This window comes from Cyanistes caeruleus, chromosome 11, assembly GCF_971803275.1.
Source record: "Cyanistes caeruleus chromosome 11, bCyaCae1.hap1.1, whole genome shotgun sequence".
NCBI classification, from domain to species: Eukaryota; Metazoa; Chordata; class Aves; order Passeriformes; family Paridae; genus Cyanistes; species Cyanistes caeruleus.
In genome coordinates, this window is record NC_141711.1 from 18,383,290 (window position 1) to 18,509,843 (window position 126,554).

The window sequence follows — 126,554 nt, forward strand, 5'->3', positions numbered from 1 at the left end:
CATTTTATTTATATTTATGGGATTGATATCATTTATATTTATAATCTTTATTTATATTGTATATTTACATTTACTTATGTTTTATATTTATATCTATGTTGATTTATATCTATACCTTATATAGATATTTAGATTTTTATATTTAATAACATGAAGTTGTGACCCCAGGGAACTTCAGTTTCTGTCAGCCACAGATTTGCTGCATGACCTCAAACAAGTTTCTAAACCTCCTCTTGTTTTTCAGTTCCCCACTTCACATCAAGGGACACTTGTCTGCTCTACCAGGGTAGCTGTGATTATTTAATTCATTGGGGGAGTGTCGTGTAAAGTACATCCATATAAACTAAAATACACAGAATGGGGTTTTCCCATTTCCTTTAATTTCTGAGAACAAAGTAAGTAAACGAAATCTTGTGCCCTTCAAAACCAAAGGGAACCTTTCTTTGTATAAAATGTTGCATAAACCTTAGTGGTTGTTCGTTTTTATTGTATTATTTTTAATAATTCTGCAAATACTTCAGAAAAGGGCAGTTTGTTCCTACTGCATAAAAAAAATCATCACCATAGAGCTGGGTTTTTTTTACATTTCTCCCTTATATAGTTTAAAAAAAAAATACCAAAGAAGAACAATTAGGAAATTTACCCTCCCACTTCCCTCCCCACTAAAATAAAAGAAAAAACAACAAAAAACCTGTTTGGTTTTTTTTTTTAAATCAGTAATGTGTTAAACAAGTCAGCTATCAGGAGCACACAGAGCACAGCACATCAGTAACACGGGGGATGCTTTAGACCATGGCAGGACCAGGTGAAATGTTCCCAGCAGCTCCTGGACACAGCACAGCTCTCCTGCAGGAGCTTGGATGAGGACAGAGCTCCAAAGGACTCAGCCAAGCCCCAGGACACACATTTTTCTCCTACAACAAAGTTTATCCCAATCCCAGTGATACAATCCCTCTCTAGGCCTGGATCTCAGGGACACCTCAGTGCCCCAGGCCCCAAAAAGTCTGACCAAAAGTGAGTTGTGGGGAGCAAACTGGGGCTGAATGACTTCATTGCCTGCAGCTGGAATTGGAGGATGAAGCCCGATCTGGAACTGGAGCAAACTGGTAATTGTGTGAGAAACTGGTGCCCATTGTCCGTGCTGGCTGCAGCCTCTGGGAGGCTTTGGCTGCCCGAGGTGTGCCTGGGGAAGGCCTTCAATAAATGCCCACTTTATTCCTTCCAGGGGACGTTTTCTGTCCCATCTGGGGCACCACAAACCCCGAGGCAGCAGCAAGGGCTGCCCTGGCCCCTCTGGGGTCACTTTGTGCCCGTGGATGGCTCCAGGAGCAGGGGCTGCGCCTCATGGCATTTCCTCAGGATCCTCATTGCCGAGGGGATGACACTGAGATCCAGGCCAAGAGCAACCTGAAGGCTCTCAGGAGTCCTGAGATCCAGGCCAAGCACAACCTGAAGCTGCATCTCCCTCCACTGATCCAAAAATATCTTGGCATTCTCCCTGGGAGGGACCAGAGCCCACCCCAAGGTCCGCGTGTGGCTCTGGGGCCTTGGTTCTGCGGCCTGGGTGAGTGGAGAGAAAGCCCAGGAAGGGACATTGGGTCCCAAACATTCCTGACTTGTTGGGACTTCCAAAAATGTGAATTCCTAGATTTGGGGGTGTGAATGTCAATTCAGTTTTTGCATTGTATATAAATCAACCTGTGGTTTCCATTCTGGGAACATTTCTCTCCCTGTATGGTTTTCCTATGGGACTGAGTTTTGGCTCTGAGGGAGGCCAGCAGGCACAAAATGATGGTTCTGTGCCTTCCTAAATCCAGGTTTCTTTTAAATATCCTGCCCCAAGCACCTCCCAAGGGAGATGTGCAAACAGGATTTAAAGGATTTGAAGTCCTCTGCTAGGCTTCCACCTTGCCACACACAAAATAAACCCCTACAAATAAGGTAAAGTGAAAATGAAATGGCTCTATTAGATTTAATGAAGTGACTCGAGACAAAGCAGTTCCATAAAAATGCTTTTTTTAAGAAGTAACAGCAAGAGCTTAGAGAAGTGCTGACTGCAGGTACAGTTCTAGCCAATATTAAAGTATAATTAGTGATTTCTAGGGAAATATTTCCTTGGGAGAAGGTCAGGAGCTGTTTCTGTTGCTAACAACTCCAGGTGCTGTGTCTGAGCTCCGGTGGGTTGGAGTTGCAGAGAAGGCAGCAGGTGTTATGACATTTCTTCTGGGCTGTCTCTTGTCTCTCCCCAAAAATCCTGTGCAGTGCAGGATGATGTTCCTCCACAGGTTCCTCACACAACCATCAAATAACAAAAACAAGCCAAGAAAAAAAATTGTCCAGAACAAATAATAGTGTTTGGAATATTATCAGGTAAAAATAAAAAACCACATCCTAAGACACAGTTTAGGGGTTTTGCTACTGGGGCATCTGCACACCTCCTGGAACAACCATCCAGCAGCTGGATCCACGTACAAAATCAGCTTTAAAGCCCGGCAGTCAGTCCAGACCAAGGCCTGACAGGACAGAACCAGCGCTGCTGCCTCGGTGACACCGAGGGTCACAGCAGCCCTGCATGAATCCCTTGCCCTGCACCACACAGAAATGACCTCCTGGGACTCCTGCAGAGAGAAAGGACATTACCCCAACCTTCTGCTAAAGAAATTCCTCCTCTGGCTTCAGTCCAAGCCTCGATCCCATCCAGGGCACAGGAATCAGTGCCTGATCTGAGGGGACCTGGAAAGGACCTTGAAGAGGAATCAGAACACCCTGAGTTGGAAGGATCATCCAGTCCAACTCCTGGCCCTGCACAGGACAGCCCAAAACCCCAGCCTGTGCCAGCAGAGGAGCTGTGTAGTGCTACACATCGGCATTGTAGGATCCTGGATTCCTTTGGAGGGGAATGAGTTGTTGTACAGACACAGAGAGCCCTAAACTTTTCCCCTCAGAACTTCTCCAGCTCTGTGAAATAACCTTGGTCTCCTGTTGAAGGAGCACAGACAAACACGGGTCACTCCTGGGGGTGGGAAGTGCCAGCCAGAATTCAGGAGCAGCCGCCCAGGGAGGAAGATGCAAAGGTTTGGGAGGTCTCCTGAGGAGCACATCCTGTCAGAGACCAGGAACTTACAGCAGCAAAATTCAGAGCCCTTCAGAACCAGCCTCTGTCCAATCTCCAGGAAAACAGTGGCTCGGGATGGGCTCATTCCACATTTCCAACCCTGATGAAGCCAGTGGAGGGTGGAGAGAAGGAGGTGGGAGCAGCTGAGGCGCCGTCAGCATCACCAAACTCACCCTGAAAGGAGAATTCTTCCCAAGCAAACCATAGGACAGGCAGGTGCCTTTTATATACACACATGGACAGCTGAAATGGTCTGAAATGCTTACAGGTTAGAAGGTCTATACAACATTACACCTGCCACAAATCAAAGTAGAAAAGTTTTACAGCACATTATACAGGTCCCTCTAAAGTCTAAAAAAAAACCAAACATTGACTGGAATCACCATATTACAAGAAGTCATCACTAACAGACAATATAATACTATTTCTTTTTCTTTTACAGAATCATTACAGATAGAGTAATTTAAAAAAATCACTTTTTAAACAAGTATACAATTTTCACTTTAAAATTAACTGGTTAATAAAATTCTGTGCAAAACAAGCCAGCCTCTATAATTAAGTGAATTTATTTATTTCTTTATACAAAAAAAAAAAATAGAACAACAAAAAAAAAAGTTCTTTCAGAAATGTGTTTCCTTTTCTGTGATGGTGGAAATGGTGCCATCTCCTTTCAGTTTGGCATCGCAGTCATTTATTGCTGCAATGTAGGCTCCTCCTCCGAGCTTGCCCCGCATTTTCAGGTCTGAGCTAGGTGTAATCAACTTCCTGAATTTCTAGAAAATTGGAGAAATTGGAAATTGAATCATTAAAATTAAAATCATTACGTTTGTCTTGGTCACAGACACACCTCTCTTTAACAGATCGATTATAAAAGGCTTTTCTCCTGCACGTCTGCTTCTCATTTATTCCCCTGTTGTGGAAACACCCTCAGACCTGCAGGCTGCACAATTCTGGGTAAATCCCACTGGACCAAAGAAGGCAGAGCGAAAATTTTATTTCCAAAAACCAAAGTGAATTTTTATGCTGATTTAATCACCCCCTTTCATGAAGACACTCAGCATTGTGTCTGTTCTACAGGTACATTTTGTTTCTCATTTTATCATCAATGATATTCACTGGAAAAAACAAATAAACCAGTGACAGCCAAGGTGTATTAAGGTGTGATAAAGAAAAATATCCTTTCTCTTTTCTTTGAGCAATGACATCCACAGCAAGGTTGCTGCTCACAGCAGGAAGTTGGCTCCCCAAGAAGCTCCCAGCTGTGATTAAAACAATCCTCTTGTCATCCTGGCAGGGAAAAGATAAGGACCTGTCTGCAGTGCTGCAGCTCCAGCAAAGTCTGCTCACCTGCAGGGACAGGTGAGGCTGCTGCACTGAGGAAATACTGAATGTTTAGATTTGTGCAGATTTCCTTTCTTGACTCTCTGAGACAACTAAATCATGGGTGATTCACTTTTAGTTGATATATGCAGTAAAGATTTCCTAGGCAGCCTCCAGGCTGTGTTTAATCAGCTGAATGGAGTCTGTGCAATGTGGACAAATTGAGGCTTTTCTGCAATGCTGAAATCCCAAATGGCTGAGTAAGGTTTGTATTTTTATTTCTTCTGCTATTGTTTCCTTCACTGCCTTTCTTTGGAGCTCCCACAGCAATGAGAAACTCTCCAAGCTTGAATTTGATAATAACCTCATTCTAGACCTAACCTGACACCAAATGTCAGAAAATTGCCCTGAATATCTATTTGACTTTCTCATTTAGAGAACTGAAATTAAGAAAACTGTACAGAAAATGGGAATGTGGGCAACCCAGCTCCTGGAGAAAATCCTGGCAGCACAAACAAAAACCATGGAAAAAGGCAGCTGACCTGAGGAAATGGCTGATACAAACTTCGAGGGATTTAGGTGACGTTACAGACATTTTAAGCTACAAATTGTGCTGGGAACAGAGCACCTTAAATCAATAGTTAGTTTACCACTGGCAGCACAAAACCCAAGAGGAATTCAGAATAAACCAGAGAAAGTTCAGAATTCTTTTTCCAGCGGCGACTGAGAGCCCTATCTGGGGGATGCAGGTGAGGACTCCCAGCCTTTTCCCAGCTCTTTTTCCAGCATCACTGGATATCTCTCACCTCCATGAAGGTGCCTTCTGTCTTCCAGAGCTTGATGCAGATCCACAGCGGGATGCAGACCATGGAGGAGAGCGCCATCATCCACCCGATGCCGTAGCCCCAGTCAGGGTAGATGTACACGTTGTTGTATTTCAGGGGTTTGTATTTCACCAGGAAAAAGATGAAGATTCCCTGAAACAAGCAGAGATATTGTCAGAGGTATTTATGGGCAAACCCTGCACGTGTAACAAAGATTTGGCTGAGGGTTTAGGCCAGGCCAGGCTCTCTGAGGAGGAAAAGCAGAGGGAAGCTCTTCACTCAGAGAAAAAAAAACCCACCAGCAGCATCCTCTCTGCTGTACAGCTGAAATAACACATCTCAGAGGCTCCTGCAGAAATGAGCAACCTTTCAAGTTTAATCCTATTTACCACTTGGTGACAATAAACCCTGCACTTTGATGGCAAGCAGCACCTGGGCAGGAAAGATTAAGTCTTGCTACAGCTACAGTGAACCAGCTGTGATTAAGTAACATGAGCTGGGTTTTCTCCAACCTGTCAGGATGAAAAAGGAAAGCCAAAATTTTTGAAGTTACTTTAATCCACTGTGTGTACCTGCAGTTTTGCAGGCCAGTGCTTTCACCCTGCCAAAAACACTAAAAAAAAAAAATCTGTTTAAATTTCTAATCAGGCAGCTTGGACCATTTGGATGCATGAAATAGAGAAAAGCTACCGTGTCATTTTGTCCAACGTGGTGAAACGAGTGCACAAGAGCAAATGGTGGAGAGGTCATTTCAGAACTGGTGCAAATGAGTCAGAAATTTTGCTAAGTTTGCAAATGAGAGCCTGGATCTCGAGGTAGCCCAGCTCCTGTGGTTTGCAGCTGCCATCATTGGAGTATTACACAGCTGGAAGGGGTGTTGGCATCCAATCCTCAATTTTAAGGGCAATCAGATCATGTTGCTTTTGGAACTTTGTCCCTGTGACACTGCCACAGATCTGCAGAGCTGGCACAGCTTCCTTCCCCTCCCTCATGCCTGTGGGATGGACTCTTGGCCTCTCCTACTACTTTTAAAAGTAAAATACATCTTGTCTCCTTTGGGAAATGTCCATACCCCAAAGAGAGAGAAAGGAGGAGAAAGCAGCAGAGGACCCGGCACAAGTCTGGAGGAGCTTGAGCCATGGGCTGGCACACAAGGTGCACAAACCACAGGGAAAAACATCTCTCTCATTCTGGCAAATGTTCTTCTAGGGCCCTGGCATTATTTTTGTTCCTATGACTGTACATACTAAGATTTTTCACTATTTAACAACTTTTACAGATCCTACAGAATGTTTTTTTATTTTAAATACATGCTACAAATCAATAAGCTTTTTTCTCGACTATTAGCCACAGCAAAATTATTAAAAAACATGTAGAGAAACCCTTCTTTATACCTAAAAGAATTTATTTGGACATTCTGTACTTACTGCACAAATACCTGGAGTTAGGACCATCCAGCACCATTTAATCAACGACACAGGTTTGTACCCAATCATGTCTTCAATGTTCTCATAAAAGCGATTGCTGCCTGCCCAAAAAGCAAAGGAAAAGCAGATGAAGAGTGCACATGGAAGGGGTTGTCCAGGTCAGGATTTAAAGCAGGGAAGAGAAAGCACAGACAGAGCTGGGAACACTGAAGCTGCTGCCTCTTTCCCTGGGAAACTCCTCCCTGCCATCTGCCCTGTGCTCATGGCAGGGGTTGATATAAAATTCCTGCTGCTAGAAAACTTCTGGTGCTATCAAATATTTATTTCATACAGATCATTGCATCTCTTATCAGAGATGGAGATTTCATTAGTGTGGTACAAGCTGTCACAAAAATATTAACATTTCCTTTAGTCCTACTCTCCTTTTCCCTCCACACCTTAAGTTTTGCTTTCCTTCATAGCATGAATCAATCTAATATACTCTGCTTAGCTGATTTATTCTCTTTCTTGTAGAATCAGGTTGTAAACAACCCCAGTCCAAGAGTATCTATTTTATATATAAATATATTTAGATGCTATGAGCTCATGTGTGAAGCCAAGGATAGCTGCTCACATGTGATCTGCACTTCTGTGTTGTTTTACAAAGTGAAATTATCTTTGTGGAGAAAAAGGCATTCATGACTTTTTTTTGGGGGCATGGGAACGTGGAGGGTTCCATCCATAAGGGCACAAGGTTCTCACTTTGCCTTGATGCAAACAGGGAATTTAGATAAGAAAATAGAGCAATTTTTATCACTCACCGTACACCCAGCCTATGCAGACACACTCAAATATGGCAACAAAGAGCAGGCACATCCCACTGGCTGCATAGGAGTCAAAGAGCTGAAAGACATACATCCCACCCTGGAGGAGAAAATAGGAAAGGGAAAAAAAATATTGGGTTGGCACCCGTGGCAATATTTCATAGCAAATCTGTTTTAATTACATCGTCAAGCTGTTGGCTCCCTGGCAATCTTCCTACTCAAGTTGGTTCCTTCTTGAACAAAGAATATTCATTTCTTGTTTTTTTTTTTTTTTTTTAACTCTGCACTTCCTTTAGGGTGGTAAATCTGGAGTGAAGTAAATTTGGTTTTATTTGCAAAAATGCTGTCCCACCTCCCCGCTTTTCCTTCGGTTTGTTATCACATCGAGCTGAAGATATTCCCAGGTGTTTCTGACCTCCAGATCCTGGCTCTGTGTCTGTGTTATTAATATGTAAAATAATTAATTTTATTAAGGAGGTAAAATCTGTAGCTACCAAAATCCCTCTGTGACGGTGCAGGGACTGCAAAATGAATAAAGTGACCTAGAAAGTGTGAATTCAACTCACAGACTTTGAGCCACATGACTGAAACGAGTCTTTCTTATTTCTCACAAAGAAAAAGAAATAAGAATCATCCAATCAATAACATTATATAACATAAATAATTAAAATGATATGGATAATATTAAAATTTTTATGTGAGACAACCATTTATCACATCTGCATTTAATATTGAAATAAGGAGGAGGAGGAGGGGTTCACAAGTGAGCATTTTGATGAAAGGAGATTCTAAAGAAGGAAAGAAGGGCTTGAGATGAGCCCTCAGTTGGAATTTAATGTTTTTTGGGGAGCTCATGAGATCCATTACATCTCAGAAAACTTTCTGCAGATGGAAGAGAATCCTAAAAATAGGAAGAAACCTAAATTTCTACTGCAAAGTCATCATGGTGAGGCTCAGCAAATACCTGAGCAAAATGCAGATTTAGAAATCAACCAATACAGTAAAAGGTAAGGACAACAAAACTCCTGCAAGGATATTCCTGCAGTTTGAAGAACTTGTTTCCCCTTCGCTCTTCAGATTTATATTTCTTTTAGCCTGTATATCTTGATAATAAGAGATAATCTTCTCAGTACTCTGCTCAACACAAGCTGTGTAGAGGGGTTATTCCAAGATTTCCCATTTTACATAGCCAAGATGATTTATTTCACTGAGAATAAGAATTACAGGTAAATATAAAGTATACAAGTATAAAAAAATCTGTTTGATGCATTTTTTCACACAGAGCATTGAATCTCCTATCAGAGAGGGAGATTTGATTAGTGTAATTAAATACTAATGGTCCACGTTCTAGATTATTCCAAATTGGAAAGGACACAAAAACTTTTGCTCAAAACCAAAGATGGTTTAATTTTCTCTTTTCACTTCACCCTTATTGTTTTTCCCATCCAAAATGTGGTTGTTCCTGCCCAGGGTGAGCAAGCAGAAACCACGATCAGTGTGTGTGGTTGGCTGGTGCAAAGCAGATGGAATTTCCTTGGTTGTGCTGTGTATTTTTGATTAAGACATTTCCTGAGCTGTGTATTTTTGATTAATACATTTCCTGAGCTCAGCCGATAAAACGAGGCCGCTTTTCCCATTTCAGACGTTACACAGGAGCTGACAACATTCTCTCGAGTATTTTGTTGTCACGTTCCTGACAGTGAAATTTGTCTGTGGCAAAGATTCATGTGCTTTATCTGTTGTGATTTCAAGCACAAACTCTTTTTCTCTGGGCCAGGCAGCTCTCACCTCAGTTAACATGATGAGGCCGAGGAAGTAGGACACGACGGAGAGGCCGAGGATGAGCAGCTCCCTCCTGTAGCCCCTGCGGAACACCTTGGGGTACATGTCCACCACGGCTGTCACGATGCTTTCCACACACACAAACTGCAACAGAGGACAGCAAAGATCCAGTGAAATCTGCTGCTGGGATTGGGATTTGCCACCTAACACTAAATTTCCTCCTGTGTTTTCATCTCAGAGGGTCGGTGATCCCCGGGGACGCCCCATAAGCAGAAACTCAAACTGAAAGGAACATCTCCCAGTGGAAAAGTCCAAAGTTATGGATTTCCACCAAACCCAAACAGTTGGATTCTCTGATATCATCCCAGATTGCATTTGCCCTGTAGCAGGTGGATTAAATGAAAAGGAAACCTTTCAAATGTGGCTGGAATGGGAATTAAATAATGTACAAAGCCTTCAATGGATCTCCAGGCACTTTTTCCAATTTTGCCATGCATCCTCCAACCTGCTACAGGAGCAGCAGGCTTTGGGGGAAGTTCTGTCCATGAAGAGAGAAGTTCCTCAGAGCTGTTGAGTGCCCAAGCCAGGAATTCTAACAAAGGAGGGCAGGAACATGTTTGGCATCTTTAAACATCAAAAAAAAATCAAAAAGCCTGAGCTTCTGACTCAGGGCTCTGCAGCAAAGTTTCTAAAACAGGGCCCAAAATAGACATTGGAATAGTCAAGAGCAAAATCCAGGAACTGCTCACTTTAAAATAAATAAATAAATAAATAAATAAAGGCTTAAGAACCCGTTAGATCATTAAAAAGAGTGGTTATTAAAACATTAAGTTTAATGATTGGAAATGTCATGCAGAACAAGCACTGCTGAGCTTTAGAATCATAAATTTTCTGAACCCAGTCATGCCAAGGGCTGAGCTGCATGCTAAAACACCCAGGCACGTCACATTCCTCTTCAAGCAGCTTTTGCAATTTTTCCAGTCACACGGGGACAACGACTTTTGTGCTGCCCCTTTGCTGCAGGCTATGGCTGCACATTCCTTGCTATGGTATCTTGCAGTAAAAATACACCATGGGAAATTACATTATCACTATCTGATATTCAGCTTCAAAATTCAGTGCAAAGTGCTTTAAAAACAGGCTGGTATTTTACTGAAGTGTGGATTTTAATCAGCCCTGCTGAAGTTCAGACTGATTTCCGTGTTAATAATGAAAGCTGGAGTCGGGCTGAACCAGCCCTTGCAGTGAATCATGAAGGGATATCCAGCATCACAACTAAGATTTAAAATAGCAAAGAATTAAGTTAGGGTTCAGTCTTTCACCAGGCTGTGATTTCCACCTGTTGGGGAGGCTAAAGAAAATCACTGAAATGGGGTTTGTTCCCTACCTGACTGTCCAAGCCCAGGAAGATGAGCATCATGAAGAACAGAGCTGCCCACAGAGGAGACAGAGGCATCATGGTGACAGCTTTAGGGTAAGCAATGAATGCAAGTCCTGGTCCTGGAAAGGAATAAAGAAATGAAAAGTTTATGCTTGTGTGGGAGTTTGAGATGGAGCTCAGCTCCTCCAGAGCAGCCTGAGCTGTGGGAGAACAGCATTGCTGACACCAAAATGTGCCTCTGGCTGGGCAGGGCTCACTCAGCATCACTTACCAGGTGTTTTATCTGGACACACCCATTTTCTCACTTTTCCTCTCCTGCTCCCTTCCCCAGCCCACTGTGGAAACTGGGTGAGTGAGCAGAGTGTGGATGCTCAGCTGCTGCTCAGGGTCAGCCCACCACAACCTGATTCTTCTGTCATGGCACAGAAGAGGAACTAAACCTGAGACTGAACACCTTGACAAACTCTACCTCTCACAGTCTAACAGTTGGTGATGAGGCTTATCAGAAATGGCACAGCCCTGCCTGCATCCTGCCCAAAGGATGCTCAACTTCTGTTCAGACCTCCCAGTGCTTTATGTTCCCCTTTTTTTCTGTGGATGTGCAGCACTGCAAACATCCCTGAATAAATCATAGTGGCTGCTCCTGTGATTGCCTTATATAATTTAGGAACATATCCTGGATTCTTTATTTTTCCCCTAACCTGGTGCAAGGCAAATGCTGGTTCCCATCCTGCTCTGTGGTTTTGGGTGCTGCTGTGTGACATTGGCTACATATTTAGAGAAATCTTCAAAACAGAACATTTTTGTAACAGCACTGATAACTTCTCAGATCTGCTAAGAAATCTTCTCACCTTTCTCATGTCTTTCTGGTTTTATTTTTCAGCTGTTTTTTATGAAGCCAGGCAGCTTTCAAAGCAGGGGCACAAAGGCCCTCTCCCAGGCAATAAAGAAGAACCCTGTGCTCCTGCTGCAATAATTTCAGTGTCACACACTGCTGCTTCTTTCTTCGTTTAAAACAGCATTTACAAGCTCCTATAATGAAGTGCAAGCCTGTTGTATTGAGGGATTTAGGAAAAGATAAATATTTTCCATGAGAGCATCAGTGAAACCCTGCTTGTGTTGCAGTTTTCCTGGGATTAACTCCACAACAGTCATTTCTCCTCCTCAACAGCTCAGCATTGCATTGGGCTTTTTTTCTGGGCAGCCTCCTGTTCTTTTTCTTCTGCTTGAGGATGTTACAGCCACAAAGGTGTGGAGTAACTTCCACTGGATGCCCAGCTCCAATGGTGTTTGTGGATGGTTCATTTTTCATAAATCTGAGCCTGTGTGCCTGCCTGGTTTCTCATTTTAACAGCTGCAGCTTTTTTCCTTTAATATCCTTTCTCATTTATTTTTGTTTTTTCCAGAAGGAACAAATATTTGTGGATTTCAGTCTGTCTCATTGAAAGAAGGTGGGATGCAGGTGAGGATCAACACTCACAACTCAATTTATCTGCTAAACAACATTCTGGAGGCTCAGCTGGAGTAAATTTGTGTTGCAGGGGCTCTTTGAATTAATATACTTGCTTCTATGCACAGCAGCATTGATAATTTTCACACACAAATGCATGGCCACAAAAATAGTTCAGAACTCTTCCTGCAGCAGTTGTTCCATTGAGTCATGCCATCCACAGGCCATGGCACAGACTGTGAACTCTGCCCACATCATCTGGGCATTTTTTGTTAACTCAGAAATCTGCTTTTGGAACTTACCCGATTCTGCAACTTCTGCAATGGGCACGCCTTGTTCATAAGCCATAAATCCAAGAACTGAAAAGATAGCAAAACCAGCAACAAAGCTTGTGCCACTGTTCAAGCAGCAGAGCATGATGCAGTCTCTGAAAATATAAATAAAAAACACTGCAGTTGATCTCCAGAGCTGGGCTTTCTTTCATCTGCTGAGCCAGAGGATTGACAGAACCCTGGGCTGCAGGAATGGAGAGCAAATTTTTCATTAGCAGTAAGGTCCCAACTCATTATTAATTATTCCTGAGAGCCACCAGGAGTTAGCACGTGCAGGAGGACAACAGCAGAATATCCTTGCTTGTCTTTTAACTGCTGGAGTTGCAAAGCTGGTGCAAGTCACTTGCTGTTTTCCAATAAAATCTTTAAAAAACATGTAAAACTATGTAAAGCATGTAATAATCATTAAGAACAATTTCTTCATAATAATTATACTATTATATATGTATATATAATACATATATATATACACACATATATGTATATATATGCATATAATGTATAATATTATATACATATATATGTGTATAATTATATATGTGCTAATAGATTCCAGATGATATGAACTCATTAATAAACACTATAAAAATGGTAACATTTTTTTTCCTGGGGGAAGAAAAGAAAATAAATCCTGTTGTCGCATCTTAGCTCCTTCTATCCCTGTTAGAGAACACTGCTAAAATATATCCATGCAAAATACAGCTGCATTTTGGTTTCTAGCCATGTTTGAGAGGCTGTGGGAATGAAAAGCACTGTACATAATCTGGAAGTGTGTGCATGACTAAAAAAGTGTCTGAAAAGAGGCCAAGGCAGTGCAGGGACAGAGATCTCTCAGGCAGACACATCCCACACCTAAACCACGGCAAGGACAAGGCCAAGGTGAAGAAAGATTTCTTTTCCCAGACTGGAAATGCCAAAAGAGAAAACCAGTTTAAAGAAAGGGAAGGTCCTCTTGCAGCAAGGTGTGATTTCCCCCAGAGCCCAGGGAAATATTGCTGTTCCTGCTGCTCTGACAGCTCTCCAGGCGTGACGGATGATGAGGCACTGATGGTTTATGCTGACAGCCACTCCTTGAAGGGTGTTTGCCACAGAGACAGCTGTGTACTTGAGAAAGCAAGAATCTAACCCAGATGTTTGAGGTAAATTAGGGTTCTAACCCACTGAAACACAAGGCAAGCCTGGAGCTGCCTGGAGCCCATCCCTTAATCTGCTTTATCCCCATCTCACTGTGGCTCTGAAGCAAATTTTCGTGCAAGCTACCAATAAGAAGAAAGGACCCTGTAAAATCCAGCAGGTTCTGAATTCAAATCTTCAATAATTCAGTAAAGGATCACATCTTTGTCACAGATTTGTGAGACAATTCCTACTTCAAAGTCTTGGCAATTCTCTCAAAATTTCTCTGCTAATCTCCCTGCTTTGCTGTTTAATACTTTTATCCTGTGACGTCATCTCATCAGTTTTTGGAGCTCAAAGTGAGGTGAGCAGTTGCAGCATCTTGTTCCTTCACTGATGAGCCCTGCAGTGTCTCCCCCAGGTGTCCAAAGCTCTTCTGCCACCCCTGGGACTCACTGAGCACATTCCCCTGGCAGGGAGCATCCTGACATTCCTCAGCTGCAAAACCCAGGCTCAGCTCAGCCTCTGGGCCATGGAGGGCTTTGGCTCCCTCTCATCCCCTCAGCTTAATTTCAAATATTATTTTGGGAAGGTTTTATGTTATCACAATTGCAGAGTAAAAATCATCTCTGTGATTGACATGACAACATCTATGAATTCCTAAGATGTGCCCAGCTATGAAAAATTAATATTCCCATTTGTAGTGGAGACTCAGACATGGACAAGTGCAGTGATGTCCACACTTCTTCCATGCCTGGACTCTCTCTAGCACTGTTCATTTGCAGTGAAATACTTGCTGAAAATATAAATTCCAACTTTTATTTATTTGCTTCTCATATTAAATTATCCCAGCCCAGGCCAGTTCCACACTTTGAACATCTTAAAGCAAAATGGCAATCCAAAATAAAGGACTGAGGAGCACAGAGGACTTTGTGCTTTGCAGAGATACAAAAAAATGAAATATCAGCCCCTTCCTGACCTTCCCAGTGAATTTCAGCTCTAAAGAGCTCTGGGGGGACTCTCACCCCATCTCTCTCACCTCAGGAAGTGGTGAGTCAATACTGAGAAATTAAAATGGAGTGTGGTGAAACCCTGTCGGTAAGAGAGGTCACAAAGATGAATTTTCCAGTCCTCTGGGGGAAAAAGAGAGATCCTGCAGGGGGTGGGGGATGCAGCCAGATGATGCCTCCACTGGGCACAGGCTGGTCTCTTCAGGTAACATTTGGTTTAGATAATTGCCTGCTTCAAATGCAGTCTGAAGAAGATGTTTCCTTCTGAGGAATGCTGTGGCACAGGATATTTGAGAGCTGCTGGCTCCTGAGGGGGAGATAAGGGCTGGAGCCCCTGGCAGGGACAGAGCCCAGCTGGAGAATCCCACAGAACAGGAGGATCTCCTCTCTCAGGGAAGCCTGGCAAACCACAGCACCAGACCATCTGCAGCATAAGTACACATTTCTCCAAGGGAAGGGGAAAAGGGGGATTTTCACCCCCTCCAGCCACTGAGGTTCCTGTTCTTTTCAGATAACACCACCCCAGCTGAATCCTTTCACACCCAGGGAGGCAGTCAGAGACTGAACACAGCTTCTCTGAGGGCCCTCATGAAAATAGAACCTCCAATTTCCCTTCCCTTGGCCTTGCAGGAATTCTACCAAACCCCCAGCTCCTGGTTTTTATCCTACAGGCAGAAATAACCTGTAGCTCAGGGGGGTTTTTTCTGCTATGGGAAGAGAAACTGGAAAGTGGATCTGGATCTATTGATCGTGAAACCAATGAGTTTTAAAACACAAGTGCTCAGGAACATCGAAAGGACAACGTGAATTTTTTATGTGCACCCTTGGCAGGAGGACATCAGAGCCTGACTGAAGCCCAGACTGATTTCAAGTGAAAGGAAAACTTCAAATTTTTATGAAAACTTCGCATTCTTCCAAATTAAACTCCTGCCAATCACGTGAATAATTCAAGATGTGCATCACTTCTCTCCCTGCCTGACAGGCAGGACACTTCTGAAGGTTCATGCTGCCTTCCTTGAGGAGCTTCTCTGAGCCCACAGAGCCCCTGGCATCCCTCCAGGTCCTTCCCTGCCTTTATGGATTCCTCAAGACCCAATTGAGAAATGCCCATTTCTCTTCTCCTCCTAGACTAGAAACTTGGCAAAGGACAAATCTTCAGGTCTTGAAAGTTCTGTCCACGTGTGAAATCACTCCTTTATCTCCTGCTCCACAGTGGGAACAGGGGAGCTGACTCTGAACTTGTACCTGGGAATGGATTTGGGATTCTGAGCTGGATAAAAACCCCAGGAAACATCAGTACACCTGTGTGTTATCCCTGTGGGGAAACACTGCCTGCTGCTGGCACTGCCAGGGCTTCCAGCTTCTCAGAGGAGTCACTTGGGACTCAAACTCAGGACATCCAGGGAGGAGCTGCTTTTGTTTTCCAATGAAAGATACATAAGGATGATAAAAAATTCATTTCCTATTCAAGGACATGAAGTGACTTTTGCAATTCATTTACCACATTAATGAATTAAATCAGGTTTAAATCTTAAATTCACCAGGCCCACGTGCATCTCAGACTTTCCCATTTCCCACTGAAATACCTCTTGCCATTATTTTCAACCACAATTTTCCCTTAGGGAATAAAAATTGGAGTAAAACAGAGCAGAAGATGTCGATGTTATGATCAGACTGTGGGGATTGCAGGAGGAAAACCCCCCAGCTTGATTTAATTTTTTTAAAAGTGCTGGTTAGAATATAAAATTGTGGTTTTCACATCAGAGCTCTGCCCAGCTTTGCCACATTCTGCACTCCACTGCTGTCCTGCCCCTTCCCTCAGACTTGTTAAAAATCACACCTCAGGACACAGTGATGTCTGGGAAATTTGGGAAACATTTTGTGAGGGGAATTGTGGAGCTTGGATGGAGTAAAAGGTGTTTGGCTGCAGCCTCCTGCTCAGCACCTTCAGAGCAGAGTTTCACCAGCTGAGCTCTGGGTCAGGGGGAAGGGAAAAAGAAATCCATAAATGCAAACTCCTGTTTTTTGTAGTGGGTTACAAAACCTCAGGAAAAACATTCCTGGGCTCCTTGTGGCACTGACAGCTTCTAGCTGGGATACAACTGGGAAGAAATAGAAATAAAACTGAAGGGAGGAAAGAAGGGGAGGCTTTGCTAAAGAGTCACTTGTGCTAATTAGGGGAAAGGCTCATTACCAGCAGCTCTGAAGGCTGTAGGGGACTCACACCACCTTCTGCAGCAAAACATTTTGTCTTGCTAAGACACGGAAAGAAGGAGCATTTCCTCAAACTGCTTCCTGAACTCTCCAAGTAAAACTGTAATTTAGAATTTAAATAAACTTTGGGGGTTTGGGGTTGTTTGTTTTGGATATTCTTTCGCTTTTGGATTGTGTTATTTCCTTTAGAGGAAAATGAAACTTTAATTCTCTGTCTGGAGACCTTAATGGAGTCACTACAACCAAACTGTCCTTGTAGGAATTTTAGGGAAATGAATTCAATAACTGTGGATTCCAGAAGAAAAGAGTAGGGTTCATATGCCAGTAATGTGGAAAGGGGGTTTTGTGCAAATCATATCTCTCCTATCCCATTGACTCAGGAGAGATTAGAACCTCCTGAAGTCATTGGCAATTCCCTCCTTGGGGATATGGAGATAAGCCATGAAATGCTGCCCATTCCCTCTGGGTTGGGGCCTGCAAACTTCCCCAAAAAATGGGGAGAAGTGGCAGTCAGAGCACACACCAAACTGGGGTGATGTGTAATAACAATTGTTGGTAGTACTTTTTAAAAAGCAGCTTAAGTAATGCACATACATTCAATTATACCAGTCTGAAATCCTGTATTTTTCCATGCAGTTCTGTGTGCACTGAGGGGTTGTGGAAGGCTCAGATTTGACCAAAAGGGATGAAAACACCACATTTTGGAGCAGACTTCCTCTGAAGCAGTTCCAAGAAACATTACACATCTCTGTCCCACTAAAACACCTGTGTGTGCTTCTGGTTATCCATGGGAAAAGGGAAAAAGGGAAGTGATTCCAAATTTCACCCCAAGAGCAGAATTGCAGCGTGGAAGGTGTTACCTGTAGCAGTTGTTGTTGTAGTTGTTGTAACTCCCCAGGGCTGTCAGGCACCCCAAGCAGATGGCGTAGGAGAAAAAGATCTGTGTGCCAGCATCCACCCACACCTGGAGACAGAGAACAGGGAGAGCTCAGGAAACCAGCCAGGAGAAATCACCCTCCTGCAAAATATTGGCTGCAAACCTGCATAGAGGAAGCTCTGCAGGTTAAGAGGGTCTGGCAAAGCTTATCCAAATCACAACCTTTAAAAAAAAATCTTGCTGAGAGGGAAATTCCCCTCCCCATCCCAGCTGGTCTTTACAGGCTCAGCCTAATGTAGAAAGGGAGACAGAATTCCCAGAGAAGAACCTCACCCATTAAATTCATTAATTGCTGCTGTATAGTTTTGCTAATTGCAGCCTAAATAGAATCACCTGCATTTATCTCACTCCCATTGGACAGTTGCTTATTCAAATTTAAAAATTTAGTGTGAATAAATGCTCTAAAGACAAAATGTGCCATTCCTTGATAGTACATAAATTAAGCTGGGGAAAGGAGGGATAACTTATCCAGGGAAAGGATGTTTTTAGCAAAATTTAATGGATCCAACAGGCACAAATTACAGTTCTGGTCACTGTACAATCAACAAGTTTGGTAGAGTTTAACGAGTCAGTAGCTTTATAATGTCATTGTGGGAACATTTATATCCTAAAGTGATGCAAACGATTTTAAATCAGAGGAAAGGAGAAGGAAGCATGAATTGACACAGCGAGATTCATCTCCTCAGAGCAACCTCAGAACATTAATGAGCAGGTTCCTTTTCCTTTAAAGCAATTTATTTCACTTGACCAGCGTGGGTGTGTTCCCACTGGAGCTGAAGGTACCCCTCGATGTCCTGGTTTTAACCTGAGGATGATGTGGAGTACCCACATACAGCTGCAATCCAGTAAAATCCTGCTCCTGTTTTCCTGGGATAAATGATCTCTTGAAGTCCTTTGTTAAAGCAGAGCGAACACCAAACCCCGAGTGATAATCAGAGGCAGTGACTGTGCAGCCATTCCCTGCTGGAGCTGGAGCCAGGGAAGAGAATAATCTCAGGACTAATAACAGCCATCAAATCCTCCTAAACACGCAAGGGGGATGTGTTTGTTTTACATCTGATCAAGTGAGAGAGACCTTGCTCTCTGGAGCTGTTGAGTGTTTCTCTTTAGAAATAACATTAGGATCACATTTGATTTACATCAGAGCCTTAGAGGGTTTCGTTGCTGTCACCCCGAATAAGACACAGCTGGTTACATCCCAGAGCTTCAGCACTGCTGAGGAAAGGCTGCACACAGAGAGGTTTTTGACAGACAGGCTCTTTAACGAGACTGGAAGCTCCCAAAAAGCTGTGAGGAGCGTGGCTCAGCTGAGAACACCCCGTCTGCTGGGGGCCCAACAAAAGCTGGGAAACTGGATCAGTGCACGGATCCTTCCCTTCCCGGCCTCCCAGAGCTGCAGGGAACCCAGAGGAGCAGCTGCCCTTCCTGCTGGCCACAGCTCTGATCATCCCTGGAACACCAGTGCTGCTGGAAGTGGGAGCTGTGCTGGAAGGGAGCAGCTCCAGAGCTGCTGGAGCAGAGAGCACATCCCTCCGGAGCTCCTGTGCCCAGACAGAACAGCAAACTCCGGCCACAAGTGATGCTCTTTCCTTCAAAGGAAACAAAGGCTGTGACATCCCACAGGGATTCAGACTAAAATGTGGCAAGCAGTCTATGAGAACACTTCTGCAAGGAAACATTGACAGATTCTCTAAATCTGAAGAGTGAAGAGTGTTTTTGTTGCACTCTGTGACATCAGTCTAGAAATTCCCTCAGAACTTAGGGCTGATGTTTAGATAGGAATGGAGAAGCAATTTTATTTGCTGAATGGAATAATCCAATCTGTATTATATATGGAATTATACAATCTGTATAGCTTCTTTTGGGATGTATAATCAGAGCACAAGTGACATTTAATTTGTCTGGGTTTCTAAAATGGCAAAAAGCAATCAGCAAAGTGGCAAACAGGAACACAAATTTAGAAAACCCAGGTAGATTTTCTGTGGCTGAAAAAATGCCAGAGCTGGACTAACCCTGGTGTATCCTGCCAGCCACGCCAACACTTTAAAGCCTTGAAGGTGACATTGCAGCTCATTTTCCATCTCCTCACCCCAACAAGCTGGGTCCATCTGCCATTTGGCCTCAGACTGCAGCACTCAGTTCATAGCTGGAGAATTTGGGGAAGTCTCAAATTGTTCATTAGTCAGTGTCACCTCAATTTGGTCACTCACAAAGGGCACTCAGGGGAAGGTGTTCCCATTCCAGCTTGTAAAGGGCACAGGTGGGCTCCTGTAGACACCAATCCCAAATCCAGGTGCCACCCACACGGCTCACGGCCACAAAACCACTCTGGGATTATTTCTGAGAGTGCTGAGTCTGGCTTCAAGCAGAAGCTGTTCCCCTTTCCGTGCAGAACGATGACATTCTGAAGAGCAGGGACACCTGGGGCAGCAGCTGGGACTAAAGAGGACATTTGTCTGAAAGGTGACACATCTCAACACTTTTCCGCCATGAGGGAAGTCCAGAGGACAGGACCTTCACCACAGAGCACCCTGTTGGTGCTTTATGAACTTTGGGCCTTGAAAACCCTTAGATCAGTGATAATTAATTCAATTTAGCACTCACAAACTTGGAATTGGAACTGTTTTATAGTTTCTGTCAGCTCCTCCTTTAAAGGATGGAACCAGATTTTTTCTCTTTTTTCACCTCATAGAAAACGTTGCCATGCCGAAACAAGATTAAAATTAAAGCACAAAACATTGAAAACTAACCCTAATATTTGAAAAATCACATTTTTTCAAAGGACAGAACCTTATAAAACAGCAAAAGGAGCATTTTCTATTAAAAATGGAAAGTGCTGCTTTGCAACACCCAGCACTCAAGCCTGGCAACGCCCCCGTTTTAGGTCTGTCTGGGTAACCTCAATTTGGCCTTCTTGTGGCAGGTCTGGGACACAATCCCCATTCCCATGAGTGTTTTCTCAGCCCAGGGAGATGAATTGAGCTGGCCAAGCACAGGATGCTGCTGTCTGGAGGATGCCTTGCCTCCTTTGTAGCTCATGCAGTGAAAGCAGGATAAGGAAGAAAGAAGAGGGATGTGCTGTAGTGCAGACAACAGAACCCTGCTCTGGAGAATTAGGTTCTTTTCATGTCCCTGCCATAAAGTTTCTATGGGATGTTATGTCCATAAATCACTTCAAGCAGCCTTTTCTCACATGTTCCTTGACTTGGCTATTCCCTAATGAGTGTCCAAAGCGACGGACAAAGTTACTGAGCACTCACTGCCGCAGATAAAGTGAATTAAAGTCACTTCTTGAACAACTGAAAAAAAACCCCACTCTAACAAACCAACTTCAAATTGAAAATCCCCAGAAGAGTGACAGCCCCTTGTTTTAGTTTCATTATAAATGTCTTTCTGTAAGTAAGATGGAGTCATGCCATACACTGAAAATAAAACAAATGAGGTGTCTGAAGCACATGGCCAGTGCAGAAATAAGTCTCTTGGCAAGGCTGAGTTATTTGTTTTTGTGATGATCAAGCCTTATGCAGTGAATTTAGAGGGCCAAGCAAGAAGGGATAAAACAAAATATTGCATAATTGTCCTGAGATGAGCTCTGAACAAAGCAGAGACCTCGGGGACAACCTGTGATGTGCTGATGTTAATTATTTCCATCATGCATGGAATAAAAAACAACAGTGCACACCTGTAGGAATATCTCAAATTCCAGGGGTTTCTCTAACTTTGTACCTTCCCTGTACTTTCTGTGCTCTCTGGATCTCTTTTGAACAAGCTACAGTGCAGCTGTTATGAAATCTTTCTGTGGATGCAGGAAGCATCTCCCAGGACACTCTGACTTTAACTGGCACTTCCTCCAAGACTGAATAACTCAAACATTTTTTGTAGCTGTGTAAAAAAAAACACACAACATGGTGTAAAATTGTTCCATGTCTGGGCAACACAGGAAAATCAGGCAGCTATTTTCACTCTGATCCTTCCAAAAGATAGGCAGGGCTTTTTAAAAAAAGAAAAATATATTCTGTTGGCAGCTGAGGAGGTTCATTTTGCAGCCCAGGGGCTGATGAGCAGTGCCCATCGTGTGGGTAAAGCAGCACACACGTCCCTCCTTCCCTTTTGGTAGCATTCTAAATCCCATTTCACAGGTTTCTCAGGGAAATAAAATGAATATATTGGTTTTCTGTCTGTCCCTGGCCTTTCCTACAGCTGTGTTTGCTTCCTCGAGAACTCCTGTCAAAATCAAAGGCATTAATTTGAGATTGAAGCCCAAGCACTTGCTGGAATTTGCATCCCAGGGGTTTGGCATCATAAATATCCACTTTTTTTTTTCTCATTCTTAAGGGTGAGGTTGAGCACCAAAGCTCAAACATCCTTAATTCCAGAGTGCTAATGACAATCCCATCATTGAGAATATGGGAGACCAGTTACGACCTGTGCTTGCTCTTTAAAACATGATGTTCTAAACGTTGACAGCCATTTATTTCCCATTTTGTTATCAGAGAACGAGCAATCACTCCAGGTTTTCTTTTAATTTAAATTATTCATTACTTATTGATGAATCTCAACAGTGTTTGTATTTTAAAAAGCAGTTTGCCTTCGGTTTCAAATGAGAATTTTAAAAATAAAGCCGTGGCTGTCGGGAGATAATAAATGAAATTTCAAGGTTAGAGCATAGAATAACTGCAGAATTTTATCACAAATGCCTGAATAAAATGAGCTGTTGCCAGATAAGTTTAGTTGTGACAGGAGTGTAGGAAACCTCAAAATGTGAGGTCTTGACCTTGAGGTAACACCTGCTAATTTCTGACATTGACTATAGGAAACCCCCAAAATAAATGCTAAGAAAATAAATAGGATTAAAAAAAAATGCAGTTTCTAATAGGTTTGGGAAGAAGGCAAAGTCCCAATTTCATCCTGTGCTTTCATCTCCAGTATCCTGGGAAGTTCTTTCCCGTCAGTGGATCATTCAAGCTGCTTTTCAGCTGGAACACCTGACTGGGGGGAGCTGGGATTGAAAACCAGGGGGAATTTCTGTTTTCACCCCACAGAAAACATGAGGTGCTCGTGCTGTGACCCTTCCCAAAAATTCAGAGGAACAGATCCCACCAGGGTGTTCTGACCTTGCTGAAGTTCCCCACACCGGGAGCTTTAATATTTTCTATTTACAGCACTCCTTCTTCCAGTCTTAGATCCCAGGTCTCTCTAATAAAGGGCAATTTTATCCCCCACACGAACTTTTGGTGACACCAGGGAACTAAGAATTGTTCTGCTGTAATATGCAATGAAAATAATCTTTCCCTAAGTTGCATTTTATTACACTCCTCTGCTACAAGTATATCTTTATGTATATGTATTAATGTATATATAGGTATATAAAATAAGTAGTAGTGGAGGACTGAGCACTTTACCTCTGATCTTATTCCAATAAAGTGATTTTTTCTCCTGGCTTTTTCATTCTAAAGAAGGTTCAGCCACATCACAGCCTCCTGTGTTGGGCCTGGTGTGGCAGCAGTGGGGAGTGTGGGATGAGAAACAGGCTGCACACACTGGGAGGGAGGCAGGAGAGCCACACCTGGGCTGCTGCTGTTCACTTCCCATGTTCCTCAAGCTGCAAAATGTTCTGTGTTGCCAGGACTCCCCCAGGAAGGCAGGCAGAGGGGCAGTTTGGGTGCTGCCAGTGCAGAATGCTCGCTGAGATGGATGGAGCAGGGGCTGAGGAGAGGAAGGTGCAGCGCCCTCGGATTCTGCACAAAACCCAAAATCCACTGCCAGCCACCCAAACCCTGGGCAAAGGCAGGGAAAAATAAAGAGAACCACTTTGCATTTACTCTCCAGTCACTCCCTTGCAATCAAGTGAAATTTTTTCTTAAATAGCAGCGAGCACAGAAATCAGCTGAGTGTCTGGGCTGTGCAGCTGCCAAAATACAGAATTCAGAGGTCAAGGTTCTGTTCTATTTGCAAAACAACCCAAACACTTGGAGGATGCAGACGTTCAAAGGGAATAAATCCATTCCTTGCATGCATCCTGCTGTTCCCTGACTAGCAGTACACTGATTATATCTCGTTCCTATCGATCCTGCAGGCACAATCAAGCAGGGAACAATAAACTTTATTATCTTCATTTTCCCACATTGTCAACACCTGTATAGTTTTTCATATTTGACTAAAATATAGTCAAGTATAAAAAATTATTTGACTATAAAATAGTCTTGGTATATGTTTGTTGTTTTTTTTTTAAAAAAAACCACAACAAATCTTCCAAACAGAGTTAATTTAAAAGACATTTTGTGCTTTGAAATCAGACAAAGGGAGTTCTTTCATAAAATTAAATCAGTTAATCCCTGGGGTCCCAATGAAAACCTTTTTGCTGAGTATGAAAATACAGTTTTGGAACTAGAAACTAGTTTTTGGAACTGGAATCTTGGAACACCCAGTGAGTAAAACAGGCTGTTATAATACAATTTGAAAGTAGAATATTACTGTAGCTACAGACACAGATTAAAGCTCTGAGAATTTTTAGGATGTTCTTTACAATAAATGACTCTGGATGTCGCTGCCTCGACAGATACAATCTCTGATAAAACTTACTTCTGATATATTTATTTTCCAATGAATATAGCCCTTTAAAAGTCAGCTTTCAGTGTTTTATCCTCTCTGCATTATTGAGCCTCTGCTAGGAGTGTGAATGTAGGAAAATAAGGATATAAATCAGACTATCCACTGAGGATGTGCCTCGGGCTGCTCGAAGTGGCAGCGCTGTGACAGCCATTGATGTAAAAGTGTTTGGTGTGATGTTGGCCAAGCGAAGCTCAGCTGCTCCAGGCTCCTCCAGATGGCAAAAACAGCACAAAAATATCCCTCACTTATCTCCAAGCAGCCTCAGCTCCAAGGAGTTGTGGCTGAGGGCAAAGCTGGGGTGCCTGGCTGGAGAAAATAAAGGAAAAAAACCCACTGGATCCAAGCAGGCTGGCACCAACCATGTTATTTAATAGAAATCAGCTCTTCAGCCCCTGTCCCCAAATGCCTTCTTGGAAAAAGAAACAACAAAAAAAAAAATTATCTCTCCCAACTCAGTGGGAAATGCCATTAAATGGGGAACTAAACCCAAACAAAATATGAGTTGTGCATTGTGGGGAGGCAGCGACAGAACTGGTGCGTTTTGGACTCAGGAGTGAGTTTGTGTCTGAAGTTTACTACCCAGGGCTCTCTAAACAACACAGCCTCTGAAAGCAGAGCCTTCATTAGAGCAGGAAAACACCACTTAAACGGCCAGGCAGAAAATGGCTGAATTAAGCTCTTTTTCCCTCTCTTTAATGGTAGTGATTCTCAAAAGATTCAAAGTAGGTTAGGGGAAGAATAAAACAGCTATGTTTCTAGTGTCTACCTGACAACAGCTTTTGTAGGGGTGAATAATTACATGAAAATCACTTCCTTTCCACCTCTCTTTGGGGTTTCTGTGGGTTGCTAGGCAGTCTCTCTGCTACCTTCTGCTAATGTCACTTCCAGAGGGCTGAATACAGTAAATTCATTGGGAGAATGGAAACTCGGGAGAAGAAGGACCTAAATACTCGGAGTTTTGTTTATTCATTGGTGCCTTTGGAGCCCAGCACTATAGCTGGGATCACTTTACAGGTATTGAAATGCTAATTTCCCCAGGGGCTGCTGTCAGCCAAGTACCACCCAGTTAAAATGGGACAGGACCTTCCTCCACACTGGAGCCACACCAGTTGCATGTTCCTGTGGCAGCATCCAACGTGGAAAATCAAGTGCTGGAGCAAAGCAGGCTGAGGATCCTTCTGGGATTTACAGGGGCAATTCTCTTCCTCCCTCTCGCTGCTTTTCATGATTAAAACATTCCTACAGTCCTCAATCCAAAATGCTGGGCTGTCTCGGTTGCCCTGGTGTGATTCCAAGAGGAGCAGCCACAAGGTGCAGTTGTACTTCCCTGAGTAAATCAGGAGGGGTCACAGAGAGGAGAGGGCAGAAAATCCTGGCACAGGTTCCCAGAGGAGCTGGGGCTGCCCCTGGGTCCCTGGCAGTGCCCAAGGCCAGGCTGGGAGGGATTTTGGAGCAACCTGGGACAGTGGAAAGAGTCCTGCTCATGGCAGGGGTGGCACTGGATGATCCTTTCCAACTCAAACCACTCCGCGATTGCACAGAGGTTAAAAAAAAAGCAATAAATTTTATCCAAATATCCCTCCCCACTGCAGAGAAAAGTGGGGCTGGAATGCTCCCTCCAGAGGGCAGGGATGAGTGGCTGTGGGAAGAGCAACAACCAAACCCAGAGCAGGGTTCTGAGAGGTCCAGCAGGGTCCTGGATTTCCAGTTTCAGTCTCCTGAGCCTGTGATTCTCTCCATGATTCTCTTTGATTCTGGCCTTATCTGTTCTCATCCTCAAAGTTACCTGACTCAGCCTGGCACAACAGGGGTCAGGGAAATCCAGAGGCTTTGAATTCACCTCCCTGTCAGCATTTTCTGAAGGCAGGATTCAACCCCCTTGGAAATATATATCAGCTTTCCATTAATTTAGTTCTGGAGCATATATGGAAGGAGATACCTGGTGGTATAAGGTACACAGAATATCCCAGAGATATTATTCATATGAAATCATTTATATCCTTCTGATAATGTGCTTTGGTGGGGGGGGAAAAGGCATCTGGAACAATTCTGAGTGATAGGAAAGAAAAATTCTTCAGTCTTCCGTGGACTGGTAGGAAACATCTTTAGAAAGGTATTGATATTTAATCACAATATCTCCTTTTAAGAGGTATTGATAACAGGAAAAGTATCATTAAATCCCAGTATCTTTTGGGAGCAGCACCTTTTTCTGCACTTATTCATTTCTCTTAAGTGAGAGAGTTCAGGGCAGGAGGATGCTCTGCATTGTTCTTCTGGGATCTTCTTGGGAATGGAAAATCATGCCAGGCTCTGGGAAGGTAAAACCACTGAGCATCCCCATGGTCCAGCGTGCTGGAGAGGCCTCTTGCCTCAAAAGCATCAAAACTTCTGCCTCCTCCTACACTTTCACTACATAAACTTCAGGCATTGGAAATAAAAGAACTTTTCCTTTTCATTCTGCGTGTGGTCTGGAAAAAGCACAAAGAATGACCCTTGCCTTTCCTCCTCTTTCCACATTTCATAAATTTCTATGTATATTTCATATATTTTCATTGTCCCAGAGACACCAGAATTTACCAGGTCTTTTAGGCAGCCTGTTAATGTCATTTCCTATAAATGATAAATAAAGATGCCAAATTTTTTAAAGTAAATGCAGGAAGTGCAGTCAACTGATTTTTAAAATGAGGGTGTTGATTAGAGTTCCACTTTACTGAACCACTACCAACAAGTGCTCTCAGGATGAGACATTTGGCAGCTCCCACATCAACCAGAATGTACTCATGGGGGTTTCAAAATATTTACACTTAATTCAGCTGAAGGCATTGATGGGATGGATGACCCTGGGTAATTTCTGCACTGCTCTGAATCCAAACCAAGATGGTTTTAGGGTTGTTTTTTTTTTTCCTTCAAATATTCTGTTTGTGTTACATTTGCCAGAAAGCAGGGCTCTGGGGTGGGTTTGGCTTTTAGGTTTTTGGGGGGATACAGGAGATTTAGCAAAGGCAGTGGGGTTCCATCATTTCAAAATATCCAATTTCTACTGCAGATCTGCTCAATTGTAATATCCCAGTGACAAAAACCCTTCTCCAGTGGCTTTTTAATTAACTCCTCTTACTCTCTTTAGTTTCTCCTTCCCCATCCCTGAAACCTGAGGAACACTGGAGACCCCAAACACAGCATCCAGCCCTGACATTTGAAGTATTTGCAAAGGGGAAATGTCCTGGTTTTGATCATTATTCAAAGATTTCATTCAGAAATGAAGAGGAAGCTGTACTTGGGTTATATAAGACCGGGTGAAATGTTATTTAATCTAATTTCTTTCAAAATAATAATAATATTTCTCAAGGATTCGTTTTAAGCCACCTGAAGAATACTTATCTATAAATTACATCTCTAACAAAGGATCTAAAAAGAACAGCTCAAAACAGAAGAAAATAGAGTTCAAGAAGCATGAGGATAGTTTGATCTTTAATTCTTAGTTTCATTCACAGCAGCCTAAACCTTGTATAAATATCTGATACCAAGAGCTCCTCCCACAGTGGGTCCAGGACTGCTCCTGTAGGACAAACCCTCTGCACCACCAAAGAAGGTCACACCCCAAAAGCATTGTTTTTCCCCAAAACACTGAAGTTCCCTCCTGTTGGAGCCTGAGATACAGAATGTGTGCCCTTGTTTCTAATACTTAGTTCTAGGATTCAAAGAAACACTGAATTTCATATGACATGAAATCCATGAGCATGTTTTCATGGTGATACATGAAAACAAATGTTAAAGTTAGATAGGAAAAGTGTAAGTGTGTAAATTAGAAAGTTTCTTAAATCACTGGGTGAAAAAGTAGTTTAGAGAACAGGAGACAAGATGGAGGATTTAGGGTGTTGTCTCTTGTCCTTCTTTTTTCTTCTTCTTGTTCTTCTCCTAGGGGTTTTGGGGTAGTAGTGAGTGATTGGGTAAAAAATGCCGCAGTGCAGCGCACAGGTGTTGGGTCATTGGGTCACTAAGAAAAATAATTTAGTTGGCATCTGTTAACTGGGTAAATGGACATATAAAAGACCTTGAAGAGGATCTTTGTTAGCCATTTTACCCTTTTCTATCATAGTGCACATAGCTCCTTGTACCTTGTAATGCTGATAAGGAAAGAATAAACAACTGAGACCAAACAAGAGAAAACTGCCTCTCTCTCGTCAATCTTCAGTTCAAGGGAAAGAGAACCCAATCCAAAAGTCCTGAATGAGACACCCTCCCTTCAGAGGAACTTATTTTCCCTCTGTGTCTCATATGAGGAATGAAAACCGCTCCACTGGGGTTTTTCCTGCTTTTCAGGAATCCCCAGTGATTTTCAGCGAGCCCTGAAGATCCCAGACCACCTCAGGTCCTGAAGGTGCTGCTGAGCTCCATATTTCACCTCAAACATCTTCATGTCTAATTCATCAGATGTCTCTGAGTAAGGCAAACTTCCATTCAGCACTGTGCACTTTTAAAAAAACAGAGAAAAGGATGCTCAGAAAATAATCTGCTGCCTCACTACTGAATGCCTAAAAATTTTGCATTTTTGCATTTCAAATAGGTGAAGCTTCTGCTATGTTAGGGCACAAAATTCAAAGGAGATTTTCCCATTCCAGGAGCCTGGATTTTATCTTGCTAGACTTTTGCAGAATTGGAATCCATGAAAACAAGAAATGCAGCTAAAAGACTGCTTTATTGGCTTCTTTTGCTTGCAGAAATATTTCTTAGGCTAAATCAAATACATGAAGAGTTAATATATAAATATATTCTACTACTCTAATGTAGTATTTGGCAAATTATGGGCTTGAGGATACAATATGCAGAGTAAAAATTGAAAAAAAACAAAAAAAACCCCTAAAAAAACCACTCATCCCCTACATTATAAAGACCTTAAAATTGAGCTGGGTTGGAATAATCAAATGTATGCTATAAATACTCATCTAAATAAAAAAAAAACAGCCTGCAGGGATATATTTAAATTTTCCAAGCAGTAAATCAAAGTTTGTCTCAGCAAAGCTTATCTGTGTTCATTAGAGTTTTGTTCCCCTCAGAAATCCCTTAGAGGACAAAACTGAGTGCCAAAGGAACCCTGAAGGTAGCAGTGGGGTATTATGCCACTTGGAGAAAATATGGAAAAATAAACTTCTGCAGAGCATCTCCCCTTGGATAAACTGTCACAGAGACAGAGAATTTCCCTGCTAAGATCCCTGCATGACCTTAGGTCACTCGAGGTGTGCAACAAACACCTCATAACTCCTGATAAAAAGAGCATCCCTGTACTGGATGGTTTTGTCGAGGGATATCTGAGAGTGGTTCGGTTTTGCATACCATTAATTCAGATTTTTCCCCATGTTGCAGGCTGCAGAGAGCTCTAACACCTCCACTTAATTCCTTGGATGAGGATGTGTCAGGCCCCAGCAATCCAGGGTGAGATCAGCCCCGGTGGAAAGAGCTCTCCTAAAATGTGTCCTTCATGGTTACACGTTTGTTTTCTTGTTTGTTCTCTCATTTTCTACAGCAGCAGCTCCAGCACTAAAGGCTGTTTGGGACAGTAAAAATTTCATTCCCACCTTCTCAGATCAGATCCCTCCCTCAGTCATTCCTCATAGGGTTTGGGGGAGCTGGGGTTGTTTATCCTGGAGAAAAGGAGGCTCAGAGGTGACTTTAGCACTCTCCACAGCTCCCTGAAAGGAGGCTGTGGGCAGGTGGGGATGGTCTCTTTCTCCAGCAGCACTGACAGAACCAGAGGACACAGCCTCAAGCTGCACCAAGGGGAATATAGGTTGGATATTAGGAAAAAGTTTTTCACAGAAAGGGTGATAAAGCACTGGAATGGTCTGCCCAGGGAGGTGGTGGTGGAGTCACCATCCCTGGCTGTGTTTAAAAAAGACTGGATGTAGCACTCAGTGCCAGGGTTTAGGTGAGGTGTTAGGGATGGGTTGGACTCGATGGCCTTGGAGGTCTCTTCCAACCCAGTGATTCTGTGAATTCTATTAATTCTGTGAATTCTGTGAATTCTGTGATTCTGTGATTCTGTGAATTCTATTAATTCTGTGAATTCTGTGATTCTGTGAATTCTGTGATTCTGTGAATTCTGTGATTCCATGTTTCTGTGAATCCTGTGATTCTGTGGTTCTGTGGTTCTGTGGTTCTGTGGTTCTGTGAATTCTGTGAATTCTATGAATTCTGTGATTCTTTGATTCTGTGATTCTGTGATTCTGTAATTCTGTGATTCTGTGGTTCTGTGGTTCTGTGAATTCTGTGATTCTGTGATTCTGTGATTCTGTGGATTCTGTGATTCTGTGATTCTGTGAATTCTGTGATTCTGTGATTCTGTGGATTCTGTGATTCTGTGATTCTGTGATTCTGTGAATTCTGTGATTCTGTGATTCTGTGATTCTGTGGTTCTGTGAATTCTATGAATTCTGTGAATTCTGTGATTCTGTGATTCTGTGATTCTGTGGTTCCTCCGTGCTGGGGAAGATGTCATTGATGCTGAGTTGTTTTTCCTGCCTGCAGTTTGTGCTCACACACCTCTGCTGTCAGAGCCTGCAGGCAGCAGGTGTTGCTGAGGAGATCTGTGTCTCCTGCCTCCATGGAAAGCAGAGGAACACTGAGGAAACACTCCCCAGAGAGCAGCTCCCAGCTCCAGCTGCCACCACAAACAGCCCAAGCCCGAAGGCGATCGGAGCTGGGTTTGGCCCTGCCTGGAGGGCAGGAACAGATTTCCCTTCTCAGCTACCATGGCACAGTGCCCTGGGTGGGCACCTCCACACTGGAGCCTGGCCCAGCTGCTGGAACGGTGCCACTGGCAGCTGCATCCCGAAAATTAAGAAACCAATGGAGTTTCTATAGCGCTACCAGTGCAGAATTCACCTCTCTCTCTCTCCACAGCCTGTGCCTTCTGTGCCTTCTAGACTTGGAATTGGAACCAGGACAAAAGCTGCTGGTAAAGCTTAGAAACTGCAAACAAAAAAAGATAAACTCCCCCCAAGAGAGATTCTTGTTCCTAAGGGTTTTTTTTAAGTGGTCGGCAGCCACGTGGTAGAAGGCGAAGGAAGCCTGGCTTTATATTCAAAAACACTTTTGGAAAAATCTGTCACTAAAAGCTCTTTAGAAACTTGAGCAATTGAGGTTTAAGAAAGTCACTGCTGGAAAAATCTCCAGGGAACGACCTCCTGGAAGGTCCATGGGGACTGGCTGACCGTGAGCCAACAGTGTGCCCTGGAGCAAAGAGCAGCAGCTCCCGGGCTGAGGATGAGGATGAGGATGAGGATGAGGATGAGGATGAGGATGAGTTACCAGCACCCTGAGGGAGGTGGGGCATCCCTTTCCTCTGCCAAACAACACAAATTCAGTGCTGGGATCCCAGCTCATCTTGAGAAATGTGAAAGGTTTGAGAGGCTGAGCGAGCTGGGACTGCACAGGTTAGAGGAGAGAAGACTTGGGATTATTGAATGTAAATAAATGTGTATAAATCAATACCTGAGGGGAGGGAGTAAAGCACAGGGAATCACTGCCTTCTCAGAGGTGCTGATAGAAAGAAAGAGGCCCAAACTGAAGCACAGCAAATCCCATTTAAATTTAAGAAAATCTTATGGAGAGAGTAGTAAAACCCTGGAACAGGCTGCCCACAGAGAGCTCATGGAGCCACCATCCTTGGAGAGCTGAGAACCTGACTGGACGTGGTCTTTGGTGGGCTTTGCAGTGCTGGCTTTATGGCTGGACTCAAAGATTTGAAAGGACTTTTCTGACCCAAGTGATGCTGGGGTTGTTCTGGCTGAACCTGCTTTGGGGGGGTTCTATTCAAACAGGATTTTTCTGACCTGCTGTCACTGGCTTTGCTTTAATTTACATTTTAATTTACAGCAGGGACACAGAGACTGCCCCAGCAGGGTGGACACCCCAGGACAGGGAACCTCCCAGTGAAAGCTGGACAGAAACCAGCCAGAACCCCAAGTTAAATCTGGACTCTTGTGTTTAACACTTCACAATTGGCCCATCCGTAATTAATTGAATTAATTGATACTTTCAGCCTCCCACATCCTCCAGCAGCGAGCTCCACCATTTAGTCATTCATTGTGTGAAAAAGCACATTCTTTTGTATTTTTCTAAACCCACTACATCTCCATTTTTATAGACTTTTGCCAAAGCCAAGGCAGGGTTCCAGGAGGACCTCCTGAGTTCCTGGCTGAGTGCCACCCAAACAGGGAATGGAGCCTGTGGAATCAGGAGGGCTGAGCTCCAGTTCCAGGTTTGACAGTGTGTAAAAGCTTTTTTTATTTTTTTTTTTTTGCCTTTTTTTTGCCAGATAAAATCCCACCAGTGACTTTTGGGTGTATAGTGCCCTACACTGCTATTTAATGAGCATCACAAATAAATACAAATCTCTGAACAGCCACTCCAAATATTCAATTTTCTGCAATATCACCAAAACCGTGGCCCAGCTTCCAGTTATTAACCACTAAGTAACCCTATTATATTTGATTTATTTAAAAAACCCAATTTATTGCCTAAAGACCAAGAGGAAAAAAGGGAAAATGTTTTTAATCTAACATAAATGTCTCTAGAAAATCCCTCAACTAAACCCAGTGTTTAATAAACCCATTAAAGAAGCCAAGTGACAACTTCTGACCCACCATCCTGTCACACAAAGAAAAATTTATTAGAAGGCAGCATTGGTTTCATGCTGCCCACAAAACAGTCTAAACATTGCCCTTCCCAAGCTGAATAAAAACTGAGTGCTTAGGCAGAATGAATACTGAAGACACAGTTAAAAGTTAATTATCTTTCCTAAAGTAACCTCAAAATAGAGAAATGAAATCTGGGGCAACACATTGCTTCAAATATTAGTAGCAACAATATGGGTCAACAATTCAAAAGGACAGACAAGGAAGTATTTAATTTTATTCTACTTTAATCCCATCTCAGTCACTCAGCCTTCCTCCAAGCCACTGATGTGGATAATCCCATGCTAACTCAGCAAAAAGGGGCCCAGAAAACGATGAAAACCCATAAAGTTAACTTAGAGCATTAACCATCTTATTAAAACATCCTTTTTAATTTGAGAACCTGCTTTTTCTGCTTGATAAGATTTAACAGAATGGAAAGGATTGAAATTACTATCAAGAAAAGGATTAAAACATTTTTTTTTTTTTTTACTTTAGCTACGAGGGATACTTATTTAGTTATAAATACACAGCAAAAACATGCTCCAGCACAGAGGTTACACACTGTCCTTTATAAATCAAGATGTTTGGGGAAGGATTACAGCAACACATCCCAGCTTTAATCTAGGCATTTAAAATGCATCCCAACCCGAGCTGCTGGAGCACATTGCCGTGGGAATGCTCCCCAAAGGTGGCTTTCTCTTCCCAGAGTCCCAGCACCTCTCCTCCCCTGCCACACGCCCTGCCTGGGGCTCACAATGGGTCAAGGACACCTGGAGGAGCAGCCAGAGATGGGAAACCAAGAAATGTGTGCAAACACCACGTAGGGGGGGATGGATGTGTCGCCCCTGAGCGCAGCAAACCCAGATGAGCTCCACCATCACTCATCTCCCTCAGTCAGAACAATTCCAGGGAGAGCAGAAGGAATCCACCCAGGCCACCTCACCACTAAACCCTCAGCAGATCGATTCTGCAGCTGCACAAGCAGTGAGTTGTTCCAGAATCCATTGAAATGTAGGTCACAAAACCTTATAAATTTATTTACTGCAGCCTCAAAGACTCCAAAATCACAAGTACAAACTCCTTTTTTTCCTTAGCCTCATCCTAGAACTCCATCAATGATAAAGTATTGAGCAAGCAGTGATCATTAACTTTGGCATTGCACAGAAGTTTAGAATAATTAAATTAGCTTTAAATCCATCTCTCCCCATCCTCCCAGCTCATGTGGCGGGAGTTCCACGAGCAGAGCCACCGAGGGTGTGGGACCACAAGGCCCAGGAAGGAATTTGGGGTGGCACCTGTGGAGAACCAGGGATTCTGTGGCTGGAGGAGCACGAGGCCAGCTCGGAGCGCCAGGGCAGCCCTGCAGAGATGATAACTCAGGCTGGCCCAGCTGCCTCTGCCTCAGAGTTAATTGCTGCTGAATGCTGGCTGGAATTTGCTTGGAACCAAAGGCAGAGCTTGGCACCCAGCCAGGATTATGTGCCAAGAATCTCTGAGATTACTCCAGCAAGCTCAGAGCAACAATTTGTCCCATCAAGCTCTGATTTTAAGATTTTATTTTTTTTATTATTTTTTTAAAGAGGAGTTTGGGAATTGTGGTTTTTCTCAGTTTCCAGGCACTGAGAGTCTCCCTGATGGTTTAGGGAATTTCACATTCATGGGTAAGGAGCAACTGACAGCACCCAGGCAGAAAAATCAGAATGAGCTCCCCAGATAATTTTTATAAATAAATACAGGGAGGGATCAAAAAAGACAAAGCAATAAAGCAAATTTGGTTTAGACCTTCAGGCACAAGGCTGTGTTCTCTTCCCTGTGACAGATTTGTCTGGATGAAGTTAATTAGGAAAACAAACAAAGCGCTGCTGATCTCCTGGGCTTGTTTTAAAGGCTTATCTTTGTGTTCAAAGAGCTGCTTTAGGGGTGGTTCCAGCCCCAAACCATCCTTGGTGGGGTGTCTGTCCCCCAGAATCACTCTTGGATGTTCTCCCTCCATGTGAAGGACCTTTGGTTTCTGTCTCATCCCTCCAACCCACAGAACTCCCTGTACAGAGTGGAAAAAGACAAAAAGGGACCATGGTTTGCTTTATTTCTTTCCCTTTCTCACTATTTCTGCCAGCTCACAGTGTTGCCTTCTTCAACTCTGTATTTTGGAAATATGCACTCATCTCTTACTTTTACTTGCATATGTAGTACCATGGAAATAAAGAATTAAGCCAAAAACAAAGAAAAAACAAAGAAACAAAAAAATCCAAACCAAGCAAACAAATAAAAACAACAAGAAAGCCCCATCTAAACTACTTAAAAACCAAACAACTTAAAAATCTGCAGGTAAGTGGAGTGATAGAAGCACAAAAACACATTTACCAGCAACACGCCTGTTCTGAAAATCATTGTCTGCTCAGTGTCAAAATGCACAAGCAAGTCAATAAAGCCCTGTGCTATTTCATTTCTGCCTGATTCACTCAAGCTGAGGTGTCTCTGCTCTGCCTCTTGGGCATTCCAAGTGCTCCACAGGTCCAGGGCAATGAGGAATTTCTAGGAGTGATGATTTATGGGAACCAAACCCCACTTCCAAGACACATTTCCCTCCCCACGCTGGAAGAACAAGCTCTGTCCAACACAACGACCCTGGAGCACCTCACCTTCTCTGTTGTGAAGATCCAGTTACCAACCAGATAATTCCAATCTCTAATCCCTCCTCCTCCTCCTCCTCTGCCACATTTTCTGCCTTCAGAACCACTGAGGGCTGCTTCTCCCCAGTAGATGTTTTGGTGCTGCCTTCATTTCCCACCTCTTTTGTGCTCCTCTTCACGGCTGGATAAACAAATTCCCTGAGCCCCCCAGGCTGGGAAAGTACCAGGAGCTTTTTGTGAGCATCCCCCAGAGAGCCCATGTTGCTTTATTATTTTACACAGAGGGATTTAGAGCATTTTAAAAGCCTGAGTTGTTTTTGGAGTGGCAGGAGCTGTGTACCCAACCAGTGAATTTTAGTAAACAAGTCGTTCACCATTCACTGGAATTCTGCTGTGAGCCTGGGCCTTTTTCAAGAGAGCTGGAAAACCTTGCATTTATGCCACAGAGCTGGCAGAAATGTAAAGCAAGACTGAGATCAAGACAAAAAAAGTCTAGGATTAAAAAAATGCCATTTAGAAACCGTATTCAGGACCTTACTTCTTGACATTTGGGCCTACTGAAAGTACTGACATTGATGAAATGTTTAATTTTGCAGAAGAATGAAACTTCAATTTAATTTTATTTGCAAATTTATGTGAAACATAAAAAGCATTTGGCCAAAAACTGGAAGGTTATTTTGAGAAGACAAATGTTGTTGTTCCGTTTTTTAAGTGAAGCATTTGCTTTTCAATTCCTAAACAAGATTTTGTTTCAAAATATAATAATAAATAAAAATAAAGAATTCAAATGTTTAAAATAAAAATGCTTTTTAAAACTCTGGTCTCTGTGAAGTGTTTTCTGTTTGTTCTGCTAAACAATCCGTGTGCAAACAGAACTTGAGTGCAGAATCACCAAGAACCAGATCCCATTTCCCATTTTTTAGGGGATTGTCTGCACTTCTTGATTCAAATATTCTCTGGAATTGACCACAAACAAGTGAGAAATCGGTGAATCCTCACCCCAAACTGCACCAATATCTGCAGATTTCCTGCCAAATTTCTAACACATTTTCTCAATGCATTTCATTCCTTCTCTGGTTCTGACACCCCAAAATTTTCTTTTCTTTTCCTTATTTACAGCCCTAAACTGCAGCAGCAGTGTGGGGTTGGCCCCTGTGGGACAAAGCCCATTTTATTATCTCTGATCCTCAGTGGCATCAAAAGCTGTTCCTGCAGCCAGGATTCTGGGGAAAATTCTGGGGAAAACTCAGTTTATTGAGCCTCAGGTTTTAAAGCAGTTGCCTATAAAAATCCATACAGGAAAATCCCTTTGCAGGTGGAAACTGAGACTCTGCACACAGCTGAGGAAAGCTTTCCCTAAAATATAAATGATCTCTGTAGGAATTCCTGTATTACAAAGTTTTCTGGGATTTAATGGTAACACATGAAAATTTATCTCTTTAAAGACTCGTTTCAGAGGGAAGAATATGAAGTCACATAAAGGACCAGAGCAGAATATGAAATTAGGGAAATGTTGATTTCCCATGCTGTCATTTATCCTCATGGGCAGCTCTGGGGATGTAACATCAGTGTGAATATGTGGGGGTGTGTTTTACCAAGCAGAAGGGAGAAACAACTGCAACAGGAGGGAAAGAACTGGAACTGGGACAATAATCCAACAAATAATTCAACAGCCTAAGCCAACCCCACACCAACACGGTGGAGTTACTTTTTCCATAAGGAAGGGAGAGGCAGCAATGGGATAAACACCATATTTATCCACATAAATTTTAGTAGATACCAAAATCATGGCAGTAAATCCCAAGGGAAGAGAGTTTCCAGCCTCACAGCAGCCCCAGAGCGTGGCACCTCTCCCAGGGCAGGTTTGGGGCTCTGCTTTTCATCCCAGACTTCTTTTTGTTGGGTTATTTTCAGAGCTCAACTGTTACTCCAGTTCCAGGGTGGAAACAAAAAGAGTTTCAGAAATGCCAGAGGGATTAGAAAGCATTTCTTTTTTTTTTGTACAGGTCTTGAAAGAATAATCTTTAGGAGCACACAATTTTTTAAAGAGCAAATTCCAGATTTTCTGCAAGCAGCACATCATTCCACCAGTGTAGCAATCTTATCTTCTCCTTTCTTCTCTCATTCCTCTGGAATAATGGGATTAAGAAGAATCCTACTAGCAATTCTTAAAATAGCTCAGTATTTCCAGTGCCTCTATTTATATGGTATCATAAACCCACTTGTATCAGAAAAATAACATGGAATATTCATTTGCTTCATGTCCTGACTCCCCCCACTGTGTGCAAGCTCCCTTATTATTATTATTTTTATTTCCTCATTAATATCCATCTGTCACTCAGCATTTTATTTTAGCTGTTTTGAATTTCATCTGAAATATGTACTTTTAACAACAGCTTTTCTCTGCTAGAAGACTGGACTTGTAAAGTAGCTGGCAGAGCAAAGTCATGGGTAATATTTGTATTCCTTTAAATGTTTCAATTTGGGCAAAAAACACTCTTCAAGTTTCTCCTGTATTTCTTTTCAGGTTCCATCATGAAAGCAGTGGGAAATCTCTGCCTGTCATGCCCATACTCCAAGGAAATGTGTGGATCCTGTCTCCCTCCAGTGGCAACTGCACCAGCCATAAAATCTGATATTAAAGTACAATTAAAGCCTCTCTGAAACTCTCCACTGCCAAGGTTGCTAAGGGGTTGCAGGGACAGCTGGAGGAGATTCCATGTGGCCCAGAAATCCCAGAGAAATTCCAAAATGAGCCCATTCTTTCAACAAGTCTCTTCTCAGTGCCCAAACTGCTCAGCTTGTGCTGCTTGTGTAGCAAGAGCAGGAAACACAGGGAGAATCCATGGGGAGAAGGAGGCAAATGATTTGTTCAGGGCTTGAAACAGCACCCCAGAGCCATAACAGGAGTTCAGAAATCACATTTGCCACATAAAATTAACAGTCCCAACATGGCTGAGGCTGTGGAATAAACCAGAGTTGTCTGGTGAGCCATGAAAAGGTGAGTACCCACCCCAGAACTCTGTGTGTGGAATTTAGATTGAGCCTTTCCCACAGAATAATTCAATTTACCCAAAACCTTTCCCGCTTAAATATACACAAAACTTTCCCACTTAAATGCACACAAAACTTTCCCACTTAAATGTACACCAAACTTTTGTGCTTGGATATCCCCAAAACATTTGAGCAAGATAAAAACCCATGTGGTGAGCAAATTCTGAGCTGCTCCAGGCACCACCGAGGGTGATTTTTTTGCCCCAGGAGAAGCCTCTGGGTGTCTCTCTCTTTTGGAATGTGTGTTCCCAACCAGATTCCTGCCAGAGAATGGGATGCAGCTGCCTTGGAGCAGGGAAAATGCAATGTGCTCCCAGGCTGGTCCTTCAGGGTTGATTTGGGGCAAACGGGGAATCCATCCCAGGAGGGATTTCTGGCTTGATCAACACCTCTGCCTTCCCACTGCATTTGGATTTGTTGCTCTCCCTACTCTTTAAATCCACATAATCTGTAGTGCAAAATCTTCAGGACATATTAAATGAAATAATTCCTCATTGGGGAGGGTATAAACTGCATCTCTTCAGCATCACACTGGGATGAATCCTTGAATTGAATTCCTTACAATTTCAAACCTCAGTCGTTTGTAATGATGGTGCAAACAGCAGACCTGGAGAAGAATGAATCCTTTTCCCAGTTTCAATTTGAAAAGGTTGGGTAGGGGATTCCTACCTGACAGCAGCACAAGAGCCTCACCTCCAGCAGCAAGAATTTTTCCTTTCACTGAGAGAACAGATTGAAATTTAGATTATTGCTTGTTCAAAGGTCCAGGCAAAGGGGGAGCTGTGGTTATACAGGTAATAAATTCGGCTGAGGATTTTCATCCTTGCAGCCTTTGTATGGATTTCTGACTTCCACTCTTGTTTTAATTCACTGCAACTCGTGCCTGGTTCAGACTGTCAATACCTGCTGAGGGAAACAATCCAGAGAATGGGAAGAAAGTGGGAGGGAAAAGAGTAAATTCCATTCCCTTAGCAGACCTGCACAAGTCTGGTAGGAGCTGGACATATTCCTCCTCTCATCGCTACTATTTTTTCCCAGGTAATTTATTTTTTATTAAATTGCTGTCCAAACTCTTCTAAAAGTCAAAATGCAGTAAATCACTGAAGGCTTTACTAACTTACTGTTAGTGCCAAAATTCTGGTAAGATTCAGGATGTTTGAGCTATTCCTGAACCATTTTTCCAAGTACTATCCTTAAAACCTCACCATCCAGTATTGAAGATACCCTATGGAGCAGTTTCTCATTCCACTGCAATTAGGGAATAGTGGAAAGATGAGGGTTGGGAAAGAGCTCTGAGGTTGTTACCTGTTACATTTCAAAACAATAAAAACATCCCAAAATTTTCCAGCAATGAGAGATAATTTCATTGCCAACATCTGAAAATTCTTAGGTTTCCACTGTAAGGATCAGCAGATTTAAATGCAGGTCAGGTCTGAAACCTGGATTTTCTGAGCATGAAAGCACCCAAAAATGAAATCTCAATTTCTTTTACAACCTTTTTTATTTATTTTTTTTTTTTTAGAGAAAGCAGAGCCCTAAAATTTATGTTTGAATGCAGCAGTTTGCTCCAATCTCAGAGGCAGAAAAGAGGATTTTCCTCAGCCTTGGAAAAAGGCTTCAGTGGCCTCGAGGTGGCGATAGGATTGTGGATTCCAGGGCTGCAAATCCTAAAATCGAATCAATCTGCATTATTTCTTCTTCCTAGAGCAACTCAGCCTCCCTCAATTTTGGAAATAAAAAGTTAAAGGAAGAGATATTCTCAAATGTTTTTGCAGTTTTGGGTTCTCAGATCAGGATTTAAGGAAATATCACCTCCACGTTGATCCAGCATTCCCAAATTTCTCTCAGCAATGTGTATATTTGAATTAGACTAATTGGAAAGCAATCGTTTGCAGTTTTGGTGAGCAGAATTTTTTTTTAAAATAATGTTATTTATGTGCTGAAACAGATGAATAATATGTTAAAGAGGGTAAAACCATCACAATAAGCTCATGTTTATACAAAAATTTAGGAAATGTAATGAAAATTTACAATTTCCAGGGGGAAAAGAACTGATGTGCATTTATTTTAGAGTGACTTTCTACCAGGAAAAAGTGTTTTTTCTGAAAGAGATGTACTAAAATGCTCTTTTTTTCTACAACCACTCATGAAAACAGCCCAAATACCACACAGGAAAAAGCATTTTTTGATCCAGAGGTCAATGTAAGGAGGAGAGGGATCTCAGCAGTACCAAATCTATCCAGAGTAAGTGAGTTTTCAGGTTAGGCTGATGCTCACTGATGTGCACTCATGTTTTGGAAGTCATTTTCAAGAAGGAAAATCCAGTGGGCTTCAAGCCAGTCAGCCAAATCACAATGCCAAGGAAATTCATGGAAAAAGTCCTTCTGGAAGGCATCCCTGTCATCACCTGCACATCCCAGCTGCCTAAAAGTGAATTCTCCTGGCTGAGCTACCAAGGAATTGCAGAAATGTTTCTGCCACCACAAATCTTATTGCAATTTTAGCGTTTTCCCATTGCAAATAAAAGAGCTGAGAAACCTAAAATCAATTTACCTGTCATGGCTCTGATTTTCCTGGACCTGATTAATGTGGCTTTGTTCAAGCTCAGCAATCACTTGTGAGTTTAGCAGAGATGAGGTACAACCTGTATTCTAGCCACAGAGAAATGGAAATTTGTCCAAGATTTTGGCAATCTGCTGTTCAGAGGAGTGTGCAACTCTGGCTGTGCTGACAGATTCTCTTGTGAATATGTTCATTAAAACCATTCACAACTTTAAAATTAAAAAAAACACAAAAGACAACCCAGCAACTTGGCCAGTTTTTAGTGTACAAACAGTAAGCAAGAAAGCTTTATTCTTATTTTCCTCCCCTTTCTAACAGCCTGCTGTTACAGCAGGGGTTAAATTGATGTGATTTTCCATACAATTATCCATACTGTTACTTCCTGACCCATCAAACTGCTACATCTGCCACTCCCTAAACTTCTTCCAGGCAAGAATGTTTGCAAAATCCTCTTACAAAGAACCAAATGTTTTGCCCAGAAAGGCTCAGTGAGCACCACACACAAGCACAATCACATATTGAGTGCCTTAAATCTGTCCAGGGACAAGCAGAACCATATTCTGAGTCAGGCTTGCACACAAACCCCATAACAATCCCATTAACTTGCTGAAGCACTGCTTTTGTGGGAGTTATAACTCAGCAAAGATCCCTTATTTAAGCCATAAATGGCACCTGTATCTCCCAGATTAGGGCACAGGGATCCATTTCAAGCCAATTTGAGCATGAAGATTATTGAGACCTTTTTGTTGATGAAAGAAAAACACTTTTGAGGCTTAAATAGAGCTCCAGACTGTTCCAGCTTCCACTGATGCAACACAAAGTGATTGGTGTGAGCTCTACACACGCTCAGGACAGAAAATGGCATTTTCAGAGCGAGAGGACTGGGTCTGCTGGAGAGACAGAACATAAAAATGAGATGGAGACCACAGCCCTTGGAAGCTGAGGAGCTGCAAAGATGAATAGCTGCTCACAAAGCTTTAACCCACCATGGAATGCAAATTGCACAAAGACAAAAGAGTCGAGAACTTCAAACTGAAGTGAGTCTTGAAGAGAAATTGGTTTATTTAATCCCCAGTAAACACAGCTGGCTGTGGGGCTCAAATAGCTCTCTCCCAGTGCAGACCCAGCACCCTCCCTGAAATATTATTGAAACAGGCCTGCAACTGAAGAGGAAAACAAATTCTGCTGGTGCACATGATTTCTGCTTTGGCATTAGGGAATAAATCCACTGAAATGAGTGAAATGAGTGACAGAAACTGGAAGCACCAATCTCCAGGTAATTTCAGTTGTGCTCCTTGGCAAAAACCAATTGACAAGGGGTTTGTGCAGTGGGGGAAGTTATCCTAATATTTGTGGGCTTGAACTTTAAATTCTACGTTTTCATAAAAAGAAGAATGCCTATACATCCATCTTATTACCATTAAAAGTTGCACTAAAACTGAACCAAAGGCTATTTTAAAAATAGAATCAGCTATGAGAAATTCTAGTTTTAAGTCTGAAGAACTGAACTTCCTCTGTTTCTTGAGAAGTGACTAGAGATTGCACCCATTAGTCTGAAAGCTTTCTTCAAGTATTGAATTAATTATTCTCAAACACATATATCAATTTGGGCAGAATGACAGGTTTTTTTCAGCACAAAAATGATTCTCTAGAACCAATGAATGCTACAATTCAATTACCTGCGTTGGTGTTCACCATCTTTGTTATGGCACATTTTACTCCAGCTTCTTTCTACTGAAAGGTGTTTTACACACAACTGAAGGACAAGAACTCGTCAGTGAAAGTCTCCCTGGACCTGAGGAGGAGCTGGCTCCTAAAAGCATTCCCAAGAGGAATTCCAGCCCCACATGTGTGGGACAAACACACACCCCACGTGTCTCCAGCGCTTTGTGCTTCCCACCAGCCATGGCCTTGGCAAATTGTCATGGCAACAGTGGATTTCTTTACAAGTGGCACCAGGATAGTAAACGGGCACATAAACCATCCTTGCAGCTGGCAATAATGTCCCTTAGGCTGGCAATAACGTCCCTTAATCTGGCAATAACGTCCCTTAATCTGGCCTACCCTCCCTCAGTGACAAACACCAGCAAGGGTGTCAGTGGCACGTGAGAAATCCACAGGCAGGGCAAAATGCTGTGAAAAGCCTCTAGAAAAGCAGTGGGCAAGGGAAGGAGCCAGCAGGAGTGACCCCTGTTCATAGAGGAGTTCAGTTCTCCTGGGAGGGAGGGCTGGCAGAGCTGGGGCTGTTCAGCCTGCAGAGGAGAAGCTTTGGGGTGACCAAGTTTTGGCCCTGCAGTGCCTGATGGAGCTACAGGAGAGCTGGAGAGAGACTTTGGACAAGGGATGGAGGGAAAGGACAAGAGGAAATGGTTTCACATTGACAGAGGGCAGGGTTGGATGGGATGTGGGCAGGAATTGTTCCCTGTGAGGGTGGGCAGGCCCTGGCACAGGTGCCCAGAGCAGCTGTGGCTGCCCCTGGATCCCTGGCAGTGCCCAAGGCCAGGCTGGACAGGGCTGGGAGCTCCTGGGACAGTGGGAGGCGTCCCTGCCATGGCAGGGGTAGCACTGGGTGATTGTAGGATCCCTCCCAACCCCAACCCTGCCATGACTCCTCACAGACATGGCAAGTGGAGCAAAGCCCAGGCTGTGGCACAAGATCAGGGCACCCAGAGCGCTGCTGGGGAAGGCAGGGGACACCTGGAGCTCCAGCCCCACAGCCAGGGCTGGAACAGCAGCTCCAGCTGGGCACAACAAACCAGTTCCTGCCCTCAGGTAAACACAGCACAGCCAACTCCCTGGCCTGCCTGAAAGGAGTCTGGGGCTCAGCTGGGACCAGGCTGGATTGCAGCAGACTGAGCCTCTCGGGATGTGCAAACAAATATCTGAGTGTGCCAGAGAATCCTGGGCTTCCCTCTGCTCCAGGACCCATTTTTCAGGTGACCTGAGGCTGCTTCTGCTGAAGGTGAAGCTGGGATTCCACAGCCAGCACCGACACCACTTCCAGAGCCACTTTCCATCCGTGCTGACACACAACAGTCAAAAAGAGTCAAAAAAACCAAACACACAAACAAGTCCAAAAGACACAATGTGATCAAGTTTTCATATAAATTTTTTAATCTTTTTCTTTCTGTTTTTCTGTTTGGTTTTTTTGTTTGTTTGTTTGTTTGTTTCGGTTGATCGGTTTTGGTTTTTTTGGTTTGGGATTTTTTGGTTTTTGTTTTGTTGTTGTTGTTAGTTTTTTGGTTCATTTTTTTTTTATTAATTTTTTTCTATAGAAATATTACTCGTTTAAAGCAAACATTACAGATATTTCAGATGCTCCAGGGAAATTACCTGAAGGAGCCCCTCTATTGTCTTTTGCAACAAAATACATGTTTAAAGTAGGCAGTGATTTTAAAAAACTATGCTGACACATCTTCAGTAAGCAGATTAAAAAAATTCATTTTGACAAATATTCCCAAATTCCTTTCTGTCTGCTTCTCAGGATCCACTTAATAATGTAATAGCCTCAGGAGAAACACTGTGTAATGTCTTTTACAGTGCCAAAGCAGATCAATAAAATGCTGACTGTAACCTGTCAGGTGCTATAGAGATTGTGTCATTTTCCACCTTCAATATCATGCATATTATGGACAATAACTGTTTTATTGTAATCCTTTGGAAATAAAAGAAAAAAGCAAACAACTTAATCCATTGTTTCCATGTCCTACTCTACACTGGAAACAGCAAAACAGGCAGATTTCCTGGTTTGAGCACTTCATTCCTCTTCAGATGCATGTTCTGCTATAAACACAGCAATCATTTCAATGAATAATTTCTCTGTTAATTCTGCCTGAGATTTAGATTTGGAACAAGCAAAGAACCAAAAAATGGCTAAATCCCAGTGAAATTTGTACCCATTGAACCGGTGGCAGCACTCCTGTCCCTCAGTGGCACCAACTGCAACTGGCTCTGAAAATCCTCATTTATCAACCGAGGTACTTTCCAATTTAAAAGTGATCTGTCCCAGCACACAGCATGGCTTTACAGCCCTACCCCAGATTCCACATCCTCACCGAGGAGCAGCTCCCCAGCAGTCTCCAGCAGTGTTCAGACTCCAAACCCAAGGAGCCCTTGCAGTTTTTCCCAAAGGTGCAGCCCATGGTCCTACCTGTGGGTCAGAGAGGCGGGAGATGTCGGGGTAAAGGTAGAACTTGATGCCCTCGGAAGCGCCGGGTAACGTCACCCCCCGGATCAGGAGGATCATCAGCATGATGTAGGGGAACGTGGCTGTTACATACACAACCTGGGGGAGGAAAGAAACATCAGAAAAGGATTTTCCTGCAGCTGCAGCAAAACCACCCTACTTTCAAATCTGCTGGAGGAAAAGGGCTTTTTGGATGTCTTTGTGCAGGTGATTTTTGTCCTCTGGTTGTATTCCCTTCTAAACTCTTTAGGTTTTGTGGGGGAGGTCAGCTCTTTGTTACAGAGGTTGCTCTGTAAGTGCATTATTTCCAAAGACAGGTACTCCTGATAACAAGTAATTAATTATACAAGCAATGGATTCTCAGTACCCCATAATTACTAAACTGATTTCTCTTCAGACTGCACTGCCTGCATGTCTGGGTTTCAGGTGATGCCTTAAGTTTTAGCTTTTATATTTTTCATATTCTGTGGTGCCTAGGTGTGTAGTTTTAAGCTTCATATTAAGTGCTATTGAGCTTTCTTCACAGAGCAGGTAGACAAAACAATTCCTTTTCTAGCTTGATACCAAGGACAATCATTACAAGTTTCAGGCCCAAAAGCATAAATGACAGTGGGCTGAAGAGAGAAAACAAGAAGGATGGGAATTCATAACCTGAAGCTGTAATTAACAGCTGAATTTAAATTAATTTAACCTGAAATTGTAATTAACAATTAACCCTGATATGCAGATGGACCTAAACTTATAAAAATGTGAGACCTCATGACCAGTCATCCATTTTGTGACCATTTTTGGTCCATCTTGGGTGCAGCCCTGGCCAGGCTCTAGCCCTGCCCAAGGTGTGTCCTTTAAGGCCTTTTAATAAATACCTGCTTTATTCTTAACTCTGCCCAGCCTCTGTTCTAGGTCAGCCTTGTCGAGGCGCCCAGGAATAAGCATTTCACCAAGCCCAAAGGTTAAATTCTATCCATATCTCCTTGGGATTTGATAGAGAACCCTTACAAAGAACCTTCAAGTGAAATTTCTGGTGTGCTGTACCCCAGCAATTTCTGCTTTCACATACATGGCCACACACTTTATTTTTTTCCCCATAATCAGTTTGTTCTCTGCATGGGGAACAACAGGAAACCTGCAAGAAGTCACATTTTTCAAAGGAAAAATGGAGCAGAGGGTCCTGCTTCACAATCCCAAGCCAGAGAGCAGCACATGGCTACTCAGACTCAAATAAGGATTAAATGATAAATTCCACGGCACTATCAGTATTTTCTTTATGTGACAATGAAGGATTAAATGATAAATTCCACAGCACTATCAGTATTTTCTTTATGTGGCAACCACCTGTCTATAAATTTAACTCTCTATAGTTGTCTGTGGCCATTTTCACCTGTGAGATGTTACTCTTACACTTGCCTTGCACCAGTCAAAATTAGTTAAGCTGCAAGAATGGAAAAAAAATCATTTGGTAAAAAATACAACCTCAAAAAAATATTCATTTTAAACTCAGGAGTCCAATGTCTGTCTCCTATGTAAATGAAAGGGATACATCAAAGACTGGACCTGTGAAAGGATTCTCAGACATGTTTTTGTAATTAATGCACTGAAATTGGATTTTCAGATTCTTTAACTCCAAACATTAAATGATCTTATGTGCCTCAGCAGGTGGGTAGGAATTTGAATTTCCCAGGAAATGGAGAGCACCATTCTATTCCTATAGGTCCCAAAAGCCTGAACTGATGAATTCCTAGGTCAATACAATGCAAAATGGGAAGTTTTATCCCAGTGCTTACATTTGTTGACTATTAGTGGGAATGCAAACTGCTGTGACTGGCTGAGTTCAAGCAGACCTTGTCTCTCCACATCTGGGTTTCAAATAAAAAAGGATCAGCAGGTAATGACAATTAAAAAAAACCCCACGGGATGGACACAGTCCTGCTCTGAGCCTTAAATGAGGTGGAAAGGATGGAGTAGCCAGCTGATAGTTTTCATTTATTTAGTCTTTGCCAGCTATTTTTTCCTCCTTGTTTTAAATCCAGAGCTGCATTTAACAGAGGGTAGTCAGCAGACACATCCATTTGATGGCACTGAAGGCCTTGCACCTGAACATCTGTAACATTTCCTCGCATTTCCTTCCTTCTCTGCACTGCTGTGCAGCACATCCTCTGCTCCCTGTACATCCCACCCAAGCAAACAACATCACCAGGCAGAGGCAGAGTCCTCCCCAGGTTGTGTTGGGAGGATCTCCTCTCTCATCTCCATCGAGGAAAAACCAGCACAATTCACCTCTGCAGCCAGGAGTAAAGGATCTGTGCAATCCCACAGCAGCAAGGGCTGCATCCACAAGCTGGAAGGAATTTTTTGGCCATCAGAGCTGCTCTGCCCCAGCTTTAGAGGGATGAGGGCTCTCCCTGCTCTCTGGTTGCCATGCAGAAAGGGGAGAAAAATCAAGCACCATTGCATTTCTGGCAATAAGTACCAATACAGACACCCAGCAGCACAAGGAAAGGGACACCAAGGCAGCAGGAGAGGGAAAGGTGGACAGGTGCCCTCTTCCCGAGCCACCAGCACTGCTGGTTATTGCTCACACAACCCCTGAGGCTGAAAAGCTCCAGCTTCTCTTCAACAGGTGAGTGCACTGTGCTGGGGGAGAGCCATTAATTCCCATTTTCTCCCCCTCCCCAAGAGTTCCTGAGGTGAGGCAGGATGGGGAATTTAGGAATCAGTGCCATTATTAGCATCATCATCACCACTGCATCTGTCGGGCATTAAAAGTTTCCTGAATTGTTTTCTTTTCTTTCAACACATCGAACCTCTCTGAATATCAATGTGAACACAACTGTTTCTAATTACACCACATCCTGTTTTAATTGACTTTAATTGCTTGGTATGTTAATTTGCATCCCAATGCTCAAAATGCTTTTTTTAAACCCTTGTCAGAGCCATGCCAATGTTTAAGCAGTTGGAAACAAAATAAAAATTTCTGGCAGGCAAGGTTTTTGCACTAAGTTCTCCTCTTACAATGTGGTTGAAAGAAAAATTTACAGTGATATTTAGACACACAAGTAGGTGGAAATGCACCCAACATCTCTGAGCTATCCTTGGGTGCTTAACTGAAAGTCCATTGGAACCAAAGATCCTGAGAATGGATATTTTATTGACTGCCACGAGCTTTAAGTATCAAAGAATAGGAAATAAGTTGAGTACCAAGTACTGGAAATTTAAATACCAAAATCTTAAAGAGACTTAGATGTCACTCAAGGCTAATATATAGATACTGAGGTACCTATGAAATGATTCCATGAGTGAGGCACCATAAAGATTTTGGGAGCTGAACTAGATTTCAGTTTCATCTTTTCATGCCTAAATATCTTAACAGCACAAATACGTCTCTGTGTTCCAGTTTGTCCCTTGGGAACTTCTTGTCCTAAGTGAAAAGGTGTTTTTCTGACCTGATCATGCTGCAGGGTGAGGGGGATCTGGCGTGGGAGAAGAAGAAATTGAGGATAACCCCGTTGAGAATCAAGAGGAAGATTTCCATGCAGTGAGCTGAGCCCCAGCCCATGGAAACCTCAAAGCCCCAAATCAGATTTCTTTGGCCAAAGCTCCTGCAGAGCACACCAGCCTGAGCTTCACACTCTTCCTCACAGCAGCAGGAGGCAGAGAACCTTCCTCCTTTGTTTGGCCCTTGCTAAGAGAGACACAACCAGAATTCCTGAGCAAAATATGGCTCAGAAAGCTGATGGGATTCTTTCCTGCAAACTGCAGTGTTCAATCTTGTTTGCATCATAATGAACCAACTGTATTTTATAAATGGCATGAAACTTCTCTTGATGCTTCAGAAAATTACTGGCTTGCCAAGCCCTGTTCCCTAAAATCCTCTGTTGCTCCATGGGGCTGTAAACACAAGGAATATCGATGCAGACATTGCCAGAGATTTGCCAGAATTCACTATTAAACTGTTTGTGGAAAGTCAGACCTGCCCCCATGCCCTGCTCATCCTTATTTTTCATGGGCTGTTTTCATCCTGGTGCCCTTTAACTTATTTCTTTATTTATTTGGAAGCATGAGCTTGGAGAAGCAGAGTGAATCCCCCAGCTGTGCCCACACTGCACTACACTCCTGTGTGGAGAAACTGCTCAGGAACCAAAATTTCACCCAGTGACATGAGAGGGAAAAGAGGAATTTTTTATCCAGGAGAACATATTGGCATAAATATAGAAATATAACTATCATACCCCTGCCTGGCAGCTCTGCTGAGGAGGCACACCCAGGAACCACCAATTTGGGCAAGATTTCCATAAAAATTTTTTAAATTGTCCCTCCAGCCACAGTCAAACTAGCCTTTGCCTTGCTAATATTTGCAAGTTTCAAAAATTCTGACTTCTTAGGTGATACCAGCAGATGATAAACATGATAAAAGATTTTCTTTTTCAAATATTCCATGCAGCATGGTTTGGAAAAAAAGGCTTTTTTTCATCTGACTCTACACCATCTATGGAGCTACAAGTGACAACTGAAAAGGGAGATTTTCCACGTTAATTGGATTTACAAGAAAAATGGTATAAAATGGTATAAAGGAATGACAGCTGATTCACAAGGTTTTTGAAAGCATGTCAAAAGGGGGAAAACATTGCAGGTCCACCTACATTTTAAATTTCATATTTCATATGCTGAAAAAGAATAAGAGCAAAATCCCAACAGAACAGCAGGTAAGTGGATTTGTATAATTGGGATGAGGGGAGGGGGTTAGAATCAGCAAAATGGTTGATTTTTCTGTTTTCTCTGTGTGTTTCGTGGATTTATTCAGCATCTTCTGTTTGTCATCTTTGTTTATCTGCAGAGGGAATCTTGCTCCAGAATAATTCTGGTAAACCATCCTTAACCAGATTGTCTATGAACTACAGAATTCCTTCTGAATTGCCACTGAATCATGTGTGAGTGATCACAGCCCTTCTCCGAGCAGGAATAAATTCAAAGCCCAACAGCTAAGAGAATTTAATGAGATTTGAGGACTGAGAAATAAGTATCAAAGAGGAAAAATTCATTGGGAATGAAAATTCAGTGAGATGAGCCAGAAAAGTGGGGCCAGGAGAGGACACTCGGGGAAGGGGTGCAAGAACCTGAGTGATCACAGGAAGCAAAAGATTCCACATGAAATAATAACTGCAGAAAGGATTAATTCCAGCAGCACATCACACTGAGCTCAGTGCCTGGGACATGGAAAAATCCCAGGTTTTATCCATGTGGTGGTGAAGGCAATAAATAAATAAATGAAAGTCTGAGCCCTGCTGGAATGGTTTCCTTCACAATGAAATGAAAACCTCACTCCAAAATTCATTGAGTCAGTTTAAAAAAAAAAACAACAAAAAAACAACCTAAAATGTTCTGTTTGATTTTGGTTTGGCATTCTTATACCTGAATGGGTGGAAGGAAGATGTCTCTTGAATGAAAACTGCTTTAACAAGCCAAAGTTGTTATCCACAAGCCTTAATCCCACGTTAAAAATGGGTGAAAAAACCTATTTCCCATATTTTTTTTGCAGCACGACTTATTCTTTACATTGGGTCTGACTTCACACACTTTTCAGCACTTCCCAAATTCCATTCCAAACATTCTGTGTTGAAAAAACTGCCTGCCTGTAGTTCAAAGTTGCAAAAGACAGAGAAGTTATGGCAGAAGGCTGAATCCAAAGTGCTCCATCAGAAAGCCAAGGATGCAGCTAAAATTGGAAAACAATGAGAGAACACCAAGGACAGAGAAGATCCATTCACAGCAGCCACTCGTTTTCCCAGCTGAACTGAGGGAACTTTCCACTTCCATCATGAGCTATTTCTCCCCATAAATATTCCTTAAGCAGCAGCAACTTTTCTAAATATGTGTTATTTCCCAGCAAATTCCAACAGCTGGGTTTGTTTCCAGCTCGCCCAGGAGCATTAAAATCAAGATCTGTCTTATTTCTGTTAAAATTGCTCTTCAGGCTTGGTGGTTCTTTTGATGAAGTCTACAGACTTTCTACTTAATTTAAAAAAAAAAAAAAAAAGGAAAATCAGTGTACTGTCTTAGAGCTAATGTAAAGCTAGATTTCCTTGTATTTGAGTAAAAATTTTCTAATCAACAGATCCTGCCCCAAAACATTCACTGCCAACAACAGAATATGCAGACATATCCAAAAATCCCAATCATGGAGACCAGAACATGCCCATATTAAAAATAGAAACTGGATTTTATCCTATCATTGCAATCATTTATGTGAGCACCTGCATTTAAGCACCGTAATAAATAAATTTTAAATAAATCATAATGGAAAAGGAATTTATCATTAATGAATTATTTAAAATAAATAAAGGCAAATGCAGATAACCAGATTAAATCTAGATACATGCACAGCCTAATAATGACCTTATCAGTGACAAATAATGTGCCAACAGCCTCTGAAAAAGGGAAAGTGGTCATAAATAACGGGATGGATCCTGAAAAAATTACTTTAAGTCACAGTTCCTTTGATTTCAAGGATTCATTCCAGCCTGAATAGGCTTTGGTCAAGCTCATAGTACCAAATTCACAGTAAAATTTACACATTGTACAAATCAGTTTGTGTTCTGGGGACTGCTCTGAAGTGTTTTTAAATGTTCACAAGTGAATCCACACTAAACAAGGATCAACCTGAACTAAAAACTGAGTCTCTGTTGGAAATGTTTCATTTACATTATTACATTTTTTCTGTCATTAAATACCAAAAAGAAAAGCATTTATCTGTTTCATAGATCAATATCTATAGTAAATACAACTCAGGATCTCACTGCCTCCTCCCAGCTCTTCCACAGTCTCCAAAATTCTATTTTCCACACTTGACATTAATCCTCCACTCGCCAACTGTTCTTAGAGGAGTTTTGTTGATGAAAAAAGTGAGGGCTGCAACAACTCTCAGCACCAACGTGCCCAAAAACGTGCTCTCCATTTGTTGGGAAGCGCTCTCCTCACGTCGTTCACCACACTGCTCTCACAAAAATCCCAGTGTTGTAAACACAGAGTGCCCAAAATAACTGCAGGCAGCAGGGGAAGGGCTGTGCTGGAGTTTGTCAAAGGCAGAATGTTGCAGAAAACCTTGAGCAAAACGAAGTTTGGCAGAATTCTTCATTGGAGTTTATTATTTTATCTGCACCATGGATGGGAGTGATAAACCGGTGGAATAACAGCATCCTATAACTATAATTTGAGTTTTTGTGTAACATTCAAGGGCACAAAGAGGATGAGCTGCCCTCTGGCTGTGGGGAAGGGCTGTGGTGGAATTTCTCAGAGGCAGAAAGTTGCAGAAAACCTCGAGCAAAATGAGCAGTAAAGTTTGGCCAGCAGACACGGCTCTCCCAGTGGAAATACAATAGCAGATTTCCAATGAGAAAATCATGGTGTTATTGTCCCTGGCACCTGGAATGTGTTTGTTGGAGGTTTTTTCTTTAAAAGCAGTGGATGCTTTGGGGTTGGAGGGGTTTTTACCCAGAAAAAATTCTTGCAGTTTATTATTTTATCTCCACCATAAACGGTGCTGATAAACCAGTGAAATAACAACATCCTATACCTGTAATTTGATTTTTTTGTTTAGGATTCCAAGGCAGGAAGAGGAAGAGCTGCCCTCTGGCTGTAGGCAGGGAGAGGAAGACTGATGGGAGGAAGGAAATTTCAGCATCTTGGCTGAGCTCATCACTGCAAGCCAAGTGTTTATGTAGAGCTCCCATCAAGGAGGGAGTTTGCAGAGCCACAAATATCTCAGAATTAAAGACTGCTATTTAATCAAGTAAAAGTCAACTTTAAAAACCAATCAGGAAGAATTTTAAATATAAATTAGGACTAATTAATCAACTGAGGGTTGGGTGGTTTTTTTTCCATTTTGTAAAGGTCTTTAAAATGTACAAGCTTTTATAAAACAAAGCTGTTCCTTTCCAGAACCTTCTAGGATTTTCAGACCTCTCAATGCCATCTAGTTTACCTTCACAGACAAACCAGATACTGGGAGTTGCACACAGACCCAGAAGTTTGCATTTTGCTTAAAAGAAATGGGATATTATGGGATGACTATTCCTCATAGCAACCCCATTTCTGAGAAAATAATTCTGAATTATCCCACAGTAGCACCTGAATTTCCAGTTGTGGAAATTGATTTTACACAGGCAGAAATAGGGGTTCAATAAGGCACTGCATGAACTGGAATTATTCTAGACAGACCTTCCAGTTCTCACTCCTTAGGTCCTGAGACATCCTAAAAATGTTTCCCCTTCAAATAGAGATGCAGAGGTCAGAACAGGGCAGGAGGTGATTTTTCCTGTCACTCCAAAATATGTGAAATCTTTAATGTGCATTGGAATGGACTCAAAGTTTTTGGCCAGCTCCTTCTCCTGGTTCAGGGTTTGTTTGCTCTCAGGCTCTTCCTGGAGAACATGAGACTGGGTTTCCTGGAATGCTGTCCTCAAGGAATTATTACATTCCCTTAAATGATTCCTTCCAGTGAATCAACATTTTGATCAATCCAGTAAAAATCAGGATTTACCAGAGCATTCCTTGCCATCTCCAGCTTAGATTCCTGCATGATTTTCCTCACTTGTCTTTAAAAAAAAATAACCCTTCAAAAAAAAAAAAAACAACACAAAAACACACTCCCAAATCAACATCAGCACTGAGGTAAAAAAAAAAATGCTGGATGAAGTTTGGGAAGTGGAAGCAATGCTGTGACAAAAAGGATTATAGGGGAGATTTTCCAGCCACAACTCTATTCAGGTAAAAGGTTCCAGTTGGGAAAGATTAATATGTCAGGCACACTCTGCTGTCACCTTGCCTGACAAAGAGGCAAGGAGAGAATTAAGAACAGTAGCCAGCATTTGAGAAGTCACCAAATAAATACATAACATTTCAAATAATGGCAAATATTAAAAATACAAAACATTAATTCAGTGGTAATGAGAATTTTCCCTAGAATTCTGCACCAAAACTAAGCATATGTGAGTCTTTTTTGGAAAGTTGTTCTGCCAATCCTCCAAGCACTCCAGCAGGTTTGTTAGTGGCCATCTCTAAATCTATCAGTCCCTTCTGCAGTTTTCTGGCCACCACAGCACTATTTAATCTTGTGCAGCAAATGCTGGGGAAAAAAATAAAAGTATTTGCAAACTGGCAGGCAAAGATATCCTATAGCACAGCCACACCTTTTTTTGTAATTTGGATGATTTTTGTAGGCATGAAACTGAAGGAAATGGTCAGACCTCACTGGGTCTGGGGCTGCAGCTTCCTCGGGAGGGGCAGGACGGGGGCAGCTCCGGTCTCTGCTCCCTGGGACAGGAGCCAGGGAAAGGCTGGAGCTGTGCCAGGGCAGGGTCAGGCTGGATCTCAGGGAAAGGTTCTACCCCAGAGGGTGCTGGCACTGCCCAGGCTCCCCAGGGAATGGGCACGGCCCCGAGGCTGCCAGAGCTCCAGGAGCTCCCAGGGATGCTCAGGGTGGGATTTTTGGGGCGTCTGTGCAGGGACAGGAATTGGATTCAACGATTTTGTGTGTCTCTCCTAACTCAGGGTATTCCCTGATTCCATGAACTGTGTTGTCCCTTCCAACCCAAATCATTCTGTGATTCTACTGGGAAGTTCAGGAGTTTTGTAGGAGAATAAAGAGCACAGGTTTCTATGGGAAAAGGTGTGTTTGTGTGGCCCAGGATGACAGCCCAATTCCTGTCAGTGCTGAGGAGCACGAGCTCTTATCTCCATGGTGACAGCTGGGAGATGGATTCACCATGAGGCATCTGCTTCAATACTACTGGTGCCTTAAGTACAATAACAAAAGTATAAACCACCCAAATTAACAAGCATCCTTATCATTCTGACCCTGATTCTCCACATTTCCCTTCCCTGTGGCTGCTCCATCCCTCCTAATGCAGTTAGTCACACCTTGGCTGAGGGTTTATTGCTCTCTAAGTTCCCCTCTAAATGTAGCTGCTAAATCACCTCAAGGCCCACTTGTAGGACACCAATCTGACACTGCTGCAATTAATTTGTGGGTTTGAGCAGATTTTCAGCAGGAGAAGAAAAGGTGACGTGATGCATAGAAAAAAAGAGAGGTTTCACACGATAAAAACCTGGAAGACAGGGTGACTGAGGAGTACGTGACTGCCACAGATTTATTTCTCTCTCCTTGGGAAATGCTTTGATCTCTCAGCTCTCCCTTCATCCCCTCAGCTCAGCAGAGATCCCTGAATGGCTGCTCTGTGGATGTAAAGGGTCTCTCCCTGGGGAGCAGAGACCTCTCCCTGTGCCCATCCCACGCTTGGAACGCTGAGATTCCAACCTCAGCAAGGCACTCCAGGAACAGGGGGACACAAAAACCAAAGCACAGAAATCCTCACTGACCTCGACCACTCTAATCCTCCCAGATATATTTTACACCCACAGGAAAGAACCCACAATTTTTTATTGCAGTTAATTAAGAGGGGTGCCTCACACTTTCTACAGCACAACCATCTACTGGTTGTCTGAAATGCCGAATTTCCATGGCACAATCAAGCTTACACGGGATGTTTTGAGTTTCTTCCTTGCTTTTTTGAAGCACAGAGGTTTTTTCCAAGGAGAGAATAGCAGGTGCAGAGCAGCCAGCTCCCTCCTGGGGCTGTGTTTTAGTTACCAGCCCCAAGCTGCCTGTGCTGCTCGTGAGGCAATTTATTTCATTAAGCTTTGCCTTTCTTGGGAGGGAGTTTGGAGCTGAGCCACGGGAGCTGACACTGGGGTGGGATACAGGACTCAAGTTTGTAAATCTCACAAGAGCAGCCTTGTCAACAAAACTTGTACTACAAAGACATCTTCACACTGCAGATAAAGCCAGAAATCTGGGCAGGGAAAGCAGGGACTGCCTTCCCACTGGCAGGAGTTTGGTTTAATTTAACCTTGGCATATGGGGTCGTGGGGATGGACACCTAAAACTGCAATTAATTGAGGCAGGACAGATTGGCAGGAGCTAACAAGCTGCCTGGGTGAGAATAAGGGATTGTAGCTATTCCATTTCATGGGAAGAAATATGAAATTGGAGCAGCATTAGGAAAGTCAGAGCTATCAATGTTTGTGAATTGAGGGACCCTGTGTGTTCCTGAAGAAGAAAAGGTGCAAATAATATCCCAGATTCAGGAAGCAAGACTCAAGAAAAGCAATATTCACTGCAATTTCTGTGCAGAAATTCTGTGCACACATAGAGGCCAGGACGTGGCAACCACACAGTTTTGGGAAAAGCAGCTTTAAATCCCAGCCAGCAGCAGTGCCCTGCACCTGAAGGAATGCTGTTTTAGCCCTGAAATGTGCATTACCAACGATAATAAACAGGAAATTTTTAATATTTTGGCTCCTGTTGGCTGCAGTGTAATTTTGATAATGAGTTAAAAGTTCCTCAAAGTAACCTCAATGGCAAAAATAACCTTTATTTGTTCCCTTTAGCCAATCAGTGCATTTTCCCTGCAGGGAATTGCTGTGTTCATCTGTGCCTTTGGGCTTTCCCTTTAATTTTGCAGCAACTTTCCCTGCATTGCCACAGCAGATATCACAGCTGGCCTTCCACCCTCTGCTCCTCCCTACCCCGTCAGCTCTTTCCTGCTTTCTGTTCACAGACCAGGTGATTTCTCTGCCCAAAACCTCTCACACCTCCATGTGCCCTGAGCTGTCCCTCGTGCACTGAAACACTTTTTACTCGCTTCAGCTGCGGACCAGGGCTTGGATCCACCCTAAATATTCATCCTAAAGTGGATTTTCCCCGCTGAGGTGCAGCTGGGAGGGACAGAAATCACGAAGACACGATTTTGATTGAAGTTTCCTATGTGATGCCTTCCCCAGTGTCAAACAGAAGGTCGGGAAAGCCTTTGAGAAGCACAAAAATCTATTTTTTTTTTTTTTTTTTAACAAACTCGAGGTGTCCTTAAATGCTCAGAGCAGAGGAGAGTGGAAAAAAAAAAAAAATAGTTTTGAAACCTCACACAGAGGAGGCGGAGAGCAGGAACTCTGCATGCATCTCATGAATGTTCTACTTTCCCCTTTTGAATACAGAGATCAGCCTTGGCCAGAGTTAAAGCCTCACCATGAAGGGCCATTCTTTGCTGTTACTTCAGCCTAAAACAAAAGACACTTCAGGAGATACAATCCTTGCTGCCCAGTTCCTTTTCCTGGGCTCCTACAATGGGCCCTAGTTCTTTCTTTTTTTTCTTTTTTTCTTTTTTTTTTTTTTCCTTCCACACATCTTTCTCTTATTTATTTATTTTTTGTTTCTGTCCTTTTGCTCCTTCTTTCTGCCTCATTGAATCCATTAAGGCCTTTAGATGGCCTGCTATTGAGAAATAAATTTTCTTTGGGACTAGTGACTGAGTTTTAACTGCTGGCAAGCAGGGCTTAACTCCTGAGGGGAGGGAAAATGATGGTTAAAATATATGAAAAATCCATCTCTGAGTCTGGGCTGTTCAAGCACACTGGACACCTTGCAATGTCTTGCTCCTCAAGGAAAAGGAATAGCCTAATCCCAGAGATTTTCCCACTTCCCTTGTGGATCAATCTTGACACACTGAGTTCTCTTTCTGCTTGTGTTTCCCAGCAGATGGATATATTCTCTTATTTTAGGGCCATATGCCAGTGATTTTTGCACAACTGGAAATTCCAAGGTTTCAAGAGAGGCCTCTGACCTCAGGAGAAGAGAGAGGTCCTCAATTAACACAAAATTACCCAGAAATGTAAGCACTGGCCAGGCCTGCTCCTGGTGGGGTAGATAATTTCAAAGCCACCAAGAGAGATTAAATTCACCTCAGAACCAGGACAAAAAAAAAAACCTTGTGAAGAAAGGATGAAACTTTCAAAGTTCTGAGAGTGATATAAATAATTCACAAAATATAAAGAAATAGGAGCTGGGAGTGTGTGTGGAGGGGTGAAAAAATGATTTATTATATCTGGATAATGAAATTTTCTGGGCATGGGAAACATCCATGAGCCATCAGAGGATTTCAGGGCTCCCCTGCCCTCAAAATGCAGGTGGAGGAGGGAGCAGAACTATAAAAACAGAGCTAAGGGGGGAATATTTGGAGTTCAATAGTGAGAGGTCATGCCACACTCAGCCAGCAGGGCCTGGAGGCTCCCATTCAGCATTTTAAATTGTTCACAAAAATTCTGGGCATTTTCCTCAACAGCAAAATGACAAAAAAAATTGTAGCCAAAAGTTAACTACGGATGCAGCTTTATTTTATATATTTATTTTAGTAGTGCATAGTGTAGAGTGTAATTTGTTGGAATAAGCTCCCAGCAGGTCAGATGTCTATTTTATGCTGAATTATTCACAACTGCAGCCTGGGACAAGCAATCCTCAAAAGCATCATAAAATAAAAAAAACAAACCCCAGGGCTCTCTCTCTTTATTCACACCTTGTTAAGATGTGACTGGGAATTGAGGATATTTTGGTACATCTCCTTGGCCATCTCATTTATTCATTATAAATGGTCCAGTTTTCAGTGTTTCCTGCCCATCACATTCACAGATTAGCAATAATGTCAAAACACCTTTTCAGGACATTTTTCTGTTATTGTTAATAGGATTCTGTGTCAAGATGTCCCAGCAAACAAGCTGAACCTGGTCTTTTTCACCTCTGTTTTTTTGATAGATATAATTAATTTAGACTTCCCAAAATTTCCTGATGCTTAACTGGCCCCTCACTGCCTTCAGCTCAGCAAATCCAAGTGATCAATGGCACAAATTAACAAGTGAGGAGCAGTGCAACATTGCAAAGCACAGCAGCTGTGCAGGTAGAAAATGAATCTCAGGAGAATTAGGATTGGAAAAGACCAAGCCTTAACCCAGCTCTGCCAGAGCTGTCCCCAGGTGCCACATCCACGTGTCCCTTGAACACTTCCAGGGATGGGGATTAAACCACTGCCCTCTTCCTGTGCCTGAGCACCTTTTCAGGGAAGAAATTGTTCCTGATATTTAACCTAAACCTGCTGCAACCTGAGGCCACCTCCTCTAGACCCATCCCTTGTTCCCTGGAGCAGAGCCTGACCCCACCTGGCTGCACCCTCCTGCCAGCTCACTTTAGAGAGCAAAAAGGTCCTCCTTGAGCCTCCTCCAGGCTGGACATCCCCAAATCCCTCATGAAATTCATCTTAAACCCTTCAGACTGAGCCCAGCTTTAAATGCATTCAGCAGCCTTTACACGACTCTGGTCTTGTACTTAAATTAGATGCTCAGAGCAGGAAATCTCTGGGGTTGTGAATGGAATCTAACTAATTCTCCTAAATGTAACTTTTAGAGAACTTTACAGCTTAAGGCAATAGGCACAATCACAGGAAAAAGGGAAAAAAAATCAAGAGCAGAAGTGTAAAAGAGAAATGATGCCCTCATTTGCACATATTCAACCTCAAATCCTGCTTCTTGTGGTAGCTACAGCAGCAGAGCTGCTCCTTTGAGACAAAAAAATAACAAGTTCTCTGCTTTGCTCTGGTGTTTGTAACTTTTCCAGAGGGGTTGTGGCAGAAAGTGAAACACCTGAATGAATAATGAAGGTGGCAAGGACAATATCAGAGACCCTCACCTTTTTATGTTTATATTCAACCTCTTCACCACCAAGAAATCTTGCCAGGACATTTCTAAGGGTTTACAACCCAGCTGAACAGCTCCCTGTTAGAGATGCAGTGGATATCCAGTGATAAATGAGGTGAAAAGTCATAACAGAGATCTGTGTAATCATGAATCTGATATTTTAGGTTTTTGACTCCCAGGATTATTTAATCAAGCATCTTAGCTCATGTTTATGTAGAGAGAGGAGCCACATCAGAACTTTTTCTCTTGTAGCACAGCAAAACCTCCCAGCAGAGCTCTCTGGGCTGTGGTTACCAGAGCATCTGTGGAGTGCAAAGGGCTAAAAAGTGACTGACAGTCACAATATTATCAAAAGCTTGATGAGAGCGTGCAAGACATTTGCAAATTTGATTGTGACCTGAGAAACCAAGCAGATTTGTTTTAGAGCAACAGCTTTTAGGTGTAACATCCCTGGCTCTGGGTCTGGAACATCCCTACTCCCAGCTCTCACCATCACCTTGGGATGTACGAGCCTCTGCTCCTGGGGCAGCTCTGAAATAAATCACATCGAGAGGCAGCTTAAATTCAACACCTTCCAACGTCAGCAAGAAGTGGAAACTCAGGGAACTGAGCACAAAGAGGAGGAAAGTATCAAAATATTCAGAAATCAGAATCAGACAGAATAATATTCAGTGATTATGGTATGTAGAACAGTTCCAGCAAATGTTGAAGAATGGATTCCTGTGGGGTTTTTCTCTCCTGCAGCTGGTTCTGCACAATGAGGAGGATTTCTCATCACTTATTAACCAGTAACTAGTGGAGAAGTAAAAATCACTGCACGAGAAACGTTTGAGTTTAGCTGTGGCAAAAGAATATTTTCATGATGTTAACAAGAACCCCTTCAAAAAGACCCAGAATTTATGAGAATTGGTCCCAGTGTTCATACAATCAGTGTGATATTCTAATACTCAATAAAAATCCTGGAGGAAAAATATTCTTTTAACACTTCACATCAGAAAATTCTGGCTTGGTGTTGAGTCATAACATGACAAAAATCTCATCTACAGTTTAATTAATGTGCTGTGGGTGGGGTAAAATGCTCTAATATCAATAAATTAAAATGATAGCAAGGTTGTGGGGGTTTTTAATACTTTAGATTCAACTTTTCCTCATCTACAGCACAAAATTCTGAAGAACATCAATGCTGATTAGCTCTCATTCCCACTCAAGATGCCCAGGCAGGAAAGCTGGATTGGTTTTTAACTTGAGTCTATTATTTTAGATTATTAATACAGAAATCTTTTCAAATCAATAGCTGGAGACACTCAAACCCACGCTCTGTAGTGACACAAATAATACAAAAAATGGGCTTTGCTCCGGGCTGGATAACAGAAATGTAACAAGGTGATAAAAATTAAATCATTTGTTACAAAATTAAATATTGTCATGAACCCCCATGTAGGAAATAATTGATTAATGACTCATCACGAGGGAAATTAAGCACTGGAAGAGGTTTTCCCAAGACCTGAGGAATCCCTGACCTTGGAGGTTTCTAAGATGCAGCCAAACACCAAGACAACAGTTCCAAGTTCAGTGCTGAACCTTCTTTAAAACCGAAAAGTTTCACCAGAGACATCCCAACCTTTACAGTTTTACAGCTCCAGGTCCCTGCCAGGGTTTCAGCCTAGGGACGTCAGCACAAGACAGGGATGTGCTGATGCACCCAAAAATTCAGGAAAGAAGAGGAAAGAAGCCTTAAAATGCTTTTCTATAACTTCGAGTCCAGCAGGCTCCTCCTTTAAAAGGAATTGGGCAGAAGATGCAGCGGGACACGGCTGAGCTCAGTGGAATGCTTTGTTTGCCAAAACTCCCATGAAAATAAATTAAAAATAAATAAATGAAAAGGAAAACATTAGGGTTACTCCCTTCAGCATGTAGTTTAGGAAAAAATACATTGGCAACTACTGGTGTTGCTCTCTCAAAGTTTAAAGCACAAGAGCATTTAGTTAAATTAATGAATGGACAATCAAGATCCATAAAATAACAGGTTCCCTTCTACCTGTAGATTTCATTAATGAAATAGGAAAATCAAAAAATTAGGAAAACTCAGCAGCTCTATGTACATTATAGAAAAACTCAGAATTGTCATAACCAGAAATCAAAAGTAGTGTGGAAAAATCAGATACTGAACCAAACCTAATGATCAGAGACTGGAATGACAATTTAAATGTCAAAAAAATTAACTTTCTTCAGTCTTCTAGAGAGTTCTTTCCTCATTTTTGGAAGCATTTGATCTCAGCTACTGAAAACTCTTCTCCATGAGATGGAGATGGGATATCATCAAACAAATTTCACAATACACATCAAATCAAGGTAACACTGCATTGGCATATTTTTCTCCTTCTGGTTTTGAGTTTCTCTTGAAAGATCCTGCATTTTGCATATTTGCAACATTTAAAATGTGAAAGCTGGCACACAGGTATCTTCAGATCTAAGATTGGATAATTCAGGGCAAGAAAAGCTTGAATAATTAAGGACAAGAACCTCTGAAAGGGCACAAATCTATTTCAGCTGGAAGCTGCCAGAATCACCTGGATTTATCCTGCTATTTCACATCTGTTAGAATGGGAAATGGAAATGCTTTGTGAGAAAGTGATGAATTTCAAGAACAGTAATGGAAAAGTTTGGAACATCCTGTTAACAGTGTAATAAGCACTTCCTCTGGAGTTAAACTTTATGTTAGTCTTAATATATTTAATATCCTGAAATATTAAATATTGATGATCTGTGGTAGTGCTGGTTGGAGAATGACTGGGTTATTTTATAACAGCTTTTAAGGCTTGGATTCTTTTTTCACTGTGCATTAGAATGCAGAGTAAAAAAGAGGAAAAGGGTGAACCAACCTCCTGAATATTTCACAAAGCACAAGGGTGTGCAGAGGAAGCCTCTCCTCACCTTCTCCATCTCAACTCTGTTTCCCCTGTCCTCTTTCTCTCCATGATCCTGTCCCCCAGACACCTCCCTTTAAAAAAGTTCCAGAGGTGATAAAATTTTGAGAAGTTTTTTCCTTTGAATAAAGGTATTCATTGAAAATATTCCATCCAATTAAATTATATCATAAATTTAACACATGGGTATATTATTATAATAAAAAACCCAGAAGTAAATTTTAAATATTTCCTGGAAATGGGAATGTCATAAATTCAATTTAGTGGGAAGGCTTATGGACGAGCTTAAATATGAATTCTAGAAATGTCAATAGATTTGAGATGCAAACTTCAGCCCAGAAATCTGCTACATCATTAATATTTCAGAACATTTAATCCCTTTGCAGCATCCCCAACACCTGAGTGCTGCCTTTGTTTTTTAAGCTGGGAAGATTGCTGCTCTGGGAAGGCAGTGCCACGGCCCAGATTTCCAGAGAGTCTGGAAATTCCAGGGACTCTGGAAATTCTCAGATTTCCAGAGATTAGGCTGGAAAAAGTGGCAAGTGGAAGAATATTGAATAAAAAGGAAATTAATAAATTAATAAGCAGTAAATGTATGCCCAGGGAAAAAAAACCTGCAGCGCAGAAACAGAGCTGGAAAAATAAATAATATTGGCTAGGACAGATCCTTACTGAGAGCCATGGAGCCTCTGGAAAGGCAGATTCATGGATGGCACAGTCCCCTGAGAAATGGGGGAATTTATCAGCCCTGAGGAATTCCTCAGGAGTCTGGAAACAGAGCTGCTGCTCATGGCAAACTGATTTAAATGGTGCAAATATATAATGAGTCTGCCTCTTACAGAACCCTGATTTAAATATTTTAAGCTTGAGACCTATAAAGCTGAATATTGGGTAATAATTCCCTTTTCTTTGCACTTCTGTTGCAAGACTAAAAGTTATTTCTGCTTCTTGAAAAGTTTATTATCCCATTTCACGTGCCCAAGACAAGCTGTTCTATCTCAGACTGCCCTCATCAGAGAGGTGGTTATCAAAATCCCACTGGAATAAAATCAATTTATTCCACCTACCTAAACCTGAGGGTTTAGCTAAGCTATCAGAAGAATTAAAAAAAACAAAGGTCAGACAGGTTATCCACCTTTAAAGCTCAAGATCTGGTTCTGGGGAAGTGGTATAAACTAAAAGAATGAAAGAACAATAAAATCCTGGATGTAAACTCCAGGAATGTGAAATAAATCCTTTCTGAAGCCACTTCAGCCCCTCCTGGGCCAGGATTGCTCCTGCTGCTCTTCGTGGGAGCGCGTTCGGCCCGGCCTCGCGTGTGTGCGCACACGTGTGCTCTTCCCTGCTCTCCTGGGGCAGATCACACCACCCCAGAATACATTCCCATCCTCACACATCCCTTCTGATGGACTAAAAACACCCAGTTTTGCTCAGTTTCATTTCTCCTCCACCAGCTGCAGCCCCTCAGAGGGCTCCAAAGCGCTCGTGCAGCTCCCCGGAGCGCTCGCGCCAAAGAGGCGAGGACATTTGTCCCCTCGTTCCTATGGATCCCTTTGGCTTCTCCAGATTCCCCTCTTTAGGATTTTCCCCTGCTCTAAACCATTCCTCTCAGCCCTGGGCAGGGTTTCTCAGCGCTTTCCCCGCGGTGCCTCGATGGCAGCGGGGCTGCAGGGATCTCAGTGTGGCCATGCCTCCGTGGGAAATGCGGCGCCAGACTGAGCGGAACACACGCAAACCAGAAATGAGGAGCAGCCCAAAATGGTGAGAGGATAAAAGACGTGTGCAGGTGACACCCTGGAGTTTTTTAAATATCAAAAAATCCACTGCGTTTCAAATATTTCATTTATAAACAGAGGTCACTAAAACAGAAACAACAACAAAAGGAATAAAAACCCAACCACAACCCAAACTATGTAAGAAACATTTGAAAATTGAATGTTTGAATGCACCAATGTTGTTTGTGGTTTCCTTCAGTTCCAACATGAGAAACCAGGGCTTTTTTAAGATGCTCCCTCCAGATCTGTGGCTCCTTTCCCCTCTCAGTGAAGTTGATAATTCATAGATTCTACTCAGAGCTGTGGCTGATACCAGGGCAGCCTCTCCCTCATCCCACTGCTCCCTCTCCCTGCTCCCAGGGATGACTGGAATCCACTCAAAAAAACGCTAAATATTTTTAATTTTCCCCATAATATTCCCATCTTGATAATAAATAAATAAATCAATACAATTTAAATCATTAAATATAAATAAATCATTAAATAAATAAATATAAATACAGCAAATAAATAAAGAAATAAAGCCCTCTCTGAGTGCTTTCATTATTTCTCCTCTTGCTGTTCAATCTGTATCTTTAAATTCTCTTTTCATGTGCATCAAAACTCTCAGAAACTCTTTTGTAGGACTGAGAGTTTTGCCTCCTGATAGTTCAGGGCAAAATCCAAATTTTGCAGAATTTATGCATAGAAATCAACACAATCTGGTTTCAGAGTTCAAGGACTGGCCAGTAAAGCTCATTGCTAAATTAATAAACATCAAGCAAAACCACCCAGCCTAACAGAATCAGGAAAAAATCACATCACAAAACCAAAAAAGAACAAAGAAAAAAAAAAAACCAAACAATTCTTAATTACAATTAATTTTGCTATTTATATACCTCCCAAGTGTGAAATTCAGATGTTCTGATGGAAATCAATATAAATATAAAAATATAAATAAAAGTATAAAAATATAAATATAAAAATATAAAATAAATATAAAAAATAAAAATATAAATATAGATATAAAATAAATATCAAAATAAATATAAAATGAATAGAAATAGAAAATAAACAGAAATATAAAATAAATATAAAAATAAGTGAAAATATAAAATAAATATAAAAAATAAAAATATAAATATAGATATAAAAAAATATAAAAATAAATATAAAATGAATATAAAATAAATATAAATATAAAATAAATATAAATATAAATAATATAAATATAAATAATATAAATATAAAATAAATATATAAATATAAATATAAATATAAATATAAATATAAATATAAATATAAATATAAATATAAATATAAATATAAATATAAATATAAATATAAATATTTTGGAGCACTCATTCCAGCTGCTGCACAGAATTTCAGCCTCACCTTTCCAGTGGATTTGGTCCCTTTCCAGATGCAGAAATAACAAATTGTCCAAGCAGCCAGGAGGCACAGGGCGAGCTCCCAGCGCAGATTCCCAATGTGCTCAATCCCATCGGAAATTGCCAGCACCCTTCGTCTTTCATGGAAAAAACAGAAGGGAAAAAATTATAATATTGAGTTAAAAAGGCACTGCATGTAAAATATTGGGATAAAACTGAATTAATGACAAAAAAAAAAAAAATTATATAAAGGAAAATATTTAAGAAAACAACTTTGCATATGAAATACTGGGATAAAACTGAATTAATTTTCAAAGAAGATGATGGTGTTGAAGTGAACAATGTTGCATATGAAATACTGGGATAAAGCTGAGTTCATCACCAAAAAAATTATAATATTGAGCTAAAACATCTGAAATACTGGGATAAAACTGAATAATTACAACAAAAAGATGATAATATTGAAGACAACAGCATTACATATAAAAAAACCAGAATAAAATTTAATTAATTACAAAAAAATTATAATATTGAGCTAAAATATCGCTACCTGTGATATACTGGGATAAAACTAGATTAATTTTAAAGAAAGGTTATGATATTGAAGAAATCAACATTGCATATGAAATATTGGAATAAAGCTGAATTAATTACAAACAAAAATTGAGCTGAAACAGCACTACATGTGTAATACTGGGATAAAACTGAATTAAATACAAAAAGAAAAGATGATAATATCGAAAAAAACCAACATTATATATGAAGCACCGGAATAAAATTAAATTATTAAAAATAAAAGATGGTGGTATTGAAAAAGAAAACCAGCATTACCTATGAAAAACCAGTATCAAACTGAATTAATTACAAAAATATATATAATATTGAATAAAACAGGGACTACATATGAAATACTGGGAAAAAAATGAATTAATTACAAACAAAATAAGAAAATATTGAAGAAAACCAGTATTACTGGTGAAACAATGGGTTAAAACCAAATTAATTTGATTCAAGGGCTCCCCATTATTCATTACTGAAAATAACCTGTGCTAAGGTAGAAAGGAAGTCAAAAGAAAAAACCAGAATATTCCCAGTATTTTGGATCTGTTATAAATGAACAAATGTTTCACTTTTTCAGGTCAGCGATAAAATTTTCATTTTAGAACAACTTTTCCTTAAAGTCAAAGGTGAAGAAATTATTTGAATTAGTTACCAACACACATGAGCCAAAAATAAAAAATTCCTAAATAAATGGGTTTTTTTCAATTTGTTTTGTTTTTCCTGAAAAAAAATCTAACCTTTATTTTTACCTGTTAACCTTAATTTTCAGGAATTTCCTTTTGTAATTGGAACTATAACATTAAAATATTTCTTTTCAAAACCTCAACATTTTGAAGCAACTTAAAGCAACAGATGCACACATAAAGATATTCACATAAAAGATTTTAACCCTCAACACCCTGAGCAGAGATTTCTTTGAAATCTGTATTTCAAGTTAATATAAATTATAAATTATTACAACCTCAGATTTATGCTCCTCTCCCTCCACATTGTGAGTGACAATGAATTAATTGATTTTCACTGGTTTCAATTGATTATATAATGAATATACATAGGTATACACATAGTTTAATTATAATTTAATAGAAAGGTTTAGTATTAAATTAATCCAAGCAAATTACAGTTAAATATATAAAATAATTCTTCCTGTTGTGTTTGGTTCAGTTATTGTCCATGGCAATAAATTCAGGGATATAAAGTCTGATCCTGTAATTCCAGCCAATAAAATATAGTAGATAAATGATACAGAATAAATCTGTAATAAAAATATAATATTTATATGAAATATAAACATTTGAATGAAATAAAATGAAATTTAAAAATGAAAAAGAGGAATCTGCTCTGTCTCTGCTGTCACCCACAGCAGCTGAGGATGAAGGGAAATTCCTGTAGTGATGGAGTGGGAGGCTGGAGATGCCAACAGCTGGAGCCAGGGAGGGAAAATGAAAATATTGAACCATGGCCAGGTTTTCCAGGTGCCTGCACAGATCCTGCAGCACCTGGGCAGGTTTCACCTCCAGAGCTGCAGCTGCTTCTCCTGATGGATGCAGCCATGCAGAAAATGTGTGTTTAAAATTCCCTCTTTAGCTGGGGAATGGCAGAATTAACAGGGTAAATTAAACAATTAAAACCCCAAAGCCCAGAATTTATCTCCATATTTCTCAGTTAATACAGATAGATCTTCCCAGTCAAAAAAAAAATTAAAAAAGGGGCAGGAAGTCAATAGAAACTCTTTTAGTATTATCTGCTTAAATGTAAAATTACTGCCAGCTCATCCATATTTCCTCCCCATCTAGGAATTGGTTTTGTTCTTCAAATCTGTATTCTTCAAATCTGTATTCTTCAAATCTGTATTCTTCAAATCTGTATTCCTCAAATCTTTATCCTTCAAATTTACCAGCAGCTAATTTGGGAGAGAAGTGATCCAGCAAGAAGCACCCTCAGCTAGCCAAGACCTGCAAAGTGCCTCAAGTTCTGTCATCAAAACACATCCAAATGAAGAGAGGTGGCTTTTAATGAAGGGTTATTTTAATCAAGAAGAGGAAGGACATAATTGATGCCTGCAAAAAAACATCACTGAGACATAAATACACAGAGAGGTGATGAAATACATCCTTAAAATTCAAGTTCCTCTAAGCTCTCTGACAGATGAACGTGGAATTTTACCAAGGATGAATTCCACCCTCCTTACAAATTCTCATTCAAAACCCAAATCAAATTCTTGAATTCTTAGATCACCCCGAAGAGGAATTAATTGCAAGAGAATCAGGACAAAAATTGGCATAATATGATTTAAGAGGAATTAATTGCAAGAGAACCAGGACAAAAATTTGCATTATATGATTTTAAAAAGGAATAAAAAATTTATGGCAATAAATAATAAAAGGCCTTTTAATACAGTACATTTTTAAGATGAAACTCAGACAAAATATTTACATTTGAGCCACAGTAATAGAGAAATTGAAACCTTTTTATTTAGCTGTATTTTCACTGTAAAATAAAAATGAAAAAAAATTCCTTATGTTTTAATCAAACTGGGTTTTTACAGTTATTTGGATTTATTTATGTACATGTGAACCTAAATGTGAGTAAGGCTCCTTTTCCAAATGGGTGTGCAGGTCATTTCCATTCCTACACTGTTCTTCTCTATCTGCAAAACAACTTCATAAATAATTGTTATCTCTCCTGATTGAAATATTTCGCACACCCAAAGATGCCTTTGCCTTAAGAACATCATTTTTATTGGAGGCTTGAGATGAAGATTTTTAAAAGCAACCAATTCCTGGGAGCAGCAAGTCAGAGCTCAGAGTTCTCTGGATGCTCTGGGAAATCCCAAGGAGCAGAGACACCTCCTGTGCCCAGGCAGGGCTTTTGGCCTGATACTTGTGTAAAATGTCATACAAAGCAAATGGCAAATTAATGGGCTCGCCACAATTAATTATCCCTGCGGGTCCTGTTTGGAACAGACACGTGGTGCCAATCAACGGGAACTGTCAGCACCATAATGAGGATTTAATTACCCCAAAATCCATTTGGAGTTCCTTTGTTCCAGCAGAACAAAGGGCTGGTGTTTCCCTCAGAAAGGGAGCAGCCACAAGTCCAGAAATGATAATTAAACTATAACATAAAATGTGTGCAAAGGGTGGATCCAAGGAGGGGAAATCCCTCACAGCTCTCCCTAAAGCCAGACCTCAATTCTGCTGCTGGAAACATCTGGAACAGCAGCAGTGGATGAAGTTTTGAAGGGAGGGAGCGACCAGAATATGAAATTCTTCTCACAAAGCCCCAGTTCAGTGCTATCTATCCCTATTCTTTTATTATTCAACTGAAATAACAGGAAAAGGGGAAGTGTTTTGAAAATATAAGATTATCCCCTGCGTCTGAGAATCGAGGTTGATATTTAGGGCTCAGATCACAGCTCTTTGCTCCTCAGCAGTGCAGCTTCTACCTAAAAGCTGCCATAAATGACTGAAAACAACAACAAAAGAAAGTTGTGTAGCTTCCTCTAGACCTTCCTCCTCTTCTCTTACCTTCAAGAGCCTGCACTGCCTTGTTCTCCTCAATTCTTCATGCACAAAATACAGAAACAAGCAGGACAATCAGCACTGAATGTGCTCCTCTCTGGTTTGAAGGAGCAAACATTTGAAGAAAAGTTCTATAGTGAATCTATAGCTCAGCTGCTTTACATCACACTTGGGTGAAAAGAAATAAATACTTTTATCCTGTATATCAAGACTTGCTAAAGCTCAGCATCTTTTAAGCCCCTTTAAATCAAATGAGAAATAACAGATATTTCATTGAAATATCTCACTAGAATTCACTGCTGCCACTTCTTTATTTGAAGGAATGATTATCAACGACATTCCTTGATAGATAAAAGCCCCAGAAGCTGGGAGACCATTGTAGTTGGCAGTACAACTGCAGGTAACCTTTTGAATTACTCCAGAACATCAAATCCCTGCTTGGTGCAAGCCAGTTTAAGTAGAATTTGCTGGCAACAACTTCAGGCTGTGCAAAACTTTGCTGTGAGAAAGATTTCTCCTGAAGACACAAACCATTAATTACTGTTGGATCTCATTGAAAACAGAAATTGATGAGAGTTTGAAAGTATTTATTGCAGGTACTGAGCTTGTTTTGCTGTTGTAGCTTTTTGAGGGGGTTGGTGTTTTGTTGTATAAAAATACTCAGCACTTCAGCCCCTTGAACCCACACAGAGCCTGGGAGAGAAGCCAAGGGACTGGTGGCATTTGAGCTTCTTGAGCAGGATATTGAGGGAAACAAACTCCACTGCCATGGGGGGAGTTTGGAATCAAAGGTTAATTCGAGCCAGAGCAAGGTTTTAATTCTCCAAATAGAAAAATATTAATTCTCCACATCATATCTTGCTTGTAAGTAGAATATTAAACCCCAGCCAGAGTGGGTTTGTGGTGTCTCACGCTGTGCCTGAAGCCTCTGATCACACACATTTAAATTGGCTAAATGTTCGTGAAGATTCTTACATTTCTTCCTGTAAGTAACACAGAATAAAAGTGGTGAAAGTTCCAGGAATCTAATGAATAAAAGATAAATTTGGGTGGAATAATAGGGCACATCTCCAAAGGGTGGCTGTCAGAAATGCTGAGGTTTGGTCACAAGGGTCTGTGAAGCTGGGCTGAACAAAATCATGACAAAATTACTGCAGTGTAGATGGATTCTACTTCGAGTAACAAATATTGTAAACCTGGCTTAAATCTCACTAGAATCCAAATATAAATGTGGATTAAAAAGAAAATAAACACGGATAGTCAGGAACCTATAAAGAAAAATTTCAGCATATTTTCAGCCCACATGAAATAACAAACCCAGGAAAAAATTAGACCTCATGCAAGGACCTTGTGCTTCCCACATGCCAGGGACACCCAGGGGTTACCTCTGTTCTCTCAAATCACATCAGTGCATGTGCAAAATTCACACAGATAAAATCCCACTGGGAGATGATTTTGGCAGGATGTCCCTGGAGATGGGACTAAGTTTTTTGAGAAAGTACTGAAACACATTTCAATCTGGTGCATCTGTGAGGAATTGTTGGAATTGCCAGAGAGGGGGGGCTGTTATGAGATAACTGAAAAGCAACCTTTCCACCCAAATTTGAAAACAAACATTCTGAAAGCTCACACACCATTTATTGGCCATGGCAACACTGGATTTTCCTGGGAAAGAGCACCTTTAATAAAATGTGAGGAGCTGGACCAGGCTCTTGGATAGAAAGAGGATTAACAGTTGCCAACACATTGTTGAAAGGAATGTCCTGGGGTACTACTTGCGTTATTTCATGATCTGGGAAGATGCAGGACAGCCCCAATCTATTGAGGAACGTTCCTTCATGTTCCCACCTTGATTTGGAGCAGTTTCCAAGACACTTGGCTTTAAAAAACCCAACAACAAACAGCACCCAAACAAGGAGCCTTTTGAGGAGCCTCGTCCGTGGGGATGTGTCCAGCCAGGAACTCAGGGAGCAAAGTTCCCTCTTCCCCTGGGCCAGCCTCTGCCCTCAGGGCATTCTGAGGGGCTGAAAGGACAATGAAATCATGCCACTGAGCAGTGCCCCTGTACAGAGCCCTTCTTATGTTATATTTTGGTGCACTTTTATCCTTGCAGTTGTCAAACCCAGCCCACATTTACCTTGTGAACCTCATCACTGAGCTCCTCTTTAAAAAACTGAACACACCCTGGGGCCAGTGCTGCACAGATTCCCCACCAGTTTAGGAGAAAAGGATTGAGACCTTTTAGACATCCTCTATTTCTGTGACAAAGCAAAGTTAAGTTTTATCTAAAGACATTTCCTTAACTCACATCTTTCTTTCTCTCATTGCACTTTATGCAATCAATATTCATTTGTTTCTGTGAAAATTTACTGGTTTGAATATCTCATACACAATTGTATCCAGGTATGCTGTGCAAATATCCAGTTTCTGACTCAAAACTTGAGCAGATGCTACTGAATTCTGAAAATGCACTATTCCAACTCCATGCACCAGAATCCTCTGTGGATGCTTGATGTGCCAGGAGCTTTCCCATGCCAAAATACCTGTCAGGAAGGTGAAGCATTTCCCTGTGGCTGCCTAATCTGAGTTAATTGCTGTCTAATTTGGGAGAGGCAGATCCAGATTTCATAACTCTGAGGTGGAAAAGAAAAGCTGAGAAGGAACAAGTTGTTTTGAAAGAACCAGAGTACACAAGATATTAAAGATTTGAGATACTCTCCACTGCCTTATCTACTTATATGATAACTTGGAAAATGATACTGATAAACTTGAAAAAATATCTGTGCTGAATGCTAAATATAAAACTGTGAAACCAAAAGGCTGGCAGCTTACTTTGTGAAATTCTCATTTTTTTTTTTTTACTTAAGATAAACGTATTTTATATAGATCAAGGTAAAAAGAAAAACTATCCTTCAACCAAATGAACCTAAAACAAGTGTTGTTAATTCTTCAGCCAATTTATTACTGCATTTCTTGTACTGGTTTGCAAGGTTTCTCTCGTGTGTTATCTTGTGTGTTTGTTATCTTTTGACACTGAGAATGCAAAGAATGGTGCAATATTTTCTTAGAGAACAGGTATAGAACGTTCTATGTCCTGGAAATATCAAAGCTGGGAAACATTTTTCAGCTTTAACACTTAAAAATCCTCTTCTATACATTGCAGGACTGTAAAAGACAACTGTCAGATTAGAGACTTTTAGAGTTTTGTAGCATAAACAAAAAGTAATAGAAGCTCACATATCTCTGATGAGGGACTTGAACAAAATGTGTGGGAGACCTCTCCCTTTTACAAGAAGAGAACTCATATTTGAGCAGTGGCAACCTTTGTGAGTTTTAGCCCCAAAGTAGCATGGAATGGTTTGGGGTGGAAAGGACCTTAAAAATCACCAAGTTCAACCCCCTGCCATGGCAGGGACACCTCTCACTGTCCCAGGAGCTCCCAGCCCCTTCCAGCCTGGCCTTGGGCACTGCCAGGGATCCAGGGGCAGCCCCAGCTGCTCTGGGCACCTGTGCCAGGGCCTGCCCACCCTCACAGGGAACAATTCCTGCCCCATACCTCATCTAACCCTAATCTCTTTCAGTCTGAAGCTATTCCCACTTTTCCTGGCACTCCATGCCCTTGTCCAAAGTCTCTCTCCACCTTTCCTGCAGCCCCTTCAGGCCCTGCACGGCCACACTTTGGTCACCCCCCACCTTCTCTTTTCCAGGTGAACAATCTTGGCTGTCCCAGCAGAGCTGCTCCATCCCTCTGCTCCCTCTGGAGCCTCCTCTGGGCTCTCTGCAGCAGCTCCAGGTCCCTCCTGTGCTGGGCCAGGCTGGACACGGCTCCTGCACTGCACAGAGCCCACACCAAATCAATGTCAGAATTCAGCAGGACACAGCTCAGGCTGCATTCAACTGCTTCTGACCTTACTTCCACCCAAATTCTCCAATCTGGATCAGCAGGAGAGGAGAAGCAGAGACACCCTGGGTTCTGCTTGACCCTGCTCTCTCTGGCTGCCCTGAGGAGCTCGGTGACAAGATGGTGACATGGGCAGGAGTGGCACAGTGACAGCACTAACACCCTACAGACAGCAAATATCTGACAGAGAAAACTCCTTAAAAAGAAATGATTCCTTTCAGACTTTCTTTCTTCCCCTCTAGAGTCTGGTATGTGGGAAACTAAACGTGGCTGGTTGTGCCAGGTGTTTTCCCAGGGCAGAGGTGTGGTAATCACTGAAACACCTCCAGAACAAGGCTGCAACTGCAAAGTTAAACAAATCCCCGTGGATCTTCTGCAGATTTAGGCACTTAAAGTGTTAAAAATCAAGAGAGTCTGGATGCCAAACTCCCTCTGCAAGTCAACATGAGCTGACACTTTGGCTTTTCTGGAATATCCAGAACAAGAGCTACAGAGTGCCCAGACCTCTCTTTTGGAGGTTTCTTGGAAACTCTAAAATAGGAAATACACCCACAAGTGTCTAAAAGAGCTAAAAATGGTCCTTGGCAGATATTGCTGGATACCCACATGTACTCCCCAACCATCAGTGCTCAAGGATTAGAAAGAAGTAGTTCAGTTTTTAGAAGATAATCCATGGGTTACAAATTGAGAGAAATTCATTGGAAATTCTTTAAAGTGTAAGACTTCATTTCTAGAAATCCACTTAATTCCATACTTGGCTTATTTCTCGAAGCAGCAGACAGACAATTCCCAGTGGTCACATTAGCAAGAATCCCTCAGCTACAGTGTTATTCTGAAATATTTACTCCTTCCAGAAGATCCAGCATGATTTACACATAACAGAATGAATCATTCCTGGCTGAGCCACATTTCCTGCTACCCAGCCTAGTTCCTGCTCCTTAAATTCCTGCTAGGTTTGAATGTTGTTCCATTCATTACCCATTTCTACACACATCCAATTAAAAAGTGAAATCAGCCTTTCCTCTGCAGATTTTTCTCTGAAATTTCTAGTACAGCTTGCAAAAAATGAAAATAGTGACACATTTCTTGTGCCAACCCCTTTCTCATTAAGGTCAGTACAGGTTATTTGACTGTTAGTGTATTTATGTATTATTTTTTCATTTTTACATGTGTGTGTGGCTGTGTATCTCTCACACTGAGGAAATCAGGGATAACCACAGAACATCCCATTCCTGACCTATTTTCCTTACCCCTCTTTCCCTGAATTCATGGCAACTTATCCTTAACCAGCCCCAAGGGTTTAATCCTGTTAAATCACTTTTTGTGCTGTTCCACTCACCTCTGCTCTACAGTTTCTTTTCTCAATATATCCAATGACTCCTTCAGGCTTTTATTTTTATTTTTTTTTTTTTGTTATTTCCCCTCTTTTCCTCTCTGAAAAAGTCATCCAGTGACAAAAATCTCCCTTTTTATTCACCTTGAGTGGTATAAATTAGCTGAGCACACAGCACCAGCTGTGAACTGAAAGCACCCAGAAGAAATCAAGTCAAGCTGATGCCTCTCAGAATTTGTGTGGAGCCTTTTAGAAAACCTGTTCTGTTGTACTCAGCTTTTCACTATTAATTAAATGTTCATCAAAAGAGAGCTACTGAGCACAAAATACTGAAAACTACTTCATGATCTTGTAAAACCTTAACAGTGAGGTTTTGGCTACAAATTCATGTAACAAATGAATGGTGATAAACTCTTATCTCTTCCTCACAGAACAGGCCAAAAGAAAACCATTACCTGACTGGCAAAAACATTTTAAAAATTGAAAAAATTCCTCTTTCAACATATTTCTTATCTCACTGGCCCTGGATTAAACTCTAGTCACAAAAAAACCCCCTAAGACACAAAAAGGAGCAGGAGCATGAGGAGTAAAGAATAACTTACAGCCCAAGAGGGAAAAGCGAGATCTGCAAATGGACAGGAGTTATTTTGGGAGGTCTCAATGCTTTGTCCACATTTGCAGCTCCTGGGTCTTCATAAAATATCAGTCTGCTGTAGCACTAGCAAATTACAGAATTATTAATTAAATCCAGATTAATTCTACTGGATCCATTGTTCATTTATGAACTAAAACCTAGGGAAATCAGATATGAAATACTTAAAGAAGAGCTGTTGAAGGGATTTGGGGGAGGGATCAGTTATTCCCTTGGCATCCAGAGAACAGCAGAGCCCATATTGCTGTTTCAAGGCCTGCACTGATCCATGTTCTGGAGCCTTTCCAGGAATTCCAGTGCAATATTTAATGAGTTTCCTCAGGAAATCCTCCTGACAGAGCAAAGCAATTTTGCTGCCATATAAGAATATAGTACAAAACAGTGAAATATCTTTTTAAAACAAGCATGGTTGTTTGGTTTTGTTTTCACAGGCTATAGTGAGCCTGTGCTCACTATAGTTTTTGCACAGTAACATCTCTCCTTTTGGCACTTAATTCAATTTAAAATCCCAAGCAACCACCCTTTCTGTTAACACCCTGAATCTACAAAGCCATATTTGGGAAATACTCTTAAAAAGTGTCTAAACATTTGATTTTTCATATGATGATATTTTTTTAAGAGCCAAAAATAGGCAGAGGCTTGATGAATTGCATGGAAATCTGTCCTTTACACAGTATCCATGCTGAGATAGCCAAAACCCAGAGGAATGTGATTCCTGTTAAATGATGTTTTCAGTTACTTGTGCATCTCTAAAATCCCTCTCAAAGCCCTTCACATTCCCAGTTCCAAGACAGGGAATAAATGTAATGGACACATTCCTGGACAGCTGGAAATAAAAGTCTCTTATTTAGTTGGATATTTAAAGGATAACAGAAGTATGAAAAAATGTGCCTTGGAAAAGCTCCATGTGATTTTTTGGGTCACCCAGTCTTGAACATCTCTTTGCTGTGGTCAACCAGTAAAGAAAATAATTCCTGGAGTGGGCAACTTTGTCAGACATGGATGGGACTTTTTTGCCTTGTCCTATGGGGAACTACTGGAGGGGACTAGTTGATTTCAGGCAGCAAATGGCACCAGAAGTATCCTATTTTCAGTTTTCCAGATTTAAAAGTTTGTGTAGACACCCCCTACTTTCAGTTTTCTAGAAGATTTAAAAGCTTTTGTAGATATTAGTAGCAGGCTGTACATAATAACTCAGGAAAAAGGGAGTGAGCTGGTTTTATAAGTGCATAAAAACAGATTTAACTGAAGGAAGGCCTTTCAATGGAGTGGTTTTGTACATAAAATTAAAAAAAAAAAATATATATATTATAAAACCCCAGACAACAAACCCAGCAAACCAACAGGTTATGAGGAACCAATGAGCCTCTGGCAAAGGCAGAAGAAACACTCCTGGTTATTTTGGCTCGTGCTGCTCCTGGCTGGTTTGGCCAAGCCCATCATGGCACCACTGAGGTTTTGTTATTTTAGACCTTTCATTTTATATTCATTTCAGCCCTTCAAGCAAAATGTGCTTCTCTCATGTAATTGTCTCCCTACAACAGCAAAAAGTGCATATATAGATGTACAAGTCTGTAAACACATTCTTACAGTAGCCAGAATAATGAAAATGCCCTTATTGTTAGAAATAAAGATTAACCATTTTTTAACAAAATTGGATAGTTAAGCCAGCAGCTTTTAAAGATCATAGTTTTTAAGCACCTCCCTCAGTTTCTGTGCATGTTTACCTACCGTTAGTAACAATAATAGCATTTCTAGAATTCCAACAACTGTGCAATTAAGGGTTATTTTAAGTAGCTCACGTATGATCTCTGCTACAAAAATTTAATTTCTGGTTTTGACAGCACTGCAAGCTAAAACTTGACCGTATTTTAATACAGGAATCAACCAAATGCTACAAATTTCCAAAGCAGTAGAAAGTCAGGAGAATTTGTAAAGTTGGTGGTCATTTTTTATCCCATTCATAGCGAAAGCGTCAGGTACAACAGGAAATGGAAAAGTCAAAAACCACAGAAGTTCATCCACCTGGCTTAGGGCCCAGCCCCCAGGAAAGGAGAAATTGGCAGCATTTTGACACCAATCCTATTTGTTTTTCTCAGCTGAAGTCAGGCAAAGTCAGGGATGTCGGGGCAAACCCAGATGGGGAGCCCAGGAGGCTCCAAACCAAAAGCCATTTCACACTTCCTTAGGAGCTGGGCAGCAAGAGGAGGGGCTGGCAGGACTGGATGCCCTACAAGATACCCCCAAAGGGGCAGGTTTGGGGTGCTGCTGGATCCCCTGGGCACTGCAGCACCAGGCTCAGCTCAGCCCTGACTCCTCAGTGTGCTGGGCATTAACCACGCTGTGACTCCTGCACTCCTTGGGAGCCTGAATGAAACAGGAAAAACCTCTTTTTTTGACTTAGCAAGGAAAGGGTTTGTGCCTTTTCCTTTTTGCTGAGAACAGCCCCTTTTCTTTCTGCCCAGACAAAACCAATGTTTCTTCTCACTAGGCTTTACTTGGAAACGCTGAGGATGTGTCACCCCCTCCGGAGAGTGACAGGCCAACAAGCAGAGCTCCTTTAACAGAGCACTGAGTTGTTGCTACACAGCCAATAAAAATCTATTGAGGTGGAATCAGCCACAAAACCGTGGCTCCTCTTTCTCTCCAGCTCCCTTCCCAGGCACTGGAAAGCTCCAATTCCTGCCTGTGGTGACAGACTGCAGCAGCAGCCAAAAGAGCACATGGGCATGGCTGCAGCCCCCACACCTGCCAGGAAATTTCCTCTCCTAGGAAAGCAGAAAAGTGATGGAGCAGAGCATCTCCCCTCTGCTCCCCAGGCTGCAAATACACCCTCACCTACAGCCACAGCTCTTTTTCATATCCTGCTTTAATTTATGGGTAATTAGCAGCTACCACTATTAATTATTTAAAGTTTGGACATTAAAAATTCTATGTGCCACACCTTGAAACTGTGATTATTACTATTTCTTAGAAAATCCTTATCCCAACTATACAGTTGGGATAAAGGGAAGGCCATAAAGGGGAGAAAAGAGGTCAATTCTTTGAATGCTGGCACTAATATGAAGGGAAAAGTGGAAATTCAGGCTCTTGTCTGTCCTTTGGAACACAGCAGCAGGGAGTTTGAAGAATAAAAAGTGAATTTTTATCAGTTTAGCTGCTTCCCTTAGAAACTGTACATACAGAGCGTGGAACTTCTCGAGGCTGTGGCTTGCAAAGCCTTTTTGAGTAAGAAATCCTTTAATTCCCTAATTTTGATGAGTTGTCAGGGGTGTCTGCTCACTCAAATGAAGCCTTAAAACACTAACAGGGATAGATATTTCTAAGCAGGAAAAGAAGAAAAGAGTGCCCAACCTCCAGATTTTGCTGCACCTCCAGCAGGATCAGCCCATTTTCACTGTGTAGCTACAAGGGAGTGGTTATCAATTACAGTCTCACAAAAATATTTAAAGTTTGGAAGTTTAATGAGGTTCTTTGGAGTGTACCAGAAGGAAAGCAGCACCTAGAAATTGCTGCAGGATTTCTGTCTGAATCCTTTTCTGGATTGTTTCTTTGTTTTAACAAAGAAACAATCCACACAAGACAAAAATTAAACTTTTACCCTCTGTGAGGTGGTTACCAAAGCAGGGAGAGCACGATGAGTGATGAGAAGTCAGACTGCAAAGGGAGCAGGGGAACAGCATCCTCTGGGCACAGCTGGGGAAGGGCAGCTGGAAAAGCTTCGTGGCACTGCCAGGTATCCTCTGGTACCTCTGCTCATGGCTGAGTCCCTGCCTGACCTGAGCCACAGCTTTAGGAGCTGCAGAAGCAGCAAAAGTTCAAATATTTCAGCAGAAAGGCTGGAGTTTTGGTTTGCAATCCTCAAGCCAGCCGAGGATTTGGATTTACCTCCAGTCATGAATAAATAAGGGCTGAGCCTTACAGCCTAGCTGGTGGAAAAGACTTAGCAGCACCAGGTAAAAGAGAAAAAATTTCTTTCCAAAGCCAGAAATAAAGATGTTTTGGGCCTGGTATATTCATTTACACACTTAAAACCCAAACCCAACTCGTCTCCTTGCTCCCAACCTCTGCTGGCACTTAGGGAATGTAAATCCTGTGTGAAACAGAACATCCTGAACCTCCCCAGAATGAGGAACTCTCAGGCTGGGAGCTTGAGAGCAGCACAGAGCACTGCAAAAACACTGGGCAATTACTGAGTCTCTTCTGGGTAGGCTGGGTTTCATTAAAGCTGTCTGAAGATACCGTGCTTGCTCTAAAAGGCTGTGGCAATGGGATGTGGCTGGGAAGGGAAAGCTGCAGCATCAGCCTGACACTTTACAAATGCAGCCTTGAGTTCCACATGTAAACAAGCTCACTCACAAAAAGCAAACAGGATCACTGTGCACAATAATTACCACTCTAATCCACAGATTAACTCAACAGACAAAAAACCAAAAAAACCCCAACAACAAAAGAAACCTCACACACAAAACACCAAAATAAAACCAAAAAAAATTCCCACAAAAACCCAATTTTTTCCCCACAGCCAACTCCTCCTCACACAATAAATTGGCTTTATGTGACCACAACTTAGAGGGATTTCAATGGCAGCCTTGGCATTGCAGAGAGCAAAGTGGGAAGGTTCTGAATGGTTGTTCTGAAGAAACCTGGAGCCTCCCCCTTCCCTACTTCAGAAACTCACACTTTACTATTTGTTTCAACAAGTTTACAATGAGTTTATGGCTCCTGGCAGCAGAATTTACAGAATAATAAAGCAGTATCAGGAGAACACCACCTCTGGCTGAGGGGAATAACATTGCTGGTAACACTTTTCTCCAGACAAATTAACTCTTCTAGTAATATTTATTTTGTATTAACTGCTCTGTGATCTGCTTTTTATGCAGAAAGACCCTGCTGTGCTTTTATGTCTGATATTTAAGACATATACTTCAATTATTATCTTAATTCCAATGAGTTATTTCAAGACAAAAATCAATCCTGATTTTTAATAGAGCTCATTCTTCCACTTTGAAACCAGTTTTTCTTTTTTTTTAATTTTGAAGCCATGCAACATCATAGAAACTTAAATTTCAAACAAAGCAAACACCTTCCTTAGCAGGAAGAGAGTACATTTATTTTCTATGTGCAAAACAATGCAACTCCAGTTTTGCTTGGACAGAGTAAGTAGATAAGTTTTATATCTTAAGTTGTTTTGGCCAGCAAACTGTTAGTGTTACAAAAAGCTTGTCTGTGACACAATAAAGAAAGATGTTTCAAATAAATAACAGATTATTTAATTGACTCTTTCTTTGTGTGTGTGTTTGTGATTTTAAAAGGTTTGGAATGTGTATTTTCAACTTTTTATAGACAAGACTGTAAAACCAGAAAGAGAAAAGGCTAATTCTGATTATCCTTTCTAGTTTCATACTTTATTCCTGATTTAGCCAAAATTAGGTAGGGAAATATGCCCCAAAATTGAAGGGTTTAAAACCCACTGCAACTTGGTTGCAAGTTGAGCTACAGAATCTTGTTTATGTTCATTTTTAGAGATCTCTGAGAAGGGAAGTGCTTAAAATTAATTTGTATGTGTTTCAAAATAACACCAACACAGGAATTCAGGTTCTCCAGGGATGAGCACTAACAAAAACCCCACAAAACCATTGAAATATGAGAGTATAAAACTTTGTGCCTTCCATAGAATTGAGCTAAACATTTCCTTCTTCTCTGGATAACTGGAGTTACCACCAATGGCTGAGTTGGGAATATTGTTGAAAAAAACATATAGATACAGGGGGTTAATTGGCTAATACTTGAGAAAATATATTATTTATATATATATATAATATATTATTTATATATATTGCTTATTTATTCTACTAAAGCTTAGTTCTCATTATCCCAAAGCATCATAAGAGACTTTTGCTCCACTAAAATGAAGTTGTAGCATTAAGAGATGCCATCTGAGAAACTCTTGTTTATTCTGAAACATTGAAATAGATAGATTTTGATGGAAGATGTAAGGTGTTCAGAATATGGACAATTTAACAGAAAATAAAATTCCAGTTTTACCCAGAGAGTGCATATGTCTCTCATATTGTTCAGGTTCAATCTAGTTTGGGGGATGTATTTTATTTTTAAATAAAACAGTATTATTTGCTGAAACAACTCATGAAGTTTAAGTTTATTGACGTAGCAAGAGAAAGATGCAGGCAGACAATAGCATGGCCCAAGGTTCAAGGAAATTATGTCAATGTAGAATTCTCCCTTCAAGGAGTTTTAATTCCTGATTCTTTAAAGTGCAGCTGTTGCTGTTCTGAACACAAAAGAGCCTCAGAATAAGGCTCTGTCTTAAAAATAAAATTAATGGGTCCTCAAGAAATTGTAGTAACCCAGAATTTTGTAACAGGCTTTGAATTGTGAAATCACTCAGAATTCAAACATTCCATCTCTCTGATTGGCTTTACACACACTACACTCTGCAAGGCACAAATGGGAGGCTACACTGCACTGTTTAAATATTTATAGTCAGAAAAAATACATCACCACAAAAGCAGATTATCTCTTGCAGACATCTGATTTTCTTCCCTTAGTCAAACTAGAAATCAGAGTCAGGGAGACAGGAGAGAGTTAAAGTCTCCTGTTATTCTAGCTGAATAACTAACACTTACACAGTCCTTTAAAATATAATGAGATCCAGAAGCCAGAGTAATAGCTGAAACAAGGATGAAGATGCAGCTCTCAAACTCCTGAGGGAAGAAACATTTGGGGAAGAAAAAAAAAAAAAAAAAAAAGAAAAGGCAAAAAAGGAATATTGTAAATAATCTTTTTTTCACCTTTGCCTCCTCATTAGTATGGGTTGGAGGCTCTTTCCTCCAGCAGCAGGAGCCAAGCTCCCGAGCAAGTGGCACACTTTGTTCTATGTCCTTTCAGGGTATGGAATTCCTTTCCTTGTATCCTCTAAGAAAAGAGTTAAAAACTCTCATTCTGACTGGCTGGATAAGAAAGTTTCCAGCTGAACTCACATCCCTAAGTGCTATAGGGTTATGAGGTGTAAATGATCAAAACACTGCAAGGTAACAAACAGTCTGATTAAACAAAGTTTTTGTGCACTTACTCCCAGAATTCCATCACTGGAGAAGTGGCATTTTGTAAAGAGACTTGACTGCAGTTGCTCATGTTAAGTTTTTGAAATTCCACGCAGTTTTCTAGAAAAGAACAACAACAAAAAGGAGTTTGCTATGTTGACATGCAAGTACAGTTCTTGTTCATGTCCCAGTCTGTGCACCTTGGAAAGCCCCCGGTCTACACCACATGTTCTGGGTGGGGTTCAAGGGTTTCTGCGCACACTAAATGCCACAGCTGCTACTTCTGCAACACCAGCCTATGATAACCCAGAAAAACACCCATGAGGATTCTCCTACAACACTTCCCAAAGGCACAGGGCCAAAAAATCACCTCAGGCAGAAGAAAGAAATATTGAGAAACTGAGGCAATGGATTGGGAATTACAGTGAGCTCCTGGTTCGATGGTTTATGGCTACAAACACCTTATGGAACATGGCCAGCCACAAACCCCCCCTTTTTCCTGGGAAGGCAAGTGGGTATTTCCTCTGGCTTATCATTATCATTATGATTATGATTATTATTATTATCTCTAACACAAGGGCCACAGCAGCTCAGCATCATGGAGCATTTGAGCAGGGATAATGCTGGCCAAGCTGCCAAAATCGATACCAAAGCCTTCCACATCTACTGGGCCCAAAATTTCCTCCCTGACAGAAACTAAGATATTTTTTTGCACGCTTCATAAGTGTGCTCAAAGAACACAATAAATGGCCAATTAGTGAAAACTATGAAAGACTAATGAGTACTTGATTTGAAATTGGACTGTATATACGGGATAAATGGTAAAACTTCAGGAATGTGGGAACAAGGGCACTGGGATGAGATCCTCCCCATGGATATTTGGGATCTACAGACTCAATAAACAGAGAATTACAGATGTAAATATCAATGAGAGGACAGATGCAGAGCCCTACCCTGCAAACCCTTCTGAATGCACACCTCATCCTCCATGCAGGATGCTACTTTACATGCAGCAAGGATTATTTATGAGACTAAATTTCCAGAAGTGGCTTGATGAACATTATCCCTCAACATCTGGCATTTAAAAGAGCAAATCCAAAGATCCACATTTAATATTTTTTCCCTCTCCATTCAAACTCCTCCTGATTTCATTAGAGTGAAAGAGCAAGATTGCAACCTGTCATCAGGTCATTCTCTGCTGCAGAATTCACTCAGTGTGTTCAGGGAGAATAGATATGATTGCAAATGAGAGTCTTGGGATTTAGCCAGATCTTACAGAATTAACAAATCCATAGTCTTTTTTCTGCTGACATTATATTCTAGAGGAGTAAATGCTTCTCAATGACCTAACCCAGAAAGGTCCAAGGCAGTTTCACTCCAGTTTTCCTTTCTCTTGTTGGGATGAGATTGGCCCATTTCCACAGACTTTGCTACACCAATAGTTTTGTTCAAGACATTTCAATACCTTAATCAATCACTTGGGAGGGTTTTTATGGTGTTAATCTCTGCTGAGGTCATACCTGTGTTCCATTCGTGGCCACAGGAAGCCCAGGGAAGCTCTGTAGTAAAGCAGTTGAACAAATAGAAGATAGCCCATGCTAAAATGATGATGTAATATACATTTAGGTGTGCCTCTATAACCTGGGTAGCATAGCCAATGCCTGGAGGAATAAAATAAAAAGTGAGATACAAAAGAAAACTTCTACTTTTCAGGCTGTATTTATTTTAAAAACAAATGCTTACTCTTAATTGTATCTTAAGTCCAATTTTGATACGATTAATTTAATTTTACTTCAAATTGAATGCTTTCTTTTGCAGTAAAACACAGAATTGTTACCTTCAAAGAGAGGGCAAACTTTCCTCCAGCATGTGATGCCTCCTTCACTTGTAAACTGACCCAAGGCCGTCTCCAGGAAAAACACTGGTATTCCACAGCAAATAAAAAAGACCACGTAGGGGATGAGGAAAGCACCTGTGGGTGAATAGTGAGGGGGTGGTGGTTAGAATGAGCACGGGGAGGGATTTCCCAGTAAAGGAAGGATCAGCTGTGAGCCATCAGTGCAGTGCAGGAAGGGTTTACCCCTGCCCCAAATATCCAAAGTTAACCTGTAAGCCAGGCCACGGACTAAAACAGACCAGATCAAAGTTCCTCAGCACAAAGTCAGCTCAGGAGTCTCTCAAACACAGAAAAGATCCCAGCCGTGCTCAGCTCAGAGTTCTGCACCAGTCAGTCTGCAGCACCCTCCTTGTTTTTTTCAGGGGTGGGGAAGTGTTACAGATATTCAATCTGAGAAATCCTTTTCATGTTATTTATAGGAGCCTTTTAAGGATTGTGAAAAGGGAACAAGGAAACAAACTTCAGAACTACTTACAAGGGCAGGAAAGCAGGGCCTGGCCTTACCAGCCAGAAATATTGATGTGAAATTCTAGGAAAATAACAAAGCATCACCATTTTTGTTGGATGCCAACAGTAAACTCCAGCACAGGTAGTGAACCCCAGAAAAACCCAAACCCAGCATGTCCACACCTTGCAACAGCTGTTGGGCTTCAGTCACCTGGGTTAGAAAGTGGAGACCGCTAAATCCACCTGCTCTGACTGGCAGCTTCTTTCATCTCATCACCAGCACTCTCTTCCCTCAGCCAGGAAATTTCCCTAGAGATCAATCCCAGACACCTCAAGAAATCCATAGGGATTCCACAAAGGATGGAATACTTGCATGGCTTCCCTGGATAATTTACTGGCCAGTATCAAATCTCATACACACAATCACAGCGAGTGTAACGCTGCAACTTGTGAAAATCCAAAGTATCAGCTTGGATTGTTTTTCCAACACTGTTCTAACAGGCACACATCAGAAAACATCAGGATTCCCGGCTTGCAAAAAGATCATATCCCAAAAAACACCTAATTCTAAACACACAAAGAAATGAATTTCCCTCAAACCCGGAACATCCACAACCTAAAATTATGGATGATTATTCCTACCCTCCCTGTTATGACTTGGAGTAAGTTCCAGAGAGGTCACACCTCACAAGTTCCAAACTACAGCTTCTAGATTTGTTCTGTAAAAAGCAATTTATTTCACAACTAGCTCAGATGTTCATCACTGTCTTCCCCTAGCACACACCAAGGAGTTGGATGCATCAGATTTAAGCACTAAAAACAAACTCTGGTCTAATTCCAGCAGCGGGTTACAAAGCCACAGGTCATAGACTGAGCCTTCATTGACTAAAACTGGTCAATGGCAAATGTCCCGTGGTGCCAGGACATGACCAATTAAATCACACCCACTTATTCCATTCTTAAAGAATACAGCAGTAACTAAATATGACATTTAAGTAATTATTTTTTTCATCAAATCACCCAAAACAATGATTAAAATTCTTTCTACCTCACGTTACATCCTTAAAAATGACAGCGTCACCTTTAGACAAGCTGGCACACACCTACAAAAGGGCACCTAAAGGTGGTTGTAGGAACCAAAAAATTACACACCGAAATATATATTCCTGTCATTTCCTGTGCCAAAAGTTCTCTGGGAACACTTTCAACAAGAAAGGCTTGTGTATATATGCAGCATGTTAATATTCAGCATTTGGTAGCAGCACTCTCTAAAGAGCTGAACTCTTGTTACCTAAGTTTGGCCAAAATACAGAGACGTGAAAAAGGAACTTCCAACGATAAACACAACTTGCAGAGCAGGATTTGTCCTGTAGAAACTGCACACAAAAACGGGCTAAAACCCATCCCTGAGGTAGGATAAGGAGGGACAAGGAATGGAAATTTGGCGCAGCAAACAAACCCATGGGAGAGCAGATCCGTGCTTATCAGCCCTACACATCCTATTTTCCTTCCAGCCTCTGTGTTTACACTGCCACTGACTCAGGCCTTAAGTGGGGAGAATGTTGAACCCAGTCCACAGAATTCTAAACTGAGTTTGTAATTTACTTTTCTTTCTTCATTGCTGCCCCAGTCACAGCTGATGTGCTTATTCTCAGCTGTCATTTATCTTACACAGTTTATAGTTGGCTATAACCAATACATGCCAAACGTTATGCTCCTGCACAAGTTGAGTCTGCTCTTTTAACATTTATATTTTATATTTATTAGGCTTCCTCTCTTCTTCGAGTAACCTTCAGTTTTACATCTTACCCTACCTTGCTGCAGGAATTGGGGAAGTACTGAGGGAAAAAAAAAAGAACACTGAGGTATAAAAAACTTCAGGTGGCAAAGAAAATAAATTCAGTCTTTATGGCATGATTAGAAAAAACAATATTCATCCTCTCTAAAGTACACTGTTGTGACAAATAAAGCCCTGCCTTCTTTTCTGTGTCAGACAAACTTAGTTAAGTATGCCTGGGTGTGTATTCACATGCAGAAGACAGTGTGTACTACTAAAACAGAACGCTGGCTTCTCCTGCAAGAAAAATGCTACTAAAAAAAAATATGTCAATTTACTAACGCAACAGAAACTTGTAAAAATAAACCACACACTGTTTGGGGAGAAGGAAAGAGGAACACAATGATTTTTCTTAGTTGTCAGATGTTTAATGCTTCCTTGGCTGCACATGCACTGAAACCCTGAACACGTATCTCTTACTAGTGCAATAAATCACTGCAAGACATTCTTAACTGTTCAGTTCCCGTGTTTAATCCCCATGTAAATCCACACGTGGTGCCGTCTTACCTCCTCCATTCTTGTAGCAAAGATATGGGAATCTCCAGACGTTTCCCAACCCAATAATCTCCCCTGCCACAGAAAGCACAAATTCAACCTTATTGTTCCAGTGACCTCTTTCATGAACTTTCTTATCATTGCTGTGGACGAGGTTGGTACTTGAGGCTTCTGGGTCCAAAGCATCTTCTGGCTTTCCATTAATTATAGGAATAGTCTTTTCAGCTGTCATGACTTTTCAGCCTAGTGGAGAACAAAAGAAATACACACAGGTGTGTTAAGACACTGATCTTCGGCGACCGAAACCTCCCAGGGTGGCACTGGCTCCTCGTCACCTATGGAAATCTGCGGGTGAAAATGAGGGAGGCAGCTCCTCAAGGCTGGGAAAGTTGTAGAGCAAGGGAAAAGGAAAAGAAAGAGGTGGGGGGAAGAGAGAAGGTTCTGTGCAAGGGAAGGAGTTATTCCAAGTGGAGACAGGTAACTTGCTAGCAGAGACGGAAGCCTTTCAAAAATCCCTCCCCAGGCAAGGATCCCAGGCTGCCTGACCTACCAGAGGACAGGGATGTGCCGCACCTCCCCGGGGCTCACCTGAGCCCGGGAGCGCCCGGGGACGTGCAGCAGGGCTGGAACGGCCGTGGCCTGCCTGGTGGAGCTCCGGGACTACTCACCCAGGGCTCTGCCCGTGCCTGCGAGCCGGGGACAGGGGCCGGGCAGTGCTGAGCGCTGCCTGCGGGCGGATGCTGCGGCTGGGGAGCGCGGGCAGGGCACGGCCGGCCGGGGAGGAGCGCTCGGGGTCCCCGGGAGCCGGAGAGCCTCGTCCTGCCCTGCCGCTGCTGCCGGCCTGGCGTGCCTCGCAGGATGCTCCCCGCGCTCTGCAGCCGGAATTTGCAAATGCTCAGCCCTCCCCGGAGCGATGGTTTAACACCCGCCTCCCCCCTCCGCCCACCTCAGGCTGTCCCGCCAGCTCCCCCCTCCTCCTCTTCCTCCTCCTCCTCCTCCACCCAGCATCAGCAGCGAGCATCAGCAGCGAGCATCCCCGGGCTGCGCTCCCCGCCCCGCGGGCAGGGCCGAGGCGGCCAGGGCAGCTCCGCATCCCCGCGGCTCCGGCCCTGCTACGGGCACGGCGGGCTCTGCCCCGCTCCTGTCCCCTCCTGTCCCTGCTGAACCTCGGCTGCCCCTCCTGGCTGCCCCTCCTGTCCCCTCCTGTCCCTGCTGAACCTCACCTGCCCCTCCTGCCCCTCCTGTCCCCTCCTGTCCCTGCTGAACCTCACCTGCCCCTCCTGCCCCTCCTGTCTGCCCCGCTCCTGTCCCCTCCTGCCCCGCTCCTGTCCCCTCCTGAACCTCACCTGCCCCTCACCGTCCTGCCCCTCACCTGCCCCTCCTGTCTGCCCCGCTCCTGTCCCCTCCTGAACCTCACCTCACCCTCCTGCCCCTCCTGTCTGCCCCTCCTGTCTGCCCCTCCTGTCTGCCCCTCCTGTCTGCCCCCTCACCTGCCCCTCACCTGCCCCTCTCCTCCCCTCACCTGCCCCTCACCTGCCCCCTCCTGCCCCTCTCCTGCCCCTCTCCTGCCCCTCTCCTCCCCTCACCTGCCCCCTTCCTGTCCCCCCTCCTGTCCCCCCTCCTGTCCCCTCACCTTCCCCCTCACCTGCCCCCCTCCTGTCCTTCTCCTGCCCCCTCACCTGCCCCTCTCCTCCCCTCACCTGTTCCCTCTCCTGCCCCCTCACCTGCCCCTCTCCTGCCCCTCTCCTCCCCTCACCTGCCCCTCTCCTCCCCTCACCTGCCCCCTCACCTGCCCCCTCACCTGCCCCCTCACCTGCCCCCTCTCCTGCCCCTCTCCTCCCCTCACCTGCCCCCTCACCTGCCCCTCTCCTGCCCCTCTCCTCCCCTCACCTGTCCCCTCTCCTGCCCCTCTCCTGTCCCCTCTCCTGCCCCTCACCTGCCCCCTCACCTGCCCCCTCACCTGCCCCTCTCCTGCCCCCTCTCCTGCCCCTCAAGTGAAAACCAGGATCCCTCCGGGAGCAGATGACACAAACTTCAGCTGGAAAGGGCAGCGGGGGGAGCCGGGGGACAGACGGGATGGAGAAATAAACGGAGGGGGAGCATTTGGGAAGCGCGGAAACAATGTGGGCGCTTTCGAGTTACACCAGGGAAATGCAGAAGCAGCCCGTGTGGGCATTGCTAGCTGGGTTTTGTAAAAATTTGAATTTTTACAGCTTAAAATTCAAGCTGTAAAAGAGGCGAGAATAGGGAAAAATATTATTACAAATGGTTTTGTTTCAGATTGAATCAAATATTTTGAATAGAATTTTTTTTTTCATTTAACCTTACTAGCCTTTTTAAAATTTTTTGTGGGTCAGTCATTTTCACCCTAAGTTTCCAAACCCAAATTAAATACCTCTTCTTTCTTCATCTCTACAGCTCCTCCTTGGCAAATGGCAGCACCCAAGCCAGGTTCTTGCTTTGAATCTTCCCTCAACTCCACACTCTGCTGCAGTTGTGATCAGCCAGGCTTTGCTCTGCAGCTCCAGGGGATGCACTTTGGAACTCCCAGCTTCCCAAATCCAGGATTCTCTGCTGGAAATGTCCCAGACACAGATGATTTTCCATGTGAAATCCTCTCTCCCCTCCAGCTCCGAGGCCTTTTCCCACTGCCACCTGTTAGGAGTGCTCATGGAAGACAATGGAAAGATGCCCATGGATAGATTTTAAATTAACTTGAGCTGACTTTGTACCCTGCATGTGAATTACACATTGGAGCTTCTGCTGTGGTTAAAGTTTTCAGGATTTTGCATTTCAGTGATGCCTGTCACAAGAGTAGGTGCTGGGGCCTCACCCTGTCAACTCTCTGTCACATCAACCTTTGCACCTAACAGGTGCAGGATGAGCCTCTCTCTTTGCTTCATGCCAGCATTTATAGTTCTAGTCAAACCTATCTTGGGAAAAGAAATCTGCCAGTGGGAAAACTGAAAAAAAAAAAAAAAAAAAAGCAAATTTATTGTATTTTATTTTTTTTTAAAAGCATCCTCACCACATAGGAGTTAACCAGAGCTAGGTTTGATTTTGGATGGTGCGTTTGTGGTTTTTGTTTTTAATGCAGCTGGTATTCATTAACTGAGCATGGAGTAGATGAGTTTTTCCCAAGCTGACTTAGCACAAACTTAAATTCCACTTGGAGGTCTTTTTTGTTGATTTATTTTTACCTCCTTCTTCATCTTGTTTTCAGCAGGGATCAAAACAGACCCTGTTTTTCTGTCTCCCAGCCAGGCCTAGCAGGCTCAACAGGATGCACTTGAACATCAAAGCTGACAGTGAATTCTCATTTTATTCCTGAGAGTAATTCTAAAAATGGAGGGAAGCTGAGGGACAGTAAATGTTTGATGATTCAGTACAGAGGAGAGACCAACCTTCATCAAGTGGATTGGTGATCCAAAATTGAAGGGGCTGCTGCAAGGGACAGTCTACAGGCAGATGCTGAAGGTGTTTATTTGCTGATTTGTTCAGTATTTGAAATGATTAATTCCTGGTGTCGAGTGTTTTACTCACTGCTGTATTCCTGCACCAATTCCCACTCAGTCTCCTACCAGCTGAAGTGTTTATGGAAGTAATTGCTGGCTGCTAATCCTTGTGAACACTTCACAGGGTCTGCAACAAAAAATGACAAATTTTAGAGCAGGTTGAGAACCCTTTCTTTTTAATTGGGATGGAGCATTTGCTGTTGCAATGAGGGACATTCCCTGGGTTACAGGCCAGGTCTCAGTTCATGTTCTCACTGTGTCTCTGGAGCTCCTCATCAGGAATTCCTGCCTGTTCCTCTCAGCCTGTTGGGAGACCCTGCACAAGTTTCCTGGCCATGCTTTTCCTGGCCATGCTCACATTAAAATGATGTGCCCTAAAAAGCAATTCTGTTCTGCTTTATTCAGATTTATCTCCACACTCCCAAGGAATCCTTTACAACTCTGTGCAGAAAGTACAGGGGTGGGGGTGGAAATCAGATGTTTCTGCTCACCAGAGCATGGTGCTGTGAAGTACCAAATGTTCCCAGGCTACACTTATTTAGATTTATAAACTAAAATTAATCAAGAGAAGTCATTCATACCTAGAGTAACTTGAGAAGACAACCTCCAAGGAAAATCCACATGTCCACAGGATCCTGCCAGGCTGCCAAAATTCATGTCAGCTAAAGTCATGTGATATAATTTTGGAAATTAAAAACTGGGGCTTGGCTCATTTCTTCCCCTTATTGTAACTCTGAATTTCTGTGCTGTTTCTCCAATACCAAATCCCATAATAATATAATTGGGGGATGGGGGAGAAGGAACAACAATCCTCTCCAGGTTTAAAACCTTCAGTTTAGATTTGCTGTAAGCAAAATCTGCACAAGCCTTCTATAAAGATTTCATAAAGCTGGACTTTGTGGGTAATAAAATTCTTTGTGAGTAAATAGCTACACAAAAGCAAAGAAATACAATCAGAACTTCAGCAGTGATAAAAATCTGACAATATTTTGGATCAAAAGCCTAAAACCACAAAACCATTTGTGAACAAGACCAACACATTTAGCTGCTCTATTAGAGGCTGACTTCAATCAAAAATAGTGTGATTTGTGCCTAATCAGTTTTCTGTAATGGGAAAAAAAATATTTCTTTGTTGCAGATAATTTTAAGTAAAGCAACACCTGATTGTTTGGCTTCTATTTAGAAAGGCTTAACCCCTATCATTATAAATATCACTCCATCCAATTTATTGCCTCCCAATGGGTGAGAGCCTGAGTTTTGGGTTGAGGAGAGCTGCAAAAATCACTTTTCCTCTATTGATGTTGCCCTTCCCTCATCCCCTGCTGTCAGTCTGAGACCTGTATTTTGCTACCTGCATTTTATCTTTCACCCCCTCTTCTAGACAGGAGTGGCTGATAATATTCCACAGTAGAGGATTTCTGCTGCACACTTATGCTGATCCCCTGGAAAAGGTGGCATAAATCGCAGTTTCCTTGAGTTAATTCATCCATTCCCGCTGTGCTTTAGGGACACACCCCTCTGCTAACAGGTAATAGTACTCAAGTTTCTTAAACATGGATTTTTAACACAGACAACAGTTGGAGAGAACCTCCAATCCTGGGTTATCCACAAGTTCCAAGAGTTAGCAGTCACCCATCCTAGTGGACTGAAATCTAGAAAATAGCAAATAAATAATAGCACTGAGTGAGAAGAGACTTTTGTAAGGTTTTAATGGGACTTAAAAGTGAGACTAAATAAAATAAATACCAAAGAGACCTGGGAAGAACTCTATGTAGAGCACCAAAACTGTCTACAGCCAATCATTTTTCATCATCTCCAAGACCAGAACCTGAATTTGTAGTCTTCATGCAGATACAGATGTCATCAACATGCCTAACTCAGAGTTAGTGGGACTTGTTCCAACCTGGGAAAGGAATGAACTCTGAGCAGAGTTTATGCTTAGCTTCTCTGGATATATTTTCAACTATATTAAAATATTTTGTGTTACTAAAGGTACTGAGTGAACAATATCAGAATTTAATTCAGATTACAGAAACTGTCTGCAGGCATGTAAAATCTTTTATCCCAGACACTCTTTCTCCCCTGGTGTAAAGTAGGGTAAGGGGTTGTTGCTTTGTGCACTGGATGCTCCAGGTCAGTGTGGGAAGATTGTTAGGAATTACACAAGGAGTTAAATTTCAAGGAATTGAGCAATTCTCATGCCTCTGATAGGAAGAAGCATCTCCGCCATCCATTAGGTAGCGGTTCTGTGCCCTTGGTTTCTACAAGCAGCCCACTGAGCCAAGCTTTGGGTTAATCCTGGAATTTCACAAAACCAAGCTGCCTTTAGGTTGAGTCTATAGCAGAGTAGTTACAAAAATGGAATTCCAGCTCCTGGATGAAGATGATCACTCCATGCTATCACATGTCATGCTCAGCAGTAAAAAACAGGGCTGAGAGGGAGGGAGGATGATGTCTTGAGTGATGGCATTTGTCTTCCCAAATATCCCATGGGATGAAGCCCTGCCCTCCTGGAAATGGCTGAACATCCACCTGCTGATGGGAAACAGGGAATTCATTCTTCCTTTGGCTTTGTTTGCATGTGCAGCTTTGCTTTACATGTTAAACTGTCTCCATCTCATCCCCTGGGCTTTCTCCTCCCATGAGTTTTCCCAATTTTCCCTCTCAACCTTTTCTACCCTCCCAATATGGGAACCTGTGCAATATTCAGGTTCAGTGAGGGGTGGCAGCAGCACTGCAGACTCTGCCAAGGGTTGCTTTAAAATACATTCAAATCAGAAGCAAGTTACCATTAGAAACACAATGATGGGTGGGAATGAGGGAGTGGTTTGGTTCTGTGTCAGGCCTGAAATAGGAAAAAAGCTCTAAAAGACAGCTCAACCCAGAATGAAGATAATTCATTTTTCTCCCTAATGCAAAATAATAAGAAATATCAATAACCCCCTAGAATTTCAACTCAATCACATTTGACTTGAACTAGAGTGCAGCAGCAATATATTGCTTCAAAATTTAAAGAGGTCCCATATTTTCAGAATATTTCCTTTATTGAAGTCTTTTTGGCTGAAGCTGCATGTCAGTAAAGCAAAGTAATTGCCTGGAAAATATTGATTAGCTCTTGTCAAACACCCCCTTTGCTATTCTGTATTTCCATTTGAGCAGTGTCAGCGTTTGGGCACTGGCACAGGAGTTTCACTGGTGTGAGTTCAGTTCTCTAAAGCAGCCCCAGTACAGCCCCACAGCCACTGAGCCACTGCCACTGCTCTGCCACATAAATTACACACAACTGTATGTGACAACTCAGCCTAACTCAGCAAACAATCCTTTCCTGAGCTGGCTGCTGGCACATTGCTAATTAACAATTAATTGCCTTCAACAAGACTCCTGCAGAGAAGATGATGTGATACTGCAGATGTTTCAGCCAACTTGTGTCTCTGTGCAGCCTTGCAAAGTGCCCAAAGATTTCTTCTACTGTTTCGCTTTTTGTAATGGTATTTTTAATCAGATATATATTCCTTTTGTTGTTTTTTTTTTTTTAAATATGTTGAGGAACTTTAATACTGAACCTCCTCTTACTAAAATGCTTTATTTACAGCTGTGAATTATCAATTGTTGGTTGACACCTGTAGGTTTATAACCTGAAAATTGTGTTAAAATAGAACTTAGCTGGCAGACCAGGAAAATAAATTATCTTGAAACCCTACCCAATTATGCCCAGCAAAAGCAACATCTCTGCTTCAAGAGCCAGAAAATACTCTCAAATTTTATTACATCCACTTACTAAAAATGCATGGACTTGTCTTTCTCAGCTAAAAGAGGGAATATTTTATTGTAGACTGTAATCACTGGGAAGGCAAATGGAGAGGACACAAAGGCACCAGATTATCCAGAATTTCACCTCTGCTGGCCAATTATTTTTCCCAAGGACTCATTAAAGGTGAATAAAGAAACTCAGTGAGGGAAGAACCCTTCAGCAACAAGGCAAACATCACATTTAGGTGCACAAAGCTGGGTCTGGAGGAGCAAACAGGGAGATCCTGACTTTGCTGGCACAGATTCCAGGAGCCTGACAAAGGGTGTGGTGGGAGGGCAGGAGGAGATGTGGGAATTGCTGCTCTGGAAATGGATGAACAATCCAGGCACAGAGAACAAAATAGGCAGATTCCTATAGGAGGAAAAAACCTTCCTGGAAATTTTCAGAAAGCCCTGAGTTGATTTTAGGTTCTTCCCCCAGAGGGTGCTGGGCACTGCCCAGGCTCCCCAGGGAATGGTGACATTCCCAAGGCTGCCAGAGCTCCAGGAGTGTTTGGACAACACTCCCAGGCATACACAGGGTGGGATTGTTGGGGTGTCTGTGCAGGGACAGGAGTTGGACTGGATTATCCTCGTGAGTCCCTTCCAATTTGGTATATTCTGTGATTATTTTTATGTTTCAGGATATTTCTGACTGTTTCACTCCCTCTCATCTCAGTTCCTTTCCTATCCACAGGAAAACTGAAACTGATCCTACAGGGTTTGACTATGTTGTAAAGAAAAGCTTAAAATACACTTGTCTCAAATTCTTCTCCAAGTGTCTGGCACTGAGGAGGTTCATCAAACCACCAGAAACACAGAGCCTAATCCATGGAAAACTGAATTCAGGAGAGGAGAAGGAATTTTGCTGGAGGTCATTTTATTCAAAAGCCTTTTTTTGACTCCCTGTTGTTTGTAGAGTGAGTTCTAGGTAATAAATCAGGCAGGAGGAGACGTCCCATGTTACCTGGGCCATGGAGGTCTGGCTTTACAACAGCACAGAAAAGAAGTTGGGCTTGTAGTAGAAATAATCAGTTGAGATTCTGTGCTCCCACCATGTTTTAGTTTAAGTACAATATCTGGTGAATGGAATTCCCAAAGCAGCGCCTATTTCTTAAACTATTTCTCTAAAATTTACTTGCATTTTTTTTTTTTTTTTAAATAGGAAAAATTCCCTATGCTGAGGAAGGCTAGGCATCAATTTTTAAAAAATCACTATTTTTTAGAAGTTTAGCTTTCTCTGAATATTATTCTAGCCATCATTTCCTCATGACTAGAAGAGTGTAGTTAACTAAAACAGGAAGAACACATAAAGATCTCCTTATTTGATGTCACTTGCAGTTGTCCCACTGGGAAAAAGAAGACTTTGCAGATGGAGTCAAGGCAAATAAGGCTCTCCTAAAGTGTCAGAGTATGAGTGACTGTGACACATCCACAAACATCCCATCTTTATCAGCCCTGCTATCACAACCATACAATTTTTGGGAGCATCATTCTGTTTTTGCAGTCAACTTCTCCACCTGCTCCCGAGGCTAAATATCATTGTAAGAGTAGAAAAACTGCACACAGAAGAGGAAAATTTCCTCAGCTGAGGTCTCCATAAAGAGACATACAGGCTTCTTACAGTATTCTTACAGGCTACAGAATATGCTGCAAATAAACACAATCACGTTTTCCACCAGTGCATCATTTACAAAACTTTCAGCCATATTCAGCCTGAAATTCATTTGTAAAGGTATTTTGCAGATTTGGAGCCTAAAGGTCAAGTTTTCAGGAGCCAAATTACTGAGGTGGCCTTTTCTGCTGAAGAGGGGCAGAATGTGGCATTTGATTCATTGTTTGCAGTTCAAAAGGGGTTTGTGCACCTTAAACATTGATTGTTCTGATGGTTAAAGCAGCTGAGACTAAGGAGATATGGCTTTATACCTATGAGTTTCCTTAGTTCATTACTAACTTTACACCCAGAAGAGAAAGCTGTAATCCACATAGAGATAAAGGTCTTAAATCAACCAAGGTTTTCTTCTGAGGTTTGTTTTTAAACCAAGCAGGGAGTGTGTGCAGCACCCAGCTCTTAGTGCAATTAATTTCAGGTCCTTGCTAGTAATGATAAGAAAGTATTAAATTTCAGATGATAAGAAAGCATTACATTGCAGCTGCTTGTGTTAGATGGATTTTTGATTCTAACTTGATTCCTACTTTAAGTTTCTTTAAGCTTCATAAGAGTTTTCTTGGGTTTTACAACAGCCTTGAGCAAGGAGCAGAGCAAAGTGTCCCCTTCCTCCAGCCCTTGGGCACACAGGGATGGTTCAGCTGCTTCCAACAAAGGCAGAACTTGCAGGTGAAAACCTGAGTTGGCACAGAAATAGCAGCTCCTCTGGAAACTTTCTCCTGTTCTGTTGTACACACAAAGAAATAACAATTTATGTTCATTTGCTGCGTGGCCAATAAATCTGCAACAGACTGCAGTTGTTAAACGTGGATTTTGTGAACTGCAACACAAATCATTATCCACCAACTATTTCTATACTCTGAAATTCTGCACTCTGAAGTGTTTCTGCACGCTGAAGTTTTTCTGCACTCTGAAATGTTTCTGCACTCTGAAATGTTTCTGCACACTAAAATACTGGGCTTTGTGCACTGAGCTCTTTGCAGGGCTGTGGCTGTGTCACAGCACACTGACCCATGGAAGGCAGCAGGACACAGGTTGGATTTCCTTCTGATTCATGAGGGGGAATCATTGAGCTGTGGAATATCCTGAGCTGGAGGGGGCCCACAGGGGTCATAGACCCCCAACAGTCCCAGCCTGAGCATCCCTGGCAGCGCTGTCCAAACGCCCCTGGAGCTCTGGCAGCCTCAGGACCGTGCCCATCCCCTGGGCAGTGCCAGCACCTCTGGGGTAGAACCTTTCCCTGATCTCCGACCTGAACCTGCCCTGGCACAGCTCCAACCCCTAAAACTCTTTGTTCACACTTTATACTCTTGTGCATACAGAATATTTTTTAAGCCCAGGAGCCCTCCATGATTTCTTGAATTGTTTCAGTGCCCCTTTTGCTAACAGCATCCTGAAGTCCTGAGTCTCCTTTTCTATTTGCAAATCAGAATCCTGGCCAGACACAGAAAACAACCCATCTATGAGTCCATTTGATTAAAACAAAATTTGGCTGCTGCCTAATGGCTTGCTCAGGAAGCGTTTGGGTTGCATTAAAATGAAGAGGCCAAAGCAAGTTCCTGAGCTGCATTCAAAATCCAATGTTAAAGGTCAAAATACCAGAGTGAATGGCACCTAATCTGTGGAACAGCTTTCAGGAACTCTTTTTACCACCTTCAGCATTTACCACTCTATTCTTAGCTGAAACAGATGTACATTACAGTTTCCTATTAAAACAAATGAGATATTGAAGAAAACTTCTTTGAGGAAACTGAAGTAGTTAAATACAATAAACTTAAGACACACTTGAGTTCTGTAATTAATTTCATTTTCCCATAAGTAGTTTAATCTTAATGAAAATTGTTTTTTTTACAAGATATTATTCCAACATAGATGTTGTTATCTCCCTTTGGCAGGTGCAATAAAATATCTGAAAATCTGCCCAAATTACCATTTCAATCCACAAACATCATCCTATTCCAATTCTAGGCTGAAAAGAAATTCTTGCTCTGCCTCTACAAGTATGAAAAATCTAAAATAATTCATAGTGCTAAATATATATTCTCATATTTGGGAAAAAAAAAAAGTATTTAAACTTTCCATGTTCCAAGCTCTAATTTAGATTTTTTAGAAGAAGTAAATGCATCTTTCACCTATGTTTGTTTAAAAAAGGGCTACATTATAGTGTATTTTCCTTACAGTTGGTTTTTCTTCACCTCTTCCTCTTATGTTTGCAGGTTTTGAGATCATTTTAAAATGCCTTTTCCCAAATGATTCCTCATCAATTTTTCCTGACCCTGTGATACCACCCCTGCAAATCACAGGGCCTTACTGCAGGGCCTTACTCAAACGGAAGGATTTCCACACAATCAGAGCAAATAAATGATCTTATTTGATTTAAGGACATGGGGGATGGAGTGTTTAAAAAGCAGCTCCCAGTAAAATTCCCTTTCAATAGCAATAATGGGCTTTCTTCTCTCATTGGTGTATCCCAAAACTATGGAAAAATGAGTCCCTGCAAACTCCAGCCCAGTCCTGAACATGACACTGAAAACTAAATAGCATTGCTGGACATTTTAAAATATTCCTAAAGCTTTGTAGAGTACTTCAATCCCTATTATAGAAGTCAGGCCTTATTTTCCTGGGACTTTCTACAGCAAGGCATCAAAACCTTTGCACACCTAAAACTCTCCTGACAAATTAAAGTTCATTTTTCTTCTGCTTTGAATTAATTTTTCACAATTCTTTTAGTTTTTTTCAAAGTAATAACTTTCAACAGTTCACTGTTTTGAACTAAATGACTTGAATGGAATAGTCCAGCTGGATTGCTCTGTCAGCATTTTATCTTTATTTCTGTTAATGCTTGATAATGACTCCCTAAAACTATTTTTATAATTGGTTTGCAAGGCAGAATTACCTGAATGTAATCAGATACAGCTTTTCCATTAACTGAAATATGTCTCTGGGCCATAAAGAGGTCTCTGTGGTTTTACAGTGTTATTTTAATTTATTATTTAACATATTTAATGTTATTTAATGCATTATTTAATGCATTGTTTAATTTTTGATATATTCATTAATGTTATTTAACATATTACTTAACATGATAATAAGTTTGCTTATAAATGTGATCCATAACTATTTTATAGGCCATTTTAACTCTAGCATTATAATTTTGACATTATTGTTCAAGTTGCATCTTGCGTTTAATTCCTTCACTCTAGATTATCTTAATATATATTCACAAATACAAAACAAAATATTAAAAAATCCCTTTGTTTAGACATGACTAATGACTTAAAGTTTCCTACCCATGGCAGGGGGTGAGAAAAAGGTAATTTTTAAGGTAATCTCCAACCCAAACCATTCTGGAATTCTCAGAAAATGGGCCTCCCGTTCCCACTGTCCTTTTTATTAATATTGCCTGATTTTCTAAGTCATGTTCCCAATCAGGCTGTGCTTGCTCCACTTCTGGACGAAACAGGTAACTATTCATACAGAGTATTTCTAATTTTCTGTATTGTCCCACGCCATTTCTACAGGTGCTTCCTAAAGACTCTAAAAATGCCATAAACAGCAAAAATTCCTTGCTAAGGAATGGATTTCCTCCATCAATTCCTGTCCTTAACTCGGGAGCACCGTGCCCGATTGCTGCAAGGAGGGATTCACGGAGCCAAACAACACTTTGGCGCTTAAAAAGAAGCCGAGCCAGGCTTGCCTGTTTTCCTGAGCAGCTCTGACCTCTGCCCAGATGTGCTGTGATCCAATAAACTCCCAAGGGAATCACGGCAAGCAGAACATTCCGGGTCACCAGCGGCTCACCACAGCGGCTGGAGATGTTTTCACAGCACTCTTTGGCTGCTGGCGGATAAACTGATTTAAAAACCTCACCTAGATAGAAATAAATGTAGATAGAGAATTTTTAATTTGTCAGGGAAGATGTACAGCAGTAGATTAGTGAGAGAGGCAGCAGCAAGGAGGAGAGAGAAATCCCACACGAATTTTTTATCTGGGTGAACCACGAGTGCCTCAATGTTACACCCCTGTTTTATTAAACTCGGTTCAATATCCCACTGTCTCTAGGAACAGTTTAGAAATTTTTTTGGATGGCAAAAAAATGGATGGCTACTCCCCCAAAGGGTTGAGATCTATGATTTATAGCTGAATATTCATGGCATGACTTATTTTTAAAAGAAAAGCCTGCTGTTGTCACCTTGTCCTGTGTTGGCAGAACAGAAAGGTATGGGGTTTTTTGGAGTGTGGAATTGGAGTTCACAGCTATAAAACCTGCTCCTGTCTCCCTGAAACCTGCTTGCTGCAGCTCTGCCAGGTATCCCAGACTGCTGGAGATGCACAAATTCCCCTGAACTTGCAGCTATTGAAGGAGAGACCTTTCCAAGGAGCAGCTTTCCTCCACTGCCTCCCACCCTGGAGTGGGCTCTCTATTATCTACAAAATGGGTTTCTCAGCAGGAGCTGCTGGACAACAAAATGGGCCCTTGGCTCAGGCACCCGATGTTGTCAGAGCTGAATATCTGCCTGGAACAGGACTTGATATTCCTTAAAATAAGTTCATTAACTGTTTGACCTTTTCTACTTCCTAGGAAGATAAAAGTATCAATGCCAAGCCAAAGCACAGCCCTGGACCACCTAGGATGCTGTGACATGGTTTATAAGCAGGGAGGTGGGTGAGAGCAGAGCCCAGGCTGCCCAGAGAGCACAGGGCTCCAGTGAAACCAGCTAAAAGTCATTAACATTCTCCAAGTCTTTGCCGGGAGCTTCAGTGCCTCGGAAATGCGACGTCTCTGAGCCAGGGCACAGACAGTCCCTGCGCCCAAACATCCCCCCTCGTGCTGGGTTCCCCAGCTGCCAAGCTGCCTCTGTGTTGATCACTTTTACAAGTGAACAAAATGACAATAACAAAACCAGCAATAATTCTGCTCGTGCTCCAATAATGCGCATTTTGCTGCTGCCGTTTGTCTTGCTAACAGGGTTAACTGAGCAACTGCAAATCTGGGGTTCCGTTATCTGCAGTGTAATAATGCCAATAATTATGTTCATAACATCATTCAGAGCATTTTCACATCCAGCTACATCACTGATACATGAACAAAAAAGGGTAAAACATTATTTTTATCCTGACTGCTTTCTTGGATTATTTTCCAAGGGCTTTTCATGAAGATTATCATGAATTTGTCAATGACTTGAGCAACCAAATGACTGTGGTCTTGTCCTGTATAAATCCCATCTTTCCTCTGCCTGTTCATTATCAGTGCTCCCCAAAATATCAGCAGCTGCAGCTTCAGGCCTCCAAGGCCTAACCCATGCTTAGCTTCAAGCACTTAAAAATTCCAAACAGCAACATCTTTTAACAACCACAATCCAAAATTCTGTTTTTACACAACAATTACGCACAGACGTGACCAGCTCTAGCTACCCACAGACATCACATCCTCCTTTAGCTTCTGAAACCACTCTGCTAAAGCAAACAGAAAATGAGTTTTTACTGGTGGCAAATCTGTGTCATTTTGATCTCATTTCAAGTTGAGGAAGAGATTATTTTCATCCTGTACCAAGCCTGAATGATTAAACATTTACACAGTTGGAGAAAGACTTCAGAATAACTTCTTCCAGCATAATCAAAACAAATGAAGGTTTTTAATGAGTGTCAGTTCAAATGACAGTTGAGAGCATCCTGGAGTTAAAAATGACAATTGAGAGGATCCTGCAGTTAAAAATAGTTTGGATACAAGGATTAGAGTTGTAAGAGACACTGATTTATCACACTACAGTAGCCTAAAGTCATTGATCTACCTATGGCAAATTTGTGTTGTGCAAATACCATTGAGAAAAAAAGGAGACTTTCTTTATTTTTTAAAATCCATAATGCTATTGATTTCAAATTCAATTATACAGAGAGGAACTAAGAACTGGGGTCTGGACTTCACCTTGTAAAATGAATTTGAGAGAGGGCATCTGGGTAAAGCAGGAGTCTCCTAAAGCACTCTCATCTCTAATCCAAAGGGAGTTCTGCAGCACAAAACACCAATTGTGGGGTGCTACAATACCAATACAATAAAATATCAATACAATAAAATATCAATACAATAAAATGTCAATACAATAGCAGCAAACAAAATCATGAGAACCTGCATGTGTTTAAAAATAATTAGAGCAATCTTAACTCTCTTCCCAGATTTTGGGTATGAAAGTTCTAAAACCAACATTAAACTTAAGTGGAAGGAAGGACAGGAGTTTGGCAGCACTCTCAAAGTCTGAGTCTTGGTGGCATCCCTGGGTTTCATTGCAAAGGGAGGGGTGAGAGCAGGCCATCAAACCTGTCCCCCTGCATTAATTCAGTGATTTAAATCGGGTGTGGTGCCCTGACCCCAGCTGGCAGATGCATATTGCTGTATTACCTTGATAAACTCCATTTGCATGCCAAAGAAATCATCTGTTTCTTCACAAATGTTTCCTCTACTCACAGAAAATATATTTTTATGAACAGCTTGAAACTGACTTTATGATACTGTGATTTATGGATATAAAAAAAAATTAAAATACAGCTATTCTACCTCTAGAAGGCTGAAATGTATTCTTTCCATCAGAAGAGGAAACAGGCAGAACAAAGTTACTCCTCAAGCAGAAAATTGCTAGATCAAAAATGCCAAGCAAAGCCAACACTCCAAACATGATATGTATGTCAAGTATTGCTCATAAATATCACCTGATGGAAGGATAGGGATTCATACCCTCTACTAATTTTGTCTATTTATCTTTCAACAGAAGCATCTTGTTTTCATTTGCTCTGGAAAACAAAAAACATCAAAGTTGTTATACATAAAAATACGTTAATTTTTATAATGCCAGCCAGAGCAAGTGGCTGCTTTTATTGCTCCACACACCAGATTGAGCAGTCAGTGCTCTGGAGCCCCTTTTTCCACTTTGCAAAGGGCTCTGTCATAGAGGGTTTGCCCAGTAAAGGGGCAAAACCAGCAGTAATTCTCAGTACAAATAAAAAAATACTGACAATTATGATGTGACAGAATCACTTCGCTTTATCCTTCAGAAATTGTCAGCTTCTCCCTGCCAAAATAAGAAGGAGAAAAGAATTTTGTTTCCTGTAATCATCTGGAACATGTTGAGTGCTAATCCTGCTAATACTGAGCAAGACTTGGGGGATATTTTCTCTCTAAATCCACACATTTACTGTATATGTGAGTAGCCTGCTGGGGTTTACAAATAATTATTCCCTGGCCCAAACTCTATCAAATTCAATTCTCCATAGGACAATAAGGGACTATTTCTGGTCAATAAAAATAATTTGATCTGTTTATAATTTCATTGCATGGCCCCATTTCTCTCCTTACATCACAGTTGAGATGCTTTGTGACTGTTGCAATTGGTTTAATTATTTTGGTAATAGTCTTCTGAGTTATCAAAAGTTATTTTTCTGCAGCACAATCATTTGAAATCCACAAGAATCTAAGAATACATGCAGTTTTTTTTTTAGATGCAATATATTTTTGTATATATACTAAAAATAAATAGCAATATGTGAATAAAAATCTTAAAGAAGAAATGGAATTTGCTTTTTTTTTTGCCTTTTTTAGATATGATTGAATGCAACAAATTGTTCAGTGAGCATTCACTGGGTTTTGTGGCTACAGATTTTTCTACACACTTGGTGGAGAAATGACAGAAAAATAAACTGCTTAGAAAAGTTTAGCTGAGGTATATTAGAGTTAGGTTTTATGGTTTGGCTGATGAATGCCTTGTGAAAGAAAAGGACTCTTGGCCTTCTATAACAGGTTACAGCCTAGATCTGCACACAAACTGCAGGAGAGGCTTTTAATAATCCATCTGTAATTTCACATCACTGCAAAAATATTTCTAAATGCTGTCCACAAAGAAAAATGTTATAATCACCCTCACCATGTTCTTTGCAGGTTGTAATTTTCCCTGCAGCCAATAAATAATGGCTGCAGTAAGCAGTGGGTAATGGGAAGACAGAGAGAGTTTTATTTGCATTTATTGATATCATTATTCAGGCAGTGGTTAAAATTAGGAAAGGATAACTTGGTAAGGCAGCACCGTGTCACAGATAAATATTCTGGGGAGAAAGGATGTAGGAAATGATGTCCAGCTTCAAAAAACCCCCATTGAATATGGTGGCACTGCTGAGCTTCAAGGAGTTAAAACACTCCACTATTGATTGCTTTGGAAATCCATCATATTCCACTGCAGTAACAGCAGGAAATCTGTGGGTGGAGGTGCAATATCAACTGTGATAAAAGAGAATAGCCACCACAAAATTCACAGGAGATTAGAAACCAAAGCCTGGCCAAATGTTTGCACAATGGAGGAGCTTCACTTCACCTCTTTTTTTGAGCATCTATATGATGCTCTAAAATATTCAGCACATTCTGATTTCACCTGCAGCTTCTGTGAATCTCAAATAATCCTGACCTCAATCTGGGCTTGTGTGAGCAGCTTTCATGTTCTGTATTTTAATTGCCTCTAAAAAAAAAAGAAAATATTTTTTGCTTTTCCTGACTAAAAAGAGCTTCTTCCCTCTCTGCTTTTTCAGTGAACCTGCTGGTGGTCATTTAAGAGTCCACTGTTACAATAACAACATACAGTGTTTTTCAGATTTCATTAACAGGATTTTAGCCTGTGAGCATTTTGCTTAATTATTTTTTAAGTTGTTTTCCTTGTGCTCAGGGAAGAGCAGGGTTGGCTTGTAGGAATTACTTTGTGGCAATAGTCAGTGTGCAGACCAAGGCTCTCAGAATTTATCTAACATCTTTTTCCTGCAGAAAAATTTGGAAATTAGCTATGCTACTACACAGATATATTAATATTTTCCTTGTGGTTCAGCTGTGTCCTTGAGCACCAGTACCCCAAACCAAAGGAATTCTACAAAAGTGAAAATAAAGGGTAAAAATTATCATGGAACTAGAAATCAACACTTTTTGAATATAGACTGTGAAAAGAAGCATTACATTTCATATTAATCTTCTCTGGAATAGCAAAGCAGTATGAAGACATTTGAAAAACAATTTAAGTGCACCCATGGACAGGAGAAAATTCACAACTGAAGTTACCCACTTTATGAAGGAAACACAAAACCTGGTGTCTTTAGGGGACAAATACATGTACAAAAGACATATCTTCCAATATTCCTTGTGGAATAATCTTTGAATGTGGAAAACATGGAAATCTAAAGCTGCAGCCTTAAAAAAAAAAATTAAAATTAGAAATCATCAGGGAAACACGAAAGTTTGTGAGAGGGTACATTCACTATGAGAAGTGAATTATTGCTTAACCTTGCTACACATGACCAGACTGTAGAAACATTCAATCCCAGTGAATCAATTAAGCTTTGTTACTTCTCCATAATTAAAAAAAAATGTGTGTGGAAACCTGTATTAACCACACTGAATCCAAAGACAGTGTCTGGAAAACACACACAAAATTATTCAGTGTTAAAAAAAAAGAAAAGGATTAGCATTGTTCATAACTTCCAGAATTTTTTGTTCCCAGTCTGGTCAAGTCTGTTTTCCTGAAACACAGGAAGTAATCTATATTACATGCACTCATTTAATTAAAAACTAATTGAGTCACAGAGTTCAAAAATACCTGTTACAAACAGAAATACCTTGAAGGAAATGGTCTAAAGTTAAAAAAAAATATTCATTGTCAAGAAGTTAGAGCCATATTAATCTTTAAATTTTTTTTCTTCCCCACTCATTCTCCTTTCTTAAAAGGAGAAATGGCGCAGACTTAGAGCGATCTAGTGCATCCTGCGGCCGTGTTCTTGAGTTAGGTCTTGGAAAAGGACTGCTAGCTACCTGATGGAGTTATTTTTAGAAGCTGAATACATCACCAAAATCTGTTCTGCATTCCCAGAGCCGGCCCAGGTGTCACACAGAGACTGGATGCGTTCCTGAAGCCTGCGGGCAGGGATCCAACGGTGACGGTGCAGATCACACTGACACGGAGCACACACTGAAAAATTGCTCCAGGCTGCCAGAAAACATGCTGGAGAAAGGAAAATGATGGAATGGCTTCCTTTGTGTCCATCCCTGTGATTCTTACCGAGAAAGGAAGAATGGGAACACACTACCAGGAGTTGAATCTCTGGGAAAAAAGCAGAGAAGCTTAATGGGGCTGATTAGAGGAACAAAAGCTCACACACACTTTGTCCTCTGAGCAGGAAGAGCAGTGCTCATCCCGAGGTCAGCCAGCATCATTGAAAGGTTTTGCAATAAAAAAAATTCACTTGTGAGACCTTGCACTCATGTTACAGGTCAGGCACTCACATTGGTACCCACAGTGCAAGTCCTGGTTCCCAAGGAGCAGAACTAAAGTATAACACAAACACCTCAGAGTGCTGCCTCGGGGACCCCAGCTGTGCCACAGGGTGTCCTGAGTGGGAAGGGACACACAAGAATCCTCCAGTCCAGCCCCTGGCCCTGCACAGACACCCCAACAATCCCACCCAAGCGCTGTCCAAACACTCCTGGGGCTCTGGCTGTGCCCATTCCCCGGGGAGCCTGGGCATTGCCCTCTGCCCAGCACCCTCTGGGGTAGAACCTTTCCTGAGATCCATCCTGAACCTCTCCTGAGCTGATTTCAGGTCATTCCAAATCCCTGCTCACCACAGTGATCAGTGTCTGCTCCTCTTCCCCTCAGGAGGAGGCAGCAGGTCCCTGAGGCCTCCCCTCATCTCCTCCACACGGGCTGCCCACGTGCCCTCGGCCGCTCCTCACAGCCCTCCACCCTCTTAGTGTCCCTCCTTTGGACACTCCCTGATAGTTTAATATTCTTTTTCTGTTTTGGCACCCAAAACTGCACACAGTACTCAAGGTGAGGCTGGCCCAGCACAGAGCAGAGTGGAACAATCCCCGGCCTGGCCTGGCCGGCCATGCTGGGCCCGGTGCCCTTAGGACACCAAAGTCCCCCTGCCTGCCAGGACACACTGCTAGAGCCTCAAGAGAAACATTTACACCTCAAACCCCATCCAAAGCACTCCTTTCTACTCCTAATTCTCCTCTGGGACCTTTGCTAAATTACCTTTCTCCCTCATCCTTGGGATTTTTAGTTCAGGTGTCAGTTGTGTTTCGAGCAAAGCCTTTTCATTCCACTGGAAGCTCTGGGATGAAGGCTTTGCTCAAAACACAAATCGGGTTTTGGGGAAGAATCTTCTCTCTCCCAGCACAAGGTCAGCCTGTCCTAGAGGGTGGAAGATCCTATGAACATCCATCCAGTGCCACTCTTTTCAAAAGACAAACTGGAAGCGTTGTCAGAGTCGTATCATTTGTGGCAAGACAAAAGGAAGTCTAATTTAGTGTAACATGTTGATATTTCACAAAAATTAATCTCAGCACTAATGAATGTGAAGGTAAATTTTTCAACTGCCTGTACTGCCTGCAATACTGGTAGTCTTGGACAAGATGCTCTGGAATTGCCTCTTTATGGAAATAATCCTTCTAGAAGTGGTGGGGTGAATTTGTGGAGAAATGATTCACACCAAACATTACATTAACTGCTATAGCCACATAAAAAGGATTAGCACAGGGGAAGAGGCACAGTGCCATTCCAGATCACAGCCAGCTATTCTTAAGCCTTGAAATTTAAGTATCCTCAGTATAAATATGTCAATGAAGCACAAGATTACAGATTACTTCTGTATCCTCTGCTCCACAAAACCACACCAACAATTTTTGGCCACATTCTCACAATTAATAAGAATTAAAGCTTTGTTAATATAGTAAATTTCATTCTGGTTGATATATGTTAAATTCTTCAGTCAACTGGTACTAAAAAGTGCATTTGCTGTTAATGAACTGCACAATAGAGCTTTCCAAACTCAAAAAGGCTTTTCTATTTGAACATTTGTTCTATTACATTCTAGCATTTGCCCTTCCATTTGTTTTCAAGGAATTTATAAAAACATTCTGTTTTAGCTTTTAAACCTCAGAGTTTGTTTGAATGCAGTAAATTGGTTTAAAACCACTGGGGCAGTGATTGACTCCTGTCAATCACACGAGCACAGGCACTGCTGTGGGATGAGAGAGGAGCAAGTCTCCAGAGGGCATGAGCTGAGATTGTGAGGATTATCAGACTAAAGGGTTTTCTGCTGTTTCCCCTACTTTAACATTGCAGCCCCCCTGAAACAGATGAAATATTTGCCCTTGGACACAAAGCAGAGGTGACTAATGAGGTGTTAACAAAGCAGCAAAAGCAGGAAGGTAAATTGCAGACCCATTTAAGAAGCTGAGCCACAGACAAGGGCAGTGCTATCCCATTCCTAGAGCTACCAAAGGCAAAATATTCAACAAAAATACCTTTTCTGACTGCCCTCCAAATTAGGATGGTCTACTCTGTGTAGAAATACTTCCTCTGCTCACCTCTGGCTCCAGGTCTCTTGCTCACCCAGCACAGGGGCTGGAGTGTTAAAAGTAAACCAAACTTAAAAGTGAACAATCTAACCACTACATTTCAAAATCCCTGGTTTTTTTAAGTGGCTATGATACTTAAATCTTAATTAATGACTTACTGATTATGAAGCTTTGCTGGACAGAATTATGTCCCAATTTATAACTGAGAAACCAAGGCCAAACCATTTGTCAGAGGTCTTGTGCATAATTGAGTGGTCAGAGTCTCTCAAATTCTAAAAATGTTATGGAGAACAAAAGATCTCTCACTCACAGAAAGATAGGCAGCCCTTGGCAGTCCTCACCATCATTTATGGCAGCAGTAGAATCCCAGCAGCCATGCTTAGAAAACCACGTGATGAATTTAGTGAGAAGTTCCAGCATTATTTAAAACTGCTGTGAAAACAGAAGGGTTCAGCCTTATTTGTGCATGCAGTGAAACCTCAGTGGCCTTCCTAGAAAAGGCTGATTTTACCTGAAATTTAGAAACATAAACCACCCAGAATAACCTCCATCCATACTTTGATATTTGTCATGGGGAACCAGCCTAGGAGATTCAGCATTTTCAGTTCTGGGGCTGCAGAGTGGAGTCCCATTGTTTATCCAGTCAGACCAGGATCCCTGTTTGGTTTGGATGAATTACATAATGACTATAATCAGAATTTGGGGATGGTTCATAGATAAGAAAACACAGGCAAAAGCTTTTGTGCAGCAGTAAGTGCTGGTAATTAAGTATCACCCATTCTTCTCTTTATTTGGTGCAGATACACACAGAATATCAATTAAAATTCCCAAAGTTACCACCGTGGAATTCAGTTCTCTCCCTTCAAACAAAGTGACCTAATTTGACTCATCTCAGTTTTACTTTAATCTCCACAGTGCAACCAAACCTAGCCAGCAAATGGGGCAGGACATCTGTTCACACAGGAACACGTATGAAACCCAGACTCATGCCAGACACTCACATTTGTCTTTTGTAGCTGGATTAGGAAGGAGTTTCCTTACATAACTCATAAAAGCTGTTTTCTGCTGTAGATACAGGTGCCTAAGGAGCTGCTTGACAAATGTGCACTGACACAGGGCTTTTGGAAAACATTGTTCAGGTATTTGGTGTAAATGACAGAAAGGAAAAGTTGGATTATGCTGAGAGCGTGCCAGGAAAATCTCACCTCGTATCTCTGGGAATGAGAGGAGATTCTTCCTATGGATGCAATTCTTCCCCAGCCCCAAATCCCTACTCATTTCCTGGGAGAGGGCTTGGGAAGCAAAAGATTTCTTTGTGCCCACTATACAGGTACAGGTGTTTATTTGTGGTAGTTTTCTGTTGGCTCCTTCAGTCCTTCTCACCTCGGAGGGGCCTTGGCAGCACTTCCATGGGCATGGCTGGGTGGGAGCTGCTCCCTGTGGCTTGTGTGAGCCTGAAAAGAGAGGGACACCACCCCAACCCCAGCTTTTATCTGCTCCTTACACTGGTTTTTAAGCACAAGTGCTGTAGGCTAAGTGGACTAAGGATAACAAGGAGCTGTTGCTGTGTTCCCATCCCGTGGTCCCCTCTGGTGCTCCATTTTTGGGTGTGTGACTGCAATTACACCAGTTAACCCCAAGAAAAGATGGGGATGATTTTTCTGAAGCCATACTGTACAGGCATGCCTTTGGTAGTCTCTTCCATTTGATGTTTCCCTCTATGTCCTTAGGATTTATCAGCTTTGCAGCAAAGGACACTTGAGCTGTAGGACAGATGGACCGTGGATGGAACAAGACCTTTAAAAAGGTTTCTCTATGCAACCTTTTTTTGATGTAGTCTTTATGAAATATAACCTGTGTATTAAATATATAGCTGCAACCTTCCTGGGAATTCCTGCAATACTTTCCTTTTATCCAAAAGATACCTTGAAAAACACATGGAGGGGAGGTTTCCCAAAGCCCTCCTGGCATTGGCTGCTGTTCCTGGCTAGTTTTCCATACCACATCCAAGCTGTTGGTTAAGGAATAGCCCTGTTCCAGGAAAGCTCCAGAGCATCCAGGAAACACGGGATAGAGATCTGGGGAGGAACAGGGAGTGGGGCTCATTCCTGAGGGTTACACTTGTTTTGCCAGCTGAGAGAGGCAGAACTCTAAATTGGAAATAGAAAAGGGACAGTTATCCAACTTTTTACCACCAAAACCTAAAACTGGCACCTGCTGAAGTTGTCAGTTTGTAGCAGGGGTGTGCAGTCAGCATGGGAAACATATTTAACACAAATCCATCGAGCTGAGAGCAAAGCTGGTTTGGCTTGGTTTTTTTTTTGTTGTTGTTGTTTGGTTTGGGTTTTTTTTTTGTTTGTTTGTTTGGGTTTGAAGTTCCTAGAGGAGCACATCTGTAGCAGCATAAGTGCAGGCTCCCTCTGGTGGCTCATTTCCATAAATGACAGCTTTTTTCCCCAAAAAAACCCCATTCGGTGCAGTCCAACCAATTGGAGTTGGCTGGATGAGGTGGAACCTGTTTGAGAGCACGTAAGTTCAGGAAGCTCTAAAGTTTTTTTGTAAAGCACTGAACAATTAATTCTTTTTTTATGAGTAAAGACTTGGGGGCTGTACAGGCTCTTGGTTGTTGCTATGCAGGCCATGAAAGCATAGAGAAATCTTCATTTTTTAAAAAAATAATAACATTTTAAAACAAGTATATTAACTGTGAAACAGTATAATTTTATTTAATAATGCTTAAAGTTGCTGATTATTAATTCCACCCCTGCTTTATTTGAAAAATTATTGTCCTTGTGGTTACTTTAGAGTTGATATTTGCTACTTTTTGGAGGTACTGGAATAGAATGAAGCTTAGAATAGAAGACTGAAAGACTTTAAAAGAAACTAGCCAAAAGCATAGACACTTGGAAGAGCTGATATTGGACATGTACACGTCTTTTAGCTCAACAAGATGCCAAAATTAAAAAAAAAAAAAACACCAAAACCACATCTCACCTTAAGATTAAAAACCCAAAGGCCGTGTGATTGTATAATCAACGTCACTGCACAGCTTCCAGCACTTGCACTCGGCTATTCAGCCTTGATCCCATGTGGTCCTACTCAAGACCTACCAGATTTTGACTGAAGTAGTTAAAATTTCATATGTGGCTAAATATAGCCTGCCAGTCAGGAAATGCTGCTTGGCTGGAACCTTCCAGCAGGTCAGGAGCAGGAGTGGAGCTGGAATAACCCAAGCACATCCAGAACAGTTTACACCAGACTGGATTTAACTCTGGTGATGCCTGACAGCTCAGTGAGGAGGAAATGGTTTCTGTTCACGCCATCTCAATGTTGTGTTGTTGATATAAATCTCATCAGAGCTTCTGCAAAATCCAGGAGAACTTTGATAGTTCCTAATCCTGGCTGTAAATGTTTTGGCTGCAGCAGAACAAACTCTGGGTTTGAATAGGCTTCAACAAATTTTTGTTGCTTCAAGTTTTCACCTCAGCAAATATTATTCTGAAGGATTTGTCCCTGTGTCCATAGGGAATGATCCCTAGTTCTGAGGTAGCCTTTGTAAACCATAAACCCTTCCTCAGTTTAATATTTCATAGAGTTACAAACTTTTGGAAGTTATTCCAGGATTGTTCCTCTGCTTCTTGTCCCCTTTCCCTTAAAACCTGTCGGAATTGTCAGAATGGTACTAAAGAAAATTGTGCCTTTAAGAAATGTTCTTCTGTCAGTTTGTTTTATATTTTAGGCCAATCTCTCCAGAATCCTTACCTAACCTTTACAGTGCTGGAGAAAGGGGAGGGAAAAAGAAGGTTGCTAGGATACTTGCAAAAAGGCAAATTAGCTGCACTAGAAATAAAACAAAAGGATTAAAAATCTCTAACCTTTTGAGTTAAGCACCCAGTTCCAGCAACTGCCAAAATTTCATGGTCCTTCTTTTTGAGACAAAGGAATGCAGAATGTCACAGAGCCCCAATTTCACAGCCATATGGGATTTTAAAGCATTGCCTCACTGCATTAAGCGTAAGATATGACAAACTCTATGGTAAGTTTCTCCTTCTGTTTGCAGAAAATTTGATGATTATTTATAAATTTATATATTTCCATCCTTGTTTGGCAGTGGAACTTTGGAGTTTTAGATATTCCATAATGCACTGAGCTCAGCTGAGCAGAGCTGAGTCCCTAAAACCAGGCAGAATCTAAGGCTTCAATGAAAGACTTACTTTTGGACAGAGCTGTGGAGTTCTCATGTCACTTTAGTTCCACTGAACTTTTCTCCATTTATAGCTTTGGCAGCAAAAAAATCCACAAGAAAAGTAAAGCTGAAGATGGAGATTTTTCCTTTCACTAAAATATGCACCATTTATTGAAACACTGACAAGAAATCAACCCTTGCATATTTTGCTTCATCTTAAGTGTAGTAAAATTTCAGCTTATTTCAAGGAAATCTCATTTTACATATTCAACTCCACCGCAGCAGGGAGCTCCAATTGCCCCTCCCTGCATTAACTCTGGGGCAGAGCTCATGGAAAGCTGTTGGGATTATCAGAACATATCATTTTCAGGGGCTCTCTATTGTACTCAGTTGAGCAGGTTTTGATCAGATCCAGGCAAAGGATGGGGCCATCATTGCTCTGGCCCCTCCAGAATTTGGATGCAGTTATGATTTGTAGGTCAACAAGCACATCTGCATTGATGGCTCTTTCTTCTTCCCTTTTTGCCTGAATAATTCCTGAAGGACAACCCCTGTGTCAATGGGAGATCCTCAGGAGCGCTCCACAGCTGGGGCACCTTTGGTGTTTTGGTGCAGAGAGATTCTACATGATATTTACCCTGAGATATTAAAAGGAAATACAAGGCAGAGGAGTGTTAGGCTTTAACAAATCAACATTCTTGATGGGAATGGAGCAGGATGTGCTCCTTGCTCAGTCCCAGGTGGGAGGCCTCGGTGCAGGATTGAGGGAGAGCAGTCCTGCCACAGCTCTCTGCTCTGCAGATGCCTGGCAATGAAAGGCACCTCTGCCTCTTCACATCCTCAGAAGCTGTCAGAATTCCCTTTCCCTGGACAGCCAGTGAGAACTTCAGAAACTTCCAGTGAGGTAGAACGCTGCCAGTTTCATAATCAATTCCCATGGCTCTGCCATTCTGATGTCTGACGCCAGCAAGGATTTGTTCTGCAGCCCTTCTGATGCCACAGAAGTCACAGATGGAAGGCTGGGGCCTCCTTACTTACAGAAGGAGCTGGAGGTCATTATATTGCTCTGGCTTGACTATTTCCTTTCCCCAGCTGAGGAGATAACACATAATAATTCAGTCAAGAAAAATGTGTACCAGAAGCCTTCTCTTGATGTATTTTCTCATTTATCTCTTTGACCCTTTTAAACCACAGATTTTTCTTCCTCTTCCTCTCACCCTGATGTGAATCACAAGAATGAGTTTGCAGGTTTGTTTTTTTGTTAGTTGTTTTTTTTTAAAATTAAAAAAAAATAAAAGTATAATCTTTGCATGCATAAATGGGACTGGAGTATTGACAATCTGAGATGGCAAATTGGGAAGAATTCGAATGCAGCTGCATAAAGAGAGAAAACAGCAAATTGGAATGGAAACACATTTGGATAATTACAAACTTGCAAAATCAGGAAATGTAAATCTCCTTTAAAAAAAAAAAGGCAAAAAATGTAATACTGTTGTGTTTCTGCAGTGCTTTCTGAATTAAAAATGCAGAGGCTGTAATAGTACAAAGCCCAAGAATTACAAAGGGAAATGAGTTGTAGGAATTAAGAATTACTGAGGTCTAACAGGTCCTTTTAAAAGAACTCCAGAAGAGCAGAGCTGGGGCATTCCATGGGCTCACTGCTCCCTAAAGAATGGGAAGCAAAACCCCCAAGGAAAGAGCATCAGCAGCCAGAGCCCTGCCCAGAGCAGCCACGGGGGAAAGAACAGCCCCAGAGACGGTCCCAGGCTCAGCCAGAAACCCAGGGCTGCAGAAAAGCCATGGAATCCTGCACTCCAAGGATCCCAGAAAAGCCATGGAATCCTGGACTTCAAGGAACACAGGATAAGCCATGGAATCCTGCACTCCAACGATCCCAGAAAAGCCATGGAATCCTGGACTTCAAGGAACACAGGATAAGCCATGGAATCCTGCACTCCAAGGATCCCAGAAAAGCCATGGAATCCTGGACTCCAAGGAACACAGGATAAGCCATGGAATCCTGCACTCCAAGGATCCCAGGATAAGCCATGGAATCCTGCACTCCAAGGATCCCAGAAAAGCCATGGAATCCTGGACTTCAAGGATCCCAGAAAAGCCATGTAATCCTGGACTTCAAGGATCCCAAACCACTGAGGTTGGAAAAGAGCTCCAAGGCCATGGAGACCCAGCTGTGCCCAGTCCCCACCCTGTCCCCAGCCCAGAGCTCCGAGTGCCACCTCCAGGAATTCCTTGGACACCTCCAGGGATGGGCATTCTAGACCTCCCTGGGCAATTCCAAAGCCTGAGCACCCTTTCCATGGGGAAATTCCTGCTGATGTCCCACCTGGCCCAGCCCGAGGCTGTTCCCTGGGATTAGATCCCAAATCCCCCCTGGCTGCCCCTCCTGTCAGGGCACAAATTCCCCCTGAGCCTTCTCTGCTCCAGGCTGAGCCCTTTCCCAGCTCCCTCAGGACCAAACCCCTGTCCCTTCCCCAGAGTCACACTCCTCAGGATCTCAATAGTCTTAGGAAAAATATTAAGGCAATTTAAAAACCATTAGGTATAAATCAAAACTTAATTATTTTTTCCATTCTAAAATGCATAAAATGCCCCCTTTTTTTTAATTTCAAAGGGTGCATATATGGTGCAAGATGCTGGTTCCTGGAATACTTTGTTTAGTATTTTTGTGTGGTTATCCTCATTTCATTGACCATGCTTTTGAGAATATATATTCTTTACAGGATAAATAAACTTTTCTTATGCCAGACTTATTAATTTTGTGGGGGAGTTTAATATTAATAATTCAAACCATCCTAGTACTTGATTAAGCCTCTAGGAATTTCAAATTATTTGTTAGGTAGCTGGAGTACTCCTTCAGAATATCTATTTCTATTTAAAAATCTCAAGATTCAAATGACTGGTGTCTCTCTTGTTCACTCAAAAAGATTGAAAGATGAGCTTGAATTAATTTGTTTTATTCAAGCATATAGGAACCTTCTGGAGAAAAGAAAAAAAACCAAAAATATAGTCGGCATGGCCATAGATAAACTTTTAGTAAGAATTTGTGTTTGGTAGAAAAAAATTCAAAATTAGGCTTGTCTTGGGGTAAAAAACCCCAACATTTATAGTGAATCTCTTCTCCAGAACTGAATTCCTGCTATTGCAGCTTTATTATGATTACAGTGAAATGTAAAGGTGTGTTGTGTGTATAAAAGTGAAATAAGGTCTGGGAGGATCCAGCACTTTGCATTTCAGTGTAAATGAGAAAATTAGAAACCTAATAGGAAGCATAACTTGGGAAGGTGTTTTTTTATCCTGTTGAAATTCCTCCAGTTTTTAATGACCCTCTAAATCTTCTCCAAGCAGGGTAATTAGTGAGGGCACTGAACCCTAAGGGAGCCAGGCTGCAGTCACACATATCCAGAGGGATAATCATTCCCATCGATTTTTTTCCCTGCTACCTTTGATTTCCATGCTGCACCATTGTCTTAATCCACATTGGAGCTTAATAGAAAATGACAAATTGAACTAATTTGCACCTAAATAGCTTTTTAGAATCGCTTTTTATTTCCCAAAAATGCTCTGCACAGGTATTAAACCTCACTTAACTCTCAAAGCACAACCCAAGGGTTGTAAACACCTTGGTGAGAGAACTCTGACAGGTGAATAATGCGAGTACATCCTCCCACAGGAAAGGCATTTCCAGGGTGTTGGAAGTCTGGTGCTTCACACTTCAGCTCAAAAAGTAAAAGTTGGGTTTCTCTGAGGAGCTGCTGTTGTGTACAACCTGTGCAGAAATAAAGCACTAAGCCACTTCAAAATATGGGGCAGTGATCCCAAAACTCTGCACTATAAAGAGTTTTTCTGCTGTAAGAAGAATGGGAGGCAAAACAATCCCTTGGTGATATTTTTGAAGGTTTCAGTGGCAGAGATTCGGGTTTTATTGCCTGAAATGTTTTAAAGGATGCTAATAAAACATTTTTGCTTCTTCCAGTCATGTGCTGCACAGTCAAGAGTGACGAGGGGAAGGGGGAATGTCTGCTGGGATTTTAGAATTTATAGCATAATTTAAAAAAATATAAAATTCTCTGACAGAGACAACTCTGGTATTCCTACTAAGCTGATACCTTCCCATGCCCCAGAACACAGTTAAATTATTAAATATAGCTTAAAAATATAAGTAAATATATTTCCATGACATCTGTAGAAACAGAGGAGGTATTAATACTAATCTGGCCTCAGTGTTTCATGTTTCCAGCAGGAATTAATTCCATTTTTATTCTCTTTATAAGTTGGTATTAGAACTTTGCAAAGGTCTGAACAAGTCCTGTAACACTGAAGTGTTTTCAGGGTTTTTTTCTTCAGGGATGGAACGTTTCTTTTTTTTCTTCTGTGGTACAGAAAACAGGAGTTTTCTGTACTTTTTTCCCCCCCTGAAACAAAATGCAGAAGGGCTGCAAAATGCAAATGCCATCAAGCTGTCACCTCAGTCCCTGCTCCATGTGGAATGCACATCCTGTCCACCTCCAGCAGGGATGAAATCTGCACACTGAGGAGTCTGTTCAGCCCTTCCCTGGGGCTGGGGTGACCCCCAGCACCTGCCAAGGTTTGCTTCCCCCTGCTCCCAACCCCTCTCCTGAATTCCCCTGGCAGGTTCATCACAGGACAAGTTGCTCAATTCCTCCTTGCTAAAATGTCTCACTCATGGGATGTTCTCTCATTATAACCACACGACAGAGCCAGAATAAACTCATTAATACCTCCTTGTTTAGGAGGTGGAGCTGTGCAAGCAAAATATAAAATAAATATTTCAGAGGGGCAGTTAAGAGGCAGAATGTGTAAGACATGAAACTTCCGTTGAGCTCCTTCCAGAGACTTTTAAAAACATCCTTCTTCCTCTAACAACATATTTAACTTGTTCCTCCCCTCTGTGTTTGTTGGGGATTTTGCATAATGCAGTGTCACTAGAAACTTTCTGTCTAGCTGAATTAAGAACCACCAAAAGTCTCTCTAGAATGGAGTTCCTGAGTGAAACTGAAAGGACTAAGTGGCTGAATAACTTTTTATTTAATTAAAAAAAAAAAAAAAGAGGCTATGGCCAGTTGCTTTGGAAAAAAAGGCCATTCACTTGCCAGAGGACTTGGAGATCTTCAGACCACCCAGAAGGCAGGGACCCTGCCAAATCAAAACCCCAAGGACATCATGCAGAAAGGGCTGCAGTTGGCTCCCAGGACTTCTGGGATTTCACTTTTTATTCCTCAGTGTTTAGAGCCACAGAGGGAATCTTGCAGCTGAAACTTTGTGGTTTATCATTAATAAGTCCCATCTGTCTGAAAAGAAGGGTAAGGGCAGAAGCAGAGATGAGGTGATCACTTGTAAAAATGGTTTTTGCAGTGGAATGGGATTGGGAATGCCAGCAAGGCTGAGTTTTCCTGCTCCAGGATGCCCTTGCCCTACACAGCACCCAGGGGAAGCAGCAGCAGGTGGAAGAAGAGGCCACAGGAGCAGAAACTTTTGTTCCAAACAGGGGCATCCCTGGTGCCACTCAGTGAATTTTGGGAGCTGACACGTGAAGTCACCCAGAGTTGAGATTTCTGCACTTGCCATCCCTGAATTTCCAGCTATGCCGTTACTCTAATTCCCTTAAACTCAAATAAAGCAAAGCAAAAGATGAATATTTGTCAGGCTTTAGAGATATTTGCTGTGAAACCAGTTGCACTTGTTAATAAATGAGGGAACAGCACTGTCAGGAATGTTGCAGGGTAAATAATTGTGGCAGTGGTTGTTCTGGGAGGGTCTTCAGAGCTCCCAATCCACTAAAATCAATATGAAATTGAGGAATATTAATGATGACTTTTTGGGCTACCTAAATCAGAAGCCAGAAAAAATCAGGAAATAAAAAGCAGTTTCTATTCATTGAAGGGTCTCCAGGTACATTTTGGGCTGCTCCCAAAAATGGCCAGTGGGTCCCAGGTCTGACACTTTTCTAAGCTGGCTCCATTTGCACATTGGGGGTTCATCTCCCCATTGCAGCTGCAGGGAATGAAGTCATTTAGGGCAGCTTTGCTGCCCCCAAGTCCCTTTTGTTTCCATCCCTCAGGCCTGGGGCAGTGAGGTGTCCTTGATTGCAGGCCTGGGGAGGAATTGCTGTGTCTGAGCAGGATGGGGAAGCAGCAGCTGAGCCTGCACATGGAGTTTGGAGTCAGGCACTAAAGAACTGTAGCACTGCAAATGGATGGAAAATACAAAAGCTGAAATCCTGAGGTATCGAGAGCATAGTTCACACTTGCACTTCAAGATGTGATAATCAAATAAAAAAACTCTGTAGCATTTATAAATGAGCATTCCATGCTCATGAGCTCATTTCCAAAGAGCACTGGAAAAACCTTTATTATTTTGCATGGCTAGGTACTGCAGCTTGCACTGTGAAACCAGGGAAGCAGAGCCTGCCATTCCCGAGCTGGGATGGTGGAGCAGCAGCTGCTCAGCAGCACCAGCCTGCCAAAGAGCAGAGACAATTCATGGCACGTGCCTGAATCTTCATTATTTCAATTTGTGTTGGAACGAGAGCAGGAACCAGCCATGAGAATACCACAAAAAATGTGATTTTAGCCATTTGTAGGTGCTGGTGATAACTCAGATTTACAAATTCTTTTACTATACTTGAAAAATGTAAGTACACATTAATTTGAGGCACAATAAGGCCATGGCAGGGAAATTCACTGCTCTGAGGGATGACTGTGGCTTCCACCATCTGCACAGCACCTCAGTCAATCCCACCAGGACCAAGCCCAGGCATCCACCGAGACAAAATTATAATTCCTCCCAAACACATTCCTGGAAGTTTTCCAAGAGTGAAAACATTCTTCCCTCAAGTTTGTTATTTGAATGCTCTATTTATATAGTGAAGTGTTAAAATAATTAAATTTTTTGGCCAGACTATGATAATGTCTTTTGACAACCTAAGTGGGTAGCACAGCCCTGCAATTTGTTTCCTGGTAATTATTTGAGTTCTAGACCAGTTTTCAGTAAAAACCTCTATTCCAGTTAAGAAATGGAGGTGTAAGAGAGGTAGAACTTCTGGAATTTGTCACAGGTGGGGTAATGTGTCACTGGCAAATTGTGCTTTTATTTGACTGTGGGGTTTTCTGCAGCTCCAAATTTATATTTTCATTAATAAGTTAATACTTATTTTATTTTTTAATATTTATTTTATTTAATACTTAATAATTTCTTTTCTTCAGGAGTAAGTTCCAGTATAATGTTTCTGAATGCACAGAAAACCTGACCAGCCTCCAAAAACCAAGGAGGAGGGAAAGATTTAACCTCTGTGTGAAGTAAACAGGTAATAATTTATAAAAACATTTTTAAAACCATATTTTGGGGGAGGGCTAATATTTTTTCAAGCACATGCATATTTTTTATTTTTTTTTTACAATATTTTATGACTTGACTTGTCAAGCTTATTTTTTGCTAGTCCTGATCCTAAGCTATTAACTTTATTCTGAGCATTCAGTAGAATAATCATTGAGTAAAACAGAGAAATGTTTACCCAATATTTTTGTAAGATGTATGATGAGCAGAAGGAAAGTTTTGTGGACCAAAGATACTCATAACTGAGGCAGATTTGTACCATTTCAGAGGAGGTCCTAATGTGGGCCCTGCATTTCACACAGTGATGCTCTGCAGGACTTTAAGGTGACTGAGCAGCCCAAGAAGTGAAGAAATTGTAAATTATTGGAAAAGAATTGGTTTTTCTGAAGTGGACACACAGTGTTAAAGAGAGAGTCCCAAGAATTCCTGGATCACAGAAGGACCTGTGGGTTTTGGCTGGGATAATACTTCCCAGAAAATAAAATTTCACCCTTAAAGAAATCCCTGTTAACCCCTTGTGCACGAGGCTTTCAGCTGGATAATGTCAGTGTTTGGGGGCTACATTCCTTTATTCCAGCCACAAAGTTAACTTTTGTCACAGCAACATTGATTCTGTCCCTTGTGTCTGTGTTTTTTCACAAGATCACAGAACAATCAGGCTTTTTCTTATTTGTTCTTCTTCTGTTCCAAGGTGATTTACAAGGATAGGCTTCTCTCCCCTTCACTTTGAAAAGGCAATAAAGCTTGTTTGGATATTCATTGTGCACAGGGGTAAAACCCCATCAGAAATTAGGAAAGGTTTTCTTCACAGCATTGGGAGGTTGGGATCATTTAGAGAAAAAATTACATTGCAAAAATAATTTGCACAAACCATACTTTACTTTAAAATATATTAAATTGCCTTTATAAATGCAAGTACTGATTCCAGCATTATTTAGTGCAAAACCAGGTACTTTGGGCAGGACTAGGAAAAAACAAGTCACTCAGCTCTAATTGCTGGATATTCTTGAACATTCCATTTAAAAAGCCCAAAAGACCAAAGTGTTATTTGAAAACTGAAAACATTTGATTATTCAACTGGATCAATTATCTGAGACTGAGACAAGACTGGAATTAACTGCAGATATTACTAAAACTCCCTGAGAGCAGGCTATGACCATTCCATTAACAGAATTGTTGTGCTACTTATTCTCAACAATCCATTTCATTTTCCTTTTCTTTCCATTTGATGTAGTGGAGATCATGGCCCTCCAACATGTGCAATTTAAGTTTTCAGTGCTGATGACAAGTTGAAATTGAAAGTGGTTTTGTAAAATTACGAGTGTCAGTGCAGACAGAAGAGAACAATGTAATTAACTGCAGGGCAAGTCATTAAAGAGAGAAGAAATGAAACTGCAAATCAGCAGCAAAGGCAGACTCTGAACTTTTGGCATCACAAATTGCTAATTCATTATCAGCATTGTTGTTATCAGCCCTCTGAAATGTTTGGAGACCTTTTAAGTTTAGAAATGGAGCTTTGGGAGTTTGAGAAACTCAGAAAAAAACACTGAAAATGTACCTTTTCTTTTTGTTTAATTGAAACAGGGTTATATAGATCAGGTTTTTTATTTGAACACAGCTGCTGTGCCCTTCAGACCATCAGTTTTGTGGGATTATTGCATGAATTCACAAAAGACCACTACAAACTGCATGGAGCAAATCCATAAATATGGTAGGGAAGTGTTTTGAGCCATTACAGGCAGGAATTTTTTAACCAGAATCTGTATTTACTTCTAAAGTTACAGATTTGTAACACTAGAGCAGTAATTATTATTTTTTAACTTCTGAAAATGAACAGGCAGAAAACAAACAAAACCAAGCCATTTGGTTCCTCACTGGAAAAAAAAAAAAAGAGATCAAAAATATGGGGTTTGACCATAGATAACTGACATCAATGAAATGCTTTTGAAGGATGGGGAACATTAAAGGAGTTATGGGCTCATTTCTCAGTGCTTACAGAATTTGCCAAGGATAGTTGCAAACCCTAGAGAGATCAAATCAAGCCAGGAGACATAAATTCACAGAGCTGCTTTTTGTACAAACAAACAGGTACTGCAGTTAGGGCCAGAAATCAGACAAATTTCACCTCCCAGGAGAAAGCCTGGCCAGAAATTCTGCGAGGACTTTCTGCATCTGCTGTGTCCAGGACAGGGCTGAATGTTCCTGCAAGGTGGGACCACTCCAGCAGAGTTCAGAGTCTTCTCCAGGACCAGAAAAAATGGGAATTCCAGCACCTGCAGAAGGATCCCATGGTGGGAGAGTTGCAGCACCCACATTTATGATTATTATCCTCTCTCAGTCAGGAATTCTGGGATTTTGTTTTGGGGTGGATTTGTACAGCCTGCTGTTTTAGCTGAAATTTATTAGGAAATTTAAGTCTGGAACGAGTATTAGAATAAATCCTATTTTCTTACAAATGTTCCCATTGTCTCTGGTGGTTACTGGGGACAGGAAGAAAAACACTCAGAATTTTTCTCAATTACTTTCATTCTGGTCTCTATTGTATCTATAAAATTCCTCGCTTTGCATCCAGCTGGAAAGCAAATATTTTAAGGCCCAAGGAGGAGATGAACAAGAAAAGAAAAATCAAGGAAAAGATGAATTTTCTGTCTAGTAAAACAAAGCTTTTTCAGGAGTTCCTTCTTAATTTCTTTATTATGATCCAAGCAGATGAAATAGCAATTTTAAGAGTTAGGAAAGAGTAACAACAATGAACCAGGGGCAAAGAAACCCTGACCTCGATCTTATGTTCTTTTTCAGTTTTTTAAATGTATTTTTTTTTGCCGGTGTGTTGTCTACAGAAAAATATATATATATTTTATATCATTTATAAACAATAGAAATTCTATTTGATATATTTATAATTATATTATTATTTTTATTATATGATGTACAATGTTACTTACTATATTAGTATTATAATATTATAATTTTATATAAATTAACCTGTTTGGGCTATTTTTAAAAGCCCATCTACCTCTGTTCAGCAATGAAAAACAAGTGTGATTCAAGAGAGCTCCAACAGAGGTCTTATTCTTTAGGGAAATCAGCTTGAGTATGGACTGGAATAAATTCAGGTTGCAGCTCCAGCAGCCTGTGGGTGTCTGTGAATGGCTCATTTTGTATTCCAGACACACTGTGAGCTACAAATGCCAAGCATCAGAGCTGCACCACACAGATCAGGCTCCTTCTCCATCTTAAAGCAACGACTTCCCTTCTGAAAACACCCTCAAAAATCCTCTGAGGAGAGAGTGCTCTGTTTTGGGAATTTTTCCTCATCTAATGTTGTTGTTTTTTGGGTTTTCTGATTTCAATTCAAATGCTGTCCAAATGTGAGGTTGTAAACAAGAAAATCAGCGGTTCAAGAGCAGAACTGAAATGGGGGAGAAAAATTGGAGTTTATCTGTTTTGGCAGATAAGAGCTCGCTGCTGTGATCTGTCATTTGGGTAATTTTCCCCTTCAAAGTGGGAACTGAAATTCATTTTGCTGTGATTTCCTTTGAAACTCTGAGTGCAGAGAGGCTGTTTCCCCACAGGACCAAGTGTGCGTTATTTCACTCCGCGTTAATCGACGCCTCCCCAGCCGCGCTCCCCAGCTCGCACACCAGGCCAACCCTCTCCCAGCAGCAAACCTGGGCTGGCTTTCAGAACAAAAGAAGCAAAAATATTTGATTTCTGATTTATTTCTGCACTGAGCATGCTCCTCCAGCACCAGGCATCATGTGGTTCCTGGTTTCCGAGGAAACAACTGTGATGCTGAGCTATCGTGAGCTGCAGGAGGGATTGGGTTTTTATTTTCCCCCTCTGAGAATTATTTGAAGGCATCAATCTGAGATTATTTGCTGGGCTTGATTTGCATTGATTTCTATTTACAAATATGTAATTCTTCCCAAGAGTAGAGGAGATGACATAAATCTACGCTGAAATGAACCGCAGGAAATACATGGCGTGGGAAAATTAATTTAATTATATTTGGGATGGGATTGCTGCAGTTTACAGGGGAATGAAGATGTCACACAATTGTGATCCCTTGATGGGGCTTTTACTTTGATTCTATGGAGGCAGAATTTACATTACGGCTCATTTGTCATTTAAAAAATAAAATAAAAGTCAGAGATTGGCAGAGCAGCTGCTTCCAGTGATCGTGTCCAGAGCACCTGGAAAACACTGAGGAAAACAAGGGGGAAATGGGGAAAAAATGGGAACAAATCTGAAAGTGTGGCACACCTGAGGGAAACGGTGCTTCTGCCCATCAGTGTGAGTTGCTAAAATAAATAAAAAAGGATTTACAGATTTGCAGGAGCTACAGAAAACCCTTCAGTGCAATGATAAGGGATTCTTGAAGGATGCTCTTTCCCCTCTTATTGGAGACCTGGACTTTAGCACCCATGATAGTTTTAAAGGCATCAAAACTTGTTAAATACGACTCTAGAGTTGCAGTAATTCGGTTTCCAACTTGAATCCACATTCTAAGTTATGGACTGCGAGTTTTCATTTCTTTGTTTCTTTGTGTGGACAACACTGGTACAATAAATGACATTATTAAATCCCCCACAGAGTATCAAATTAAATTCTAATTAAAGTGAAGAAATCCACAGAAAGAGAAATAGGAAGTGCAAATAACCCTTATTAAATCGATAAATCTGAAATGATACAAATTTAGGTAATTTCTAATGTCTATTATTGGGAGCATTTGTAAGAGGGCTCTGAGGTACACAGACATTAGTTCTTTTTAATGAAAACAAATATTCAGGAGATCACCAAAGCACCAAGAAAGCAGCCAAGCAGCCAGGAATTTTTCTGTGCCAAGGCAGGCAGAAACTCCAGGGATTTTAAGAGGCTAAGCTGGTTCTGTTTGGACACTTAATGAAAAGAACATCATTTCCTCTGCCATGTTGAAAATCAAGCAAGGCAGTGCAGAGTTTGTAGGGCTCTGTCAATATCTGCCAGGCCTCTGAGAGAATTCCCAGGTTATTGGAGCATCAGAATTTGGGCTGCAAGTGTTTTCTGCCTTATCTCCAGTGGGAAAGCTGATAATGTGGCCAATATGAGCTGTCCCCTATCAAAAGAGACCTGGGTTTGTGCTTTAGGAATGGATACTTAGGTGACTTAAGCAGGTAATTTAATCTAAACACACTTAATTTGTCATGCTGAGTAAAGAGAATCAGCATTCAAAAAGGACTTCAGTCCTTCTATCCTGACCCTCAACAAGGCCATTGCCTGTTTTACAGCCTTTGTGATGAGCTATAAAATCTTTCCCAGAAAAACCTCTTTCTTTACTCTGTTCTATTCAAAAGCATAGAAATATTCACAGAAATATTCACCTCCATGGAAGTTTCCAGACAAAAATATTACTCCAGCTTCAATCAACTGCTTTTACTGGAGGTGGGAAATGAGCCTCAAAAAAAAAATAAAGATCTTTAGGAAAAAAAAGGGGACTTAAGCAGGTAATTTAATCTAAACACACTTAATTTGTCATGCTGAATAAAGAGAACCAGCATTCATTTACTTAAATCCTTCTATCCTGAGCAGAGAATCCCTCAACAAGGCCACTGCCTATTTACAGCCTTTGTGATGAGCTATAAAATCTTTCCCAGAAAAACCTCTTTCTTTACTGTATTCTGTTCAAAAGCACAGAAATACCCACATATTCCTCAAAAGGAATATATATCCTTTATATTCCTCTTGGAAAACGTCTCTATGGAGGTTTCCAGGCAAAAATATCATTCCAGTTTCAACCAACTGGTTTTACTGGAGGTTGGAGTTGAGCCACAAAAAAGAGCTTTAGCAGTAGGGGCTCCCTGAAATTC

At 41.6% G+C, this 126,554-nt stretch overlaps 1 protein-coding gene and 2 long non-coding RNA genes across 3 annotated transcripts; 1 reads left to right on the plus strand and 2 right to left on the minus strand.

The window, feature by feature from the left end:
• Positions 1–1,999: 1,999 nt before the first annotated feature.
• Positions 2,000–88,019, minus strand: SLC6A11 (solute carrier family 6 member 11). The gene is made up of 14 exons (XM_086845264.1): positions 87,800–88,019; positions 84,949–85,083; positions 84,632–84,772; positions 83,141–83,231; positions 66,081–66,213; positions 45,395–45,529; positions 17,632–17,735; positions 12,405–12,529; positions 10,659–10,771; positions 9,278–9,415; positions 7,487–7,589; positions 6,687–6,787; positions 5,242–5,412; positions 2,000–3,888 (listed from the first exon to the last, which is right to left on the minus strand). The coding sequence occupies exons 1-14, from the start codon at positions 88,017–88,019 to the stop codon at positions 3,736–3,738; spliced, it is 1,863 nt and encodes a 620-aa protein (XP_086701390.1). The 3' UTR covers positions 2,000–3,735.
• On the plus strand, positions 87,979–91,687 carry LOC111935226 (uncharacterized). Its single transcript, XR_002867636.2, has 2 exons — positions 87,979–88,264; positions 90,206–91,687. It is a non-coding gene; the product is annotated as an uncharacterized LOC111935226 (long non-coding RNA).
• Positions 91,688–96,234: 4,547 nt separating this feature from the next.
• LOC147651053 (uncharacterized) lies at positions 96,235–115,170 on the minus strand. Its single transcript, XR_015274792.1, has 3 exons — positions 102,687–115,170; positions 99,388–100,630; positions 96,235–99,293 (listed from the first exon to the last, which is right to left on the minus strand). It is a non-coding gene; the product is annotated as an uncharacterized LOC147651053 (long non-coding RNA).
• Positions 115,171–126,554: the final 11,384 nt, after the last annotated feature.

Bases quoted from the DNA above. Each gene is read 5' to 3' on its own strand.
- SLC6A11 (XM_086845264.1), bottom strand. From the start codon at position 88,019: ATGACAGCTGAAAAGACTATTCCTATAATTAATGGAAAGCCAGAAGAT. The intron at 66,214-83,140 runs GTAAGTGCACAA...TTTCCATGAAAG, and splicing joins CCAGTGATGGAATTCTGGGA to ACGAAGGGTGCTGGCAATTT. The intron at 5,413-6,686 runs GTAAGTACAGAA...TGCTTGTTTCAG, and splicing joins TAACTCCAGGTATTTGTGCA to GGAATCTTCATCTTTTTCCT.